Source organism: Cyrtonyx montezumae, unplaced genomic scaffold (genome assembly GCF_038088225.1).
Source record: "Cyrtonyx montezumae isolate F1298 unplaced genomic scaffold, pur_monq_1.0 scaffold_10, whole genome shotgun sequence".
Lineage (NCBI taxonomy): Eukaryota > Metazoa > Chordata > Aves > Galliformes > Odontophoridae > Cyrtonyx > Cyrtonyx montezumae.
In genome coordinates, this window is record NW_027071826.1 from 33,949,989 (window position 1) to 34,071,884 (window position 121,896).

The 121,896-nt window shown below is 39.2% G+C and overlaps 1 protein-coding gene across 1 annotated transcript; it reads left to right on the forward strand.

Annotated features, from left to right (window-relative positions):
* The first annotated feature begins 39,247 nt into the window (after window positions 1-39,247).
* On the forward strand, window positions 39,248-119,826 carry LTK (leukocyte receptor tyrosine kinase). Its single transcript, XM_065755590.1, has 29 exons — window positions 39,248-39,434; window positions 74,042-74,155; window positions 76,295-76,450; window positions 77,111-77,333; window positions 83,907-84,046; window positions 86,010-86,147; window positions 87,030-87,182; window positions 88,273-88,373; window positions 90,688-90,854; window positions 93,879-93,973; window positions 98,913-99,014; window positions 100,434-100,611; window positions 101,148-101,298; window positions 102,233-102,364; window positions 102,916-103,072; window positions 103,867-104,049; window positions 104,549-104,647; window positions 105,133-105,285; window positions 106,009-106,119; window positions 106,770-106,956; window positions 107,777-107,867; window positions 109,366-109,430; window positions 110,878-111,007; window positions 112,604-112,701; window positions 115,477-115,569; window positions 116,166-116,267; window positions 117,727-117,861; window positions 118,193-118,283; window positions 119,053-119,826. The coding sequence occupies exons 1-29, from the start codon at window positions 39,248-39,250 to the stop codon at window positions 119,824-119,826; spliced, it is 4,506 nt and encodes a 1,501-aa protein (XP_065611662.1).
* Window positions 119,827-121,896: the final 2,070 nt, after the last annotated feature.

Consider the following 121,896-nt stretch of genomic DNA (forward strand, 5'->3'; position numbering starts at 1 on the left):
GTATATGATTGCTTTAGGTGCTTAGGTTTATCTGTGCAAACATGAGTAGGAGATGTATCCAGTAGTCTCATTAGTTCCCATAGGAGGTGGCAGCTGAACAGTGAGGGCTGAAGGGGAAGAGGAAGCATGGCATGATTCATTAGACTGAGAAGAAATATTTCTGCAGGAGTTTATGGAGGGTAGAGATGTCACACTGGTTCTGCAATCAGCAGAAGATTTAAAAGCTGCAAATGTCTGCTCATAGGGGAAAATGTCTCCCCCGTTCTTTTTCAGGCCACGCTGGGGATTCCTTTGTTTCTTTTTCTAATGATCTTAACTTTATTTAATATAATTTTTTATATACAGACAAGCTTTTTCAGGCTCTATTTTAGTATTTCTTATGTCTGTCCATTCATATTGGTTTGCCTGCTTTTTGAGGCAGTCAGGTGCTTGAGTTCTCAGGAAAGTAGAATTTTTCTCAGGTAGGAGCCTGCAGGAGAGCCAGGGATTAGAAGAGGTTCCCTGGCTGCTGTGGCCAGAAGAAAGCAGCCCAGGTTGCCAGTGATTGCTGTCTGTCATGTAGTACTTGGACAAGAATGTGTGTAGTTGAAATCCGCAACTTCTTCCAATTAGTAATCACTTTGCAGTTTCAGCAAATACATTTTCTAAAGCATGTTCTTGGGCAATAGTTGTCAAAAGAGTTCTACTTAGCTTAAGACATTTATTTTTATTTTTTTAAAAACTGTACCATGACTATTGTTTACCACACTTAAGATTAAAAAGATATTCAACTATATATTAGCCTGATTGTAAATTTGCCCTCTTGTATTTTTCCAAACTTTCTGTTCTGTTTTGAAATGCGCTAGACCATTACTTTCAGAGAAGAGAAAGTTTAGATCTAGTATTCATGGTTTTATATTGGTTTCATTAGGAACCAAGCCTTAAATAAAAACAACTGGCATAGAGCTCACCCATCAGGTCTACCCAGGGTATTTGGGCTTGAGACCAGGTGACACTGGAGAGGTGATGTCCTGTGACTGCCTTTGCATCTCAGTATAACCAGACACATGCAACATTTACATGGAAATCTGAAGTCAGAATGAGTTCAGCTGGCCTTGTATTTTGCTACAAATCAAACTACCCTCCAGTTTCAACTTGAAGTATTTGAAGAATTCCAATAGAAAATAGCACAAGCAGGACTGATACTAAGATTGTACAATTGCAAATATTATTTGATATGTTGAAGGCAGCTGACATTTTTCCAGGCTGTCCATTAAGTGCATCTGAATGTTCACTTAAAGCATTCCTGGAGAGTCCTAGATCCTGTTTTCAATGAAGTCCTATTTTAGGATCTTGTAATTTACATGCAAATACTGTCTGCATCCAGTTCTGAAGCAAAAACCAGGCAGAGTCTGACAGGTCAGAAAGGTTGAGCACGTGGCTTATATTTAGAAATCACTGATGTTTCATTTAGTTGTACTTGGTACCACCTCACTCTGAAGTGAGTGAATAGAACTGTATAAATAAAAGTGAGATTTAAGATTATGCTTTTAAAGATATTCTTTGGTGAAATGTGGGGTCTGCAGTGTAAGGAATTCTCACTCAGCATCCCCTCTTTGTGGAGCACTATGAATCTTTGTTGAAATTACACCTGCATGACAGATATACGCTGACATCACATCATTTTTGCCAGCTTACACCAGCTTGGGCATCTACTTGCGTTTCTTACTTCAGTTTGATGCTGGATTCTTTTTGCTACATGCGTGTTGAGTACAAGATTCAAATTGAATACAGGCTGTCTTTGCCTCCTTAGTTTCTTTTTCCCTTCTGTATTGAGTGGTATGCCCAAGACAGTAATGGCACTGTACAATGCAGTTTGTGAATTTAAGTACTTGACAACAGAAACTGAACCATCCTTCATAATTGGCTGGCCACACTTAAAGCAGTTTGTTTTCAGTGGAGAGGGCTGAGTGCTGCTTGTTAGGTCTGAGGTAAGCTGGGCCAGGTGCCACTTTACCCTTCCCTCAGCTTTTGCAGTGGTTGAGGAGCTACTTTGCAGGAGCTTGACAAGCAACAGTTCTTATTTGAACACAAAGACTCTCAAAGAAGGTGAACTGATGAGAAATCACTTGTTCATTTTCACTCTCTGTGTTATCTTTCCTTTTTCCCTTAAGTAAATAACAATTGAATTGGAAAACTTTCTTTTTAACTCCATATCTGTTTGCTTTTGCTGTGCTATATCCCTTAAGAATTCAACTTTAGACTGGAGAGTTTGTATTTGCAGTTAAGGTGAAGGAATTGCTGTGGCAAATTTAAAGGGAGCTGGGACTAATTTAAGGACAGATCTGAATCACAGCTCTCAGTCGCTACCTCAAGATGCAACAGATATTCTTCATCAACGTTTATATTTTAAGTCTCCATATTTTAGATGGTGCCTTGTCAGATATCTCAATTTCTAATGGCCGCTGAAAAAGTAGTGAGAGTTTAACTGGGTTGCTGGGGAGTGGTGTGTTGGTTGAGACCTTGTCAGGAAGGTGTAGCACAGAACTGAGTAAGAGGTCAAGGGAAGAATTCATCGCTAGGAGGTAGAAAGGGAGGAGAGTATTTGTCTCAATATGAGCCAAAATAATGGTTTTTGAAAGTGTGGGAATAGTAGCAGGCTTGTACGATAGGCTGGAGGGAGGCTGTCAGAAAACACTAATGACACAACAGAATTTCTTCTAAGGAAAGCAAATCCACACAAATTACAAATTCCCATTTTGATGACTACATAACCTGGCTCTAAATTCCTGCATTTTGAAGTGGGAAGTGATGGGAGTTTGGATTTTGCCCACTGCCAGCAAATTGGAGCATGGTGGGTGCAGCACAAAGGCTTCCCCACAACTGGTAGGTGTCCATCATGGTGAGGAGGCAAAAGAGGCTGGGGCATGACTCTTCTCTGATAGGCACAGGCTGACATTCTGGCACAAATGTTGCTGTACATCATGCTGAGCAGCTGAACCCACGTGTGCCTCTGTGAATAATAATTTCTGATCAACCTCTAAACATGGTAGTCAAGTTTCTATCTATTATCTCTTAATTAGCATCAAAGCTCAAATCAGCCGTGTTCATGTTACTGCACTAATGGACAAGTGGAAGTGGCAGCTGTGATGTACCTTAATTTAGTAAGGCTTGGCACAGTGCTGTGTGGCACTCCTATACACAAACTCAGGAAACAAAATCCACATAAGATTGCTCAATCTGCTTTTTCCAATGTCTGTGCCAGTCTGTCAATAGTTCTCTAGCAAGCTGAGAGAACATTCAGGTGTGATCATCAGAAATTTGTCTTGGGTCCAGTACTATTCAATATTTTTGTTATTTTGATAATGGGAGGACAAGTATGCTTGTAAGAGTTATAGATAATACCAAGCCAGAAGGACTGTCATTCTTTTGGAAGATGAAATTGGAATTTGTAACAATCTTGATAAATTAAAGAAATTTTGTAAAATCTAATAAAGTTAAATTCAATAAATACAAGTAATTAGGAAAGGGAAAAATTAAATTCACAGGTGTCCAATTCTGTCACGTTTTGAGAGAAACAGATAAACGGAGAATAAATTTCTAGAAAATCTAACCTGTGTAGAAAGATAAAAAGGATCAAACAATAAGATAAAAAATATGAATTAAAACATTTTACCATATGCCAGGTAGATGCAGTGAAGATGCTGATCAGATATTCTCTGCAGATAATAAGGAATAATGCAGTGAGTTGCATTTGCAAGAAGAGATTTAGATTAGATTTTAGGGTGAAATCATACAGTTAGAAAGATTGCACCACAAGAGGTGCAAGGTGATAGTTCATGAATTCTGAGGGTTTTAAGCATCTATGAGATGAAAAGCTGTAGACAGTGATTTTTGCATATCAAACCTACCTTAACTGAGGGGTTGGATTAAGTGGAAGATTCTTTAATGAACCTGTGCGACATACGATATAAGGAGAGAGGTGAATGTGTATGAATAAATGTGTAAGAATTGAAGTATATGTCCACCTATCCTGTAATGGAGTTCCACCTTCGTTTTCCTGCTCCTCCTAATGGGAGGCTATCTTATGGCTGCTGTCTCCAAATTATTCCTTGCAACCTGCCAGAGGAGTGTGCTGCTACTTAAAGGGGCCTAGTCAGACTGGAGAAATGGGGAGATGGGTACTCAGTGGAGTTCAGCAATGGCAGGTGTGAAGTTCTTCACATGTTACAAAACAACTCAAAGAAACAGCTCGAGTGGATCTGACAGCCCAGGGAACAGTGTTGAGGGAAAGGAGCTGGTGGACAAAAACTGAATGTGTTACAGCAGTGTGCCCTAATATCAATGTGTACAAACCAAATGGCCAGTTGCCTTTGCAGGAGCTTACCAACGTGTCATGGGAAGTGAAGATTTCCTTCTGGTCAGCATTTGTGAGGAACATCTGTGTCTGGAACATTGTCCGCTTTGGAGACTCTGTATGTGAGAGAGATTAACAAACTACGAAGCCCAGTGGTGGCCCCCTAAGACAGTCAGGCAACTGGAGCACATGATATGAGATTCTGAGAGAATTGTGCTTGTTTAACCCAGGAAAGAGAAGGCCGGCAGAATAGTATGTCTGCTGCATTTGCTTATTGTGGTTGGTATTATCTACAAATCCAGTAAGCATATTTGTCCTGATGTGAGAGAAGATACAGGTTTTTTCTGAGATACTTAGGGAAAGAATAAGAAACAACGGTCACAAATTGCAATAAAAGAAATTCAAACTGGATAAAATGATATTTAAAAGAAAAAGCTAAGAACACTGAGTTATGCGCCCCAAAAAGTTACAGCCTCTGTTATCAAAAATATTCAAAAGTTATTTGGAGAGGACACTGAGGAACCTTATTTGACGCTCTGTAGTTCTTCAAGCAAATTGAATCAGTCTCTTTTAACCTTTCAGTTACTTTGTGATCCTGTTTTGGATGGTCAGAGGTTTATTAAAGCCCTTGCTGTCAAAATGGTAAAGAAAAAGATCTGATAGTTTCTACCATGAAATAGAGAATGATTTGTGATAAAGTTGATCTTGCGTGGAGTTGCTGGATCGACAAAAGACAAATTGATACAGAATGTTCATCTCCTTTGTACTATGTGCTACAGTGATATATTTTAAAGCTTGTAACTAATTTAATTAAGAAAACATAGTAAACTTTCTTTGAACATCATCAGCAAAAGCTGTTGTGTAGAGACAAAGAAAATGGTAGTGGTTGTATGCAGATATCATCCTTAATTGCACAGCTATAAAAATGTGATGGCATCCACTACGGCATGTCTGCAGCAAATCAGACAGTATCATCTATGACAGCTACATGAAAATGATTGTACTTTGCAACCAACTTTTTCCATTTAACAACTTGAAGCAATTCCCAAAATGAACATGTGTCTTGCAGAGCTGCTGGACAGCTCAATGTCTCCTGCTCAAAAGCAAATACAAAGATTAAATTTATAGCAGAGTATGGTACAGCACACAGTCATGAGCCAGAAGCAAGACTGTGTTAATAACTTGAAGGTTAGGATATAGCAAAAAACATGACAGGATGATCTTCATGCTTAGCTTGGAGTTGGAGGATGTTGAAATGCTTGAGAAAATAGCTTTTGTTTCCTATAAAAAAGTTATTTTGTGGAGTTGCTCAAACTAATAATACTGTGCATCTTTGCTCATCTCTTCAAAAGGAAGATTGAATTGTCTGGTGACCTGTGTTTAGTGCACTCCCACACAGATATTTTGCTGTGGCTACTGTCTGTTTTCCTGGAAAGCTCCTCGGCTTCTGTGGCACTCTGATTCCTTCTTCTGGGTATGCAACCATTGCAGAGTTGCTAGCGCTCTGACCCAGATGCTTCAAATTTTGTGATTCTGAATAACAAATAGCCAAGTGATAGTCTCAGGGTACAGAACAGTCTTCTGCCCATCTCCTCCATTGCAGCATCTTAAGGAAGCTCCATTTTTGCTCCCAGACACATTTGAACATTGGATAGCATCCACAGCGTGGATTTAGTTTTAGTGGACAACTAAATGTTTGGATCAGCCCAGAGGACCAGCCATGCAGATGTGTAGCCTCTTAACCACAGGCAAATGAGAGGCTTGACAGGTTCTGTTGCCTTCAAGAAAAGGAGTTACAGGGCTTCTATATGCTGGAAGATAACACAACATGTAAGAACAGGGTAGTTAAGCATGCAAGGCAGACTGTGAGGTAGAGTATGGATTGAAGGAAGGCTAGAAAGCTCTGTTCTTCTTATCATTTACAACCACCTGCCTGTTTCCTCTCCCCATGCACACCTTGTTTCCCTTGAGGCAATTGATAAGTTATCCAAGCAAGATACAACTGAATTTCAAATGTTTTCTTTATTATGCAGTGCGTTTAAGTTGGCTGTAGAGAAACTGAACAGTAGTGAAAAGCATCTTCCCTGTAAGATTTGTTCAATGAACACCTTTCTCTGACTGCAGATTTCTCTGCCTGTGTGATATTTCCTGCTCCAGTGCCCTAAGTAAGCTTTCCTTAAGCTGCAGCCAGTAGAGCAATGCATGGGTCCTTCATCTGCTTATCCTCATGGCTAGTCTGTAAAATAATTTTTACCATCCTTCACTTTATCTGCTTGAAATATTTGTTAAATGTGAACTGTAGAACAGGCATTTACAATGTATGCTGAAGAAGAAAAAGACATATAAAAATGGTGGGAGGACTGCGTGTTTACTTAGTATGCTGGTCCATTTCCAAAAACTTGCCAAGCTTCCTTCTCCTGACATGTCGATGCATTTCACATGAGCATTAGCAGCATTAATCAATCCAGACTCTGACTTCTTGAAATCACAGCCAGCCTCTTTGTATTGCCTTATTTCCAGGCAGCTACAAGAGTAACTGTGTTATTTCATAAACACTATGCGCAGAATCCAGTATAAAAATCCAACAATAATAAACACTGAAATTGAAAAACGGGTTTGCCTCAGCTAAAGGCAATGATGTGCATGTTACATTCACAGTGCATACTTAAGCATACTGGAGTTTACCAACTGTTAATAAGTTAAGACAGTGTGTCTCCCAGTTATCATTGTGACTGTTTGCCTCTACTGAGATGGAGGCTTTGATTGCTGGCTTGTGAGCTACGGTGATTAGGAGAGGGATGCACTTACCTTCCCCATAGCAGATTCCCCCAAGATGCTAATAACTAGGAAGGTAGCAGACTGGAGACTGCTGTCCTTATCACCACAGCCAGATCAGAACTTCGTGAATTGAAGTTCTATGCTAAATTAAAACCAGTGCTATTATTTTATGTATCAGAAACCTTCAGCAATTACTTAAGCAGTGTTTGTGATGGCTTTGAGCTGATGTGAAGGTGCTTGTGCAAAAAAAAATCTGAGATGTATGAATGTCTGCTCACCCTATACAGAACACATACCTCAGTCTCCAATGCTTGTAACATAGATTGCACCAGCTTATGTTCTGCCTTGCAGTCTATAACCTGAACCCCAAATACTAGTTCAAGACATGCATTGTAAAGGATCTCTGCTGCAGAAAATAGGGGTAGTTTACCTTGACTCTTTAATGTTTACTGCAGATAAAATGTTTTCCCCGTCTAAAGGGACAAACTTGATAACAAGGGTTCCCTATGGGTCTTCTCTTGCTTTTGTACTTTTAAGTTTGAAATACAGTTCCTCTGGTTGAAGAAACTCATGCTAAAAGGCAAAGTGATACACGCACACACACACAAGAGGCCAGGACTGAGCTGCAGACACCCAAGTCCTTGGCCTTTTTTGGTTGTACAGTTTTTGGCGTGTCACATAAATTCATTTAGTCTAGTTTGTAAAGCTATGCAACGATGCTTTTGTTTCCATGCCCCCTGGTCTCTGCCTGAGCTGTTTGTTTGTCTCCTATGTTTTGATTCTTTCTAATATGATTCTACTATTTCTGTTCTTCCTGGCTTTGTCCTACTGCTGCTGATTATTCATCTGCTTTCCAGCTTTGTGTGTTAATATTCACATGCTATTACAAGATGGTGGCTATTGAAATACCAAGCATATTTCAGAAAACCCTACTGGATAGATATTATGTTTTTCTGTATATCTCTGCTTCTGTTTTGCTTCACAAAGAAACATAAAAACATTTATACAGCTAAATCTGTCAGTCTCTTCCTGCTGCAGCTTCCATGCACTGGTGTGAAGTAGAGGCATAAAAAAGGGAATAAAACAAATCAAATAGGAAATCCATAGGACAATACAAACCCTGAAAACACCTGGACTGAGTTGTAGATCCATTTTTCTTCTAGTCACGAAGTTATCAGTTCTAACTTGTACTGCATAAAGCCAAACTCTGTCCACATTTACAGAGCTTGAGGTTTGTGTGAAGATTCAGACAGAGTCTCATTTTGCCTCAAGCCACTGTTATGTCTTTATATTTATATTTATTTATTTTAAGACTGTTTCAAAGTAGTTTGGTCTGGTTTCGTAGCTGTCCTTCAGCTTGGACCATAGGTAGATATTTTTGTTTCTCAGTTAGGTGTTTCTAGGTGTAGAAGAGAGTTACTGTTGGTCTGGTGACAGGCAGCTGCATGTGTTTGTATTCACTTTTCACTGTCCACCGGATAGCAGCTCCATCTGTGCCTTCTCAAAAAAAAAAAAAAAAAAGTGCAGCTGGCTGGTTCTCACTTTGCTGTCCATCTCTCACAGTTGTAACAACAGTTTCCAAAAAATCAGTTTGAGAAATTGCAGTGCCTTCTGCCATGCTAAACTTTACCTCCCTGTGTTGACCGGGGTCCACCAGAATGAGTCACTGGCATCAGGTCTCACTTCTGCCGCCCTGCTGCAGGCATGACAGTGATAGTTCTGCCTGGTCCTCACAGCTCTTTTGTCAGCCATCTATTTGCTTAACCAGCTGGCACAGCTTAGCATTTGCATATGTATATCTGAGGGTCAGTTGTCTAACTTTTCTGCTGGTCAGGTCTGATCTCCTACACTTATTTTCAGTGGTGGTGAACCATGGAGGGACAGAGAAATAACTGAAATAAATGAAGCTGTATGATGCTTCATTTTGGTTGCTGTTTGTGAGGATAAAACTCTTACGTGGCGTGAAGTTCTAACGTGCAAGGAAGAGGCCTGATGTGGTAGCAGAAAATCAACAATGGGGAAAATACATTCTATGGTTTTGTTTGTCTGTTTTTCTTTGCTTGCTAGGTCTGTACCTCTGGATACTTGCCTGGTGTTTAATCAGATAATGCACTTAGTTGATTATGCAGTTGCAAACTGCTATACAGAAAAAACTGCAAAGAGAGAAGCTGTCAGACTGACTGTACTGAATTTCAGAATGCATATACGTTTCTTGGTACTTCATCCTGATTGAAAAAGTCATTTTTTTCAGGCTGTCAAATGTTCTCTTATGTCCAGACAAGCAGACACTTAGCTTTCCCAAGTAAGAAACTAGTTTAAAGAGGCTGATGGTTGAATTTGTTTCCATAGGGATTTTTTTTCAGTGACTCCCCACATCTGAATAAAAATTCATTTCTCTCAGAGTTGTATTTTGAAGCTCAGGGGAGGTAATACATGTTTTTACAAGTGAGAAAATGAAAAAAAGCAAGGAGTTTTATATCAAAGATTATGTGGTGCTCTGAACTGATATTAAATCAGAAATCTGGAAGCAGATAAAACTGAAACTTCCACAGGTTTCAGTTACCATGAATTTAAAACCAATAATTTGATTTTTGCAGTTCTGACAAAAGTCTACGTCTTAAAATATAAGGGTTAGAGTCAGAAGATTTATGTTCTGTTTCTGCTTTGTTTGTTGACAAATGGGAAATACACAACTCTGGATATAACTTGCACTGAAATACTATTTGCATTCTCTATTAGAAGAAAAGTTTGCATTTGGAAAACTGGTGTGTTAATGCACATTTCTTTGCTACCTCAGAGTTGCTTTGATATTTCATCCGTGAAGTACTTTGAGATTATTGAGGGAAAATATATGGGAAGTCATGTATTTTAACTTTCACAAAGCCTGGGTTTTGTTTCACCACTGTCTCAGGATGACAAGACAGAACTTTCTTTGTGGGTTAATTAATGGCTGTCCAACTGGTTCAGCAGTATGAAGATCCTGCATCTCTCTTCTCTCTCCGAGACTTGGATGTACTACTTCATCCTACCTTTCCACAGATGAGGGAATGGAATAGACAGACCCAGGAGCAAAACATAGGTGGGCAAGATGCTATACAAGTTATTTTGAATAACTCAGTGATGTGTCACAGTTGTAGGAAACTTCATTTTAAAATGAAAGAAAGAACAAGATAAGAACTGTTAACTTCAATATTTTTTACATAGGTTAATTCGAATGGTCTTCCTCATTAAAAGTGAGTAACTTAGTAATGAAATTAGGAAAAGGGAGGAGTTGCTGGAGCTGAAGACCAAAGTCAGACAGTCAAGGCAGCTAGGGAGTTGAGGGATTCTGTTGGTGTGAAAAGGGGAGGCTGTCAGCATGATGCTTTCTGGCTTAGGGCCTTGCCAAGCTGATTTCTGGCAGGCTGTCATTGATCATCCAACTCTTCAAGCTCCCTGCTCAGTTTCAGTGAAAGTGAACATAAAAACAATAGTTTGTAGCCGGTGCCTTTAGAACAGCCCACCTGCCTCCAGCTGGACTACAGTGAGAGCTGTTGTCCCTCTATACTTCCCTCCCTTCCTGCAAGTCAGTGCTTCGTAGCTCCTCACCACTGGCCTCTGCTGACAGGAAAGCACTTCAACCCTAGCTCTATGAGTCGTTTTCTGCTCCTTGCCTCTACTATTTCCTCCACAGTCTACTCCCAGACTGCAAGAGCTACTCTTCAGAAAGATTAATCTCATCCCATGCCAATGACGTGTCCAGGCTGTGGCTGTTCTTTCCCTATATTTTGGAGTGGGATGCAGCAACTGGACTACAGGCTTGAGTCTTTTCTTTCTGCTCAATTGGGTTGGGAGTTTGCTGTCTGGTAATGGATCAACAGATCACTTAGAGACATTATACATCACACGAGCAGAGAGAAAACCTGCTTTTATTACAGGGCTAAAGATTTCAAAGGATGTTGAATGCGTCAGTGCTAATCCTGCATTGGGCAAAATGCCAGAGTCTGCCTAATGCCATTCCTGGTCTGACATTTGAGCCTTCATCCTAATGGATGCCAAAGCGGATCCCTCCAACTCAGAGTCATTAATTAGTGCTTAATGACTCTCTACAAGAAAAACCTCGGAAATGAGATTCAGAGAATTTCCTTACTGATAGTACATGGTGTGCATGCCAGGTTGGCCTGCTTCAGTCAGATTCTGAGGTCTCTTAAGTCAAAGGGCCTGTGCTTCTGTTTACAATATATACCTTTTATCCTTTGCAGAATGACAGCTTCCTATACATCTGAAGCCATTTTATCCTTTCTGGGAAGGAAATGAGTTTTAAGATCTGCTAATAGTGGTATGGCTCTTGGAATGACAGCTCTGTTCATATCATAAAACTTCGGTCCCAGTTACCTGCTGTAGCGGTTTCTATGACTTTCTGCTTTATTTAAAGTTTGCTTTGAGTGAACAAATGACACTCTTGGTGATTTTTTTTCTTTCCTTTTTACTAGACATCAAATTTAGTGTTTACTTTCATGCACTCTAAATTTGAACCTCCTGTTTTCCTATCAGAACTAGAAGAGGGTCTCTCAGAAAGGCATTAAAAGCAGCCTTTTCCTTCTTAATTATTCGAATGCATCATTTTTTCTTCTTGTATATTAATTAAGATTCCTAGTCTCTAGTCTCTGGCTGTGAATTGTCCTTGTACGTTGACGGCAGAGTATATGAATACGGAGTGTCCTGTTAGAAGTTTGAACATGATTATGTGAGTTGGACAGTACTTCATTTCAATTCCCTTGCAAAGTGATTAGAAATTCTGAGAAATTTCAGCAGTAACAGTGGCAATCAAATCTATTTTCCCAGTAATTTTCTTGAAAATAGCTTCATACTCATCTACATAATGCTTTTGTCAGATCTCTCCATTTGATATTGTTACAATGCAGTTAGTGTTGGCTTACACAAGAGTTGGAGAAAGAAAACTCTCAACTCCAACTTGTTGGCACAGTTGTGTACTTTTTCCAGTGTTATCAGCACAAGTACTGACTTCAAAGTGGTTTTCCAAGCATTTGGGTTCAGTCAATGCAACCAAGCTACTATGGAGATTCGGATAATGGAGATAGCAAGCCTGTTCCATTTTGTTTTACTATGTTTTACTACTACCATTTTGTTTTGGATGCACATAGCTAAAGGTTGGGGAGAGTAGTCTTCCTCTTCAGTAGAAGGTCAATTAGGACACTTAGTTGTGGCTCTTATCCTCTGTTGAGAGCATGTAGGAATTTTGAATATGTAAAGCTTATTATTGTGTATTTCTTAGTGCTTCTACATGTGTTATTTTTGTCAAGCCAGACTCTTCAGTTTCACTATGGAGTGAATGAAAACTGAAAAAAATTTGAATGATTATGGCTTTGTTCATCACAATTTTTTTTTATGTAAAGATTAAAATAAAGTATTTTTTTCAACTTTGCAGATTTTCTAATGTTTACAAAACTGCAGACTTACAGTGAGAGTAAAATGAGGTTTTTGAGCTATCTTGAAAATCCTTGTATAATCTTATAGTGGGAGAAGTTGGTAGGAAGAGAGGGAAAACAGAATACTTTGCCCTTTCACAGTGAGTTCTGCTTTATAGGTTGGAGCTAAATTTAAAATCCTAAAAGAGCAAAGCTCTGTGTGTGTGGCAGGGGAACCGATATAGCTGGAAGCGGAATGGGAGCTTTTTTTGATGGTAGGCTGGAAGAGAAGTGTTCTCGTATGTCTCTGCATGGGTTTGCTGCCTGTGAGCCCTCAAGGACAAGTGTGGAGATGTTGGGGAACTGTTCCTTCTGAAGCTGAATGGCTCCCAGCACACATAATGCTGATAGCCCAGGTCACATCCCTACACAGCTTCATGATAGCAAAGCTCAATTTTACTGTCATCATTTTTCTCACCTATTTATTTCTTCTATGCACTAATTAAACTCATTTTTGAGCTTGGACTGCCATAAATTCACTAGCATGACTCACAGAATTAATGTCTTTTGCAGTGCTCTGAGCAAAGTATACTAGGACCCATAGCTTCTTTGCACAAAGCTAATAGGATGTGACTTCATGGTGCATTTCACAGAACACTGGTGGGCTGACCAGGGAGGGTCTGAATCTGTATGGTCTACTGCTTAAAACCCTGGACAAGCCATTTGTTTGCTTACATGCACATCCCTTAGCTACATTAAACGTTTTGCTGGTGACTACTTATGTTAGTGGGGGGTAGTCCTTGTTTCTTTGGGCTAGGATAGTTTGGTGCTGCAAACAGAACTTGGTTTGTGGATATTGTACTGGTTGGCTGTAGCACCGACAGACTGTATGTGCTGATTTGATATGTGTTTAATAAGAATTAGGGACTGATTGTTTAGTAAGGACAATGGGTTGCTTCTCACTGAAGTCCAGATTGGCCTTTCAGATACTTAAGGCATAATGCAAATAACAGACTGAGCCTTTCTCATTAAAATCCTGGAAATACTGGGGCTTGCTTTTACCATATTGGTACTAGGTCTGTCTGAAATGAAGTGGTAAACTGTTTCTGACCTGTGGTTTTCTCATCCATATAATGTGATAACAGGAAAAGCTCAGATCTGAGATACCATGCCCCAGATCTATTTTGATCCTGTGATAGCAATAGGGGCTGTTGCTGTGCAACATTTTGTTTGGACAGCCAGGAGTCAGAGCCTTTAAATTATATTTTCTGGCACGGGGGAAGGAGGAGAGAAGAACAGATTGTTTAAATGAATGATTTTAATCATAGAGGAAAGTGGCAGGAAAGAAGGTGGTGTAAAACCACAAACTCAGATATGTTTACATTTAAAGATTGTGCATTTGACTAAATTTCTGTTTCAAATTCTTCTCTCAGGATCTGAAAAAAATATTTTTTGGTTTTTACTTCCTTTTCATAGTTACCTGATTTTTTTTTCTTTCAGAAATCTTTGAAGAAATACTCTAATTCCATTTAAATATAAATGTCTTTGTTCCTTGGATGTAAAACTACAAGAAAGATAAAAGTAATATCTTTAGGGAGCACTGATGTTAAGGTGAAAATTCCTAGTACTTTAGATGACACATAGGTCCCCAGTTTGATAACAGGCTCTGGTCTGAAGGCTGGTATCTTGAAGGACTATGGCTGCAGCATAACTGCTTCCTCCAGGGTGAATTTCATGAGATTTCTTCTATTTTCATTCATCTGACAATTCTGTCTTAGACGAACTCTTCCCTGCGATGCTGAGTCTAATCCTGAGTGAGGACTTCAGACATGACTGCTACCTGGCAGGATTTTTAATACTGGTTTGTCAAATTTCCTATGGTATGCCAAAAGGAAGGGATAAGAGAAGAAAGAAATTTGATGATTTACTTGGGGCTTGATTTTTTTTTTTCATTTCTCATTAATCCTATTATTTCATTCGAATTGGAATGAATTTTTATGGTCAGCTAAGTGCTTTTCTACTAGCCACTGAGCTCCGTCTAAATACCTGTCCCTGAGAAAGCACAGGTCTTCCACAGAGAGCCTGGAAGAGGGTAAATACCATCCTTCTTTCTACTAAGAGTATTAAGTTCCTTCTTTAGAGAATGTGAAATAATTACATTGTGGGTTTTTGGTATGGGGTGCTAATTGTTGAAACAGTTAACTGTCTGCCTACAAGGTCTCATATTTTAGACTTCCAAATCACTTAGCTCAAGGAAGCTGTAACAGGTGTCAGTGTAGAGAAACAAACGGGAGAGCATTCATCAGGGAGAGCTTGTACAAAAACAAACAAACAAAAAAGTAAACAGGTTGCTGATTCTACTTTGGAAAGAGAGTGAGGACTTGAAAGAGTGGAGGATGGCATCACAACAAGGTGAAAGAAGGCAATTCACCAGTCAGCACTTCCTCATCTCCGGAGGCTTGCATTTAAGCACATCCATCCAGTGCAGCTGCAGCTTCATTTTAGGAATCAGGAAATAATCTGAGTGGCAAAGAAAGATGGAAACCGACAGCTCTCACTGTTCAGGCTCTCCCCTTTGCACTGGGAGAGCAAGCAGAGAAGAGCTTTTCTCCTGCGGAAACGCACAGTATTCTCTGGTGGACATTGTTGCTGAGCACGGAGAATGGTAAAGTGAGGGAAGGACTGGTGGAAGTGACTGGTCCCAGCTGCCCGAGTGAATTAAGCTCAGCGCCTGTGTGAGTTTTGCTGACTCTGGTTTGGGGAGGTACTGGATGGGAGAACAAATGACAGTTAAGAATCTGCTGATGTTTTTTTTTTCCCAGTGGCTTTGCCATTAACAGCTAAGCTCATGCACTTCACTTTAACAAAACCCTTTTAGAGCCCCATTAGTGCCGCCTTTGTTTTCTCTAGTCTGTTATATAGATAATTATGTCTTGTTTATGGAAAAGCCCGAGGTGAAGTGGAAGCAATTTCTCTTCATTCCAGGTGGCAGCAGAGTAGAAGCCAAATCCTGCTCTTTCCAAGGACTAGCATGTTTTGGAGCCTTCGTGCTTCTTCTTTTTTACTTTCCCATTGTATTCTTGCTAGGACTAACACAGAGATGGTAGGTGGGTCATCTTGAAATAGCCAAAGATGTCTTTGGCTCCTTCCACAACATACAGTATTTCATTCTCCTCTTGAGGAGCTAGGGCAGAAGGGGACACTTTCTCTGAGGCATATCATGTCCTTGTTTGTGCCACAGCAGGATGCTGCTACTGTATTTCTGCTTCTGTAGAGCTTTTGTCAACTCGATGTACTTCTGCCATGAGCATCTCTTTGAGCAGCTTCTGCTCCTCTGTGATTATCTGTCAGAGGTTTCTAAAAATGATGGTGATGCCACTGTTACCAGCCAAGAGTGATTATAAACCATGTTATAAACCACATTCCCAATAGATAACAAATAAAAGCTAGCAGAAATATCAGCTCCTTTGTGTTTCTTACAGCGAGTATATGTACAGCAGTAACCATCTACCTGTCTTCTATGTTGACAGCAACTAGTCCATAATTAATAAATGAGCAGGGCATTGAATAAGGCACTGAATATGCAGGCTGACTGAAGAGTAACCCCTGCCCTGGCAATGCTGAGCTATAGCATTAACAAGAAATACTAGACCTAATATCTTCCAATTTACCTCTGCTCATTTGGTTGGCTTCCGTTAGCTGATCCCTATGTAATTATGAAGCTACAGGGCTCACAAGAGGCCAATGCAGCATAACGTGCCTCTCACTTGTATAGTGGCTTTAGTGGTTGTGCTTCTGTGGCATCTGTGCCTCTCTGCTATCAACCATCTACAAATCCTTTGGTTTCTAAGAAGGGTTGTACAGAAACAAACCTGCTGATTAGCGCTGTTTCCAAATCCCAAGGCTTGTGAAACCAAACACCAGACTGAAGTCATGTTGTTGTATTTAATTCCACTTCCCCAACCAAAACCAGAAACAGAAGAATAAACATTCATCCATTTGACTTAAATGGAATGTTTCGTTTACAAGAAAGGTGGTTTTTGTTGTTTTCCAGATAGTTGCTTTAAAAGCCTGTGAACTGTAAGCTTGGAATGCCATAGAATTGCCTGCTACATAGTATTTTGTATCAAGTGTCTGAATTGTTGAGGTATTTGTGCAGAATCTTGAGCGAGAGGTTTAGCTTCCACTTCTGGATCAGGGAAATCTGGATCCAAGTTGTACGCTATCTAAGTGCCTCTAAATTACCACTAGTGTATTTCAAAGCTTTCTCTTGGAGTTTCATCCTCATTCAGATATGATCTGTACTGTGAAAAGGCTTGCTGGCACAATCCTAATGGCTTTTAAAGCCAAGGTTCTCTACCTTGCTTGTGTGCTGTTTTTCCTGTTCCTTACAGATTAGTAAATCAGAAAGAGTTTCTTCAGTGATTTGAATGAAGCTAAAATCAGAGGAAAATCAATATAAAGAGTAATGGAATATTTTGTTAACTTGTCTTAAGAAACAAATAATTCTCCTGGACAGCTTCACTGCAGCTACTCCAACAGCTACTTGTCACCCAGCTTCCCCTGCAGTCCCTTGATTCTAGCTTTATTTGCTTCTTGAAATCTTGGACTTAATGTTCATTTTAAAGAAAAGGAAAAATCCTGGAAGAGATTGTTCCTTCTCTTAGTGCACGTTTTCTCCACACATCATTGATTCCTACTACTGCCTAAATCGATACATTTCCAATAGATCTGGTTGAGCCAGCTTGTCTGGACAGGTAACCTGATACCCAGTATCAAGTCGCTGAAGCAAAATGAACAAGAAATGAGCCCTCCTGGCTTGGGAGGGGAGCTCTGCAAGCACCTCTGGCCATCACTAGAATAGGGGGTTAAATGTCTCAACATACTATGGAAACGCACAAAAATTATGCCTAGAATGTATAGCCATATATGTAACTGTACATATTTGCATAGTGTTTGAAGAACTGACTTCTTCAGGCCAACTACAGTGCAGGTGTATGAATACCTCACAGGGAATGCCAGCAGAAGAAAGCTGTCATGTAATGATCCTCATTTTCTTCTTGTGGACAAACTGGCTGAATTATTAATGCTTGATCTTGCCATCAGCAGCTCAAGTTATGGAGAAGATGTAATAACAGCTTCTCCTGCAGGTCACGAAGGAAGAGATCAAGTAGCTTCATCCTCTAGAGATGATTTTACCATTCCTTCCTTTGGGGGTTACGTTTTGATTGCTTAACTCATGCTTACCACTATTTCACAGTCTCCAGTCAGTTTCTTTTCTCATCAGTTTCTCCCAAAAGACATTCACTTTTTCTGTTTGATTTGATCTCTTCTCCACTAATGTATGTACTATGTATACCTGATCTTAACAATCGAAATAATCCAGAAATTGACTAAAGAAGGATGGCACCACAGCAAAGTAAATGTTCTACTTCCAAGTCATATAGGCATCAGGAGAGGAAAAAGCTCAGTACCTCAGTATTTCTCTCTCTCTTTCAATTATATTCCTTTAAAGTGATTTAGATTCATGCTACAGGTGTCTCTGAACACTTCTCTATCTATACTGTGGGTTGCATAAAACTGTAGAGGAACTTGTATTTTGTTAGAGAGCAGAATCGACTCTAAAAGTTGAAGAATATCCAGGAGGGCATGTGCAAAGGATGGACCAGGGTAAGGTGGAATCAGAGATTCCTGATCTGTATTTGTGAATGCTACTCCTCATCCTCAGTTGTAGCCCCCACTCTCTAAGCATTCTTTACTGCTGACAGTGTACAATTCAGGCACAAGTTTTCATAGGTAAAACTCTAGAGCATGAACAAGCTTACTTAAGGTTTGGATGCTACTGTAGTTGCCACAAAAAGCGTCTTTTTGTGTTATGGCTTCTTGTGTGCTGGGTAAGCAATCAGAACTGCCTGACTGTTCCCAAGAGGCTAGATGGAAACAGCTTGTGCTTCTTTCTGACCCATGCTGAATGGCAGCTCAGAGCAAAAAAATGAAGCCTGATAGGCTTCCACTAGACATTAATGATCCCCTGGGGTGTCCATTTATTCGGCATGTCATTTTCTAGTCCTTAAACACTTGGAGACTCACAGAGAAAGTACTGAATGTGTCACTGCTTCCACTTGGCGAGAGGGCAGCAAGAGATGTTTCTGACAATTGCAGTGGCATTTGCAGCCCTGTTATTGTGACCTAATCCTACAATAACATGAATCACTGTAATGTAGATGTCATCTGAGGTTCAAGTCCTTACCATCCTGGTTTGTTCTATCATTATATCCACCAAGTGCAGCAACATAGTTCAATGATAGTGTTCAAATTACACCTACAAAAAATGATTGAAATGTTGCTCTTGGTTTCTACTTTTGCCTATGATGCGTTCACTTCCTACAGCAAAGGTGTCAAGCAGAAGAGGATATTGAAGGTAGAGGTGCTGCTGCTTGTGCCTTGATCAAGAACACTTTTATTGGTGAAATAGCAATGGTTTCTATTTGTTAGAGGATTTCACTGCATTAGAAGGACTGAATTCCAAGCTGTATAGGAGCATAAAATGTGAAAATTAAATAAAAATCTTGAAGGTCATTTTTCTTCAATGAACCATTGCTTTTTTTTTTTTTTTTCCTCCTTTATTAAATCTCCCACCACAGTGCAAATTGCAGCAAATATGAAAAGCTGATTAATTATGCATCGGTGTTGCATTTAATGTTCGGAAAAAGTAGAAGAACTAAAACCAAGGTGTGTAATGAGATGAGAGAATTCAATGTTTGTAGTACTAGACATGTGGCTAGGAGCTGAGAAAAGGACAAAAGCAGTTTGGAGGGTTTTTTTTTTTTTTAATAGACAAAAGGAAAGTAGATTAAAGAAAATGAAAAGCAAAATTCCACAGATCTCTAAGAGAAAAAGACTCCCTCTCTTTCTATGTATATTTATGAGGTTAGATTTTAAGAATCTGCTCCTTTCAAGGCAAGGGGAGAGCTATGCTTTGATAAGAGAAGCTGGTAGAAGAGAATATTGTTCAGCAACTGAGCAAGCAGAGATGTGTTACTTCTTGGCTAATAAAACTTCCTTGCATGAAAATAATCTGGAGGTTCAGCTTAACTTTGTGTTACCTCCCTGTGTCCAGGGAGCTCTCAGCTTGCAGCTTCACACCCAGTTTCTGCAGCTCCTTCTCCTGGTTGAGGTACTTCAACATGAAGCCAAGAATTTTCTCATGCTGTCCATGTTTAAGTACAGCTAACAGTCTGTATTTCTCAGGAACACCATACAGACTAGTGACTTATTTTATATGTAATAGATGGAGGGGATAGGTGGTCTCATGATGAGTCCAGAGACCTGGAGCTCAGAAACTACCCTACAAGCCCTGTTCTTGCCTACACTGTAGAAGTGTTTTGAAGGTGATCACAACAGAGACTGCAAGGCATTCATGCTGCAGAGTTAATAATTACAGCCAGAAATCTTTAATTAAGAACTAATATTCAAGAATTAAGAACTATTTAATACATCTTGCTGTGATCAGCCTGGAACTAATTAAAACTTCTGTCCTAGTGTGCACCATTTCTAGTTAATACTCCTTATGACAGATCTTCACTTCTCTTAAATGGGCATTCAGGAATTAAGGGAGAATATTTTCAAGACATTAGTATGTGGGAGCAAGATGACTTCTAAAGGCTGCTTTCCTTGGAGGCAGGCGTGCGGTGTTAAAGGGGTAAGCTATTATTACTATTGCCATTAACTGTTTTTTCAATTTGTTTAGCACAGGACAGCCTAAGAATTGTCTATCCAGGGACAGCTTTCTGCATTTTGTTGGAGTCTTTTTGGCTGTACTGATTTTCATACATAGGAGATTTCATATGTCTTCCCATAAACATGAAAAACACTTCTTAAAGCATAGGTCTTGAAATAAAATTGTGTAATTGATTCCACGAACTGAATAGAGGGCATCAGGGCTGTTTGGGCACTGTGAACTGGGTCTGGTATAGAGCTGAACGTGGCTTTAGGCTGAGTTGGAGCTCGGGTAGGTCCCTCAGACGTCATTTTTGCCCCACTGATTCAATGTAACATTGTGTCCTACTTGTAGAAGAAACTGTTCTACATCCTTGAGCAAAATCCTCCTCAGGATTCTTACAGTGGCCTGAAATTTAGGGATATTACTTCCTTTAAATCCAGTTATTTGTATTCAGTGTCCTCAAATGCTGGTGAACTAAAAGCTGTTGGAAACCTGCTGCAAACACTAGAGATAATAATGTAATGGAGTACTGTATCCAACTCCTTATAACTGCTTCTCCAGCAGCTTAATGATCATACAGTTTTGAGAGAATGCCACAGGTAGTTCACTTGTCTTTTTATTTTCTTTTACTAGAGAACACTACTGCATTTGAGGTATTGTCAAAATAGGGGAAAATCATAAAATCTGTTAAATGATGATTAGGAAATGTCTCCCAGTTTTCAGGAGTTATCTGCAGTAAGGTAATTTCATTTGCAACAATGGAATTATTTACATCAGTAATAGTTTTGGATTTAGATAAAGGCTTCAAATTACAAAAGGAAGAGGTTAGAGCAAGAAGAGAGTGATTTCCCACTGTGATTACCAGTGAATGGGGCAATCGTTTTGAAGCATGGATTCATACAAGATCTGCCTCCTAAGGCTGGAGATGCTGAAGAGAGGGCTCTTAGCATGAGCAATGACAGGAAGGAAAGAATGATAAATAGAGTGGAGGCAGCAGGAATCAGAGGCAGAGGGAGAAAGTCGAGCTGGCTTCTCTGTGTTCTGCTGATCAGCTTGCTTACCTTCTCTCAGTGCTGCATGGATGGACAAGAGAGAAGGAAAGAAACAGCGTAGCTAAAGACTTGGGGGACATGACCAGAATGCTGAAATGTGCAGCATGTTTTTATTTCTTTTTTTGGTATGCTTATCTGCTCATGTGGGACTGATTATTTTGTGCTCTCATGTCCTCTGGAGCAGCAGTGTGTGGAAAATGTCCCAGTTGCTAAGAGTTGCCTTTACATTCTTACATGGTAGAAAACTGATATAACCTGATCCTTGCTTTATTCATTGGTGATGCATTTAATGGAGATACTTAATTTAAAGAAATATTTTGAAATATGCTGCTGAATTCTGAGGTAACCTCTGTGTTTATTGTCCCCATTTGTGGTGTATAAGGAAGAGAAGTCATGAAGTATCTATCAATCTTTTTATCCTTTCTGCAATAAGGGGAGGAAAAAAAAGATGAAAACAGAGAGATGCATCTTTAGCTGGCAAAGTTTATGTTTGCCTATATTCTTCCTCAGCCTCTTAGAGAATTCAGACTAAGAACTGAAATCCAGAATATTCATTCTTAATTACAGGAAAATGTGCAGACATGCTTTCAGCTTTCCCTGGGAAATGAGAAATAAGTTTTAGTACATACTCACCAGAAAATAAAAAGATTTTGAATAACATTAACTCTTTCTTAGCTGTAGCAATGCTGTTGTCCAGGAGGTGGCAAATGACCCTCCCTCCTGACTGGGCAATGTGGCCTGTCACGGTGGAGCTGGCACCTATAGTTCATTCTTTCTGCACTGCTGCTTCTTGATACACCAGAAAACACATCTAGTTCTTATGGACTATTGGCATATTGGCTCTGGTGTTGCTTGCATGAGCTAACGAAGCCTATGGCATTGTGCAAGCTATGACTCAGAGTGTGATCCGAAGCACTGCTAGCATCAGGGTGAATGCAAGGATTGATGGGATTTCAGAGATAGCCAAACTGTGTCTGAGCTGCTTTGTACCTCCTGCAGGCTAGGGGGGCGCCTTCAGGCTAACCTTGCTCTTTGATTCATTGGCTCTATATATGCTGTGTTGCTAGGGACTGAATTCAGGACATGCTTCTTTACTTCCCATAGGCTGCCATGGGAATTATTCTGCCAACAAAGTCCAGCAATAAACCAACTTGAGCTCCAACATAATATGTTAAGAACAGAACTTGATCAGGCAAGATTAGAGCCATTACACGGGCATAAGAGACAGTGTATGACCATCCATTTCAATTTACGCTGGTAAATTCTATTTCATTAAATCCCAAGATCGATGCTACTGATCCTGATAACTTGTTTTCAAAATATTTATTATGAGCAAGCTTTATAATGCTGATTTTTTTTTCACTTGCATAGCAGGGAATGCAAGACAGAATGAGACAGTATTCTGCAGGTGAGAGGAGCAGTTTCTTAATAGCAATGCTAATTTACATCCTCATTAGCATCCAGTATAGATTTACTTCTGAGCTCAAGGGAATTTTAAAAATGAGGCAGCACATGTAAGGCTCAGACCTACATCTCAGCTGCTACCTCCACCTTCTCTAGGAGCTGTTATGGTTTAGATTAGGAGCTAAATGTTTACTTCAACTACTTTTCAGTTATCTACTGTGCACTAAGCTTCTTGCTTTAGAGCGTGTGATACTTGCGGTACAGAATGAAGGCTGATTATAGAACTGTACTTTACATGTTTCAATTCCCTCCAACAACACAGCAAATGCAGTAATATCTTTCCTTGATTCAGTAATCTCAGAGTATTGGGAAGAAGGACCAGGAATAGCGGTTGTCACCACACTTTTGTTGAAAACAACCCACAGAGCTTTCCGCCAATCTCAGCTGCTTGCGCAATGGTGCTTTCAGCTGGCTGCATTATGCCCTGGGGCTGCTTGTCAGGGGAATGGCCTCAGCCTTACTGTACTTGCTCTTCTCAGACCAATGAAGCTCTCTGTTTTTTAAATTAAGTAAATTTAGTATTTAGTACTTGGGTAGGGATAGTGATAGGAGGATGGTTGGACTAGATGATCTTGTAGGTCCTTTCCAACCTTATGAATCTATGAACCTCTGCTGGCACTGAGGCCAGGTGGGGAATTTGCCTCCTGTCCAAAAGATGTGATCCACCTATTCTGATCTGCTGCTGTTTATAGCTTGTGCAGTTGCTTGTCCTGCACCTCCCTGGGGCAGGCAGGAAGCAAGAAGCAGGCAACTGAAGGTGCTACCCACATTGGAGGCACAGGTTTTCTTTATCTGTTTCTTACCACACTGATGAAGAAAGAGAAAGCCAAACTTGGGAAAAGTTGAACACCCTTCTCTTGCTTATTTACATTTTAGATTCGATACTGCTTCCTTCCTTAAAGATAAAGATACTAACATGGAAAACTAGCAGTATTTGCAGATACATGTAAACTGGTTCACTTTGTAATTTGTAGCATAGGAAAGAATGCCTTAATTACATTGCCCTGCAACTGAACAATTGCATCAAACTGTCTTCTTAAAATAAAGTGTATCATAAAAGCTAAAGCCTACAGGTGACACAAATGTCAGCTTTAAAATCAATGTGTCCTTAATGCATCCATCACGAATATTCCTTAATTTACAAAAAATCTTTCACGGAGCTTTAAAGAGATTGCATCAATTTTAATTTTTATTTAATTTGATTTGATTTTCAAAAGGTCATCAGATGCTGTGATTTCCTTCTACTCATCTCCACTGTGATTCGTTGCGTGCTTTCAACTCTAATTTTAGATTAATTACTTTTTGCTGGGAGATCTGTATGGACAGAACCAAGGGTCAGTAGATAAGCTGGGCTGAGGATTGCTTTAGTTTCTCGAATTTTCATTTTCAATTTTAGTTTCTTAAAACTGCTAAGTTGCCAAGCAAAAAAAAGGGAGCCTGGATTGTGTCTCGATAAATAAAACTGTTGAGTAATTTATATGCAGTTTGAGCTCTTACTTAATGGGTTAAAGATTTCTGTGAAGAATTTAACAATTGATACTTCCAGTATTAAATAAAACACATGCTTGAGGAAAACTCCATTCCTTATAATTGAATAAAACCTCTGAGAAATGTCACCGCTCATCTCTATTTGTCATGTAGATGCCTTTGGGGATTTGGACAAATAGCAGATAGATCTTCTAAAGGGTGAAGTCATACACGTGCCTATGAGAGTATGTCTCTCTGAAGGCAGTTTTATTGCAGCATATAGCAACTGGTTAATTTCAAATCTTGCCAAAGAGAAAGTCTTAAATGACTATATGACAGAAATAATATTTTGGTATATGCTACGAGGAGCTGACATTTCAAGTCCTCAGGAGACACTCTTACTGTTAAGAGCTAAATAACAGCATGCCTAACCTTTCAAGTAACAAGCTAATTGAGCTTAGTATCATCTTAGAAATCACATTTTAGCAAGAACCAGTCTTTCACAAAAAGTGGGTTTTTTTCTTTTTTTTTTTCTTTTGGTATATGCATCTCCATTGTTAAGCCATGTATGATATTCTATGCAGAGGACAATATATCAGTTTTACCTAGGTATGCAGTGTAAGCAAAGAAAGCTAACTGTTCTTGTCTCAAAATACTAAATAGGTTAAAAACTCAAAACTTCTTCATTTAAAATGGGGATGGAAGAATTTTCCTTTCTAGAAGTACATTATACACAGCAGAGATGGATTTATACCTCAGATGCACTTGTTGCAAATTTTTCAAAGTTCTGTATCATTGCCTGTACTTAAGATGTGCAAAAGATGCACAGACAATATTGGGAATTTATTTAGCAAAACCCTCTCCCCTATTTGTATGTATTTAGGATGTTAACTGATGTCTGCATTTGGAGTATCAGCCACTGTAGTCAGTGCTACGTATGGAAGCTTTTTCTCTATCTTTGGCATGAAGAACTTCTTTTTTTATGTATCTTTCATAAGATGTTGATACAAACAAAACATTAAAAAAACATCAGCTCTTTCCGTGCGTGGTTCCTATGAAAACAGAAACAATGCATCAATTTCAAAATTTGATAGCCATGTTTCAGTAAAGAAAGCATCTGGCTTTGATTAAATGTGGTTAACTGGTTTGTTGAATACTTATAGTAAGAAATAGGTCTATTGATTTCAGTAGTTAAGCAAGGTGGACATGTGGCCCAGTATTGACAACTGTCCTGAAGACAACAATGGATTTTAAATTAAAGACATTTTAAGTTCTAATTCCCTACAATTGCCCTAATGAAATTGATCTGATTTCATTAGGGCTGCCTTTGTTGGTAAGGATTTGTAGTCATATCTTAGAGATCTGGCTGAAAAGGTGTCCTCAGGTAGAAAAGTTGGCTTTTACCTCACAAACTAACTTTTATGTTCGATGTTGAACTTTCCTATGTTCTACTGGCAGAAGACAACTGCTTTCCTGTCTCTAGTACAACTCCCCTGCAGTGAACAGAGGCATCTACAGCTAGATCAGGTTGCTCAGCACCCTGCCAGCCTGACCTTGAATGTCTCCAGGGAAGGAGCATCCATCCCCCCTTCTGGGTAACCTGTTCCAGTACCTCACCACCCTTATCGCGAAAATCTTCTTCATTATATCCAATCTAAATCTCCTCATTTTTAGTTAGAAACTTTTCCCTTTCTCCTGTCAGAACAGATTCTGCTAGAGTCTTTTCCGTTCTTTCTTGCAGGCACCCTTATAGATACTGAAAGGGGAATTAAGTATTAGGAGGTACAGCAACTTAATGCAATACTAGGGTAAAAGGGGAAGACTTTTGCATGGAAAACAGTGTCAGTATGAACAGCTGTTCAGAGTCTGTTAAGTTTCTTTAGAGCAATGAGACAACTAGAGCTGCATCATCTCTGTTTTGGAGACAAATTCCTACTACAGTGAGGACCAGTGGAATAGCCACCAAGACACTGAAGGTTCTGGTGTATACTTGTCACAGAGTATTGCTATTTTATTTTTGCCTTCACCTTCACTTTGGTAAGGATAGGATTGTCACACCTGAGAACAAGCTCTCTAGATGTTCATTCTCATATGGATTTTGTGGAAATTCACAGAAAGTATTGTTTCTTAATCATCTAGACAGATCATAGATCAAGCATTCCTGACTTCTTGAGAAGAGAACCTGGGCTTTTGGTGCCCATAGCTCTGTCAAAACAGCTGCCACTGTAGCTCTGTCACTATTGGGCAAACAGACAGAGAAAATGACTTAGAAAATTCCATAGCCTCCAGTATATGTGGCTTATGAGCATTTGCACACTGCAGGATTCTGAGAACTCTTGTAAGGACTAACATTTTTTGGGTATCACTTTGCTTACAGCCTTTTCTTAGCTGAGAACTTAGGAGCTCCTTATTTGATCTCATAGCCCTCAGGGGTTCTGCTCTAACTGCAGGTGCCAGGACCCAAATTCCTCAGTTACAGATTCAAGTGCCAGCAGTGATTTGAAAATAAGAAAGAAGATAAGAAAACAGCCGAAAGATTGAATGACATTTCCCACACCCAGAAATGATCTGTTTTAAACATATACAGAAAGCTATTCTGTGTTTCAAGCATGTTTTTCAGTGCCCATTGGCACTGATGTGGTCTTTTAAAACACACCATTGCTTACTTATTATTGTCCTCTTTTCCTCAGGCTCTTCTTTGAGATTTTTATCAAAATCCCTCTTTAGTGTTGGATGATCGTACTTGCTCCTCTTGTGTTTTCCACAGTAATTCACTAAAATTAATGGCCCTGTGTGTTACTTGGTGTACTATAGGAAAAGTTCCAGGCTCCAGTGTGTCATTTAGTCAAAGCTATCAGCGTAGCTCTCTCTGGAAGTATGTTTTCAAATGCAAGGCTTAAAAAACAAACAAACAAATGGAAAAACCTTTGTTTAGCTGTCTCTAAAAAGATTTCCCCTGTCCATTCCATCATGCTACTACCTTTATGTCTATTTTGAGTGTGATTCAAAGTGATGAATGTTTTTTGTGGGACTGAAGTTCTAACACGCTTAGCCATCAGTGCTCTGAACTTTTCAGAAGGGGAGTCTGGAGGGGGGAAAATGTGGGGATGTTGTCAAGAGATTATTTGATTTGTAGAAGAACTGGTTGACCTTAACACCAACTCTTTGGGGCTGTTCTGACTCTTCTCATGAAGAAACAGTGCCTACCTCTTTGCACGTTTAATGTGAAGAATTTAAGAACTTTTATTAAAAAACAAAACAAAAAACAAACAAAGACAGACAGATACTTGCACTGATTCACTCTTGAAATTTCTCTTCACAGTCCCACATATCATTTTGCCTGCATACTAATAAAAATACACAAGACTTCTTTTAAATACCTCTGCACTTGAATGTTAATTACATTTTAAATTATGCTGACAAGTAATCTAATGTATAAGGATGAGGATTTTCCATTTCCTTTCTCGTGCCTGTTCTTTTCCCCGCTATATTTTTCAAATTCCCTCTAGGTCGTTTTCTCTTGTATCATTATTTGGAGTAATTGTATTCTTTAGCAACTATTTTATTCAGTTGTGAATATGGCTTAAGTTTCCGTAAATTTCAGCTCAACTCTCTATTTATCTTTTGTCTGAAAAGGCAAATTTAAAAAGTAAACATCCAAACAGTTGTAAAGATTTGAGCCAGCTAGGGTGGGAGGAGAAAGAATTGCTGATGGTGATGGTGTTGTCTCTCCTTGCTTTTAAGATGTTAGAGACCTGAGTTCAAATCCTATATTTACATTTGAAAGTGTTGTTCCATTTCGCAAAAGCAAAAAACATTTTGCAAAATTTGACCTTGTTTCTCTCATTGTTTCTCTGATGCTCTTGGGAGGAAATCAGTTGTTTCCTCATCCTCACAGGTACTATAGCTGTTGCTGAAGATAACAAAAAGTAGAAAAATTGTTAAGGATTTCCTAATGTCAAAACCTACCACTTTTGGACCTAGTTGTTTAAAGTGATTTATTTTTCATAAACCAAAAAATGTTTACTTTCAGTGCCAATGTATTATCTGAAGGGAAGTGAGAAGGAGGGAGCTGATATTCTTTTGACCAAATCCAGTTCATTATGATGTACCCTTAGAATGACCATCCTGTGTCTTTATGTCTGCATTACTGTTCTCCACTAATTTCTGGGACTGTGCTTAGTGCTGTTTGGCTCTGAGTGACGTCTGGGAAAGCTTGGCACTAGGCTGGAACCTTGGAGCCGGAACCTTCCAACTGGATGGCCAGACTCAAATCCAGATGCTTCTGCAGCCTGGGAAAATTCAGATAGCTGCATCTGAAAGCTGTAGAAAGGAAAAGCCCTGAACTACAAGCAGGATGCAGTTGTAGACCTGTTACACCTGAGAGTCTGGTTGTACTCTGACAGGAAAGTTCTTTCACATGCTTCTGTCTTGTTAGACTCCAGTGGTACAGGAAACATTTCTGTCACAAGTGAATTAGATATTAAGTAGGCTGCCTTGATGGCAAAAACAAGTTTTCCAGGGAGGAATCCAGCACTTCTTGATGCAGATAAAACAGGAAATATTGAAAAAAAAACCAAAAACAAAAACAAAAAAAAACCAAACCATATTTCACATAACGTTGGTATTTTTGCTTCAAAGTGCAAAAGTATGTAAAATTAAAATTATTTTACTTGCAAAGAATTCACAGAAGTCATCAGAACCAATACAAATGTTTAACTTCGAATTTGGTTGATTTGTGGAAGTTCTTATGTTGCTGTTGTCCAACAATGACAAGTTAAGGGAAAGCTGTAGCCAACAGAGTAGAAATGAGAAAGCAGTATTTTTTTTCATTCCTTTCTGGATGAGAGTTGTTTGAATTCAGATAAAGTGGAACCATCTGTCATATGCTAAACTTTTAGAACATGGATTTATAATTTTGTTAGTAAGTGGAAAATGACCAGAAAATAAATGACTCAATTACCCTTTTCACCCAAAAACAGTGCTTATAAACTTTACACTCCTTTCTGTCTAATTAAAAAAAAAAAGCAACAAAAAATACTCAGAATATTTCCTCCAACTTCATTTTACTTCCTATTAGCAGATTACAAAAGACTTAATATTTAAAGCAACTTTCGTGTTGTTTTTATCTTATTATTGCACAGGGTTCATGACAGTAGATTGGTTCCAAGCAAGAAATGGTTTCTGGAAGTCACTGTTATTGCATTTCATCCACTGTCCTTTTTTCAGCTGTTATATGATCTGAGAAAACTTCTTATGAACTCTGTGAGACCTTGTGCATGTCTGTGTAAATATGCTAGAACAATGTACTCACCTTGATTTTTGAATGGTTGAAAAGGAGTTGTTTAATAACTTCAAATAATGCAGTCTGACTGTGAATTGTAATTTACATGGGTGTTCTGTGAACTCCTGCAAGAAAACTTCATCTCTTCTGCCCCTATTACTGTGAAACAAAATAATTGCTTCTGTTATTTCTCACAGAGCCCTCTTACGAGGAAAAAGAAGGCAGATCTGGTACACCTCTACATTGCTCAACAGCGTGAGACTATGGTAGGTATAATGAGTCTAAAATTCTGGAGCTTAACTCTATGTGGTGAGACTTAGATGGGTTACTGCTGGGTCTGTTGCAAAAAATGTGAGACCATGACATGTAAAAAGAAAAGCTTTTGATGTAGAAACCATAGTAAGAGTTGGGGAGGAAATACAGCAAACTTATGAAGCCAGGTTTTTTGGGACCATGCAGTAATGAAGTTTACAGGGCCAGAAATCATATACCAAAGTCACTTTCAGAATGGAGACTTTTGATATGGGTAAACTAATAGAGTAAGAGGAGTCCATACAAAATGAGATGCTAACCATTCTAAGCATGCATTTAAACACCTTGATGAAGGGAAGTACTCATCTGCAACAACAGAGAACCTGTTTTTGACATGCTGAATCAGTAATTAACTTATAGTGCCATAAATATTATCTTCTCTGTTATTCTTCAGATTTGAAGAATTATAAATATTATTATGCAGATTTGAAAAATAGTTTTTGTAGACTATATATAGAATCTATGCCAAAGCATGTCTTGCACAAGGTGTCTTGCTCTCTGAGGAGGTAGACCTGTTTAGTATTTGACTCTTGGCCAAATGATTTTTTGCTTTACAATCACAGCTTTTGAGAAAGACTGTGACAGATTATTCTATGCAAAGCATAAACCAGCCTTAATACACATTTTCTACAATATATCAGAAAATGAAGTTGAATAGAAAATCATGAAAAACATAAGTTACAACAGAAGCTGGCATTATGGCCAGCTACATTTTCTTCTTGATACATCTTTTCCTGTCGTGATAGAAAATTCTGGAATTTATTTAATGAGCTTGAGTATCTCATTTTGGTAAAATGTATGTTGTTTGCATTCACCAAGCGCTTGAAATAAAAGAATAACTACAGGTGTCTTTTATAATTCAGGAGGAACGCCAGGTTGTTTGTAATGACTTACCACAGGAATATGTAATATTAATCTGTCATAATAGCCAATTTTGAGGTTTCTCCACTGGTTTAGGAAAGCTATACAGATAATGACATTGCCTTTGAAAGCTGGACGCCTTTAGTGGAGCATGACTGTAGCTTACTGAAAGAATGCTGAAAGAGCATTCACAGAGCCATGACAGAAAAGGTGGTTGGTGCCTGAAAACTTCAACTGAATGAATTGTGTGTGTAGACAAAGACAGATGCACCAACTTTCAGTCTTTGTATTCCATTCCAAGCTTTGTTTTTTTCATTTATTTTCAAGAAAGCCTATCTTTTGTTATGCTACTCGAACTCAAGAGTCAGGATACACAGGGAGCATATGCTCAGACAGGGTAGTTTCTTCCAGATAAGAAATGTGATTGTGATGGGGACTTGTAAATAAGGCTTTGGGAAAGCTTTGAGAGCTCTAAAATAAATAGCGGCAAAGCAAAAGATAAAAAGTTTCACTCTTGAAACTGAATACCTTTGTCTTTCTTAACAGTGTATTTAGCAGAGAGTCATGGGATACAGTCTGTAGTTTACTGGCTATGTTTACAGTCTGTTGCTGTTTGTTGTTTCTCAACTTTTTCATTGTCAAACTTCCAGAAGATAATCATAAGGGGTTTATGAATCTCTGACTGAAATGGAAGGACAGAAATACTGCAAGAATTAGTTCTTCAGATTATAAACTGTGTGGAAGGTAGTTCTGATCGTTGAAGTGTCTTGGGACTTACCCATGACTATAACAAGCTGAAATAGAACTGTGATCATCAGGCCTCTTATTACTTCGAAGATAGCTGATGTGGGAACATTTTTAATGCTAAGGATTGGGATGTCCCAAAGTCAAGAGTAGACTACCAATCTGTTTTGCTGACACCACTTCATAAGACTGTGGTAAGAATGAATAAAATAGAGATAGAAGTGATAAACAAACAGAAGAGGTACCATGAATTAAAAATGAACAAGGCAGAAAAAGCAGCAGCAGCAGCTGGAATCTGTGGGATTCCCTTTATTCTGATATAGACCACTTCCTAACTCATTTCATGCTGACTCGTTCGATAGTTTCCATTAGATTACTAGACATTCTGAGCTAATTAACTAAAAGCATGTTAAATGAAACAGGGAAGTCTGGACCAGACAAATCCTTAGCAAATGTCTGCCTTTTAGGATTACAGGTTGTTTATTTTTCCCCACAAATACTATGAAGATTACCTTTTTCCTCTGTCCTCCATAAAATATGGTACTTTACATGTTAACAGGATAAGATTAATTTTGTTTTCATTAATTGTGTTTAGATTAATCTTTCACAGTAATATTATGAGATTGTGTTTCTAACAGTTAGAAATGGAAAACAATCATAAAATATTGCAAATTTATTAACTGTTGCATATCTGCTTGCATAGTCTAGATAGTAGAGCTCAAGGAGTTCTGGTGAAGTCAAGACTATAGACATCAGACTCCAAGACCAACTCTGCAAGGAATTGATTGCAGTATAGATGAAGTGTTTTCATAACCATAATAATCTGTGAAGGTCAGTAGGAAACACTACATTTTAATGTGAATACTGTATACAGCTATTTGCTTGTCTGTGTGTTCAAAGGCCTTTAAAACTTGGCTGTTCATCTCTCATTGCTTCAGGTTCCTCTTTCTTCTAAGGGACAAGAAAGAACAACAGCATTTTCCTATCTCACATTTAAACATCTAAGTTCCTTGGGACTATGACTTTATTCCTATTGGCAAAATTAGGAAGAAGAGAAACAAAGGAGAAAATAAAAGCTTTCAAAAACTCCAGTGCAGGAGTGAAATCTTTAAAAATGCATATTTTCATGTTTCTGCATAGAATTGGCGATATACCATTAGGAGGTGACTGAAGAACAGTCCTAGTAACAGCTATTGTTATGATAACTGCCTAATATATTATGAGGTTTATTAACAATCTGTAGAGGGAAAAACTTGTAGGGGCCCAGAAGGGTGTGTGCACATTACCAAAGCTGCTGCAACAGTTTGTTTGTAGCAGGATGTTCTAAAAATCTTCAGGTGTCACAACAAAATCAAGAGAGTAACAGGTCAAAATCACTGCTAGACATCCTCCTCTAGAGATAGGAGCAACAAGAAGCTGGAAAGGGCTGAACTAGTCCCCGTTCTTACTGTTTTCACTTGGGCTGTGTGTTGATCTTCAGCAAAGCAAGCTGTGAATACAATATTTTCTAATTTTAGGATTAACTTAAAGAATGTTTTTAGAACACTGTGAAAGAAGCATAGAACAGTGGTTAAGTCAGCATAGTGCTAACTTTTGCCAGTTTGGAATTTATTTGAAAGTAATTATGCTTACCTGCTTAAGTGATAATATATGGATTCAATTCAAGAATGCCCAAAGCTGGAACAATAGATAAGATAAGCTTGCTGGAATGTTGGAAATAGGCAAACCTACTCCTCTGACCCCCCATCCACACCAATAAATTATTAACATTGCAGGGTGATGACACTACATCATCTGCATCTGTCAAAAATATTTGTGAAATACCTGAACAGTAATAGGACTGGTTTATAGACTGAATATTACTGTACATTGGCATGAAATGCTGTGACTGTATCATAGAGAAAAAAGATGTAATAAACTATGCTTTGAATTTATTTAACCTGCATAATCCAAATTGTCAGTCAAAAAGGTCACTTAGATAATGTTGCTAACAAAATGCCAGTTTTGTTCAAAAGGTACAGACACTGTTGCTCATTTAGATAGTTTTGTAGCAGGTCTTTTCTATCTTGCAGCATAAGCACTTGCAATCAGCATTCATTGTTAGAAGTCTCTCGTTGTTCCTCATCTTCACTGTTTGTAAACAGTGTAACAGTTGCAACTAAATCATGTTCATCCAACATTAAGAAAATACATATGAATTGCTAAGAAGTATTTCAGTACCTTTTAAGCTGCAGGATATGAGGATAGCAGTTTTCAGTAATGCACCTCAACACCTTCGTGTATGTAAAGCTGACAAATTGAAATCTCTAACTCTGACGCTCCTGTGGTAAATGAAGAAATATGACACATTTGCTGCTGCATCACATTCAGGAGTAAATGATGGCATATCTGTCTATTGCTTTCTATTGCTTGCTTTGCATATATGCCCTAGGCATAAAGCTTATGGTAATTATTCATTCTCATTTTCCATTAATTTGTAGACGGTGTTGAATTTTTCATAGATAGAATTGAAATTTATCTGTAAAAAATTATTCATTGGCAACATTAATATCATGTCACTATAATTTATTGTTTACATTTTTTACATTCTTAATGCAGTCCTCTTGTTGCCTTAAGAACACTTAAGGAGATAGTGGATTACTCTATTTTAGCTGTGTGCTGATAAAATGAGTAGCAAAATATTTTTATACAGGAAACACCAAGGGCCTTCTTTTCTCACATGTCAGTGTCACAGTGTTGCTGCAGGATCTGATGGTCCAGCCACTGCCATCAGAGGTGATTTGTGATTTAAAGTGTGTGTCATTGGTGCTATTGAAAGAGTGCTTTTGCGTCTACAGGCTCTTAGTAAGTTGTGGTTATGTATGTTGTCAAATGCTGATGGGCTCATTAATTGTAGCTGTACAACCCAGACAATTCAGAAAGTGCAATTTCCTAGTGTTGTTATATGGTTAAACAACTAACTCACAGGGTGGCCATTTTCTTCACTGGTTTCCTTATGTGATGCACTCCCATGAGTGAGGAACTGTCTCAGCTTTGTCTCTGTGGTTTTGAGCTCTCCGTCTTGAGCAAATACCAGGAGCTCCAAGTACTCTAAGTCATTTTGGATTACAGTTTTTCCTCATCTGTTTCCTTAGGTACCTTCAAGTCCCCAAGGGCTCTGGACAAACATTTCTTGTAGCATAGACACACTTCTTTTTCAGTTTTCCATTGAATGAAATGTCAGCATATGACAAAACACTACTTTGCTAGTGTCACGCTGTGATTTAGCAGCGCTGAATATGGATTCTGCCATTATTCATTAGGAGGTGCTTTATTATTTTGACGCTGCTTTCCACTGACCTCTTGTACTGGAAATAATGGGGACTTGTAGCGACATGCCTCATATATACTTCTCTGCAAAGTGCTAAAACTCATGTATCCTATTGTCAGAAATTTCTGAAGCAGAGGCACTGTAAAATGGAGCAAGGATATTACTGACACACACAAATTATTGTTTTGGTATGTTATCTTCTATGTGGGAATAAATTTGATAGTCTGGGGCCCAAGTTTGTTTTTTGCCAGCCTGCAGTGGCAAAACTATGCCTGCTTTGATCTGTGGGATTACCTCTTTTACCACCCACATCTTTACCTATACTTTCGGTCCATGCAACAAGCTATAGCCATTTCCTCATATCTGATTCTTATTTGAAGCTAGTGTTCCTAAAGTATCATTGGTCCTCATAGATCTTAAATCCCTAGATGACTCCATGCATGTTCTTTCTAACATTTTCTGATGTTGGAGTATTTCTGATGCAGTGAAAGAAAATCTCATTTAACAACTAAATTTAACCCTTTATTGCCACCATTCATTTTAAGGGATAAAGCTATTAGCTGTTAACACTTGGAGCAAAAAGCATTATCTGTGGCAGTGACCATACCTCCTTTATGCAGGTTTTTACCCTCAGTGATATATCCAGAAATCTAAGTCCACTTTCTGTCTGACACCAGATAATACATTTTTTGAAGAGCTTGTTTCTATAACATATAAACATCTAGTTCTGGTTATTTTTATTTCATTGTTCTTTTCTCAAGTATTCCAGAGAGTTTAACCATCATCATATCTCACCTAGTTTTCATGCAATGTTGCAATTGTAAATTTGAAACCAAAATATTTCTGTAGTCTTTTTGCTTGTGGGAAAGGTTAGGGTGAGAATTTCCAGGTCCCTTAGGCTGTAAAGAGTTTTATGATCGTTTTCAGCTCACACAGTTCTTCCATGCATGAAGACATGAAGTTTTAATGTCTATGGAGTAAAGCCAAAGCTTCTTTCTTTATTTATATACACTAACACCTTATTTATTTTATTTTATTTTATTTTATTATTTATTTGTTTATTTATTTATTTTTACATCTGCTCTCCAAGTCTGACTACGCAGTTTTGAGAAATTACCAATATTCTCAGTAGAATCATCCGAGGACAACTTTATTTTGCACTTAGATATTGTCTCTCCAGGTTGGACCATCTTTGATTAATGCCTTAAGTTTTCCATATGTTTTTGTAATGGCTAAATGTATGTCTGCTAGGCAGCTTTGTAGAATAGCATTCAGGATGTTGAGGCAAGTTGGTCAATCATACATTTCTTTGCATACTTCATCCTTCACATGAGTCTGCTCCTTTATCTTAGTGTGGCCATTCTGCATCATGTTGCCACAATAGCTTTGCTCTGCTGGATATTATTTCCATCATAAGAAATTTACATTGTATTTGTTTAGCTTTTGCCCCACAGTTTATTCTCCATACAAGGTTTATGAATTCTCTGTATTTTCCTCATATTTTTTCATATCCTTGACCAAAATATCATGATACTGTGCTCCATATGTGCTGTATCTTCTATTAAGTGCCTCTGGTACCAAATCAGCCTACATGGGAACAGTACCTCTCAAAGAAGTTGCTGAAAGTCATATGAACATCTGTTCTGCTTCGCAAACCATGCCGAAATTCATTTGGTATTGATCACCCCTCCAGCACTTTCTTCCTCTATATGGGGAGTATTTTTCACTCTTCAAAACTTGTCTTCTGTGTGTACTTAAATGTGAAAACTCCATCTTCTGTTCTGGTAGTGATTGATCCCAGTGCTGGAGGCTGGCTTGCTCTCCAGGTTCAGCGCTTCCACTTCACCTCTATTCAGTTCTGTGGAATTCTCTTGGTAATGTGGCAGGAACTTGTCTTGTTCCTACTACAGGTAACTTGCAACCCCATTCTGGGTGTTTCTGAGATGTTTTCAGTAGATTTTAGTTGCTTTGGACCCATGACTGACAAGGGAATGAGTACTTTGAAGTCTCTAATGACCCAGTATAATTCAGTGTCAACAAACAGACTGAATACTTAGTTTTTGTGCAAAAGTATCTCCACAGGAATAGATGAATTTATTTAGCTTATGTCCATTGTTAGAGAAAATAACTTTTACAGTAAAGCTTAAAGATGCAATACTGTCCTTAATGGGTTAGATCAAATCTCTGAGCTGCCCTCTGTACTACATTTGCAGGATCTAAGAATAGGACAGCATATCTGCTTCCCTCTCCTGGGCTGGTTGTTTCTGAGTTGAAGAGCCAGAAATGGTATCATTATTTAAGACTTCTGCATATTTTCAGTTGCTGGTATCCAGATACTGGCAGTGCTCTAGCTTGTGCATCAGTGCCCAATTTAAAAGCATGCTATTGTCACAGTTGCTTTTAGAATGATAGTCCAGTTCTCTGCTGATACAGCATTGTTCATTGCTCATAATTACTTCTACAGAGATTTCATTTGAATTAGTGTTGTTACTGTTATTCTTTTTCTGGTGATAGATTTTGTATCTTGCTATACATGCTTTTGACTACTTGCAAGCTGTTGGCAGTGCCATTTGCTTGTAGTTCGTGTCCTTTTCCCAAATGTTGGCCATTGGTCTGACTTCTTGTTCTGTGAGAACTCTGAATAGCTTCTTGTATTGTTTTCCCATGCCCCATCCTTTATCTCTAAATTTTTCTTATTCCCTATAATACCAACTTTTCTCTGAGTGACTTCCTTTGCTTTGCAGGTGTGGATTACCTTGCCAAGAATTAACTTCAGACCTTCCAATAGGCTAATGTTTACTTTTCTGAGTCAGGACTCAAACCCTCTGAACTGGCTAATGAGCCAGTCAGACTTAGATTAGTTACCCTCTCCTCTAATTTTCCTTCCTGCTTAAAAGCATCACATGCATCTATTTCATTTTTATAGAATGCCTCACATTTGTGTAATGAAACTCAGAGATCATTTGTCTTGGCCAAACGAACAGAAAACCACGGAATATATGGACTGCTTAAAAAAATGAGTGTTGTCAGAAACAGTGCTATTTGCCTGTATCTGCTTCTGCTACCAGTTCCTTGCAGTTACAGATATTTTACCTTTTTGTTTATAGGAGGGTTTAGGCAAGTATAGGAATTAATGAGTTATCTCTACTTTTCTAACAACTGGAGTAAAAAATTATCTGCTTTGCAGTCCCAGAGCCTTAGCCAATAAAGTTATTTATGAAGATATAAAAAGCTGACAGACTCAGTTGTAATTTTATTTAAATTCCATTTTTTTCTGAGGTGGGAACGTAGGCTGTTCTTGCTATGTTACTTTGTTTGGGGGGAGTTTATGTCAGTTTGGTTTATAAGCAACCATTAATGTCTGTTTTGGTACTGCACTTTTTTAATTGATGTAGCAGTAGAGGAGAGCCTCAGAATGACAGTTTCTTCCAAAACCAGGTCATATTCAAAAATGTTTCCTTAAATCTTTTGAAATAATACACTGCTGAACAAGGAGCAAATACAAAGATACGAGTATAAGATTATGGCACAAAAGTACAGATTCTACCTGAATGGTGCATGGGTCATTGGAATATTCACAGATTAAGTAAATCCACTAATTGTTTCTATAAACCATAATTAAAGATGGAAAGGAGGTCCTTGAAAGGCCAGACACGCCTATCCTATCAGGATAATTCTTATAAGCTCCAAATTTCTCCATCACATACAGCGAGATGGTATTTTATTGGGAATCAAGTACTCCCTGTTAAATTTGCAAGTTTCCAATCTGAATTGTTTTAGCCTACATCCACATTAAAGTGTGCTAATTTGGTCTAAGGCACTCCTCACCCAGAGGGTATGAGCACGGAGAATTAAGTCAGAAACAATGTATTTTGGCCATAAAAAGAATAGCTGTTTTAAAATAAACTTTCCTGTGAAGGAAAAAAAAAAGCAAAAAACATACAAACAAACAAACAAAAAAACAACAACCAAAAACAGGTAACACACTGAAGGCAAAATAATGTAATTGAAATGCTAATAGGCCAGAATAAAAAGGAATTTAAAAAGTAAAGTAATTAAAGGGTGAATGCAGAAAAGTTGAAGGGAGGGCACTGGGACCTTCCTGTGGCACAGGTCCCTGAGACTTTTCTCACCTGCTGAGGTGAGAAGGGGAAGAAAGGCAGATGCTGGGCAATGATGTCCCATTTCTTTTTCCCAGCAGTCAGTGACAGGACTTTCTGGCTGAGGGAGTATTTTTATGATATTTCTGTGATTCATGTCTTTCTGTGATCTTAAGTACAACTGAGTTTGGTCCCGATGCAGACCTTTGTGTGTCACCAAGGCAGCTTCACGAGAAGACCAAGAAAGGTTAACAGCCCAATGAGGTGCTGAATTCAGCTTTTCCTAGTGAATGCTAATGCCTGTCTAAAGCAACCTCCTTACGGATCTGCTGATCGTGCAGGAGCGGCATGTAAAAAAGGGAGGAGGAGTGAAAGGGAGGCTGGAAGAAAGCGAGGGCTCTAGGACCCATGCGAACCTTCGTGAGCAGGAGGTGGGAATTCTCCTCCGAGGCAGCCCGAGCCCAACCTCAAAGCTCCTGCGGAGCCCGCAGCAAGCCAGGCACGGTCCCTGCCCGCCCCAGCCCCGAGCACCGGCCCTGCTCAGCCATGAGCCCTGCTGCCCCAGCACTGCTGCAGCTCTGGGTCACCGCCGTGGGTGAGTAACTTGCTATTTTTGCCCCCGCGACCGGTGGTACCAACTTCCTCTTTTGCCCACAGGGGTCTCTGACTTATTTCATTGCCCGTTCTCTCCTACCTTTAAAAACTGTAAAGCACTATTTTCAGAACACTGCGAAAGGAAGAGGTGGGGAGGAAAATAATGGTGTCAAACATATATGAAGTGTGTGATGTGGGAAGATAAATCTTGGTGGTTATTGATTTTAAGTAATTTTTTTCACTGAAATGAATAGGTGTTCTGTAGTTTAATAAAGGCTTGAGCTGACCGAGGTTGTTCCACTGGAGACAGGTTCTGCCATTGTACAAAGGTTCAGTGTAACATTAACAGCTATCCCCCAGTACCATTTTGGCTCTGTCACTACAGGATTGCTTTCTTTTGGGACAGTGCTTTAAAGTAATACTGCCAGAGTAGTAAAGGTTGCTTAAGAGAAAAGGTATATTCAGAAAAGATGCTTCATCCCAGGAGAGGAGTGAGGTTGGATAAAGGGAAATCAGGGTATTCGGACTATGAAAGGCGGAGTTATGAGCTCCTACCTAGCCAGTGGTGCCCAGGCTGAGTTTTGAAAGGAATCTTTGTGCTGCTCTGTTTGCCGGTCAGCTTTGGTTCTGAAATGCAGCAAGAGGAGTGAAATCACAGTAGGAGAAAAGGAGATAATAGGAGAGAAGCAGCAGTAACAGGGGGGAAGCTGGAAAGTTGTAGAACGCACATAAACGACAATGGAAGAATGGAGGCAGAAGAGGAACATATTTACTACATGTGCACTGTGGTAAAAATCATAATATGAAAACTTGAAGGAAAAATCTACCTATCCTTATCAGGGCATACTAACCTTCCCAGAGAACTGAGGTTACAATAGTAAGCGCAGTGCAGAGAGAAGAACATCGTTTTGATCCCTGGATGAGGATCAGGAGTTACTTCTGTGTTTTTCAGTGCAATAAATCATATTACTTCTAGGCAGAGGAGATGATGAGACATACAGTTTGTTCAGAGCTACAGCTTGTTCTTGCTAGTGCAGTAAGGATTTCTCTATTTCATGCTAAATTCTGAACATGTATGGTGTTTTTTTTTGCTGTTGTTTTGTTTTCTTTTGTTTTACAAGAAGATATATTGGGACATCAGTTTTTATGCAGGTTTCACCATTTAGTTCTATTTACAATTGAATGCCAAGAGATAGCTTAGAGTCTTTGATTTCAGGCTTTTTCTGTCCTGTTACTCCCTTGTGGGGGTGAGAGTTTTACCATCAAAAGGGCCCAGGGGAAGTATGCTCCATGAAAGCAGAGCTGTCCCCCCGCCCCAGCCTCTGTTCATATGCCATGCTGTTTCATCAAGGGCTGCTAAGTGTCATCCACATATTTTTAGTGTACCAACTTTCAACGTGTGAGTAAGGATAGTGTAATGAATAGTCATTATACTTGCTCTATCTCCAAGTCAGTAATTAGAAGCATGATTGTATTAGGGCAGATATATATATATATTAATTAGAAAAAAATATAGAAAAGGTGCATTTAAAAAAGTTCAGGTAAAGAGCTAGATAAAAACAAACGTACATTTTTGTAATCTCTGTCCAGTCTTCTGCCAAAATATCTCAATCACCCTAGGAGAGGCTTGAATGCATGAATATTTAACTGTGTAGCTGCTATCCTAGAGGGTGGCTCACCTTACTTGGATATTATGGTCAGCTCTAAGGCTCTTCAGTTAATCATTTTAAAAAGTACTTGTGTTTCCACTGAGGAAGTTTTTCCCAGAACAGATTTGTCGAGTGGCTCTATATTTCCTTCTTTCTCTGGAAAGCCTACAGTCCTGGTAGTGAGGGAATTTACTGGTCCACTTTTCTCTGTTCAATTTTCTGGCTGACATATGTCTTTCTAATGAGCTTTTAGGACAATTTCAGATTCAAATCCACTGAAAAATTGCATACCAAAACACAGGAGGAGGTCAGAACTCATTTTGATGAGTGAAAATCATGACTCTGCAAGAACATGCAGAAAGTTAGAGAAAACAGGAAAAACAGAAAGAAAACCAGACACCTCAGCCAACCAACAGCACAAGAAGCAGGAAAGGATTCAGCGTACCAGTGTGCATTGTTCAGTGTCAGGGCAACTTCACAGTCATTCTGAGACTGAGACAGTGCTCTAACCTCAGGTCTTGGGAAATGGCATGGAAATAGGAGGACAAAGTCACCACATGAATGTGTAGGAGAATTTCTTTTTCATTTTAAACACTAGCATTGTTTTGAGTCTTCATATGGACTGACTCTTCTTTGATTGCCTGAGCTTTTGATGGAAGGGGAAGGTCAGTCCTCTTCTCTGTAAAACAAACAAATGAACAAAAAAACAACAAAAAACCAGTTCTGCTTGGCCAGATGTTGTGCTCTTGCCTCTGGGTGTGGATTGCAAGCTATTTGCAAAATTACAGCACGACATACACTTCTGACAAATCTCAAACCCCTTACTGAAGTGTGCTCAGGTTATGTCATTGGCTCAGAACTTTAGCTATTGGTTATATTAGCTATTTAGCTATTGAACCACAATTCCTGGGATGACAAAATATCTTTACTAATATTAAGTTTGTATAGCCTTTTTAATAGTTGTATTAAAGCTGTCATAGCATAGGATATTTTATGGTCAGTTTCAGCCTGGGAAGTGGTTGTGGTTATGGGGAGGCTGACAGGCAGGTTTAGGAGTAAGGTGGCCAGCACAGTTATAGGGTGTGTGTATGTGTAATCATGTATCGGCATGCCAGTGGTGAATGCTCCATTCCTGGCTCCTACTTGTCCCTTGCATTTGTCCGGCAAACTCTTTTCAGAAGTCCAGAAAGTTCTCTCTGTCCCCAATGGGTATCTCTTAAAGCTGAGCTGTTTTATACAGTGTGTATAAGCTGGTTTAGGTTTAGTAAGTCCACACATGCATGAAGCTACATATACGGGAATACCTCATTTTGTTGTAAACCAGCTGAGAACAGATTTATGGACCTTAAAATAAACCATTACTGATTTGAATCTGAGTGTCTCTTTCTGTACAGAAGATGATCATGGCAAAGTGGAAGGGGTGGGGGGGTCTGCATTCTCTTTTTTTTGTGGAGGAGCTCATTTGTTTTTCTTTTTATGCCTATCTCTGCTGGATTGAAGTAGCATACAGGTACAGTTATACTTTCAGTATTTTCATTAAAATAGGTCCAACCAGAATAGCATTAAATGATCCTTGGCATTGTATTTAGGAGATAACTTCATGGTTCCTTATTACACAAATGAGAGTCTACCCACAGATGCTGTGCCCAGTCTGGATATGCAATTCAAGGAACTCTGTCACTGAAGTTCAAGCACTGAAATGAAAAAGGACAGTTATTTTGAAGTCTTAAACATTGCAATGTTAAGAACTCTTTGAAATACAGTGAAAAATGATATGTATGAGAGTCCAGTAGTAAGGGAACATGTGAAGGCAAGCATTGGAGATTTGTAAACTATGTCAAGAGGAAGGACTGAAGTAAAAGAGGAAGAAATCTTGTAGTGAGATGTGTGTACTGTTATTTTAGAGATGAAGACAATGTCTTGTGATTAGCAATAGAAGTCTATCTTTCTGTCAGAATTACATAACTTCACAGTTCCTAATTGGTCCATAAGTTGGAAGAAAGGATGATTCTCTTCAGTGATGTTTCAAAAGCATTCCTCTCCTGCTTCCAGAGCTTATATAGCAGATACAGAGAGCCCGTGTCTTCAGTTTCTTTGTATGGCTGGGTATGCACTGGTGGTGCTAGTGTGTAAAAGTGCATCTGTGGTGTACATGTAACTAGAATGGAGATGATTTTTCTTCTTGAATTAATTTCAGTGAAAAATGATAAAGTGGTAACACAGAAATGCCTTGTAAAATGGTCTATGTTTTGATCTGTTATATATAGATGTTTTGTGTGTGCAAAAGTAGGTGCATGTTGAGGAAATTCAAATGAGTTTTCATGGATTTTTAATTTAATTTTTATTTAAATGAGTCTTTTATTTAAGAATCTGGAACCTTTATTTAAAAAAAAAAGCACATGATTTAATATTACATGCTTAGTTTTTACATGGAGTACTATAGCTCAGCTCTTCCTGGAATGGGCAGTTTGCAGACTGATAAAACATTAGAAGATTTTTCAGATTGATCTATGAAGGTTTTGATTTTTTTTTTAATTGTTAGGATTTTCCAGTAACTTGGAAAATCCAGTATTAAAGCTGCTCAGTATTAAACCTTGTAATACCACATAGTGATTTGTACCTGGATCTCTATGTGCGGGTTATTGTCCTCGGGCTTGTGTTCATTGCTGCACATACACACTGGGGGTAGGTGTTAGTAATTTGCTATTGTATCAAATTCCTCAGAAATATAAAGGAAAAAAGATAACCTGAATTTTTTGCAAACCATTAGTGAAAGCAGAAGCACAAAACAGCTGCTGAGAGGAGAGGCAGGTGAGATCTTTCCAGAAATAAATGGAGAGGAAGGAATTCATGGGGTTCTTAGTTAATGCAAATTGATATATCTCTATGTGAGCACAGTTACAGCAGTAGAACATCTTGCCTTCTGTGTCTGGAGACTTTTATCTGAGACTCTTACAAGTAAGCATGATTTCTGTACTCAATGCTTAAATCAGGGAAGGAAAATAATGACATTAGTTATGTTAATTAATTGGATCATGCTTATAGTCTTTTCCTGTCTCTCAGCATCAGTTCTTCCTCTCACAATTCCTCTTCCTCTCATTCCAGTGTAATTGCTCTACTGCTTTGCTCCTCTCCTGGAGTATAATAAACCCTGTGCTTTGATGTGGCTTGCCATCAGCAGGGCCCCTGTATCTGTGCACACAAAGACGACACCCATGGCAGTTATGAGAGCAAGCCAGCTCAGAGATTGGTGAGCTGAGGTGTTTGATGAGAGATGAGTTGCAGCTGGTCTGACAAAAAGGCTGAGTGAATAGGGAGAAGTGAGATCTTGTGTAAGAGGTGATGGATGATGCCAGTGTGTCGCTTGTGCTCAGTAGCACCTCTCATTTGCCTCTTATGTGATTCAGATTGTGCCTTGTTCAGCAGCTTTAGAGGTCAGAGAGGCTGTGTCTGTAGGATGCCAGGTTCCTTCCTTTTTAGGCCTGATGTGCAGAAGGAGAGATCAACCTGTAGGACCCTTGCAGTGGAGCAAATAGAAATAGTATCAGGACCTGCACAGGTTTCTGAATGGCCTAAAGGACTGCAGCTCACAAGCCAGTGGCAGCATCTCCCTGATGCATTTTGCATCACTGAGTTATACCATGTCTAAGTGCTTTCCTTGAGGTGCTGTACCTCCACAGTGCTGCTTCTTCTAGTGTATGTGATACCAGCACAGTTGATGGTCTTTTGACAAATAATGAAAACAAAGAGACATAAAAGGAAATCATCCAGTCAACTAGAGAAGATGGCTCTGCCAATATATACTGAGGAAGTAAAGATCTCAGAATTTTAGTGAGTTGCTCACCCACAGGCCAGATTTTATTTCTTCAGAGCTTCAGTTTTTTTTCACTGCGTGCACCTTAAGATAAAGCTGGCTGGGAAAATGTAAAATTTTACATGACCATACATATACTGTACATATATATGTACAGTATTTCCTTCCACTTGTCAATGAAAAACTTGTAAAGCCAGTTAGAAACATTAACAAGAAATTCCCTGAGAATAGCATTGTCTGAGTTTTAAAAAAGAAGGAAGAGACACCTACTGAGGTAGTGGCTTATCAAAGATGAAGGTAGTTGAGGAAGAGAGTGAAATATAGAATAAAAAAGCTGAAGTCTTTCCAGAAAGCACAGATGTATCCTTGCAACTCATTTTAACTTTATTCCTTCTGATAGGAGAGTCACGTCTGTTAATAAGACATCACAGATTTTAAGCTAATTGGTATCTGAAATACCATAAGCTTTGGCAAATTAGCCAAGAATTATGTATTTATTCGTGCATTTCAGTTGCTCACTTAGGGCTTTTCTTATTCAGTGTGTATTACAGCATGTGCTTGCGTATTTAGGCAGCCAAATTTTCTTGCATTAAAGCATCCAACCTTCTCCACTGTGTCTGTGTTTATAGAGATATACATTTATATATTCAAAATATAGGAGTGATAAAGTAATTGAGTTACAGACATCCTAGGCAATGAAATGGAGGGATGTGATAGTGATTTGGAGCTGAGAATAAAGTACAGGGAGAAGAAGTTTCTGTTCCTGCATTGTCACAATGAGTTTTTGTACAATCCAGGAGCCAAATGAAACCCAAACAGGAACCTTTTCCCCTTGAATCAGAACCAACCAGACAACTGAATTCTTATTAGAACCTGAATATGAAGTGATTCCAACAGGCTCCTGATTCAGGACCTGGTCCTTTCCCTATGTGCTGAGGGTAAATTCTGAGTGCTCTGCTGGGAGGCGATGGGAAGTATTTTGGCTTCAAGCTGTCCCAAGACTGCTTTGTAAATATCTGTTGGACCCCTTAGCTGGCTTTTGGCAGTTGCACCATTACCCATGTCTGGGATGGGCATGGAGCATAAGGTAAGAGCTCTCTTCTGGAGGAGACACTGAGCCCAACCAGTGTGGTCTGACATTACCAAAACAAAATGGTTAGCAGCTGTCAGCCTGAACTAAGCAATCTCAAATAAATCTGAATTCAAAGTGGAACCGAACTAAAAAATTATTTGCCTCATTGTATAGTTAATTTGATGATCTCGCAGAACCTGGTGTTTTTGACTAATGGTTTAGGTAATGTAAGGAACCTAAATGATTATTCTTATGCACTTTTAACACTTTACACGTTGTGATCTTTTGGACTTTTCTGTTTTTGTTACATTTAACTATAATTTTCATTTTATGAGTATCTCCTTTTTTTTTTCCCCTACTGAGCTGTGAGTCATTAATACATATTTACCCATATCACTTTAGCTAAGGGTAGACTAATGTGAAATGTCCTTGGCCTTTAACTTCTTTTTGGAGTTTGCTCTATGACTTCTGGTGTGTAGTGGAATATGCTGGAGTACAGATTTCTTTACATTAGCAACACTTTTAAAGTCTGTAATTCACAGCAGGAGCATTTTCTGTGTTTACAGTCACGACAGGAATCTGAATAGCATTTGAAATCTCTGAAATAAGCTTTCTTTAACCCCGTATAGGCTAGCAGTTCATCCTAGTTTTTAATGAGACAGTAAACTTTCTAATTCTTATAAGCTCTAATATCGGAGTTAAATTATATTGATTAGAAATACCAACTATTGCCTTTTTTTTCAAATTTCCTGAAGTCCCACAGTGTCCTCTGCCCTTTCAAGATCTGTCAAGCTATTACCAGAGTTTAAACTTTTTCAGAGTTTGACAGATTGTGTTTTTCATTCTGTTGCGGTCTCAGAGAAGAAATTTGAAAGTCAGTAAAATCTACAAAAATAGCCTTGTGAATTGGTGATGAGCAAAGTGTGGTGAATAAAGCAAGTTCGCTTTTATATTGTTACTTCAAAAGAGTTTGGATTCTGGCTATTCAGAACAGAAAAACAAGAGATTTCTGCAAATCCAGCTCCTTTTCACCTCATCTGAAACTATAATTTATTTGCTCTCATTAGACGCAAGCATTTGGCTTCCCCTCTAAAAGTTATCTTCAATTTTGATATGCTGATAAGTTCTGGTAGGGTGTAGCCTTTTTATGTCTCCTACATTTGTAATTTCCAAACATTTTGTTCTTCTCTTTAGTGCTTTCTTACATACATATACTCATGAAGATTAATGAAGGTAAAAAGAAGGGGTTTTTTGTTTGTTTTTCTGTTTGGAGAATAATTTTTTCACCTATTTTAGGACTCGAAAATCTATGAAAAAAAACCCACAACAAAACCAACAGCTTTCCTATAAAGAATCTCTTTTCCATGTTTTTGTCAGTGGATACAGTTATACAAAACTGTACAATACTCGACTTACTTGTGACTATTTGTAATAATATTTTAAATATAGATTTCATGTGTAGATTACTATTTTGCATAGTCATATATGGCTTTTGATTGCATAGGCCATCAAATATGGCAGTATTAGCTAATGGTTATTTTTAAAATAAGCTTCAGTAGAACTGACGTTCACTGAAGTACAAGGTTACATGCAGAATAAGCTAGAGAAGTTATTTCATTATTGATAGAAACAGCTTTGTGACTGCATGAATGGGGATTGACAAGAAGCAACAGCCCACTTAATGAAGCTACTGACGTTCTCCCTGGTGTTCTCTTCTGAGAGCAGTGTGAGGTGCTGCAATTCAAGTAATTGTAGAATTTTATATGTGCTACTTCTGTTGGCTTTCCTCTTAAGACTGAATGAATCTAAGTTAAGCATTCAGATGAAGTTTATCTCTGCTCCATTCCTGCCCACCCCAATCTGTCCTGCCAGCCCCCAAGGCACTCCTTAGTCTCATCTGGTCTGTGTTGGTCAGGCCATAGGGATGCTTTGTAACAACCTAGTTTAAAAGCTAACTTTCTTTTTGAGAAATGCAAGCCGTTGCTTTATTTCGTTTTCTCTCCAGACTTTGTTCCTCCAGTCATTTTAGTCAATTTCTTGTGAAAGTAACCAATGGGGTTAGGTACCAGAAATTAGATAATGTGAATATAGACTTATCTGGTTTAATGATGTCAGCTTTCCATTCTGTTGCAAGGAATGAAGTGCTAAACGTCAGCCTTGTTGAGTATGTGCCAGTGAGGTGACAATCCCTTTGTGAATCTCTACCATTGTGAAAATACATACAATCTTGTCTTACTAAATACAAAAGCACTGTTATCAACTCTCTTGTTCTGCTAATGAAAAAATCTTACTTTTAGACCTCATTAACTTGTCAGTTATCAAAAATTTTAATGACTTTAGGGGACACACCATTCAGTCATGTAGTCTTGGTCTCATCACCAATGCTACAGGAATAACACTGAGGAATGTGAGGTGCATCGTGGTGTGTGGTGTTCATGTTACCCCTTAGCCTTTCAAATGAATTAATCTCTGACCCAAACCATGTACAGACTGTTGACAGAAGAGGTACTTTGAAATAGCTGGGGATAAGACTATACCTGCTCTGAAACGTGGAGCTAAGGTTTACATCTGTAATGTAAAAGGGAGACAGCAAGATAGTTTGGGGCCTAGGCTTAAATTTTATGCACAATATGTTTAATATGCTTTAGCATACACAGGAATAATCCCCACAGTTTACCAAAAAAAGAAAGAAGGCAACAGTTAAGAAAACATTTAAGTGTGTCCACACAAAGGAACAAAGAACAAAGCTGATGATAAAGTAACAGCTAAAACTGCTTTGCCTTTAGCCTTTTTGAGCTTGGCAAAGGGTAAACATATAGCATGAGCTATATGTTTTCTTGTAACTAAAGTCTACAAACTCATGTCTCATCACAAGACAGGGTTAAAAATCATCAAATTAAAACAAACATATTTATGAGCCATCTGGTTTCTGAGTCTTTCCAGTTCGTGTTTCCTATCCTGGGTAACTATTAAGCAATTTTTGTTGCTGTAATTTTCATGTCATTATATGGCTCCAGAAACTACGTGTTTAAGAAAAACACCATAGAGAACTCAGTTCAGAATAGAATTATAAGCACAGACAATGCTGGATACATTTGTCATTCTTTAAATTGTCCTAATGTACTACTAAAAGCAAATGTACAGAATAATCCCTTTTTAAAATTTATTATTTTTATTTTATTTATTATTTTTTTATATGTGACTTTAAGTTAGGCAGAGTAGACTGGGAGTTTGTGTTATTGATAAGTCTATATACAGGGTTACAAGGGAGTCAGGATTGGTGTCCTTTCCTAGGATTGATTTCTGGTTCTGCCAGCTGCTTTCTGTATGGTCTAGGGAGAATGACTTAGTTTTGGTGCCTTAATCCTTGTCTTCCTTTGCCTGCTTTATCTCCCTTATTCAGATGTGATGAGACGTAAAACAGTATGTTCTAGTTCCTTGAAATTCAGTCAAGTGTAAAGAATTATTTTTATTTATTAGACCATTTTAATGAAGTGTAACAAAGGAGAATCTGTAACTCACTTTCATTGGAAATTTAAATGTGTTGTTTTGAGAAGAAAAGCATATTTATTCTTTCACATTGAATGTTAGTTGCTGATAAGAGCTTTTGGACAATATTGGTGGAGGAAATAAAAGTTTTCTCCATAAAGGTGTAGATTTTTATTGCTTTTCTATAATATTTCCTTATCTGCTCCTGAGAAGGCACAGAGCTAATAAATAGATGTGAAATCTCTTGTTTCTCTGGCAACATGATTGATATTCTGCATGACAGCTTGGTCATTTGTGATACGGTTTGAACTTTTTCATTTGGGAGGGAGTGTATCAATGTATTTTCATTTGGGGAAAGATGAGAGAAGAACTATAGTTGCTGTTGTGTTTCTAGGTACAACTAGATGCTGGTACTGTTAAAAAGTCACATTTTGTGAATGCTCACTGAAGTTTGGTAACCAAGTTCCCTTTCTCCAGCTTTTTCATCTTTGTGATAGATCTGTGTAATGAAAATCATCAGTTCTTTTCAGTTAAATTTGTTTTTTGTGAGTCTTGGAACCTTTCTGACTCCTTTGCCTGTCATGAACACCTTGCACATTGTTGGCCCTACTGCTCCACACTGCTCTTTCTCTTGTGGCTTGGTATCTCTTCAGTCAGATGGCAGGGGCACTTGGTAGGCTGAAGTCAGTGAAGGATGCACTGTGATCATGAAGTCTTGTAGGAATTGGATAACTCTTGTCTCACTGCTTCTCTTACACGTGGCATGATGTGTTTATGCCTTTAGATCCAAACCTCAGATTTTCAGATGCATGAAGAAGAGGGAACAGGTGTTTGCAAAGAATAGAGCACCCATTACTCAGAGGGTGCGATTTGGAGGTGAGCATTGCTTACAGCAGCTGAGATTGGTAGCCACGATGCAAATAGGACAGACTGAATATCCTACTGAAATTTGTGCTTGGGGTCACATTCCACATTCTTAGCCTTCTCACTGTGCATGTTTGACAACTTTCCTCTCCTGGAGTCCAGCTGGCATTGAAAGGCTCAGCTGTGAGGAATCCTGTATGGGAAGCTCATCTGGCATTGGCAGTCTTCACATGCTTGCCAGCAAAGTTGATGTTGCTGACAACTATTTCTAGCAGAGGCTGTGAGGAAGATGTTTGAAAGGTGTTTGACTCTTGCCTAGAGCTGATAGGACCATGCTGGGGAGATGCTGCTTGGAATAAATGTTTGTCCACCTTCACTGGCATGGTGACTGCAGCTCTTCTTCAGTCATAGACCAGGGCTCTGCACTGAATGGAAGATGATGTTGTGGATAGTTCCATATTTGGTGAGAATCATTAATCAAGTAAGTGACATACAGCCTAATAACACATATCTATATTGAAAAAGTACATGCTGAAAGTGCAGGAATTGTGTAAAATCAAAGTAACTTTCAGGTACATTAACCATTGAAAGCTATGTGCCACTGTGAGGCATTTTGTGCATTTAATCACTTTGCAATCTGCCTTATGTAAGGGACTCCACACTGATATATTGCACTGCAGGCAGAGCCAGGCTTGCCTTTGGACTCATGATTCAGGGATACTGGGGACCAACAGAAAAGAAAAAGGCACAAGATCTTGACTTCATGGTATTTGTTTTCCTCATTGTGCTGGCTCGTGTGTACTGGCTGCTGTCCTGGGAGCAAAGAGCTAGGGCTCTGTCTGCTGTTCATCTTGGCTTCCTCATTTGGGGGCTGAAGAAGAGAAACCTCATTTTTCTCCTGAGTGCAGATTAGTCTGGAGTGTCTCACTGACAGTGAAGAAACTCCTGGGACATATGTAGCATCTTTCCTGACTGTCTGATAAAGGCCTAATTAAAGCGAGTTATTATTGAAAGGTCTCCCACCATTTTCTCACCAACCACTTCCAGGAAGGAGATGCTCTTCCCATGATTCCAAGAGAATGTAGTACTTAAGAGGGTATCACCACCATCACTTAGGTGGTGGAGCAGGTCTGGACTCCAGCAGCCACTGTTTTTCAGGAACTCTAATTAAAAAAGGATTTTTGCATTCTTTTGAAACAAATTTAAGAGCTTGAATGGAGCTATCCAGACAATTCAATATTCATGTGCTGTTTGCGTCCAAAGGTTCTGTGTGCTTTTTCTTGCGCACATAGATACTTACCAGATGCATACAATTGTGTTTCTCTACTTCCTGTAGTTCAAAACTGGGGAGAGAAGATGTCCTCAGTCATTTTTTTTCAGGCACCATTTTGTTCACTAACATTAAATCAATTTATCCATGATCAGATCGGTGCTGCCATAATCTAGCTATCAGATATTTAAGTTTTCCTGCTACTTATTCCATCCATAAGGTTTCTGGGTATGAGAGTTGAGGGGTATTTTAAAAGTACAGCTTTTTGAGTATTCAGAGTATTCAAATAGCCATGTGCCAGTGTGCTAGAATAAATGAAGTAGTTAAACCTTGAAGCTCACAACTACAGTAATGAGAGTCTCTTTTCCTTGGTAGGAAACAGATTCTAATGTCATCCTTACCATTTTGGCATTGAGCCTGAAGTGGTCCTTTAAGGAAAAGAAAAGGATTCTTGTATTTAATAACTTCCTGTGTAAGTATGTACCCTTTTACCTGCTTTCCATTTGGGAAATGCGGACCTTGTCTCTAAACTACACTTGCTTTAAGGAAGGCCCCAGAAGTTTGTAAAATAAAAAGTCAAGATTAGGAACTATCCTTCTAAACATGATCATTAATTGCAACATAACTGTCTGACTTGTGTTTTCAGATAACAGTGGGATTATCCAAATATCATTCCCACTTTCTTTTATGTTTCCTTACTGGAAGGGAAGCAAATGGAAAAAAAATTAAATGAAAGTGACCACTGTTCTGTTCTCAAAATCTATTTCCTACAAAAGTGGACTGGTACTTTTCATAAAGCATGTTTTTTCAACCCAAAGATGATTTCTTTGGATCCAAAAGTAAAGTTCAAATGTTGGCACAAGTGACAGAAGTGTCTTTGAAAAAAAGGAAACAATTTGAAATGGCCATAAGGATCTCTGACTTATCCCTGACAGTCCATTCAGGAAGTGCTCAATACCAGGGCTCTCCCCCACACTGAGAATCTCTTACACTAATTTCATTCCTCACAACTATAGTTTGCAAAAAGTCTTTGCACCTCCTACATTGTGCTGGCTGCAAGTGAAAGTATTTATATTGAAGAGTAATCTTTCAGGTGGCAAATATTCACTACAGTGTCAACAAATGTAGTCCTAATCCTTTCCATAAAGAGAACTTGCAGATCTTAGAAGGCTGCCTGGATTTATCTCCTACCACATGCTTGGCTCTCATGATCATCTTAAGTAGTAAGCAATGAAAACATCACTCTTTATTGTTCAGCATATTATTAGAGTTCTGTACTTATTAAATGGTCGTGTTATTAAGAAGACTGTTTATATTGGTGCTGTGATTGGAGTTATCATCCCAACAGTGCATGGTTTGATTTCCTGATGACTACTCCAATCTTTCTTTTTTTTTTTTTTTTTTCCCTTGAAGTCCCCAGTATTTCACTTTTTGAATGATTTAGTACTTCAGGTGAGGTCTCACCAGAGCAGAGTAGAGGGGTAGGATCCTTTCCCTCAACCCACAGACCGTGCTAATTTTGATACAGCCCAGGATGCGATTGGATTTCAGGACTGGAAGGGCACATTGCAGGCTCATGTTCAGCTAACCTTCCAGAACCCCAAGTCCTTTCTGGCAGGACAGTGCTCTGTTCTTTCACCTCTCAACTTGTATTGTTAGTGGGGGTTGCCTCGACCGAGATGCAAGACTTTGCACTTGGATTTGTTGAACCTCATAAAGTTCTAATGTGCAACTGCTCAAGCCTGTCTCTCTAGATAGCATTCTGTCCCTCAGCATGTCAACCACACCACACATCTTGGAATCATTTGCAAACTTGTTGCAGGTACACTCAATCATCAATAGATATCTGATTTGAGGAATCTGTGTTCTGATTTTCAGCTTATGCTTATGTGGTGAGCATTTGCATTTTTACTTCTTTGTTGATTATTATGACTGGTTTTTGTGATTTTTGGTTTTTTCTTCCTTGACATCATTTCCACCTCCTTTTCTTCATGCAGTAAGTGGGAATATTGTGGGTGGTAGTTAGGGGACAAAGCAGATTACCTGGAAACACTTTTTGCTGCAGTTAGCCTAGTGATCAACCCAGTCATAGTTCAATGGATGTTATGGGAGCTCTCCTAGGCATGTTAGTTTCCCCTTAGTTGTTACTACCAGTTCAGGGTGAGAAGTTCTTCTGTACTTTCTTTAGAGGTAGCAGCTTGGGCACTGGCAGTATAACCCCAGGTATCACAGTGTGTGCTGGTATTACAGTGTAGGCTTTAATCCAGGTTCTTGATCATGAAGAATGAAAGGGATGCTGCCAGAAGATTTGGGTTTTAATCTTACGCTTTTCTCCATCCTGCTTTAGCCATAAGTGTTGATCCATACAGCAATCCATTACTACGATGTCAGAGGTTTTTTGGCAGGTGTTCCAAGGCATGAAATAAACTGGTGACAAAATAATTCAACCTGTAGCACTTGTGATTGGATTCCTCTTGGCCAATTTGCGTCATTCAGAGGTGAACAGCTTAAGTTTGTCTTCTAGGCTCCTCCTATAATGCTTTTCTCTATTTAACACCCAAGTCTTAGGTGGCTGAAGTGATAAATCCCACTTTATTTACCAGAAAATTTATGGCAAGAAGTAGTTTAATCTCCTAACAGTACTCTTGTGCAGTCCACTTTTTCACAACTTCTGCCTATGCAAATTAAGTTTTGGCATGAAAAAATTGGAATCTCTCCTTCTGGAAAGGGATTTGGCAGATACTGAGAGGAGGCTTGTGGCAGTACTTCCATATTTTCCTGGCAGCATTGAAGAGAAATTATAGAAGATGGAATCTTCCATCCTGATGCATATTGATGCTGCCAAGGCACTTGGTGGTAGGCATAATGCTAGATGAAGTTGAGCAAAAAATTCCCGTATTCATGGTGTCATATGAAAACATAATTTGAGAGTGATGGCTGTTTCTGACAAGAGAAAACCTCAAGACTACAAACCCTAATTCAACTGCATAAATCTGATCCATTAACTGAAAAGATAAATAAAAATTGAAATACTGATGTTCTGTGTGAAAAGTAGAATGAAGATTGTATTTGTGAATAATAAGGTTGGTACCAGAAGCGAGTCTGCAGGGCAGGTATGGGCTGTGTTTCGCTAATAATAAAGTCAACGGCACATCTATTAGTAAGTTATACCTGGCATACAGGCTGTTAACAAGTATGTAAACATCAGCGATCAGGTCAGTTTGTTGTAAATGTGGAACCAGTTCTTTCAAAGAAGAAACAAAAAGCGCAAAGATTGTATTCAGAAATCTGCTGTCTATAGACAGACTTAGAAGGACGCTGAAAAAATTTAAGTTTATTGTTCTTCTTTATTGCATACACATCAGCTGAATGTCCCTGAGAAAACCAGGAGCTTGCTGAGCTAACGTTTTCTGGTCTGTTCCCTGGAGACCTAGAGTGTTCTTTAATGTCTATGCCACGCTGTGGAGTATGCAGTACCAACAAATGAACTAATAAATGATTAAAAAGAAAAGCCTGTGAAGGAAAGGTGCATTAAAATAGGCTTAGCCAAAAAAAGATCTCAGAATAAGCTTTCTTACTATGTTTTGGAAAGCTGATGGAGTATACCCTTGTCATAAGAAAGCCACCTGCTGAAGCTGTGTTTTAAAGTTGTTTTTTAAAGAGATCATCAATTGTAGGAGTTGTTCACACGGAGAAGTGTATTACTGTCCCAAAGAATGAGTTAGATTTAGGATTTTATTTCATGAAAAGTAGTCTTTTAAACTGTATTTCTTAGTTTAGTGCAGTTTTGCATTATTTTGCTCAAGATTGCAATCAGGATCCAGTGTGACATTTCTTTCTTCTTTTACCATTTTTTAAGCATCAAGAAGATGCTCACTGTCTTTTCATTCTGAGAGGCTTTTGGTGTTTCAGTGCTTTCTAAAATGAATGTTAGGGAAGAGGTACCACCACCTAGTTTATAAAGGGCTTTTGGGCTCCATGTGTCCAGGGCTCTTGATTTTGAACTGCTTATTATGCCTGAGAAGGTCATGCTTTTACATTGTTATATGGCATATGTGTACTGTAGTCTATTTTTTTTTCCTCTCCATTACAGAATATGTTGTTAATGGAACAGTTCAACTTTTCAGTATAGTTACTGAGAATCTTATGATCTCTGTTTAGTAAATGACTGTGTATTGAATCCCTTGTAATATGCTGTTTAATATGTTAATCCATGTGCCTTCAAATCCTGCAGGACTGAGGTACGAGTGGTGTAACATAGCATGCAACTGATTCACTTCTTTCCTCTTACAGAGCCTACCCTTCTTAGGCAGATTTATAATCTCACAGAAGCTTGCTTCAGAGCTGAAGTGTTCTGGAAAGTGGGTTCCCCAGGAGCTAATTACAGAGACAGATACACCAGTTACTGGTTCATTAGGTATCCGTTAATAATTTGATACTTCTAACCTAGCTGAATGACCTCAGTTTCTCTTTCTTCTCCATGTAGAGCATCTATTCACTTCTTTTATTTCTGCATTGTGGTTATTTTATTGCTCATCTATACCCTTGCGGTTATCTGATATTAATTATTGTCATTTGAGAATAAAAATGTCGACTATGACTCCTTAGGATCAGTTGAGGAGGTTTTGTGTGTGCATTGGGTAGGTAAAGGACTGAGGGATTAATCCAAAATGTTGGTAGATTTGACAGCATTTTGTTCTTTTTCTGCATTTACAACTAGTATGTAGGTGATAAAATAGATGCTGGAATTGTGTCAGCCTTTAAGGTGCACCAAAGCTCCAAGTACCAGATCACTGCAAACTGTACGCGTGAGAATCAATGTTGATTCCTGACTGATGTGAAGTGGGCAAATATGGAATGATGTTCTGCAGCATGCCAACGGAAATAATTTTAAATTGACTTGGAATAGCTAGACAATACTTGCTATACTTTGTGCTAGCATTATTACAAAAACAGGATTGACATGGAAGCAGTGTTTTAGAAAATAGTTATATTAGCAGGAAAAAAAAAAAGAAAAAAAAAACCAAACAGAATGAGGAGACAAATGCAGTAAATGTTAAGGTATCTAATAAGTTCATTCTTAGATGGTCATAATCTAAAATTCCATAAAATAAGAGTCTCAGACAGCAAAGAAAGGCTTTGTATGTGATGGTCCAGAAGTACTTGCTGAGAATAGAAAGAGGCATGCTTCAAGATGGATACACTATTAAATAATGAAGGGGTTAATGTGAGTTTGAATTACTGTGGTTGAAAGGGATTACGCTGCCCTCTAGCTCCGGTAGCATCATGTAAGGGGAGGACACTTTCTTTTCCTTCTCCAGCCACAGGCCTGCCTCTCTCCCAAAATAAATATGTCTGAATGATGGAAACAAGTAGTTTATATAGAAGACTTGGAAATAAAGTTATTTCCAGCAGTACTAATCTCTACAGAAAATGGCTCCATGAGAATCACATGATCTGATGTAGAAGTTTAGGAGGATATTTTATGTAACTGGCCAAGTCAAATTCCAAACCATCGTGTGAAACCATAACATAGTATGCTGTCAGAAATTTCATATCTCTGCTTCAGTCTGCATCTTATCACTGAGGAAAAAAAAAAAAAGCCAAAGCTTCTAATTTTTGTCAGTATAGCTGTTGCCTTTGTAGGCAAATATTGAAGTTAAGAAACATGTAGCCAATTCAGGAAACAGCATTAAATTCCTAGCTGTGTTAGCCAGCGAGTGTTAGTTTACTTGAAATAGGCAGGAAAGGATTCCTTTTATTAGGTGTTATTACAATTTATGTGCAGTTGAATCAGGAAAATTCCTATCCAAGTGCATCTGGATGAACTTAAGTTTTCATAAATTAAATTACACTTACTGAAAGAATTGGGGGCAGCATCTATATTCAAGTAGTTCAGACAAGGTTTTCTTCTTGGGTAGTTAAGATGAGGCTCCCTGTATCTCACTAATCGTCTCCGGGTGCAGTGACTGGACAGTAGATAAGAGAGTTGTGAAAATTAGTATTGTTTTTATTGAATTTTAATGAAAATTAGTTGTTTCTCACTTTTTTTAAGAGCTGCTGTTGAGCTGTTTGTGTTGAGAATGGAAAGCAGTGGTTCATCTGTCACTTATAGTTTCAAAGGTTCAGGGATCATTTAAAGTAAATGCTGCTTATGCTGTCTAACTATTCACACAAACACACACACACAAATAAAAAAAAGAGGAAAGAAGCATCCTCAAAGCTATCTTCTGTTTAGCCCAACTGAGTCAATTTTTAAGAAGTGAGACTCATTCTCATGGTTTGTAATTCCTATTGAACAGGAAAGTGTCTCCAATTCACTTTGAAGTGTCTGGGCAATGAAGATACTTGTCATTGTGTATGTCAATATAATAGTTCAGTCCTGCAACACAGAATCATAGAAGCTGGAAGTCATCTATGTCAACTCCCTGCTAAAGCAAGTTCCCAAGAGTAGGTTACGCAGGAAAGCTTCCAGACAGGTTTTGAATATCTCCAGAAAAGGAGACTCCACAGCCTCTCTGGGGATCTTTTTCCAGTGCTTTGTCACCCTCAAAATAACTAAGGTGTTTTTTTAATTTTTTTTTATTTTTTTTTCTTCTCATGTTCATATGGAACTTACTGTGTGGAATCATCTCAGCCAGGCTGGCCGGAGAGGGCACAGTCCTGTTGCAAATCCATGACTGGGAGGTGTGCAGTAAAATGAGGTGCAGCTTCAGGTCAGAGGCAGATAGCCATCACTTGAAATCTCTTGGTAGAGGATTGATGAAAAGTAATTCTCCCTGTGTTAAACTTGTGATTTGTCTCGATTAGCTGATGTATTCATTTCATGGTTTCAGAATCCAATTAAAACATTACCATTAACCCATTTGATTTATTGATCACAAATCTTTGTGACCTAGACTTAGCTATAGCTATATATTAATTAGTTAATGGAAGTTAAACTAGTTTTGGTGTAAGACTGTATTGGATTGCTTTCAACATTTCCTTTCTGATTTTTAGAAATAATATCTATGCAGAGTGGATAGATTTTTTCTTTGTCTATTCTTGATTCTTTCAAATCCAGAGACCCTAATTAAGAAATGTAACTTAGCTTTCGTGTTGGAAAGATATTTCACTGTCTTTATATTAAAACATTTGTTATCACATATTGCACAATACTTCAAGCAGCAGTGAAATATCACCCTGTAAAATATAATTTGCTCATTATAGGATCCAAAACGATATAATAATAACAGGTAATAATCCACAAACTGCTATTGGCTTATTTCAACAAGCCTCTTTGATGCGTCAGTTCACACCCATAGAACCAGGTCCTTACTGTACTATGAGCTGAGAAAGTAGAAACGTCCATAGGGATACAAAAATAGAAACATCTAAAGAACCAGCACCTAACTCCACTGAAACATGATGAGAGAGCTCGAAACGATGCATCAAATTCAGGTGGCGAGACCTGACTGGAGCTCAAATGCTTGAGTAGAGTGTGCAGTTGAGCTTAGTCAGAGAGAAGGTTGTAGTAGTGTCAAACTGCAGGTGGGAAACAACACAGGAGTGTTGTCTACTGTTCAGTAGAGAGTTAAAAGGCTTATGCACTGAAAATTCTGCTGAAAGAATACTGAAATGAATACTGAAAGAATGCTGAAAGTATCTAAATACAACCCAGGGGGATATATTGACACTTTTGTCTCAGATGTATCTTAATGTTTGACTCAGTGTATCACTCATTGACACTCAGTGTATCTCAATCTCTGAGAACGTCCAGAGCACTGTAGAAAAATGTTTCTGTGTCGTTGAAGTGTCCTTGCAGTCCCGTTTATTCAGGGCTTTCCAAATGATTTGGTATTCATGCAAGACTGCTTGAACTTGAGCAATGTTGCTATAGCCTGCTAAGGCCAGGAGGAATGCAATGTTATGTATGAGTTATGTATGACAGCATGTTCACTTGAGCAGCCCAGAATGCTGCAAGAAATAGAACGATAGGACCATTTGAATCCCTTGTGTTATTGAGTACAGCCTGACCCAGGCATTTCTGTCAGGAACATTTCAATGGGAAGTGACCAAAGAACATTCACCCTGTTCTACCAGTGCTGGAAAGGCAAAAAATCAAGAACTGACTCTATGAGATAAGAAACTCTCAAATCTGTGGCAATTGAGCTATCTTCTGTGTTTCTCTGATCAAGATCAAGTGTTGGAGCCAAGGATTGTTTGGTCTCTTTTCCATGTACTAGTTACATCATTCCCTGAAATCAATTTTGAACAGCTTAAATAATGGTACACCCATGCTAAGATTTTTCCTCTTTAGTGGACTATACTAAAAGGAAATTACTTAGCTTAATTTTGAAATTGCCATTTATAAATTTTTCAAGCAAATTGTCCTGGTATCAGTTCTTAGTGGTGAGGAAGGGAAGTAAGTCAAAGTAGCATGTAGTTAAAGTATTAAACTGACTTCTAAACAAATATATGAGTTAGAATCTAACTCCAAAAAAAATGATACTTTCCATAGATGTTTCAGCTAATGGTGTAACAGTGAGAAGATGAGATGTGCTTTTTTTGTTTGTTTTTACAGTATTTGCTGGTTCCCTTAACATAGCTGCAAGTTCAATTGGACATTCAATTATCTGCTTTTTTCCTCCTCAGACTCAGGTAACAGTACCATTGGGAATGACAGAAGGGGTATGGGCAGAATACAATCTGTTCAGTCTCAGCTTATGTGTTGAACTGCAAAAACCAGCCAGGCAGCTCATTGTTATTGTCAATGAATTGTTACTGACACAGGTTGCGACTTCCTATGTTTTGTCTCAAGGCAAGAGCCTTCTGTGTTTCTTGTCTAATGTTCCCATGTAATTTGTACATGAAATATGTGTGCAGAAAGCGCTTCGGGATATTTTTATGGCCATTGTGTTGTCTCTCTGCTGTTTCACAAAAACAGCTCACCAGCTAGGTGGGAGAGAATATCTTTTTGAGAAGATACAGGATTTGGAGTTGAGTCTATTCCTTTCTTTTGCCATGTCTGCTACCTTTCCCTGTCCTCTGGACAAAACAGCTAACTGTTACGTTTTCTTTTGGGAAAAACGAACTACTAATTAAGAAGTCAAGCTTTTAAGGTTTTGCTAGCTTGACTGAGCATTTTCTCAGCCTAACACATAAAGCAGTGTCTTTTCATGCACATATGTTAAGAAAGGTAACTAAAGAGCTTGTTGGTGTGTACAAAGATCACAGAGTCACATTAAAAACATGCAGAAGAAAAGAGAAGAGCAATCAGTCAAAAGTATTATGCCTTCAGGGAATGTGAGCAGAACAAAGGCTGTCTTTTTGGGGGAGGGGAAGATAACTTTTTTGGCCTGTTGACATGTGATGGATATTAGCAGCACAAATTACAGGGCCCAAAAAAAGAACCAACTCATCTATTGAAGAATGTGGTAAAATGTATATACTTCCCTCTAACAAAAATAACTGCATTCTTGAAGTCAAGTAACTTTTGTGTCTTTATCTATTTATAGGCAAAAACTAACTTTCTACAACAAGATGTAAAATTGGAAGATACTCTCATATGATCTAGAGAGGATGTATCCTGTGTATTTGCTCTCCTTTTGTACTCTTGGGGGAGCATTCTTAGCTCACAGTGTTGAGTGAATTGGGAAATCTTTCTTTCTTTCTGAAAAGGAAAGGGAAAGAGAAAGGAAAGGAAGATTATTTATACCTAGAACAGTGGTCCTAGGTATATCTATTTTGCATGCAGTTGCATTTTCTACAAGATTCCTGTTATATCATTTTCTTCACACTAGAGGAACATATTTCAGGCTAGAGCATGTCTGCCATCCTTCACAGGTTGTGTCACTGACAAAAGTATTCTCCCCTTTCCCTGCTGCACGGTGTCTATGGACTGTGCTTTTCATATTCCTGCTTTGTTTCTTGTAGCTATTATCTGGGCAAGCCTCTGCTGAAGATGCTTTTTAGGGAGAAAATGTTGTTTCATATAAGGAAGTGTTGTAGTCTCTATACCTGTGAGAAGAACAGATAAATTCTTTGGAGTGGAAAAGAGCAAGAAGTAAGGTGAATGCAGTAGAAAAGCTGATTACAGCTTCTAAAATATGATTTTGCAATATAAAATCTTACCTCATATGGAGGGATAGAAATTTTCTAGATTTCAGTCACTGATTGCCTTTCATATTTACATATGTTCTTCTTCTATCTTTACTTATTTTCTTCTGAGGAGTAAGCTTTTTTCTCTTGTATGTTCAAAGGCCTGCCTGTTGGTCTGGTTGTCTTCCCCACCTGAATTTCATAAAAGACATGTGACACAACCTGAAGAAACTACAGCCTCGTATAGCTTTAAAAGAGGTGGCCAGCAGCCAACTTTCAAATAAACACTCTCCTCTCTTTCATTAAAGAAAACATTATCATAATATTAAATTACAACTCAAATGGGGAAGGCATCTTTCCTTGCATACAAGATATTGTCCTTTGAAATCATAAAACCCAGATTGATTTTCACATGAGAGTGACCAAGAAGGAGAAGGGGAAAAAATAAATATAACAGAAACATTGGTTGTTTTTCACATTCCTCCCTTGGTTATGGAAACAAACATTTGGATAACGAGTTTCTCATTAGCCACTTATTTTCCAGAGCTTTATTATTATCTGTACATTCTATCTTTCCAATCTGTCTCTCCATACTAACAGTAAGGGCTAACATTGCTGCTGTACCTTTGTGAAACATTTTAAAGTCAGGTATTGTACTCAAGCTCCTGTTGGTGCTGTTATGAGAAAGAGCAGGAAGCTTGCCAGTGAATCTAGCTGAGATGAAGGAGAAAATCTCATGAAAGAGCTGAGAAAAGGCCAAAGTTTGTCCCAGTCCTAGATAGCAAGCCTCTAAGATGAAAGAGACTAACAACTAGTCCTACTGATTTGTGTTTTTATTTCTTTCTTTTTAAAACAATGCAAATATGTTATCACTTAGACTACCACAGTCACTTTTGGAGAATGTAGAGTGGGGTTGTCAGGATGGGACATCAGGAAAGTGACCTGACAAAGCAGCATGTGGCAGTCTGTCTAAGTCTGTGCCAACAACTATTTGTGGATTTTGTGTTCACACAGTTCCTTGTGTCGTAACCCCTTCCAGCATAGCTGGGGGCTTTATCTCCTGCTGACATGGGTTTTCTATGGCAGTTGCTGACTAGCTGTCTCAATCAATGCATTTTGTATTCTAGATGCTACAATGAAAACAAAAATCTACTTCCTTCTTGTTCTTACTTGGGATCTTTTGGTTCTGTACTTTCTTTTAAGGGATTCCAGACACCTGCTTTTCATGCAAATTGTGCAGTTGCTACCTGCTAAAGGTTGCTATTGACCATCTCTATGAATTCTGGATGTTCACTTCTGCCAGCTGAGTAATTAGTTGTCACTCTAGGTGAAATTTTGTTGTTATGGGTTCCCAGTGTGTTAGTATCTTAACTCCTCCCCAGTTCATTTCTCCTTAGGTGTAAAGACATTAAGTATAGGCAGAAATGATTGTATTCTTTTCTATCAGCCTGAACTGGTAAATGTTGAATGGTATGTTGCAATAACTGCAATGTCAAATTACTTGCTATGTATCCAAATATAATTGCTAAGCACAGTTCATTTGAAATTACCTCTCACTTGTTAATTAATCCAAAAGATATAGATTTAAATGAAATTTATAATGTTTTGCTATGGTAATGCGCTGAAACTCCAGAAGAAACTTTTATAGTAGCAGCTTGCTAAGAACAGGTACTGTCTCTTAGAGGATTTTTACCAGCATCACATGAAGGATGGTCGGGAGTGTCATGGTTATAGTGGGCAACCAACATTCTACAATCTGAGTGTTATTTCCTGCTCTGTCTCTGGATAGTTTTTCCTGCTGTGGGAGTATTTGTACTGTGTTAGAGATTTGGGCCACATTGTTATACTTCCATACTCAGATCGGTACTTCCAATCACACCTGGCACTTCTGATGCCTGACAATTTCAACAATAGTGCAACTGGTACTATATTAGTGTAACGTTCAACAGGAGTACAATGAATGTGAACTTTTCATGCTTCAAGAATTATTGCCTTGCTGGCAGAGACTTCTCATGTAACAGCAGAATATTATGAATAGCTAATTAGCTCTGTATGTCCTTTCACAAGTGATAGCGTAACAGCATTTTCCTCAGTCTCCTAGGAAAAAAAATATAGTGTCTGGTACCACTGCATCTTTCCTGTTGTCCTCTGCTGGAGTTGTAGGTGGTTTTGTTTATTTGCTTGTTTTGCTGTTGTTGCTTTTAAAAGCTATTTTTTGGGGTGCAGATATTTTCTTGTGGATTTTTTCTTTAAATGATAAATTTGAGATGCCTATGAGTTTTCTTTTTGATTGATTTGTCTTACATTTCTGAAGGGATGGTGTAACTTTTCTTCCCTCGTTGTTTTACAATAAAAGGAAATTGAGTGCTGAGCCTGATTTAAAGGGGATAGGTAAAGGCAAGGATAGTGCAATCTTGTTAATAAAGCAGTCATTCATTAGTGAATTTGTAAAAAAATAAGAGAAAATTCACAATGTTAAATACTATTATTTACCAGTAATTTCACATGAGGATTTTGTGGTCTAGTCTGGATGGACTAGATGATCTTATAGGTCATTTCCAACCTTGTGATTCTATGATTCTATGAAAAAAATACAGCATGTTCAGAAGCAGGAAATCATAAAATGTATAAACATCGGCATGGTCAAATGATATGGGCATTTACTCTTTACAGATGACATAATATGTATTAGACTGTCCATTTTATATTTGGAATAACACTGTGGTTTTCTTTTTGTTTGTTTGTTTGTTTTTTGTTTTAAGTTTGAAATGTGGTGTTTTCTCAAAGTTCCATTTTTTTCTTCTACTTGTATTACTGGCACGTCTTAGAAACAATTGTATGTATTGAGCCTGTTGTCCTGTGTTTAATTTGATATCTGAGCATTTTCTCAGTATTGGAAGTGAAAAATATTTACGTTTATTTGATGGCTGTTACGCAAATGATTTTGTTTGCTTGAGAACACAGTGCACAACTCTCTTCAGGGAAAAACTATGTTGAGAGGCAATTTACATGCAGTTTGCACATTGAGTTTTGTTTATTGGGATGGCAATGGTCTAAGAGCATATAAGTTTTGAGGAATTTATTTTCTGTTCTAAGTATCCTCTCAGTGTTGCAGAATCCATGGTGGTTGTGCTCTTCAGCAAAGTGGATTTGTGTAGCTTGTAGTGAAGGTAAAAGGTGACATTGTGACATGAAACTGCAAGAGCATGGAAATATCTTTCACACATGGATTATTTTTCAGTCCCTCAATAAATCTCTCTGGAGATTCATTCAGAAACTGAATATTGGAGAAAACCTTACAGCCAAGAGTCCTGGAGAAGGAAGTCAGTGTTGGCTATGATAGTTCATGCTCCTCCTGCATGTGAACCAGGAGGGGCAAGAACAACAGTAACCAGGCTTGCCTTCACATTGCACTTTCATTTTACTAAAAGCACTTTCCACAAGGAGCTGATCCCATCATGTGTGGTTTTTATACATGTGACTCAGCTGGCTAATGGCAGTGTGGACATGAGAGCCCAGCTCCCAAGCAGTGTCTCTGCTTGACGCACAACTGTTATGAAGCCTTTTTCATGGCCCACTCCGGGAAAAGTTGGCAGAGGTAGGTGTATGTCTCATAAAACTGCTCAAATGATGTGTGGAGTATCTTTAGAGCTGGCTGATTTACACCGTTCTGTAACGGTTAACTTCTCAAAGGGGAATCCTTAGATAATAAAGAGCTGTTGTCAGTCATCCTTGTGTCAAAAGTAGATGAAAGAAAAAGAGGTGCAGGAAATGTGCCCTTGTGCTTGGAAAGCCTCTGTGAGCAGGGCAACCCCATAGGGACTCTTGGAACAGAGCGTATGTTTAGAGCATTCCTAAGGCTCTTCCTACTAAAACAAGGAAGGAAAGGAACATCAGGTAACCTCAAATATCAAGGGAGTTTAGGGGTAGCTCAGAGTAATTTTTGTTCTCTCTGCTTTAGCTATGTTGAGTAAAATTAAGCAATTGAAAATAATTTTATGAAATTGAATTCAGTGGGATCAGTTCCACATTCATTGTAATAATTCAATCAAAATCTGGATCTGAAAATTATATTTCCATTACTTTGCTTGCACGCAGTTTCATGCTGTCAATTGATGCAGTGCCATGGCATGGAAGCTAAAGGGTAGGGCCACAGACCTCCTGTCACAGCCAGCAAAATGCAGAGGCATCCTGAACCTGATAGCTGAGATTCTGCTAGAGGGCAACTCTCTAGCAATTATGTCTCCCATTTCTCTTTCACATAGTTTTATTGGTACCTCTGGGCATTTCACAGACGGATTTTTTTGGTCTCTTAGTGTGTGAGTTCATTGAAAACTAAGTATTCTGTCTCATAGGAAATAGTGATTTTACAAATCTTGTTTTGTTTGTAATAATGAAGACTCAAAACCTTAACATTTTTCACAAAGCGAATTGCTCCAAATTTATGCTTTGACTTAATCCAAATGAGTCATTTGGAATAGCAAGCCTGTTTTGATAGCACTGAAATACTTTCCTTCAACTAAGTACTAAACCATTTTACTGTGTTGATGTTAAAAACTCTGAACTCTGGGCAGATTATTGAGTAAATAAGACACATTCTAACCTTAAAATAGTCCATCTGGAATATATTAGTATTTTCTCTTAATCAATGGGACTGGCATTCTTATATGAAATTGTATCATAAGAAAATAGTTACTGCCTAGAATTCTATGGTCATCCTGAAAGAGTGAGGCTGCTGTTAGTCTTTTGAGGTATTTCTTGCTTCCTTTTTCTAACCTACTCTGTATGTATATACATATATACATATTCCTTCACCTTCACTTGTGACTAATTATGCCTGTACCTCTATATGTGAATTCATGTCTCCTTTTAAGCTGCAATTGAAAATCTCTGAGTGTTGTTCTGAAGGAACATAACAATAATACTTTTTCCTCTAAATCTATGTTCAAGAACACAATTGTAAAATGCCATTCCCTTGGAAAGCAAAGATGTTGGGTATTCCTTCCAGATTCTTTTCTGAACTGCATGAAACCATCTATTAGGGTTGGATACATCAACCTTATCCACCTCACATGCATATCTAACATAAACCAGTCATCCAAACTAAGCTCCCTTTCTGATGGAGACTACTTCTTTGGCAGTTTGTTTTAAGATATGTATCTTTAAGTTCATTTTCATGTTCCTTTCCTACAGTGACAATGTTAGCTTGAAAAGCTGGCATCTCTTCTCTTCCCACAGCTTGTCATTGTTTTGGTTTTGATAATGAAAACATCTGTGGCCAAACAATGAACTAGATTGGTGATGTCTTCTAGGTTAGTCTTTCAGTATTTTTTATGAGAAAGTTTTCTTTAAGAATAAATAGACAGTAGTTTTAAAGCTGGAACCTAAAACAAACATTTCAAAGGTTTGAAAATGAAATAAAATGTTTAAAAGGATCAGATTTGTTATTATTATTATTTTACTTTTTGATTCATTAAACACTTAGGATGTGATGGATGCCCCATCCCTGGGGATTTTTAAGGCAAGGCTGGATCAGGCCCTCAGGACCCTCATCTAGCTGTGGATGTCCCAGTTCATGTCATGGGAGTTGGATCCTTCCAACTTAAAGGATCCTATGATTTATTTATTTTTTATATTTTTAATTGTTTTGGACAGTTTTTCTAAACGTGAGAAGATCTGTATTACCTGTGAGAAAAACACATCCCTCTCTAAATTTATTTTAAATGCTTTTTTTTCCCCATTAATGTATATGGAGGAACAACGGGAGAAAATGAGCCAGCGCCCCAGGAATGGTCGATTTTCAGATGTTAGGCAATATCTCAGACCAATTTAATTCTACTGAGAACAACAGAAGCTTTAGGTCATACAGACAAATCTCTCTTATTCACAACTAACATTGATAAAATCTGTTAACTTTTAGTATCATGTCTGTACGCTAGCAAAAATGGAATGGGTGCCTTTTCTACTAGCAATCACCCTACCCTGAAGAGAGAAGAGAAAGTAAGTAATAGAAATGGTGAAGCAAAATTGAAGCTGCTCTATACAGTTATCGCAAAGGTTCTTGAAAAATCTTTGAATGCTTTAGGTAGTATATATATGCTTCCTGGCAGCTTTAATGGAGGTGAAATTCAATGCAAAATCTCACCCTTATTATCTGTGAGTAAAAAGAAGCTACTACTATAAAAATAGACATATGCATAATGAACAGCTGTGCTATAAAAAAATCTTTCTAAGTTAATGTGACAATATATGCAGGCATGAGTATGCACATGTATACACTACACAATTAGTAGATTAGAAAGATTCAGTAGATGGCATATTTTTAGATTTCAGGAAACATTTTTGGCAAGCTATTTCTCAACTGTAATGAAAATAGTAATTCAGATCTATTTCAGTAGATGTACATGTACACTGAAAACAGTATAACAAATCATAGCTAGCAAGTCACTATTCAAGGGCAATATGCCAAGTAAAGGCAGTAGTATCAAGAAGCGGACCCAAGACATCTATCTTGAGTACATCTAACAGGTAGATTTTGCAAGAAAAATATAGCTAATATGGACAAAATTTTTATGCATGAGTTCTATCTGATAGTTGTTGTGCAGTGGTGACAACCTGTAGTGTCCCACTTAAATGATTTTTTTAAATTATTTATTATATATTATATATTGTTATAAATTATTATATAGAATTTGTTTATTTATTTTTAAGTGCAACTTATAGGTTTTAGTAGAAACAAAATTCTGGAGTTTGAAAGGTTGAGTGCATGCTCTGCAGAGCTCTGGAGAGAATTGGAGAACATGATTCAGGATATAACATCATTCAGGAAAGGAACTGGCCACAGAGTGACTGAAAAGAAAAAGCGAGGAAATGAGAGACAAAGCAACATTTTGTGTAACAAGGGGCAGCCAGGAAGCAGGCATACTGTGAACAGCAGGAAGGAGGGCTACAGGAATTTTATACAACTGTAAATGCCCAATTGTTCTGTACGTCATGGAAACTGAAGATGATCTTTGATATTCCAAATGAGCATTATAGCAGAGAGCTGCTCGGTTCCCAGTTACAAAAAGCTCTTCAGATTGATCCACCTCCCACCCTTCAGCATTGTGCAGTAGAGCAAGAAAGTAGTGCTCTGTGTTCTGTCTTCTGAAGATGGGGTACTGGATAGGATTATAATAGCTGAACAGGTTTTCTGAATTAAATAAGCAAAGAACTACCAGGGATAGTTCAGACCAGCATTAATGGCTCATTTTAGTTCCACAGAATGTAAATAATTCTAGAAATCTTCTCATGGTTCCTAAGAACAGGGATGTCCAAGATACGTTCTTATATGCCATTCATGTTCTGTACATGAAACAATACAGAAAGTAAAATAAAACTAAATAAATACTGTGAGTACTCTGCTAGTCAGGTACGCTGTATAAGACACGGATTTGTCAAACCTCTGTCTATGTTTTCTGAGGAAAACAGGCTGTATGGTTTGACTGGCCTCTAGCTTTTTAGAGGGGAAGCAACATTTTAGATCTGATTTGCTAGACTTGTATGATTGGTATTAAATTAGCAATCAATGTGTAAATAGTGATGAAAAGGTGAAAAATAAAAATAGTTTGTTTAGAATAGAGTCAAAATGTTGAGAACAAAATTAATAAAGGCTCAAAGGAATGAAAGACTTCTATAATTATCTGCCGTTGTGGTGAGGCTGGCTAGTAAAAAGTGGAGCTAAAGCAAGATTACTCATTTCTAAACCTAAGTGCTGATAAGATGAAGTGCCTCTGATCGGGAGGGAGGATTCCTGTGGCTGAAATCAAAGTACAGAAATAGGTTGGGAACAATAGTACATTGCAAAAATGACATTTCCTCTTTCCACAGCCATTACACCAGATAATCTTGAAGGACAAACACAAAATCTAAAATAAATGCTTATGTGCCTGCTGATGACTGCTGTAGAATGCCAAATACAATTTGTGACCTGGATAAAATATTAACTAACCTATTGTGTGTGAGAAAAGAAAATTTTTCTTATTATGTGGGGGTGAAGTCTTCAAACCAAGTAGCGTATTGGAGACTTCCATTCTGCCAGTATGAGATCACCTTGGTGGTTATTGAGTAGATTGCTATATCTGAATGAGAAACACTGTATCACTTATTAGGATATTGTGTTAGACCTATTGTCTGTAAACAAAGAGCTGAGCCAAGAACTAAGTTCAAAAGAAAAGCCAGGTGTTACCGAGGTGGAAGTGATTGAAGCTTGAATACATTTTTCTCTGCAAATGGAATAAAATCTAGAGCAGTCTCATATGTACTCAGATGTAAACATTCAAATAAATGAACTTTACTGCCTAAATAACTTCTGATCTGCTGTATCTGGATACTCCACAAGATGCAAAACTTCCAAAGTTTAAAACAAAGTCACAATATCTCAGTTGAGTGAAAGATTGTAGACAGAAAAATATAGGTAATAATTGAGTTGTCTGTGTGAATGTCTAGAAAGATGCAAACCCATAGCTGAAAGGGAAGGATCTGTTGATATATGAATAATGGTAAAGAAACAAAATGATATTACTTGCATTAAAAATAACTTGGGAAGAAGAAGGTTTAGTGATAGATGGAACTAGCAGTAGAGTTAGGAAGTTCAAAATGGTTTTCAAGGGCATTAGTAGCAATAAGATCTTAGCAACTATATTGATCAGTCATAGATGTGTGATGTGGGGTTATCAATAACAGCGGCAAAAAGGGTTCAGTATGTCTTGTCTAGGAAAGAAAAAAACTACTACTGATGATTAATCATCACATACTAGTGATGAAAGAGTTCCATAACAACATACAGATTTGTGGAAAAGCACTTGTTAAAATGTTCAGTTTGTAAAACAACATACAAGTATTTTGAAAGAACTGGCCAGAGATCTTTAAAAGACGGAAGTGTTGAGGTACTGAAGAAGCTCCAGATAACTGGAGGGAAGTTAATGCTGTATTAGTATTTAAAAAGAATAAGTGGAATATGCTGAGTTTAGTTGTATATATTCATATACTCTCTCCTTTTGTGAAGTATGTGTGAAGACTGCTGCCTTGACATCAGTCTGAGTGAAAATATCGGGACGCTTCATATGAGATCAAAGAACTAGAAAAAAGTTTATAATTGTCAATCAAAACAGCTTATTAAAAAAGATGTTTTGTTGCAATATCATTTTTAAAAGAGTTTACAAGTTTGTTTACAAGTCACGGGATGAATGTAGGACATTCTATTTTCAGCCATGTGCTTACACTGATAACACTTGATATTGATAACTGTATTGATAATCTCCTGCTAACATAACACTGTGATATGAAGCGACAAGTCAGAGTGCAACTTGCCAACAAGGTAAAGAATGGAGATAGAAAGGATGGGAATGCCTTTTCTGAAATGAAATATGCCAGGGAGAGATTCAATCTCACAGTGGACAATCGGCTAAGTGGAATTTTTTTGACTAAGAAGACTGATGAGATTGTATTACAGATAAACAAGGAGATCTCAGGAGAGAGCAGAATGGCCATTCTATATGCATGGGATTAGTGTGCAACAATGTTTGCCTTTGTGCAAGAATCCTGAAAAACTGAGAGGGCTGTAAGATCCCAAGATACTGCTTCTTATGATCAGCTTTGGTGAAACTGCATTTTGTCATATTGGTCCTCTTTTTGAGCACTACAACAGTGTATGTGAGCAGAGTACCGTGAGTGATGAGGTAAGCAAGGCATCAACTGATGAGTAAAGAATGAAGATCTCCAGCAGGCAGCAGGAGATCACAGTGACGTTTTCAAGGTGGGAGGTTAACAGCTTAAAGTTGTAAATACTCATGAAGGAGGAAGAATATTTATTAAATGGAAAGTGGAAGGTTTAGGAGTAATAGTAAAATACTAGGATAGGTAGTAGACATGGAGTCTTGTCTTTGTCTAGTCTGACTTCCTGACAGTCAGATCTATTAGTCTGTACTTGAACTTGTTTCCTAAGAGAAGCAGTGAGAAATATTGAGTTGCCATTTTGATATTGCAAGGGACAAAATGCTAGAAAATGCTCTAAATGAAGTTCCTATTTTGGCAGGAAGATGGCTTAACTGAACTGGAGTTGGCTTCCCATCACAAGTTCTATAAGTATTTTCTGTAGTTTACTTTTCTTCTGCAAAGTAGCATCAGGATTCAGGAAAAATTTCAGCCCTGCAGGTGTCTGAATGCATTTTCTGTAAGATACTGAAAGAAATGGAATTACCTTCTGAGTGCTGGAGGCTTCTGGTTTTACTGTGTTCCATTACAGAAAAAGCAATAGATTTGTGCTACACTGTTAAGAGATCCTATATTTTTGTGGTGACAGTTGAGTATTGTTACATTTATTGTTTCTTCCTGATCATTTTATGTTCCTTAATGGTAGGCTTAACCTATAATCACAGATTTCCTCTCCATCTTTTATTTCCTATCACTTAAATAATTGCCTTTTGCTGATGAAGACAGAGAAGTCATCTAGTTAATACAAAGTGGTCCTTACTATATGTTTAACGTTGTCATTTATGTCATATTAGAATTGCAGAAAAGCATGTATGAGAGGATATTTTGTGGGGTTATTGGAAGCACCTCTGGAGCTCCTAGTTTCACAGAAAAGTGAAGTAATCTTTCTCTTAGTGACAGTATCTGCTAGATCTTTAGTACGGAGAGGCTGAATGAGTGTGAATGTAATTGAAATGTAAATAGACAGGGATTTTACAAAACTGTTTTCCAGATCTCATGCATGTGTTCATTACTGAGCTCTCTTCTGTTTGTTAGAAGCCAGAATTCTTTTGCTGTGAGAAAATAAATGGATGGGTACGGATTTATGAGAACTGCTTTCTTGTGAGAGGAATGGAGGGACAGGCACTGATCCCTGCTCTCTGGTAATAGCAATAGCACCTGGGAAAACGGCATGGAGCTGCATCAGGGAGAGCTGGGCTGGAGGATTAAAAAAGTTCTTCACCAGAGGATGATGAGGTGCTGGCACAGGCTTCCTAGGACTATGATCGTTACACCAAGCTGCTGGAGTTCAAGGAGTGTTTGTACAGCACTCTTGGACATAAAGTTTGAATTTGGGTTATCCTGTGTAAGTCCCTTTCAACTTAGGATATTCTGTCTCTCTATTGATTTGCTGTGGCTTGATAGCTGTTCTAATTGTCTCAGTAGCATGTGAGGACTGACAGACAGCTGTCTTTAGTACTATATATAAAAAAAAAAGGATAGAATTCTCATAATATGAATCATTATGCAACAGTTTGCTCACTGCGGGATGCATGTTGTCATATATAATAAAATAAAAACAGTTGTAGCAGTTTAAAAATAAGGCCAGATATTGCTGGGGGGGAGGGGGGGGGAACACAAACAAAAAAACAACCCTAAACTAAAAGCAGCAATAAACTTAAGAAAATTGAAATATTTTCAAGACCAGATAGTACTGTGTGTTTTCATACAACCACTGTACCAATTAATGCTGTTTGGAATAGCTTAGTTGTTGTCAATGGCACTGTACATTCTCGTCTCAAGTGCAATTATTTGTTTTGAACAATGTTAATCTGATCCAGAGAAACACCTTGGTTTAAAAATAGCTAATGTTAGCATGCTGTATTTAATAATCCCATTGAAGAATTAAGTAGAAAATAATTACTATTGCCTTTCGTATTTTCTGAGATTTTGATCTTTTTTTCCAGTGCAACCAGACTTTAGAACAGAACTCGAAGATTTGATATGAATAAAAATGTGCAAATGTATACATATTGCTGTCATAATATGATCAAATGTCACAGTTATCAATGAAGAGGTTTTTTTAGTTATATGACAAAGGGATTTGTGAGGTAGTGCAATGGAAGTAGATTAATAAGAATTGTATTGAAGAGGTTACATATTACTAGATATCAGATACAAGGAAGTTACCTAATCCCTTTGCAAGTCCCAGCCTTTATACATGGCAATAAGGAAGAAATCTGTTTTCTGGATGTGTGAGTGATGCAAAGGTTTCGTTAACATTAGTTAGTGTGTTTCCAGAATGAAACATACAGTCACTGCAGGCAGCTGTGTGCCTGCTATTCAGCTGTACAGTTGCTACAACACAGCACTACTGGAACACAATGTCTCTTTAGGAGTTTTGTACTGATAAAGAGAAGGATAGATAAAGAATAGCAAAGAACACAATAGTAAATAAAGAATTCTGTTGTAGAAGTGACTATTTTGAAACATTATCAAGATGGTATTCTGTACACTGTAATGAGAGTGGATTGACACAATGAGGCTCTGTTAAATCTGTGTTCATGTTTAACAATATGTGAGTATAGCTTTGTGTAGAAACATCAAATTCTTCCCCGTTGTTTTTGTTTTGTTATAGTTTTTGTCTCCTGTTCCGAATCGCATGAAGTAAACTCTTCTACATCAAATCCACCTGGGAAGTTGTCCCTTGTAAGAAATAGGATGATGTCATTTCTTCAGCCTTCTGAACCAGGTACCGCAAGTTCTTTTCTTCACATTCTCTTTATTTCTGCTTCAAAATCTTGAAGCAAGTGAGATGTTGGCAGTCACAAGGATCCTTCAGAAAGCTGCACCACTGACTTCCTGGCTGGAAATGGCACAATGACTGAGAAAGACCAGTGTAACCTGAATGGAATTCTTCACTTCATTATTGAAATAAAATGCACAACTTAAATGTGCAGCATGTTTCCAGTGTTTTACCACTCTCAAGTGTTTCCTTATGTTCAGATTGGATTTCCTGTTTGTTTGTTTTTTTAATTTGTGCCAATTACCTATTTTTGTGCATTGGACAATAGTGAGAATCGTCTGGCTTTCTCTTCATCCCATTAGATGTTTGTATACGTTGATAAAAAGCCCCCCTGAGCCTTCTCCATGTTGAACAGCACCACTCAGTAAGCTTCTCCTCATGTATGGTCCAGTCCTTCAGCAATATCTGTGAGCCTGTGTTGGACTCATTACAGCAAGTCTGTATCTTGATACAGAGAGGTGGGAGATCACAGCCTGTTCTAAGCCACAGTGATATGCAACTCTGTAACATTCATATTTCTCTAAATTCTATATGCTTGGTGGTGTGTAATCATAGTTATAGTTAAATTTAAAAATCAGGCAAACTTGTCTAATTTGTTGTACTCAGAAAGTGCTTTTTTTCTCATGACAGCTTTCATTACATTTTATTTTTTATTTTTTTCTGAAAGTTTAAGTATGGCAAATCCTCTGGAGCATCTTTTTATTTTCTTCTGTCCCAATTGTGTTGCCTGTGCAACAGCCTATCATTGTTATATTCCTGACCTTAATTCTGTTCTTAATTCCTACCTTCTCTTATTCCATGTAGCAGGGCTACCAAAGAGATAAAACTGTGTCACTTACAAGTCCAAGGTCTGAATACCCTCTGAATGACAGGATCCCAGATATGAATGTTGACTCTTACAGTTTCTCATATGGAGTGTGAGTCCTCAGGTTATTACTGTAATATTATTATTGCTACTGAAAATAAATATTGTGCAAGTTAATATCAGCTTACTGTGTCTATTCAGCTCCATTTTGTGTGGGAGAGCTTTGTACAGCTAACATCTCTTCAGGGAGCTTGTATTAGATTGATGAGAGAACAGTGAATTACTTGTCTGGTTTATAATATGCTGATTATGAAAAATTCTGGCCAGGATGATCTAGTGTTCTCAGTGCTGTGAATGGACTCTGGAGTTGTTAGGAGAGCATTCTTGTTTATCTGGCTGGAGAAAAGCAAAAATACTAGGGGGAAATAAAAAAACCAAATATATAACTTGTATTGATCAACTATTCTGCTTGAGACCTTGGGGCTTCCTTTGATCCTCTCTGTTAAAATGCTAAAACCTTGCAGTTTCAGTATCCTTGCTGCAGTAGGTATTATTCAGAATGTTATGTACTTAGGTTGCTCCAAAATAATGCCTCCAATTTATTTCCTTCAAAACTACAACATGTACAAAGAGCATGGTAACACTATTTGATAGAGCAAGTTCTCAGCTACAAAATGCTATTTTTCAACATACTCAACACCGTTGTCTATGTACTATTGCCAAAGTTGACATGCTATGCTTGTAACAATCTGTGCCAGTGGAGCTGATGCGCAGTTGCTGTCGCCACTACTCAATTGCACTACCCACTGCCTCACTGTGCTCCCATCCACTGTTTGGCCTCCATAACTGTTCAGCAAGTATCAATTAATGTCAGTGTGTGCAATTTTTTCCTCACGGAGGATTTCAATTACACACTTTTGCTTCTATGTCAGATGCCATTTTGTCAGACTGCCACTCTGCTGCCATCTATCATACAGCAATAAAATGTAACAGAATATTGGTGGAAAGGTTCAACCTCTACTGCCATACTACCAACATCCCCATCTGACTTTATCAAAAATTTGCAGAATTGTTACTCTTAGGTGTGTTCCTTCACCTGCTCTGGAAGAGATTCTTTGTTGTTATTGCATAAGACAGCTTTCCCTTTTCCCTTCTCCCTTCTAGCCTTTCATTTCTTGAGAGAGACTGTATACACTGTAGGCCTGCTCATTTATGTCCCTGAATAGACTTGCTACTTGAACTGGAGAAAATATCAATGAAAACTTTGCTTCTCCTGACAGAAATCTCTTGTATCATCGGCTCAAGCTGCTCATGGATGACGTCTACAGACAGTTTTGGAAATCCAGACTGGGTGTTATCTTCAGTCAGTGTCCTGGTGTCTCAGGAGAGGCAGCAGCTGCTTCTAGAAAACAGCTCCTCCCAAGGAGGTGTTGGAGGTAGGCAGAGTTACAGTTTCACCTCAGTGGACGTTGGCTTTCTCCCAGCAGCAGTAATAACTGTGGGCAGCAGCAATAGGAGTTGGCAGACTGAGACCTCAGTCACATATATTCAAAAAATACTGCCATATGCTGATTCTGGTGTGCAACTATTAGATGCATTGTAAGTGCCCAAGAGAATCTGTCACTGGCAGCCTTATAATTTATATTATCCTTATATGTACTGCCTTCTTTGTGTATGAGTGTACTCTGTATCCAGCCAGCTCATTTATATACTCCTTTTGTTTCTCCATGTTTTAGCATTAGCTGCTTCTGCTTACACATAGATTTTTGTTGGGAAATTCTATCCTTTACAAGCCAGGTCTGGCTCCTCATGTCTGCTGGCTGACTTGAGAAGTCTTTGGCTTTTTTATTTATTTATTTTTTGAACATATTCACTCTGCTCTGTTCAGTTTCTTCTCATTCCTTCTATCACTTCTCTATGTATTTCCCTCCTTCACTATAGTATCCTTTCTTTTCTTTCTTATATTTATACTTATTTTGTGCATAGTCCTCTGCTTTCTTCTTGAGATTTTTCTTCAAACCTCTTATCCATTTTCTTATTATAGCTCTTCCATCCACAATGTGTCCTTCTTTTTCTCTTTTTTTTTATTCTCACAGGAGACATTTTCCTTCTGAACACAAGTAGGCTGCCAGATAGATGCAAGTTCAGCCTGCATAGCCCAATCCTGCCTTGGAGCGTGGACTCTTGTTTGCTGGAACTAGCCATATATTCACAGGATACTGTTCCTCTCCTCCAGAGGTTCACAGTTGAAATCAGATACGTGGACACAAACAGAAATATAATAATTCCTCTGAAAGCTGGCCATGAAGAGGATGCTGGGTAAGATGATCAATTTGCAGCTCTTTAGGCTTTAAATTGCAGGGTAGGGTGGAGTACCTCTGGGAAACTATTTTTCAATGTCTTTTATCTCCTTGAGATTATTGCTTCTGATAGAGCAAAAAATAAAAGTAGAACTGTCAGGACTGAGTTGTGCAGCTTCCTGACAGGATGTCTTTAACAGACACAGGTTGTATGTGCCCCGTTTGCAAAGAGCACATGTTATTAGGAGTCATTCTTTCTCCCTCACATTCAGGAGAGTCAAAAGTGGCTGAATCGCTCACTGACACTAGGACTACAGAATTTAAAATTCACTCAGTCCAAAGGCTGTGTTGACAAAATGACTGATATCTAAGCATTGAAGGGGGTTTAGTCAGATTTTGAGATAGGGCGATCTCTGCCTCTTTTGTAATTTCTTCTTTCTGCCTGCTATGTTCAGGAGCACCCTCTTTTGTTTTATCTGTAGAGTTCAGAGAGTGGAAAAGCAAAGGCTAGAGGTGAGAAGAGATGAAGGAAAAAAAAAAAGAAGTGAATTGCAGCAATCCTGGATCTTGTCCTGTATTTTCTACTCTTTGATCTTTCCCACATTTATTTTTTTTATTCCTGCATGAAGCTGAATGCAGTGAGAAGAAATGGGTAAAGGGAATGATTCAAAACAGGAAAAGGAGAAAGGTCCACATGTCATCTGATTTTGCCATTTTCCATGTGCTTGCTTTTTCCTTTGCTGCAATCTGTCTTGTAAGAGCCTGGGTCAGGCACACAACAGAGCTTTTTATTTCCGTCACCTGACTGACTCCCATGGATAACTTAAGCAATAGATCCCAGTGCTTGTTTTCTTTTAATTCTTTGGCACTTCTCAGGCTGCCATGTAGATCTTCAGCCAAGACTTCTGGTCAGCCAAAGACAGCAGAGTTTTACTAAGAAAACTTACTTTACTTCAGATCCATCTCTCACTTCTGCTCTTAGCTATTGCTCACTTCCTTCCCAACTACTCCTTCCTGTTCCTTTTGCCATTTTCACAAGGAATCTGTTACAGTTTCTGGGATAAGTTTCTAACATCCTTTTTCACCTGCTTTAAGTATTTGACAAGCCTCTACTTGCCTAAGCAACTGCAGCCACAGTTCCCCAAAATTAACTCATGAAATACTTTTTGAGGTACCTACCTGCCCAGAACACACTTTGATCACAAACAGTGTAGCATTTCTGAGATGAACCATAGTCATAGTTTAAGAGCTTATTTGAGCACTATAAAACAATTCTACATAAAATTACTGTTGAAATTGCTGTCTGAAAGTGATGACATTTACACAGCTTGGAATGGAGCTTGTGTCACTGGGAACTGGTATGACTTAGTGAAATGAAGTACTGGTAAGCACTTTAGTTTTAAGAAGTTAAAGGTGGACTCCTAAATCAAATAGAAAGGAAGGAAGAAGCACAAAATAGAGTTAGGAACAATTTTAGGTCAAATGTCCTTACTTTATCCCATCTTTGTGGAACAACTCTTTAAAATCTCTGCACAGTTTCAGAAAAAAATGTATGTGTAGGCAGAACAAAATTTATTTCTACACAGTGTTTGAGCTGCTTCTTATTAGACATATACTCTGAAATAAGCAGTCTTTATTTGACTAAGTTTTAAACAGTACTGGTTGTTAAGAACAGAGACCATCTTGGAACATTCCCACTTTCCAGAGGGAGTAGAAGATATACAAGTTTTCATGTGTTATCCAGTCACTGCTGCATAATTTGTATAATAAAAGGAAGATTATGAGGAAGTGACCTATGCCTATATGTAGTACATATTTTAATCTTTCATTGCTACTGAGAGATTATCTTGAAGTCAGAGTAAAAACAAAAAACAAAAACCAAAACAAAAAAAACAAAATTACCAAGAAATAGAAAGAAGGCTGGGTATCACTTTTTCAGATAAAAGAAAGCTAGGTATCACTTTTTCAGATAATCAGTCCAGAAAATCCTGCTTCAGTCCTCTCTGTCATCCCTTAATTCCAAAATCAAGCTATGCTTCATCATGAATTCCAGCTACAATAAGTCACTTCACTGAACTGTGCCCTTTCTGGTCCTAGAAGTCTTCTGCTGATTGTGTTTCCTCCTTTAGGGTCCATCAGCTACACAGTTCTCAAAAGGTTAGAGGTATGTCACTCATAAGAGAAAGTTGTCCCAACCACCTCACTAGTTGACTCATAGATAGATTCATAGATAAATTAGGTTGGAAAGGACCTACAAGATCACCTAGTCCAACCATCCTCCTATCACTATCCCTACCCAACTACTAAATCAAATCCCTTAGCACCTCATCTAAACGCTTCTTGAACAGCGCTAGGGATGGTGCCTCAACCACCTCCCTAGGCAGGCCATTCCAGTGCCTGACCACTCTTTCAGAGAAAAAATGTTTCCTCAAATCTAATCTAAATCTTCCCCGGCGCAACTTGTGGCCATTCTCTCTCATTCTGTCATTATTTATCAGGGAGAAGAGGCCTACCCCCTCCTCACCACAACCCCTCTTCAGGAAGTGGTAGAGTGCAATAAGGTCTCCTCTGAGCCTCCTCTTCTCCAGACTAAACAATCCCAGCTCCCTCAGCCGCTCCTCATAAGACCACTAAGTAGTTTTATTGATAGTATTGAAGCTGCCACACATTTTTTGTGAATGTGATGAAGCAAAAGAGAAAAGAAACAGGCAGACCTTCAGGCACCAAGTCCCAGATAAGTAGAGCAAACTCATATTTTTATTGCCATACCTATAACATTTGAGTATTCTGAGCTTCTTAGATAGAGCAAGAGCAGCTGCGGGAGTGAGGTGTTTGAAATTCTACATATTTACAAAAAATATATAAAATTACATTTCTTCTTATCTTAGCAGAGATCAAACATCAAGAGCCTGCATTTTTGCTTTCAGGCCAAGCTTTCTTCGTCTGGCTCTTGGCTTAAAGCTGTCTTTGCTTTCTTATAGTTACAATCCTGGTGCTTGTTTGCTTGTTCACTTGTTCAGACCACTGATGTCTTTCTGACTACTTTGCTTACCCCACCTTTTCCCTCTTCACCATACGGAGCCAAAAACTAGTCACACCTGAAAACTCTTATGTGGTTTTGTTCTGAATGATTTCACTTGATTGTTGACCACAGTTACTTCAGTGTTGTCAGCCAAAAGTGTTACAATAATGGAACTTGTTTCTTTCAGCTCTGAATACTCAAACTTCAATGAAAATAAAGAAGCACTGTTTGGGGCAGTGATAAGCTTTTCCCTTTCCGTGGTAGAGTGTGATCAGTAAGCTAGGATTATTGTTCTCTGTTTTAGAAAGAAAACATGAAGCACTGGCCATTGTACTCTTGGTAGGCCAAGAACCAACAAGTACAAGACCACATGCACAAATGGTCATCAGTTAGCAATCTTCACAAAAGGATTATTGCTTAGTTTTCCCTATGTTGACTATTTTTAATTTTTGTTATTTTTGTTTGTTTGTTTGCTTGTTTTTGTGGAGCAGAGTTGCTAAAATGCCCTGCCAGATTCTGTTCGCCTAGTATGGGTTTTATTGTCAGCAGAAGTTCTTTAACTTCTGCTCTTGTATGTAGAGGTATTGCCATATAGCTAATCTGTATGTCTGGAAACACCTAAGGTCATTTGGAATTAAATTAGGTGTCCAGTTCCATAAGCCTTTGGAAGGGAATAGTCTGGTAAGTGTCCTCAGAAAATGCTTAATACATGCTGACAGCAATGAGCACAGCTATTTAAATTAAAAAATAAAGCTCCAAAAGAAGAAACTGCACAGCTGTTATGTAAGACTGATTTTGAACACTAACCTAGGAGTATGGTTTACTGCCTCTCATGCTTCTGTTGAAATTGCACCCAAAAATATTCTGGGCCATGAAAGAAAGATCTGTAGCTGATTAGTAAGGGCAAGAGTTGCAGGCATATGTTCAATTTGTCATCTATTTCATTTTGCATCCAATGACTATATGTGGAAAAGAAGTGTAAAGATTTTGATTTGTATGTTCACTTATAGAATCTTGAGGCAGTTAGCATAACTTTCTGCAGCAACTCCTGTAGTATCCTCCAGTTCAGAAAAGTTTCAGCTTTCATGTTAAGGTTTTCGAATTAGTCACTTTTAATGAAGAAATTGTTCTTAATGGTAAAACAATCTTTCTTAAAATGCATGATCTCTTGACTGTGTTGGAGATGGAAAGGCATGGCATAGCAAATATTGATAAGGAAAAGGAAAACTTTTGTTTAGCTGAGGCTAGTGAAAGTCAAAAATTGAAATCATAGGTTAGCAGGGCAGATCTTGAATTCTGTTGCCTTAGGCATCAGATTGCTTGCAACTCCAAACTCTATACCTGTGCAAATTTCTCAAAATTATGTTGGACTCTGACAGCCCTTCTATACAGAGCATTTTTAACATCTGTATTTAGAAGAAGGAGAATATTACCTCATTAGTTGAGATCTGGCTTGACATAAAATCAATAGTAAAGATATTGCTAAGCTTGGCTTATCTGAGAGCCTGCAACAATGATCCATCTTCTTAGTAGCTCAACAATGGGCTTTGTTCCTGATTCCATTAAGAAAATTAAGTTGGTTCTGACTATTCCTTGCTTGGGACAAAGCAAATATTTACAGTATTAGAAACCTTGTTTCTGTTGTATGTTGTGGTAGAGCATTTGTCTGAGCTGGAATGCCTTGATGATGATGAGACTCGGTACACTGAAATATTCTGGGTGATTGAACATTGCTTGTTATTTTTGTGATCTCTGGATGCCTGTGAGCTTTTCCAGTGGTGATAAAAATTGACTAAAAGTTCAGTGTTAGGGATTTTTCAGTGCAGAACTGGAATGTTTCATGGGACTTTAGGGCTCTGACTCAAAAGATCTGCCAGTTTGCACAAGCAGTGGTTTAAAATATTAGTTCTCTTCTACCAGAGGCCACTGTTCTCCCAGCTGAGATGGCAGGGAAGATGGTATGTCTTTCTCAGATGTGATGTTTCAAAGGTTGGTTTATTGACTTGGATAGCCAGTGCTTGTACTTCATTTTGAAATACTAGGCTGTAAACTACAAGATCCAGAGTGTGTGGCTCATAAACCATGTACAATTAAGGTGCAGAAGTGAAACAAGTCATTGTTTTCAGCTGTGGGCATAATCTCTTTAGAAGTGTAACACCAGTTGTGAATCATGGGCTGGCTGCTGTGGGTTCCTGTGCTTAGGGCTATGATTACAGTGGTGATGCAGTGATATCTCTTGGGGGCTGTGTTGTAGCTTGATGCGGGTAAGTGGAACTCAGTGGTTAGGAGGTCTTGTATTCTTAATGAGTAAATGCAAAAGAGACTGTCCTTATCTCCAGTGGCTTGTTGAAGCAATTAGTTTAAGGCCCATTGTTTTTTTCTGTGGCCAAGTGGATGTAGTGGAATGATGAACAAAGCTTTGTCATGTAGCAGAAATGATATGGTTCTGGGTCAGTGATGAATGCTCTTGGATGTTGTGCCACAGCATGGCTGAGGGAATATATCTGTGTTTCTCAGTACTGAATATTCCTGAAGCTACAAACCAGTGCAAAATGAAAAACTAAACAGCAGCAAGCTAAAGTGAAGAAGGTTAAAAACAATTCATATTGCTCCAACTTATTTGCAAGTTGCCAATTAGGTAGTGTGGGATTTTCACATTGTGTCCAGTAAGCATGTGTTTGTCATCCAAGAGTTGTCTCCAAAACAGTTTCTGATGCAGGCTAAGGGAAGATGATCACTTCATGGCAGCTAAAGCATTTCTTAAATGAAAAAGCAGTACTAGGAACAGAGCATCATCAGTGCATCTTGACACTGTGATGGGGCTTTCTTACAGCTGGTAGTGCTTCCTTCTCCCCACAATGGCTTCGAGTAACTCATTGAGGGTGCCAGCAGCAGCATGTGGATGGATTATAGGTAAATCTATCTGTCTGGTACTCTTTTCAAGAGAGTTTACAGAAGGAATTCCTCTGTACCTATCCTTTCTACAACCTCTTTACAAAACAGGAACAAATAGTTTTTAATGTACTTTCTTATCTTCTTACCATGAGGTGGAAGGACAGGGTTTTTTTTTTTTTTTTTTTTGTTTGTTTCTTTTTAAAAAGATTGTTAGGAATCTTGTAGGATTTTTTTTTTTAATCTAAACGTGGGTACCCTGACTCCTGATAGACTGATTTGAGTGAAATACTTTGAAAATTCCCATTGGATGTCACTGTCCAGCTTTCAGTGTCAAACAACCATCTCTAATTTTAAAATTAGAGTGCATGCCTTCTTTCTCTGAGCTGCCACAAGGGCTGTACAGTAGAGTTATCTTTGATGACTAGGAGTTACAATGCCTGTTATATGGGTAAATGTAGGTTACAACAATAGGATCTGAGGCAAGGATAACTGAATATGAGCTTTTTAGGTAGAATGTCATTTGTTTTAAATGGAGACCTGCTACATTGTACTTTATATTCATTGATATCTTCCACATGTGAATACCATCACTTCTATTTGGTTCAGTATAGAGGTTGTGCTAGATACTCTATAGACTCCAGCATGCTCTTTGTCTGTCTGATTGCTACATTCTAGGGTGAAATGGAAATCCATGATGGCTCCGATTGGCAGAATAGAAAGACTTTTTAAAATCACCTTGCTGTATTCGAACTGTGGAACACAAGAGGCTGGACTACTGGCAGTGGGTTCCTTGCAGCTCAGAAACTGCTTTCATGGTATGTAGCAATACGGTCAGGTTTGGAATAATCAAATGCAGTCCAAAGGGAGAGCAACATACTCACCAAAACTGGTGAATATGATTAAAGATTTGGTCAGATAGGACATATGTGAAAGCTGAGTCTCTATGATTTTTGGCAGTGCTTACCTGTCAAAGGTTGTATTTGGTTGTATATCATGTACACATGCTCAGAAAGCAAAGTTGAAGCACAAAACTTAACTGATTTCAGTAATATTCTCTGCTTTTCATAACATTTGCTTTGCAATGACACTCATACAGATGTACGAGAAAGTAATAGTGCTCATGCTGGATCCAGCAACAAGGATGGAAAAAAGTCTCTGTCTAGGTTATTTTAGCATTTACTATTTTTCTTTCTCTAATAATAACGAAGGGCTGCCCTGTGTCACCAAAGCCTTTTCCATGCTGGAGCTCTATGATGCAAATTTATAAAGAAAAGAATTCCTGGTCTTTAGTCCATGGTTTGCTACTGCCAGGATGAGAATTTCTGTCCAAAATGAAAATAATTTGAATGTAATTTATCCAAAGTACTGAGTGCTCAGCTCAGGAATTATCAGTTTTACCTATCATTTTCAGTCTTGTTGCCAGTGTAATGCAAGTGATCCTCAGTGCATGTGCAGAACCCTGCTAATGTCATTCAGGCTTCTTGGAACTGTATGAGTCTGCTGGTGCAGGCAGCCTGTAAGTTGGAATCATAATCATCTTCACTTCCTGGTTTTCATCCATTAATATAATGCTATTGCTTCTGTTTTGCAGACACTGTAGAATTACCTTTGAATAAAAATGTAAGATCTAAAACATTTTGAATATAAGAAGAGAATACTGATTTCGCTGAGCTGTTTCATCATCTCATCATGAGACTGTTTTTGATCGTATTAGAGATCTAATTTTAGTGCAGTCAATCTTTTAATTTAACAAATAATATACTTCTAATACAATGTTTTTCACAGTCTTGAAGTTTTTGAGGGAATGCATACAGCCTGAAGCATTGTGCTAAATCTCTAAAGAGTCCCTAAACAAGCTGGTGCATATACCCAGCACAACACAGTACCCTAAAGAAATACTGTTTCAGATGACATTTCATTCTCCTTCTGGGGTTTGCTTCCTAAGTTTTGCATTTTGCTGTAATGGAACATCTGTGCAGAGCTCTGCTAGCCAGGAGCAGATCCAGAAGAGATCACACACCTGCAGATCCGCAATGAATCCGTGCACTCATATCCACAGGACAGGCTGGCCACATTGAGTCATGATTTCAGGAAATATCACACTAAAAAATTGTATGCAGCCTGTTACTGAGTACTCATGGTTAGTTCAGTACTCCTGGAGTGTAGCTGGATAGCCTAGTTTGGGTAAATGAGTAAGCCAGCCTACAACTTTCTTCATGGGCAGTATGCCACAAGGATGGCATAGCAATGTATCAGCTGCACAAATGTTAGTTGAGGCTGATTTGCAATTGGCTATAACGATGTATCAATCACGACCAAAGAGAAGTGTATATTGCTGCTTCCAGCAACAGCGTTGTGCAGCACATCACTGCTGTCTGACAGGGGCACTATCATGTGTGCAGAACTGTAGAACACACCATGGTAGAAAACTGCAGTATCCTAAGTAAAAACACAATAAAAATAAAAGTGTGATTGCCTGAAGAAGCACAAACACAGCAGAAGATATTGTGTGCAGGAAAGAGAAAGGAGCAATGAATTTGGTCTATGTGAGAGCTGAGGCAATCTTGGGAATCTCATACTGGATAGAAATGTCCATGGCAAAAAGCAGAGCTCAGTATCATTTATCACCATTTATCACCCAGAGGACAATTTCTAAGGTCATGCATGTGAAGACTGATGCATATGCATGTATATATAAATTCTGCTGATTGGTCTCTGAGCTCCTTTCTCTCTTTCTCTCTCTCTCTTTTTTTTAATTATTTTTTCTTTTTCCATTAGATAAAGAAAACCCAGATCTTTCTATATATAACAAAGGCTCTACCTTCCCCTGCCTTCATGGAGGCTGTGTTAGCAACTTACAGATCTGTGAATTCATCAGTGATTGCCCTACCAAAGAAGTGGAAGGAGTAAGATGTAGTGAGTATATGGCATGGCACTTTGTGGGAACCTTCATCCTGTTAGAATTATCTGTTTAGAACAAAATACAGGTTAAATTGATTCTATTTCTAGATTAATTCATTATTAAGCCACTTAGAATAATTTACCCTATTTTTATTAATTTGTTATCAAGATTCTTTTTGAAAATTCATTCCATATAGGATAAAATTGATTTATTATTATTTTTAATATTGCAATAACACATTCGGTGACCTGTCATTCATAGTCTGCTGCTTCAGAGGAAAGCAAAATCCTATTTACACATCTACAGCTGGTGGGTGAGAAATTCCTTATGGACTCAAGGTCTGAACCTCTCTTCAGTGGAAAACACAGATCATTATTTTTGTGCCAGCTACCAATGTGATCAGTCACAAATCTGTCCCTCCAAGATGTGCAAGTTCAGAGCTCATCTTGCATATCATGATAAAGAAAGACAAAATAAGTACATGTGGTGCTGAGAAACATTTTTGTTTGTTTGTTTCATTTTTTGTTTGTTTGTTTGTTTGCAATTATGGTGACAGAGGTCTAGAGTAATCTGTTTACCACCTTTCACAGAAATCCTTATGATGTCTGCAATTTCTTATCCAGTAAGGCTTTTACAAATGTATGGAGCAATTTACCACTCTAGTGACAGTGACAAAACTGCAAAGTGTGTAACAGCTCCAGTAGCAAAAATGTTGACTTTTTTAATGACTATGGAAAAATAAACAAATGAGACCTATTAGTATTCAGACATTGAAAGATAGTGTTAAGTGTGACAGTTTAGAGAACTACAGTAAATTTTGACTTTTTTCTGCTACTTGCCTTCTTCCATAATTAGGTTTCTTCTATTTTCCTACATTTTCTTACGATCCATTTTAGATAGTCTCCCAGAGGGTTCACACTGCTCTTTTGAAGAGGGTTCATGTGGCTGGACATTGAATAAAACTGCAGCATCTCCTTGGTCCATCAAGGGCTTTAATGAAATGGTTGAAAACGGTTCATTTGTAGGGTCTACCTTGCAGGCCACTGGAGGTAGGTTCCTCATAGTTCTTTCTTAGTCTCTCTTTCTGTCTGTGAGTGCAGCTTTTGTGTGTGTATGTAGGTGTGTGTCAACATGCATGTGAATAAGCCTTGAACTTAGGGATGTGGTTTTTTTAATTAGTTCAAAATGTCTGGCTTTCTTCTTTCCAAAACAGATCTAGTATCAGTATTATCTAGAATAATATTAAATATAGCTAAAACTTACTTTTGATCAAAATACAATACTTCATATGAAATGTTCAATGGCAAAGTTAATATGAAACTGTAGGAGTCTAGAGTATCTTCACCTTTAAAAAGAATTAGGTGATGAATACTTTCCTCTCTATATATACCTCTTCCCTCCTTGCTCTTATGAGATAGGCAATTGCAGAGTACTTCAGCTGCAGCATCACAAAGTGAAAATTGTCCAACAGAACTAAGCAGCTTGTAGAACACAAATCTTTTGGAGACTTGTCAGACTCTGCCAGTGTGTTATAAAGAGCATCACATGTAAGTCTGTCCCAAGACCAAGTGATAATAATTTTTTTGTGCCGTAGAATACCACAGGAAAAAAAATAAATAAAATGTTTGATAATTCTCAGAACTGTCTGCTTTATAAATAAGGAGGGAAGCCGAATTCTGACATGTTCATGTTTGAAGTTAGTAGCTGCATTTTGATTCACAGTTCCCTATGAAAGTAGAGTGTGCTCATGAGAGTTCTGTTTGTCTCTTGAGAGCTCACACAAACTCTTACTAGGAACAAAGACTACAAATAAGCTCTTCTGGCATTGTCTTAAAAAATTCTTGATGCTCATGGTGTAAAAATCAGAAATGATCAAAGAACTCAAGAGTAGATCCACTGAATGGAAATGTACTCACGTGGCTTCTACTTGTGTTGCAGGGAAGGGTTTGGGATATTGACATTTCTGCTGCTGAAATCTTCTAGTGTTTTCATTGTAATTCAGTAATAAATGTACTCTCAAGTAATGTTTCTTCCATGTCCTCCTACCTACCCTGTGCTTCAGCACAGTCATGTTAAAGTATTTTGAAAGTATTTAAAAAAAGGTCTTTTTTTTTTCCTAATTCACTTTTCTGTTCACAGGACACTTTCTCTACCTGAGAGCAGAGAGCAATCAGACAAATGGTATGGCCAAGGCTTATAGTACCAGCTTGCCAGCTAGTATTGCCACTGAAGATTACCAGGTATCTCACTCTGTCTGAACACCATTGTGGAGCTAATTTTCAGGCTGTTTTTGCAATATGCCCTTTTTCTCTATGCCTCTGTGCAGTGTATGAAACATTACAAAGGAGTATGCTGCCTAGCTAGCTGCTTGTTGAACATCAAAAAGGAGAGACAATCCCAGTAAATAAGAGAAGGAGTGCCAAATCAGCTCTTAGATATGGAAAAACTCCCTAGCTCGGATGTATAGACCATTCCTCTGAACAATACCCAGCACCTGAATTGCATTGGATGCCCTTAGACTGTAGAAGAGAGAGTTGGCTGTCCCAGCCTGTTGAGCCATTCGGTATGCATGATGCTGAGACTTCTCTTCCTAAATTCTTCATTACGTTGTTATGAATTAACAAACTTGACAGCTTCACTGACAACAGAAGCATGAAATAGGTGGAGTGTTAGACCTTCCAGGAATAGATGAAGGTAATAAACTTGTGTTCATGTTCTTCAGAAATTTCAGAGGGTGAAGGTAACCTGGCATAGATAAAATCACATGTCCTGCCTTCAGCCTAGATCCCTACAAAATGTAAGTGGAGCTTCAAAAATATTTAAATAATATGCACTCACATCACTTAGGAAAATTAAGTTGCAAACTTGAGCTGGAGTCCAGCTCTGCCAGGGAAAAACAGAAAGCTTTGATACCTCCTAATTAGAGCTGGCAAAATAAATACAGTGCAGGTGCCAAAAAAATATCTTCACCATTGATATTTATTTATAAATTCAGGTCAAGTTTGCTGAGCAGTTCCAACAAAATAAAATGTGCTTGGAGCCAGGTTCACAAAATCAGGAGCAATAACTTTTGTTCATGGGTGTCATACAGGAGATCCAGACTCAATCTCTCCTTAACTGACACAGATTTGAATACCCATTTCAAGAGCAAGGAGCTTTCTGATGTGTACATTTGTGTGTGTGCTCCATCTCCTGCTTATGCTCTCTGTAAAGAGCAGCTGAGTTCTCCAGGCATCAATGGAAATGGCATTTTTCTTTTGATCTGTGGCAAATTGTCTGTGGTGCCCCATAGAGAGGAGTCCTGCTTCAAAATATTCTTTGACCTGGTGATCAGATCAAGTACCTGCCACATCGGAGCTATAGTTCAGGAGGTGTCTATGGCTTGGAGCAAGTACATAGACTGGAGTTTCCTGTCTGTGAAGATGGTCTATTTGCTCATTTCCTGGGTATTTGTGGAAGAGCAGTCCTCTGCTTGTAGTAGTTTTATGTTATATAGTGCCTGGGTATGGATTGAGCCACACCAGTGCAACACATGAGTATGGGTGGTTACAGTGGGAAACCTTGAAAGATTTAAACTCTTTCAAACCTTTTGACAGGAATCTTTAGGCTGATGAGAACACTGGAAAACAGTGTATTTGGAATACTGCAGAAAAGCAATCCTAACTGTAGTAGAAATGTAATGATAAAGCTTTTGTTAAGTTTAAGCTTGTGTTCCTCTACCTTATTTTAATTTGGCCAAGAAGGCCAATGGTATGCTGAGATGCATTAAAAACAGCGTGGCCAGCAGGTCGAGGGAGGTGATCCTCCATCTCTACTCTGCCCTGTTGAGGCTGTTCTGGGCTTTCTGGTACAAAAAAAAGACAGGGATCTCCTCAAAGGAGTCCAGTGTGAGGCTACAAAGATGATAAAGGGCATGGAACATCTCTGTTATGATGAAAGGCTGAGAGACTTGGGTCTCTTCAGCCTTGAAAAAACAAGACTTGGGGGATCTGATTCATGTCTATAAATATCTAAGGAGCAGGAGGGATGAGGCTAGACTCTTCCCTGCAGTGTATGGTGATAGAACAAGGAGAAATGACCACAAACTAATGCATAGGAAGTTCCATACAGATGTGCGTGGGAACTTCTTCACAATGAGGATGATGGAGCACTGGCACAGGCTGCCTAGGGAGGTGGTGGAGTCTCCTTCTCTTGAGATGTTCAAGGCTGACCTGGACCACCTACCTGTGCAACCTGGGCTAGGGAGCTGCTTTGGCAGGGAGTTGGACTTGATGATCTCTAGAGGTCCCTTCCAACACCTACAATTCAGAGATTCAGTTGATTTATTACTCCTGAAGGAGGTCACTATCACCCAGATGATATCTGAGGCCATTGATATAGTCATTAGTGTCTGAGAACGCAAGTGTCAGACAAGAAAATTCTGTGCTAGGAACAGTGATAAATTACACAAAAGCACTGGTCTCAGTACCCCCAGGAGGGAGTAGTAAGTACTACCTCCTATTTATCAGATACTATTTATTTGTTTGTTTGTTTGTTTGTCTCTCTCTGTTACAGGTCCAATTCTCGGTGTATGTTTTTGGCAACTACAATGGTACCATCTCCTTCTCTGTCAAGGAAGAGAGAAAAGGAGCTCCTATTACCTTGCCAATGTGGGAAAGAGCAGGGAGCTGGAGTGACCATTGGTTTCTCATCACTTTACCAATGCCAGTGCTTCAGAACCGGTAAGAACACCAGCAGCACCTCCCAAATATATCCCTACAGATTTTGTAAATTATTAGTGTCTTCATTGAGAAGTATCACTTTCATTTTTGCCTTCTTCCTCAACCATTTCTACTGACAAGATGTGAGGAGTACATCAGTTCTGCTTGCTGAGGACGTATTCTTTCTTCCTTCTCCATTCTGTGTCAGTCAATTTCAAACTATGAAATGGTGTTGACAGCAAGTTATTCTGCACAATACAAATCATTTTTAAATCACTCCAATCTGTTTCTTGCATGTTCCTCAAGAAGGCTTGTCTCACATCACCCTTTAGACAAAAAATCTCAAAGTCTACATAATATTATAAATGTATAAAAGATCTACCTTGGCAATAAGCACTGTCTTAAAACTTAATGGATTAGAGGATTTGGTGGCATTGCTTTCAACTTGAAATGTTCTCTGCATCTTTTTTGTAAAGAGTTAATATATTTGGGTCTGGAAGTGGTGGCAAATCAGATCCAAGAAGCAGCTAAACAGGAAGGAGGGAGGAAGAATGTTGTCCCACCCTTTTTCCTACTTCAATTTCATGATTACCTTTGGTGACAGTATTATTGTTTGCTCCTTCAGAATAGCAGAGGTGTGTAAACTGGCAGTGTAGTGTATATTCTTGTATGAAGCCCAGAGGGATAAGTATATGTGGGATAAGTATATGTTTAGTTCTGTGTATTTAAAATACGACTGGTGAATTTGTCCAGAATAGCTCTTTCCCTCAGGCATTTTTATCTGGACCTAGTCAGAATAGTCTTTCAGGCTTTTCAAAGTAGTTAAAGAGTTTCTGCTTCATCTAATAAATGATCCCCTATTTTTGTCTGCAAAGCCTCCAATTTTTGTGTCAGACCTCAGTTCTGAAGGGAAATTGATCTGAAGAGAAATGGATGTGGCAGGATGGAAAGGACGCCAAATGGCTTTAGGGAGCACTAGCCAGCACTCTGAGGAAAAAAATTCCAGTACTGTTGAACTTGAAATAATTGAGAAATGAGATGAAACTAGTAGGTAGCTTTTGTGTGCATATTCCTACCTGAATGAGGGGAGGTCCCTCCCAACTCAAACAATTCTGCAATTCTCTTACAGTGTGTCTCTGCCCTCCTATTCCCTACTGCTCCTAGTCATCTCTTGTGCTATTTTATTTAGATGACTCCAGGCCTTTCGTCAAGGTTTATTCTCAATTTTCTACTCCACTGCCTACTTTCTTCTTTCTGTAAATCTCAATCTCAAACCCTATATGTTTAGTCTAAGCTCTGGAAAATCAGTTTAGCTAACTTGTCTCCTATTTGTCCAGATTCAGTGAAACAAAAAAATAGATAAGAAATGGGGGGAAATATGTAGTTTTTAGCATTATCTTCTCCAAACAAACTCACTATAGAAAAACTATACAATTTGCTGATCAGCCTCCCAGCTGGGCACTTGGAAAACTGTTCCCAGTGATCAGCTGGCAGGTTCTCTCACTTGGTTCACATACGCAAGTTAAAAAAAGCTTCTATCAGAAGAAAATCAGGCAGACAGGAGACCTGACAGCAAAAGAGACGGAGAGGGTTATATGTTACAGCCAACAAAATGAATTCAATGAGTAGAGACAGTGGAAACCCCTTTGGCTAACAGAGCACAGAGTTCAAAAGACAAATTCCTCCTCTTTTTTCTGAAGCTGGAAAGAACGGGAGGCATATAGAGCCCAGCACTTGTGAGTTGTGAGTGATTTGAATTTGCTCAGATCCTGTAGGTATGAAAGCTTTTATCTGAAGCACAAGGGACTATTCTTGAGCTGTGATAGAAATAGTTTAAAGATTCTGATTAATCTTCACAACATTATATTAACTGTGGATGCCAATTTGTGGGTATGCAGGTTCCAGAGCACTTGCACAGGCTGCCCAGAGAGGCTGCGGAGTCTCCTCCTTCGAGATACTCAGAAGCCTCCTGGGCACTCTGCTCAGGGTGTCTGCTTGAGCAGGGATTGGACCAGGTGGACTCAGAGGCCTCTTCCGATCTCAAGAATTCTGTGGTCCTGTGATAAGGATCAACATTTGGTTGGTGGACAGAATATACACATATACTTAATAGCCACTAATTTGGGAGAAGGTACTGACTGTTAGGCAGGTCACCACTTCATAGTAAATCATGATTAAACGTTGCCAGTGACAGCAGTAGAGGTCTTCTCCATATGTTTTAATAAGCTGTAAGTAGACTGTTCATCAGGCGTCTGTTTATTTCTGATGTTTAATGAAAACCAATTTAATCCTACATATTAGATGTAGGTCCTTCAGTTCATTTTTCTTCCTTCTTCTGAATTCAGAATGTGGCAATGCTCATGGGGCATGACAGGTTTTCTTGATGAATACTTAACATCTGGTCATGGTGGGTAAAGTGGGTTAGCACAGAATGCAAACATTTGTGGCTAAAATTTAAAATGGTCTGAATATCATCTGAAATAAATTTGTGTCACATTGTTATTTTCCTGGTTACACTGGCCAACACTCAGGCCTAAGATTCCTGTCTTTCTGGATATTGCTCTGCTTAATTTTTATCTCAGATTTCTCTTTGGAGATAGAAAAAATGGAGATTATTTTCATTTTCCTTTTGCACACGCCAAATTCCCTTACAGTCAGTGGTAATTGAATAAGGATGGTTGTGATGGTTGTGTATATATTTGTGAGAGAGAGCATCTTGTTTTCCTATGTGTGTGCAGATAGCAGGGGAAGTAGGATTCTCGTATTTGTTCCACATTAAATGTGACAGTATACAAGTATTGGTTGGTTGTACTAACTGCTGGTGTGTGGATTAGATTTCTAGGAAGCTCTGATGGCTGTTCAGCAGCTCGTCTAAAGGAAAGATTCTGAATTATGATTGTCATATTGGTTGATAAAAAAAAAAAACTATCTTTTTTGTTGTTGTTGTTGCTGTGTTTTGTTTTTGGTTTGTTTTTTTTTTTTTTTTTTTTTTTTTTCCTCTGCCCCTTTGTCTGTCTTCTCTAAATCTTCTGTCTTAATGCAAAGGTTTCAACTGCAACTCCTGGCAACCTGGGGCTGGAATTCCCAAGCTGACATCGCTATCGACAATATTACATTTGGAATGGATTGCTTTGCTGATGGTGAGCCATGCCCATTACAGAATCCCTTACAGAATCTGGGAGGTGTAATCAGTGTCCAGCTGACCCAGACCACACTTGCTGTGTTTCCCCTCCTCCACCTAGAGTGCACATGAATCATTTATGTTAGCTTTTATATCACAATGCCAATTATCTTAGATCTGCTGAAGATTGCAAGTAGAGGAAATATTGCAGTGTGCCGGTTTACTAGCACTCTTTCTTTTCCCTAATCTGTATCACGTAGTTGAAAGCTGCCTGTGTGTCTTGGCAAGAAACTCTTGACTTATTCCTGAGCTTTAAGTGGAAGGATTACATCACATTGCTCTTTAGCAGTCCCTTCTGACCTGTGCACCCTGGCAACTGATAGCTGAAGGGAAAACAAAGGGGAAAATGAATATATTTTAGGGTAGGAAGGGAGGAAAACGGAAGAATAAAATGTCTCTCTGGCAGTAAAGTTAAGGTTATTACAAGTTTGTTTTGCCCTGTAGGAGGTGCATCAGTTGTCACTGCCAGATACATATATACTTCTCTTGGCTTTGTTACTGCTAATGCTACTGATGACAATGTATTCCACTGAAGATGATGCCAGTGCTGATCTCCAAAACATGCTAGCAAAAGAGTTGAACTTCTTGAAGTGGAAAAAGGTTGCGTACTTGGGGATATTAGAAACCAACATCTTCTAGACTGCATAAAAGACCTATATCCTCTGATGTTTAAACAGGAAGAGAACATGCAGTATTTCAACAGTGGCTTCTGTTGCAAATGAAATGTTCTGTGCTATCCCTCAAAAGACCGCACTTCCAATATGTCATTGCTGAGTCTAATAGCAGTCTCCTGCAGAGTCTAGCTGTACCCTGATGTGAGAAGGCTTATGTTAAAACTGGTATGTGTTAAAAGTTTTCCACTGTCTATAGCCCTTTTGTTCTCCTACCTTTGACCAATTTGGTCTCACATTCTTTGCCTCATAGTTCCATGGGCACTGAGAACACCATTCACTAAAATGTTGAGCATTCACATATTCATTTGGAATTAATAGGAAGAGATGTTCCTTTAGGGTAAATCTGTTAGTTCTCTCCAGCTCCTTAACACCCCTGGCTCCCAAATATATTGGATTATGCATACTAACATTTTGTTTTGAAATATGAGAAAAGTTTTTAAGGAAACTGAAGGGAGTGATTCCAGATGCTTCTTGTGCCAACTACTGTGCACACAGCTTCTGCTTTACTGCTCTCCTGAGAACAAATACAGGCACCTACAGTGGGCATTTTGTTGGCTCTAGCGTAGAGTTATATTCTTTGGTAAATAGGTGGGGCACAAAAACCACTGCAAGAATGTTTTCAGGGCTTGTCTATTAGACTCCACCCAGGTTTCTCCTCACTTTCAATTACTATAAATCTCACTAATGTCAGGAGAAGCAGCCACTTACCCCATCTGAAAGTGTGACCCACAGTTGCATGACTCATTCAGAAGACATATCATGAAGGAAATGTTTCTCGGAAGCCCTGTGCTCGCCATCGTTCCTTGATTCCTCTTTGCAAATTGACATTTTCTCGCCTCTGAAAGTAACTGCCTTGCATTTATCTTTTCATGATTTTAATTCAGTTAGGTTGCAGAGAAGCCCAGCAGCTCTGCTGTGTTTTCAGTAATGAAATTATTTCTCCCAAGCAAGGAGAGGTTTCAGATGTCAGAGAGGGAGCCGATTAAGATCCAAACAGTGAATTCTTTGCATGAGGGCAACAGGAAGGACATAGAGCAGGAAGGAAAAAATTGCTGTTTGCTATGATGTAAATATTAATCTCTCCATCTATTTCAACTCTGTCATTCAATTTTCTTCAAAATCTAGCACGGTCCTTGAAAGCACGGCTTGTATATATGCAAGCTGGGACAGTAGGTGAAGTTTTCTACATCCCTCAGTGCAGAGAGGAAAGAATCAGTAATATTTGGTGAGGGGAGGGAAGAGTAGTGAGGGTAGCTCAAGAGACATCAGTAAGGACAAAAAACAAACAGCCTGTTCTCTGGATGGCAGCCCCTGGGCAGGGACAGATGCTTTCCCTGTGAGAAAGGCTAAACAAAACCATCTTCTGGTTAATAAAATCACCTTTTGTCATGACAGTGTCACAGATCAGATGGCATGGGTCTGATTCAGTGTGAGAACTTTTAAGGGACAGCCATAAAGATACAAGTATTTTATCCTCTTAGTTAGCTAGAGTTTCTGTAGAAAGAGATCTGAGTTTTGAGTGTCTAAATATGAAAATGTGGGCTGGCAGGACTGTTGTTTTCCTCAATGCTTTCATGCCCACCACTTTTACCATTAGCTTTTAGTGCTCTGAGGATGGTATTGTTCCAAATAATATCACAGGTCTGTGTTCTATCGAAGCATGCTCTACTGTCCTGGCCAAGGGGTTTTCTATATACTTTATTTCTATATACTATATTTCCAATACTTTTCTATCTGCACATCATTTGTGCTTTCTAAAAATATTGTTTTTAAAATGACAAGGCTGTCTGGAGAGAGCTTTTGTATGTCATATCTCTTGGTTTTTACTTTGGAATCCCCAAGCTATCAAAGCCTGGCCTTGCTGGCCTACCGGTCTCATTGCTTGAGGCAAATGGTGTGAGGTGGTTGTTCAGCGCAGCCCCATTTAGTTCAGTTAGTAAGGTGTTGACAAGAAATGCAATTGGATCAGCCAAAGGGCTGGGAAATGGGGACGTTGGTACAGCTTCCTCATTCTCTGTCCCACTCCAGGACAAGCTGGAGAGGCTTCCAGGAGTGCTTCACCTGCATCAGTGAGGTAAGACCTTTGAAAAGATCGTGCACACTTTGCAGATATTGCAAGGCACTTTTTTTTATTAATCTCTGCCCCAAAATTACTGAATCATTCTTCATTATAGTCCCAGAAACAGAGAAGTAGGAACTATATTCTGTAGCTCTGTCTCTGCAGAAGATACCCTTTCACAGTTTCTACTGCTATCTTCAGTGTGAACATCAACAGTCCTGGAGTGACATAGTTGCTAAATGTTTTTATGATATAAGTACACCTAAACATGAATAATTCTTGTTCCCTTCTGTTTGCTTGCAGTCAATATTTTGGCTATCAGGAAAGCAAGTAGAAGCTAAAAAAGACTAGAGTATCAGCCTCTGGATGCCAGGGCATATTTGTATAAATACACTATATTTGTAGAAATTGCCACTTTCCAAATTCATGTCTGGTGGCACACAAAGGATCAGCTTCCTAAGAGTTAATGGCTCATGTGGACGTACAAATGCTTAGCCTGTCATGCAGCTTGCATGCTGAAAATGGAGGAGACAGAAGCTTTCTTCTAGTGTGTGAAGGTTTGAGACTGTTTGGAGAAGGAGGAAAGATTGTTTGTTTGGAAACAAAGCATTGCCTTAGGATAGTCAGTTGGGATGCTGGAAAAAAAAAAAAAATCCATGCAGACACATAGACCAAGACTGTATTTAAGGGACTGATTTACATTCCATCAATCTGGCAAACACAACCAGACTTCTTGTACGTCTCTAACTATCTGAAATTGTTTTGACCTTTGGGATTCATAATTCACTTCAGGCCTAGGGAGACCAAGCATCTTTTCTGGCTGTGTGTTGTCTTTTTCATTTGGTTTTCCTTCTTGCCTTTGATCCAGATCATTTGTTTTGGGTTAATTTCATTTTTCACTTGCTTGACAACTGCATCCATTGAAGTTCTCTATCTCAGTATGAACAGTGTTTTGGTACAAAGCTTCCTTTTACTTCCATCCATCAATGAGCTTTCACACAGACCTGGGGGGAGTATTCTCATGAGTAAAACCACAGCAAGGTCACTATGCTTCAATTAGTTATTTGGCCTTTCTGACACAGCTAACAAGTGTGTTAATTATCACTATTTAAAGCTGTTGCTTTGCAGCATAGATAATTGTCCTGCTGGAACTGAGTGAGTCTCTTTTGAACAGAGCATCAAACAGCTGTTAGACTCTCACAACTGGAACAAATGGAAATATTTGTAATGTTTTTCAACTAATGAAAAATGTTCAGTATTAAATTTAGTGAGGGCTCATAAAGTCTGTCCTTTTTCCTACAGAGATTTTCTTACAAAGATCTGCATACGAATGGATAATTTAACTCTGGAAACAGGATGCTTGCAGATTATAAATCAAGAGTTATTACTTTTTCCTTTCTAAGTCAGCTTTGGTTACATATTGTGTTCACAGTGCATTTGGATGCTTTGGCTCAGCCCCTGCTTTGATGTCCCTCCTCCCTGGGAAAGGGCTGATTTTTAAAAGCCTGTTACACTGTGCAACAATGTCACCTTTTGCTCTGTGTTTTTTGGAAATATTTGTCCAAAAATTTACAGATATTGCCAAGAGTATACTACTGTTTCTCTACTGTGTCTGTCAGTGTGACATCATTTTATTTAGCAAATTATTTCTCATATAAGTTTGGGAGTGAAGGTGTTCAAAGTTCATTGGTGAGAGAATAGTGATCTGAAGCTGGTTTACCTACCATGACACCAAAGATAACATTTTTTTCCTATCACTGTCAGTTACACCTTTGACAGCAGAATGTCAGTACTGGTATCTGTTTTCCCACACCACACTTTTCTCAAAGATTCTTGTAATCCTAGCCAGTGCAATTTGCTGCCAAGGAGCTTATCTTGCAGGTGAGCCTCCATGGGATAACACAGTATATTTGTTCAAGTGAAGTCACACTGATTTCAGCACAGATAGAGGTATCTAAGACAAGGTACGGGCCTAAATAGATTAGGTTTTTTCATATTTTTTTAAACAAAAAATCTCACACTGATTATAAAAAATATTTTTTTCTGTCCAAGGTATTATATACTTACCTTAAACAAATGGTCACGCTGCATTTACTCATGCAAACTTAAAATTTTCCATCTCTTTTTTTCTGTCATCTTCCTATCCATTCTACAAACAATTTCAGGAAGACAATCAACTCATTTTAGTGGAAAGCATCAGTACCCACGGGAGATTAGTAGCCCAGATGAGCATCTTCTGAACCCCCTGGAACAGCCTTCCCTCCCAGGTAAATAATTCAGTACTGAAAACCTGTCTCTTGCCTGTAGAAGATGGCTTCCTTTTTATCTGTGTGTGTGATCTGCCTGACGTGGTCTGTATGACCTATAGAGACAGAGCAATGAAGTATAATCCTTCCCAAAGTTGTGGAGAACGTATCAGGTAGTCTCTGTTTGGCTGTGGGGCAAAAGTTTCCTGAGGTCCAACTCACCAGGCCTTAAAGAGTAGGATGTTTTTAAAGAAAAGTGAGTCTGTAAGTACAGAAGCTTTAAGTAGAAGCAGAAGCTACCTAACTCAAATTCAGTGTGCTATGGAGAGAAAGGTATAGATTAGTACAGAAAGCTGGGGATAGATGCAGGCTGAACCCAATGGATGGAGAATATGAGTGTAAAGATGAAGAACCAAGGAGGGAAAAGTGTGAGGATCTGGAAATCCACAGAGGAGAGAAACTGGATGAAAAGCAGGGAGAAACAAGGTCACTTAGGGACTCGTTTACTGATAACAGCATAGGGCTGCTCTTGGAGCACAGGCATCAACCATGTGAGTGAGAAAAGCTGTCTAATGGAGGGTGTGAGGAGAGGAGGCTGGAGGAAGCAGAGTCCAGTAAGTATGAAAGAAAGCATATTCCACCCAAGAGCCTTCAGTAAAATGCAAGATTCCTGTGTCTCGAGGTTGCTTTGCTGACAACAAATAGCTGTGTGCACATCTCCTGAGGACTATGTTTGTCTGAGTTATGACAACCTGTATTGCTTTCAGTTCCTCCATTTCTGTAGTGGAGCTAACACACTGTGTGTTGGCAGCTTAACGTCTGTAGGAGATAGTTTTGCTTGTCTTTTCCTTTGAAGAAGACTAATATTTTTAAAGGCTTATGATTTTAGCTGCGATTTTAATCATTGAGCTCTTAAACAGTTCTACTATGATAAATCCTGTATTGTTTAACTCTGTCCATGTGCATGCACTGGATCATATGGTTTTTAAAACTGTTATCACCTCTCATCATTGATCACTAGTTGCTGTGTTAGACGCTTTCAACTTTTATTTCTGTGTGTATGCCTGGGGCAGTCCCAGATATGTGTGCAGACTGGGAGAGCTCCTTGAGAGTTTTGAAATGCAAGTTTAAGCTTCTTCTTAAAAAAAAAAATATAATAATGAGCATATGATCAAATTGACATATTTAGTTTTAAAGGTCTGTATGTAGCAAAAACTATTGATCTTTCTCATAATAATCTGATTGAAAGAAATCATTAGTGTTTTGTGAGCAGCAATCATTTTGCCATTGAAGAATCACAAAGGACACGTAGCACCAAGAACAGTTGTTTGCTTTGATGATACCTGTCCTTTAGTTAAAGAGTTCTGTGAGTTAACTGCACATGCCTAAGAAATAAAGGGAAGCTCATACCAGCCCTAACTCTGTCTGTTCTGGTCACAGGGGACACGTCTGTGGTTCTCTGGTGGTTCTCAACATGTGGTGCCAGTGGTCCACGTGGGCCAACTCAAGCTCAGTGTGACAATGCCTATAAGGGCAGCAATGTGTCAGTGATTGTGGAAAAGGAGGGCAGGCTCCGAGGAGTGCAAGTCTGGAGAGTGCCAGCCACAAACCGCTACAGGTATGTTTCAGAGTGTTGGTGAGGAAACCACTGAACTACTTTCTGGTTCTAGAGTTTCAGCAAATCTAAGTGTAGGACCATTTTTGCTGAGTAGCTGAAGGATAGAAAAGTAGGTAAGAAATAGGAGGGCTAACTCTAAGGTTCTGTGTCTGAGCTACTGTTGAAGCATGAGAAGGTGGAGCAGTGACTTAGAGGAGATTAGTACAAGAGTGATTGGTGAGCATGTAATTGAATGCAAGTGCTGCCATCATTTTGGACACAGGGCCTTGGTGTTTCAGATTTGGCTGTACCAGTTCCCTCTGTTTGCCTCTGAAATCTGTCTCCAGTGCTCCAGCGTAGTTGATCAGTCCTCTTGGGCAGCCTCTGCTGTGTATGTCTCAGAAAAAGAATGTCCATGAGACACTGCAGCAAGAACCTGCTCCGGAGCAATGCCTGTTTGGGGGTGCAGGTTGGGGAGAACTCACAAATGGAGCTGCTTTGGAGGATGAAAAGGGTAAGATAAGATTTGTCTCTTTAACTACACCTTTTTCTTCTAGAATTTCTGCCTATGGAGCAGCTGGAGGAAAGGGAGCCAAAAATCACAATGAGAGGTCCCATGGGGTCTTCATCTCGGCCACCTTCCAGCTGGAGAAAGATGAGCTGCTGTACATCCTAGTGGGGCAGCAGGGGGAGGATGCCTGCCCCGGGGTGAGGGCTGCACAAGCACACATGGGCAGAGATTTTGCAGATACAATTCAGTGAGGTTCAGTGGGTGGCTTGGGGTTTGGCTGGACTGGTGATGAAAGATAGAAATCCCAGGATCCAGCTCTGAAATCCAGTCAGTATGGTAAGAATGAATAAACCAAGTTAGGAAGAATCTCAAAACAAATATGAAGAACTCTGAAAAGAGAATTGACCCCCAAATCCATAAACAAATACAAAGCCCGCAGGAACTTTGCTTTAGGCTCCTGGTGTTTGAATTCATCATTGACTTTCTTCTGCTTATTTTAAGAGGGGAACTACTAGGCAAGAGTTGCGTATTCACACTCTTATTTCTCCACAGCCTGGATTTCTTTCTGCCTGTCAGGGTTTTGGTTTAGTTTCTGTAAAATCAATAGAAATCTACAAATCCAAAGCAACATTGTGGCTGCACTTTCCTTAGGCATTCTCTAAGCTTAGAGACTGATGTCTAAATACAAAGCCAATGAAAAACAGTGGGAATCTTCCCACTAACTCCAGTGGCCCCTTAACTGGCATGTGTAATGACAAAAAAAAAAAAAAACCACTTGTGACAAGCAAAAATTACTAACATGAATGATTATACTGATGTCCTCTAGTATTAGTCCCAGTGGTGTGAAGGCCTTTGTCAGGCTCAGGAGTTACCCCATCAGTGAAAATTCTTTATTACCACATCTCCACATCTTTTTGGGAAATGTCATCTGCCAGCCCATGAAGACTGTTTGTATTTTCACTTGCATGCCAATCAGAGGTAGCAGGCAATTCTTTCTTGTAAAGGAGCTCCCCTTCCACATATATATATCCGCATGCATATTATCTATGTCTGATATGTATCTCAAACAATATTATCATACTGAGATAGATGAATCTCAATAATTTGATTGCATCTCTTGTCTCCTTCCAGGCCAATCCTCAGACCCAGAAGATCTGCTTAGGGGAGTCATCTCTCATTGAAGAAGACTACAAAAAAAAAAAGGACCTGAAGGACTGGGCTGGAGGAGGTGGGGGTGGAGGAGGAGCAACCTACATCTTCAGAGTAAGTATTCTTTCTTTCCTTCCAACCTGAGTAGCGTCCTGCAGAGCAATTATCTTTCACCATCTATCATGACATACGAAGCTTAGTTCTTAAGTGGGGATGATGATGAGAAAGGAGTGTGTCTCTTCTCCACCTCCCCCCTCTGCCTTTCTCTGTGTTGCTGTATTTCTGTATTTTTAATTTAAATCTTTGTCTCTTCACATCCTTGATCATGTTCATCACTGTTGCTAAGCTAGCTGAACTGCTTCTTCAGTTCTTGACACCTCTGGTCTGGGAACCACACCCGAGTCTTGTCTTAATACTAACAGTAGTCCTAACAAAACAAAACCAACCAAACAAACAAAAACTCAAACCATAGGATTCAATTGAATAGTTATTTTTGTACATAGAAACGCTGTGTAAAGCATTTTTATAATGTAGTCAGGAAACAATCCATACCATTGCCCTGGCATTGGGCCTCTTCTCTTTGGATTGCTTTTGACGAGTTTGTTGTGAGTTCATGTATGCAAGGGATGTAAAGCTTTTCTGATGTTTGATGGGGGGTTTTCCAGCAGAAGGATGGGATTTTCGAACCTTTGCTCATCGCAGCAGGAGGAGGAGGAAAAGCCTACCTGAAGGCTCAGGACAACTCCCTGGATGATGTACCCCTGGAGCAATTTGAGAACAGCACAGCAGTACCAGGAGTCAGTGGAAGAACTGGGGCAGCAGGTGAGATGGTAAAACTACACCAAGTCTGAAACAAATGGCTGAATGTGCAAGCTGTCCTGTAAGTGAGGGGCTTCTTGATCTTTTGGAATTCTATGGTAGTAAGAGTTAGAAATATGTGTCTAGTCTATAAAGGGTGTCTTATATGGTCTTCCACAAGATAAAAAGAGAATGCATGAGACGGATGATGAGTGCTCCAGCAGTGGCTGTTCCATAGTAGTGCTCTTTTCTGAAAAGACACTGGGTGAAAAGTGATGTTTGGGAGTTGGAGCACACTCCTACAAACTGTAATGGTGGCTTTAGAAGAAAAGACTTTTTCCCTATTACTTCCCTGAAACCCTAACAAAAAGAGCTCTTCTGGAAGTATCCTAGAAATTGAATGGTTTTGTAACAAGTACGTGCCAGTGGCTCTCCAGATCCTGCTGTGTATTATCCTTATAGAGGGACTGCTCAAATGAGATGAGGAAATCTGGTTTAGCTTTAATTTCCCCAAGGAATTCAGCATCTAACAGGTCTGAAAGCCCTAATCAGTTATCCCAAAGGAGACTGATGGTCTCCTTATTTCCCCAATGCCACTACAAATTGGTGCTAAATTGTTGGTTATGCAGTGGGTACTACAGTCATGCACTGGAATTCCACTTTGTTATTAACTGTGGCAACAAGAAGCTTGTCTGTATATACTCTTACCCTTTAATGAAGAGTTAACTTGAATACAGGCACTTCTTGAGAAATTAAATCTTCTTGGATTGTGCTTCATTCACCTGCTCTCATTTTGTTGTGACTCTTTGATTGTGAAGGTGGAGGTGGTGGCTGGCAAGATGTGACTCTACTTCCTCAAGCTGGGAAATCCCTCTTGGAAGGTGGAGAAGGGGGTCAAGCTTGTCATCAAGCATTAGCCAAGCTCCAGTGGGCCACCTCTGGTGGTTTTGGTGGTGGAGGAGGAGCTTGTACTTCTGGTGGAGGAGGTGGAGGTTACAAAGGTAGGTCCACTGGAGAAATAGTTGTACTGTCTCATTTTGTGCAATTCAGAGCTCATGCAACTAGGAACTAGAGCACTCAGTGCAGAAGTACACTACTGCAGAAGATGATTTACAGGCACTTCAACATGAATGGCATGATAACTCCCTTACATCTCTATATAACTGGGGAAGTCAAGGTTATAGAAGCATTTCTAAGTATTTTCCAGATGTGTTGAATAATCCCTTTATTTGTTCTCAAATTGCCCTAGGAACTGTTCAGTTTATTTCTTCTGTTTAAAGTAAATGTATTTTCACCTAGATGAACGGAGAGACCTACCCTTGAATAAGCCACTTGACTAGCTTTGGTATTAGTTGGGATGAATGAGCCTTATTCATTGAGCACATTATGCACAGTAGTATCACTGAAAGACTGGAGAGTGACTGCAGGGGTTTAGAGCCAGGAACAGATGCATCACACTTCTGCAGCATGCAGCAACTAGCCATACTCCTCTTTCTCCAGGGGGGCATGCCTCTAACAATGACGATATCACGGCTGGTGGGCAGTATGGCATTTCGTTTGTGAATCCCATTGGAGAGATCTTCTTGCATCCCCTTGCAGGTAAAGTACGCTTTTTCTTCTTCCTCTTCATTCTTTTCTTCTTTCTATTTCTTTTTTTTTTCTGCTGCCTCTCCTTCCTTTTATAGCTTTCATTCAGGCATATTTCACTCTGCAGGCCAGTTTCTCAGCTATGATTAGTGCTTTAAAATCATCTGTAATGCTCTGGGACATTCTTCCTCTCAAACTGCTAAGCTGGGAGAGACATCAGTCACCCAGTTTAACTACACATCCTCAGTCCCAGACATGTTCAAGTAAATTCACTTCAGGACTTCTCTGTTTGATTGGGACTCAATTCCTTCTTCTCTTCTGGATGATGCCAGGTTTCTGACTTGTCCACAGTGTCAACTCTTCTGCAGAGAAAGAGAAGTTGTACCTGTCCCCTCCTTTTATTCTTTTTTCTTTTTATTCTTTTTTTTTTTTCCTTATTGGGAAAAGATGGGAAAAGTTAAATGAAACTTGCTGTTTCTATCTGATTCCTCATTCAGCTGTGGAGAATGATGGTGAGGTGGAGGTTCAGATCTATCTTAACTGTAGCCACTGCCACTCAGACAACTGCAAGAGAGACCCTGATACCAACCTGCCTGTCTGCCAGTGTGAGATGGGGGCTGTGCTAGCCAATGACAACGTCACCTGCACTGGTAAGATATAGTTTTATCCTAATTGAATAATCAATGTATTCTTTGTAGTGTCTCTCTTCCTGGCTTTTTTTTCCTCTTCTATTTTTTCTTTTTTTTGTTGTTGTTTTTTGTTTTTTTTTTCTTTTTAATATATATAATTACTCAACGCTGAAAATTCCTAATGTTCTTTCCCTGTATGCTGAGCTGCATGTCTGCCACCATATCCAAAAAACAGGTTTGGATTAGGTGGAAGATAAATTAAACATAAAGGGACGCAGTGTAAATGTCTTGAACGGATACAGTGTATCAAATAGTTCAGCATAAATACCTTTCCTGTATAATGTACCCCCTAAATTAGGCCACAGATTACTTCTCTTCACGGAAGTTTCCAGCTGTGTCTGTTCAGCTGATGCCTAGTATTCACTATTTACTAACATGGTCTCTTAGAACTCCTCAGCATCACTGTAGACAGTTTCAACTTGTTAGCAATAACATTACCCATTAAGAATTGAGGAACGCATAAGCAATCTGTGTTTTATTAGTTAGAATTCTGTCTTATCAACGTTTTTAAAATGATTTTGATATTTTTTTTTCAAATTCCAAAGCTTTAAAGGGATTTTCTGTAATTTCTATAAGATGATTTAGCCACGATCCCTGTACTCTCAAACAACGATCACAACAGGGATTCTTTCCTGCAGCTTGGCTTGTTTCCTGATTAATGCACCTCTGTTTTTTATTTTCCAGTGCCACAGGGTCATATCCCAGAGGGACATCTGCCTCTCCCCCTCCTCCTAGCTGTGGTGGCTGTGATTGTGATGCTCGGAATGATCCTCACTGGTGGCAGCCTATCTATCAGTAAGAAACACTTCCTTTGATTTGTCCTTTTCAAATTTAAATTAGACAAAAAGGGACCACCCAACCACATGCAGCTACTTTTAATACTTGGAACCAGAGTCTTTTGGTCTCCCAAGTGGATCAGAAAGGGAACAGGGGGAAAGAAATGATAGAAAACATCACCATCCCACAGATAAGCACAGGCATAATCCCCAAAGGCAGTGACTGCTCTGTCCTTGTATTTGCTGCAGAGAAAATCTTGGCAAACCCTCTAGGCAGACACTTCTTTAGCAACCATTGCTGTATAGATTGAAGTCACAGTCTCTGTAATTGAACACATAATTCCTTCAGGGAAGAGCATTCCTTTTGGGACTCAATTCCAGCAAGGTGTCTTGTGGGGCAGTGTTTCCTCTCCCAGTTTATCAAGAAGCAGAGGAAACTTAAGTTTCTTCCGGTGATCAGGACTCCACAGTGACAAAAATGTTTGCATATTCAGTATTAAATCACTGCAGATTGTGAAGAAGAGAGAGATGCAGGAAAGCTACTGACACTTCTTGAAGCATCTGTTATTACTGACTTGGTTTCTTCTTTCTGTCCTGTGTGCCCAGTATTATATTTTCTTTCCAGGTTATTATACTGTTTGTGCATTTTATTTTCCTCCCCATCCCCAGTTTATCACCTTAAGAAGCAGCAACTGGAAGGAGCCAGAGCACGACTGCAGAGCCCGGAATATAAACTGAGTAAAATCCGCACATCAGCCATCATGACAGATTACAACCCCAACTACTGCTTTGCTGGGAAGGCCGCCACTCTGAGTGAGCTGAAGGAGATCCCACGGAAGAACATCTCTCTGCTTCGGTAAGGCTTGGCATAGGAGGGGAAAGGCAGCCTGAAGGAAAGGCAGAGGTGGGGCTTACACACTAGTTTTATTCAACAGCAAGCACCCAGGATATGAAACTGAGGGCTTCCTGCCTGACTAACTGGAAAGCACCAAATATAGGCAAAGAAAACTGACACTTTATATGTTCTCTGAAATATTTTGATGCCATAACGCTCATAAGAGCAGGTATAAGTTCATAATCCTTCTGTCCCATGTTCCCATACAGGGTAAAGGTTATTTCACCTCTGTTCTTGTGTGTTGTTCTATACTTGCTACCTGGCAGTAACTCCTTTCCAAACCTATAGCAGTATTTCTTTTTCTGCATTTCCTGTCACAAGGAAATATACACTAGATTGTTCTTCCACTCCACATAGTCCAGATGATGATAATTAAAGGAAAAACTTCATAATCTTTGTGTCGTGTTACACCATCTCCTGAAGGGATCATTTTGCAGCTGCCTTTATACGTGTTGTTCATTGATTTCTCCCCCTCCCCAGTTCTTTCTTGCCTTGCTATAGCCACACATTCTGACAGTGCCATAGGATGGAGAAGGATGTTTGATTTCATAGAATCATAGAATGGAGTTGGAAGGGACATGTTCAGAACCAATAAGGATCCAAACTTGCTAGTTCAGTGATGGCTTTAGAAGATGTTGACAAGTTATTTTCAGAGGCTTTGAGATTAAAACAGAACTCTGTTATTGATTCATCTTTTACAAGAGGTTTTCTACCTATTGGGCTGGACAGTAAGAAGCATTCAGCCGGTGCTGGGCATAGTAATGGCTACTCTCTTTCTCAGGGCGCTGGGACATGGTGCGTTTGGTGAGGTTTATGAAGGAACAGTGGTAGGCATTGCAGGGGACCCCAATCCTCTTCAAGTGGCTATTAAGGTCAGTACCCACAGTTTTTTTTAATACAATAATCAGTAAGAGCCGTATTCTCTCACTACATTTCAGTAGATTGATGCTCATCATGTTTAATGACGGAGGTATGTATATGATGCAGGTTTCCACACGTTGCTGCATTTGGGAGTTACAAACTTAGATTTTTAAGTTGTGTGGCACCAGCAGTGGGTTGATGAAGTATTTATTTGACAGGAAACAGCAAATGTTTAAAGTAATGCTTGTCTATTTTTACTTCTACACTCCAATGTTTAAGTACTTTCTCATAAGTTTTTCATGTGACAGTACTGTATTTTGAAATTGGGATTATTTCAGTTGCATTTTCTTTATATGTGAGAATAGTGTCTGCCTACCATTGATGACACTTGCAGTTTGTTTCTTAGTGCTGCACGGTGTTAAATATGCTGCCATTAATTTATACTGTAATATCATAATTTTCCATGTCATTAATGACAGGAGATAACAGGCTAAATCTCTCTAAAATTACTGCTGTTGTCTCAGGATTTGTCAGTTACTCAGCCCTGAAGGTACAGGATGCTCATTGCCTCCTTCTGTTCTTTTACAAGCTTGTGACTCAGAGGACCAAGTCTACTTCTATGGGTTCAGCTCAAAACATAGATTTCATTAATAGAAATAAATCCTACTGTTATTCATTGTTATTTGCTCTTTCAAAATTCACTTTAAAAGATCATGCATCGTAGGAAGCCCAATAGCACAGTGCCAAGCAGAAGCAGATCAGCATGTTATGGTTTTTCAGTGTGAAGATCATTTGCACTGTGCAGTGTGAAGCAATTGTTTATTTCAGATGGCAGGATGTGTCCCATAGCCCGCACTGCCAATGACAAGGACTGGGTTTCCGTGCCAGCCCTCGCCACGCAGAACAATGACTACCTCCCATTTCTATGTGCACTTTGAAATTGCAGCAGGAGCTACACCCAGCTGTGGCTAACTCCCCCATAATCTTCCAGCTGCCACAGGAGCAGCTCTCACTGCCTGCACTCTCCGTTCACATTTAGCAGTGGCAGATGCTGTCCAGATCTGCTGGCAGGAGAGAAAGCTGAAAGGCTGTGACACAATTATACGAATCAAGTGGCTATATGTGGTACATGTCACAGCAGGTGCTGCAATGTGGAGTTATCAGCAAAGGGAGAATAAATTTACACCTGTGGTTTTAAAGTGCTTACTAGATCTCCGTTTCCCCAGCCGGTGCCTTGCTTAACGTGAATCTGAAATAATTTCGCTCTAGAACACTGCACACAAAACAAAGCCTCCAAGTAGATCATCACTTTCCTGTTCTTCTAACTGCTGAGTGGGATGCATGCAATTTGGCTGGCTGAAGAGATGAGGCCCTCCTCGTAGCTCTCTAAAGTCGCTCACATTCACGTTTCATCCTTCTTTGTATTTTTTTTTCCTTATTCTTTGGTGCACTCCTAAATGTTCTCAATGTTTTGGTGGGATGGTCCTCGCTTTCTTAAACTCTCAACAGACACTGCCAGAAGTCTGCTCCGAGCAAGATGAGATGGATTTCCTGATGGAAGCACTGATTATCAGGTATAGCTCAAGGGATTAAGACTCGTGGTGAGTGTGGGGGGAAAGAAGTAATGCAGGTATGAGAAACAGTACTTCTGTCGTTTGGGTTTGGGGAAAAATAATATCAAGTCTCATTTATTTATTTATCTATTTGCATATCTCCACAAGAATTTCTCCTGATTGGTTCTGCTGGTCGTGTTCAGGCACATTTTTATACAAGCTTGTTCTGTGTTCGAAATGGCTTCCTTTTCAGAGAATCTCATTGCTTTTTTTTTTACCAAGTATTCATGTATCAAGTAATCATATACTGAAGTTCTTGCAAAAATAATCAGTGGTGAAATGGAAAGCAGAGCATGCAACAGGAAAGCTAAATATTAGAGCCACTTGTGCAGAGACTCAGAAGTTCAGCCTCTGCAAGATGACTACCAGGGGTGGTACAGCACAGGCTGTGTGCCAGGGAGGTGAGTTTTTGGTCTGGCATAAACAATATTATCTCTTGCAAATAGAAGTAAGGCTTTTTAGAAGAGTGGTTTTGGCAGCTGAAGAAGGTATGAAAAGCATTTCACATTGAGGCTTTTTCAGGTGGTATGCTTTTATGTGCAGCCCTTTTGCTTCACTTATCTGTAGAATTATTTGCCATAAGTGCTTTCTTTAGGAAAATCCTTGTGTTTTTTCCCCCCACAAAAAAGTAGCTGAGACACTTCGAAGCTTCTCTGTGGATGAGGTAGTGAACATGGCTCTGCCCTGTGCCAGTAACTTGCACAGATGGAATTTATTCATTTCAAATTTTGTCAAGATTAAGTTCCTATGCCTCTCACTACCTGGCCCAGTTTATACCTGGATCCTCTTTTTCTGCTGCGGAATCATGGAATCAAAAATAAATCCCATGATGTCATGCTGCTTCATAAAGTCTGCAAGAAGCTTGAGTGGCAGGTGAACTAGAAGTAACACTGGTAGGGTTTTTAAAGAGCAATTTCAGCCAATTACAGAATGCTTTGGTTCACTTAGTAGCACATGATCTGTTCTCTGCTCCAACCTCCTTCACATTCCTAATTCCTGTATTTTCCAGGTCATTGCTGACCAAAGAAAGATTCCGCTTTCTGAAAGTGTGTTTTGCTTCCTAACTGCCTCAGTTTTCTGTTGTAATGGGGTAGAAAGCCATCCCCAGATCTGCTGCTGTAGTGGGTATTAGATGGGCGTCTCTTTTGCACAGTCGATATTGAACTGAGTCCGCTAAACTAGGCAGCAGTTTTTGTTTTACATGTGCCAATACTGTTTGGACGTTTGAGGAACCCTGATTGTGGGAGTCTTCATAACTAGAAAGGCATTTGGACATATCTGAAGTTAGAATTTGCTCAGTAACTTGTTTTGATCCAGGTCACCCAAACTCAAGGCAGAGTAAACGTGACTGATATCGGCCAACTACTAATGCTGTTTCTGTTTGTGTTGCTGTGACCTTGTCTTTCAGTAAGTTCAATCATCAAAACATCGTGCAGTGCATTGGTGTTAGCCTGCAGACGCTGCCTCGCTTCATTCTGCTTGAGCTCATGGCTGGAGGAGATATGAAGAGTTTTCTTCGACAGAATCGACCCAGAGTGGTGAGCAACCTCCCCCGCTAGGCCTTTGGTGCTTTTAGGATGAATGAGGTTGGCTGGGGCTTTATGCAGTCCTACATCTCTTGGTGCAGTTGCACAGCTTCTCCTCTCAACACACATGCTATAACTGTACATGTGTATAATCCTATGCCAATATTAATGTGTTGGGAGAAGATCTAGCTTAATTCCTTCGTTATAGAGCAGTAAACATACTAATTAGGGGCACTTGGAATAGTACAACAGCACCCACGCAGAGGAGTCCGTGTAATTTTAATTATGCCATTTTGAGTGGAAGTGATACAATTTCTGTGAGTAGATAAATTCTGTGGAAAACAGAATAAAACAAAATTGTAATTTGAGGAAGTATCATTTTTAAAATATGTGAAAGTAAACTGTGTCTACTGTGTACTACTGCGTCAGTAGATAGCAAATGCAGGAGCCAAATTCCCCTTAGTACTCAAAGAAATGTCCCTGCTCACCTTTCTGAAAACAGAACCACCCCCATCAGTAATGTATTTCACTGCAAGTTTCTGTGGCTGCCGAGAAAATGCCTGCCCATCACAGACAGAGGGATCCCAGTGAAGATAGAAGGTCTCAAAGTCTGTGATTCTATATCTCCGGAGCCCTTTATTTCCTCACCAGAAATGCCTGCTTTATAACTACAATAATTCTCCCTGGCAGGTGTCCAAGAGCTTTGTACAATAACTTTCCTAGCCAATAAAAACAGTGCTCAGTGGCTGCAGTGTACGTTATGTGGTTTGAACATGAGAAATTACAGAGATAACAGCATCCAGGAACAAAAGCAGATTGAAAAGAACAATTTATTTGATATCTCTCAAGCTTTTGATGATCAATGTAGTAATTTCTTCCCACCCTTCCCAAGAGCAATGCCGAAGTTCTTGGAAAAACACCAAGATTTCCCTACAGAGAAATAAATGACAGTATGAAAATAAGCAGGGCTTCTGGAGAGATTCCCTCATTGTTCTTAGTTAGGGAAATGTAGATGGTGATGGGCAAGTGTCAGACCCACTGCGCACTCAGGGTATTCTCTGCCCTCCCACAAGAACAGATGAGTTAATGAATGCTGAGCGCTGGTGCAGATGTGCACTCATCCATCGTTGCTCCCTCCCTCTCTCTGAGTTCATTTGCCAATCTCTTTTGCTAATATACCGACTCTTTAAAAGCAAGGTTTGGGTCTGGTTTTGTGGGTTTTTTTTTTCTTTTTTAATTTTGTTTTGGTTTTTCCTCCCAGTTCACCACTATGTCCAATATTGCTGGGGAGCATTTTTCTCCCACCCCTTTACTAGGCTATTCAGGTCAGGACATAAATCCCTAAGCAGCCTAGGCTCGTTCACTCTGCTCAGGAGAACTGAAATCTCAGGAGTGGGGGGGGGGGGGGGGTTGGAAGAGGAAATAAGTAAAAGTTCTATCCTTTTCTAACTTTCTTTAGAGCTGCTTGTGTTCCTCTTTGCTCCTGATACAACCTGTCCCCTGTCTGGTACATGCCTCTTCCTTTCCCCTCTGCTCTTCTCCAGTTACCCTCTGCCTCTTGCACTCCATTGTTCTGCCCTAACCGCTATTCTGTGCATCCTTTTCCAGAATCAGCCATCCACACTAACAATGCAGGACCTGCTGAACATAGCCAGGGATATCGCCTGTGGCTGCAAATATCTGGAAGAGAATCATTTCATTCACAGGTGAGGAGAAACAGTCCCTTCTGACATATGTTTCCTTGGAAGTGTGCTAAGCTCCCCCAGATTCTATTTGCAGTGCAATAAACAGAGCTGATCTCCAGGGTGTAGCCAGAGATTTCCTCTACTGACACAGACTTGTGGTCAGGTGTCCAGGCTGATCCCTTTGGTCACTGGCAGGAGTTGGGCTCTGCTGAAGAGAAAGGAATCTTCCTGTTTGCCGTGAATGGTTTAAAGCATTTTGATTCTTCAGGTGATTACAATGTAGACTGACACATTTGAAATGAGCCCTACAGTCCACTAGATGGTAGTGTCACGCTGCGTTAGAATGTAAATGGTCAGCTCTCTTTTCTCATCCCCTTCCCGTCAGCACAGGGCAGCCTGTATTTGAGCCATTGCCCCCAATAGGGTAGAGCAGAAATAATAGGCAGTAAAATACCAGAACTCAAGGCTTTCTTCCCAGTATGTGACCTGCTGTGTGATCCGGAGGAGAACATCGTTTGTCTGTTCAGTCCTCTTATTTCACTGCTGAGCGAGATGTTGGAAGGCTTCAAATATGAATAAAATACTATAGAAGGAATAGAGGTTATTACGAGGTTATTACAGGTAGCCTTTTGAGATTTCCAGTACAATGTTGGACTCTTCTATTTCTGGTTAAGAATTGTTTCAGTTCATAAAGTTCCCAGGCATAGATAATCTGAATTTGTTCCTAAGCATGAACTCCATGCTGAGTTCAGTGGGTGTTTATAAAGCAAAAGAGACCTTTGCCCCAGAGGATGACACAGGCTCTGACTATGCCTGTGTGCAGTGTGGAGTTATGCAAGTCGTCAGCCAGTTAAACCCCACCCCCAGCAAACACGCGTACTTAGATGTGACACTGTACAGAGCAAAGAAGCAGAGCTAGGCAAGGATGTGTACAGACTGGGGAGACAGCAGAACCATCATCACACGGGTTAAAGTATCAGAAAAGAAAATATACAGTTTTCAATCTCCTTTTTATTGGAACAGTACGTTCCTTTGAAAAAGGTATTAGTCCTGTGTCATAGCAAGTACATATATATATATGTATATATTTAGTAGCAGTAAGAACATGCAGCAGATTTTAGCTTTTAGAATGCCAAGTAAGTACACAAGAGAATCTGTATACTGATTGGCGGCATCAGGGTTAATCACTGCCGCATCATTAAAAATAAATACATCCGTGTGATAGAAGGATCCTTCATCTTTTCCCCACCTCAGTCTGATGAATTTATGCTAAGAACCAATTTTTGCTTTGTGCTGCAAGAATTCCAATGAAAGCTCACAGCAAGTATTTTTTATAAATCCATCTTTCATTTCTCCTCAGGTAGAAGTACCCTGATTTTCTTACAATAGATCACTGAGGTTAGCTGCCATCACGTACGGTGTCTAAAATCTGTGTCAACAAATGGACAAGCCAACTGCTACTGCTCGAGACAGTCTCCATTTCAGGACAGAACTGGAAGAGAGCAGTGTTTGTCTCTTTCAACAGTAGCACATCTTTTTTTTAATAACTCTGGCTCAGTTTTTACACTACTAGATGTCTTGTACAAGCAACCTGGGAACAGACTCGTTCTGTTTAGCCAACGATTCAGCAAATCTGCAAGCAAGGAATTGAATTTAGGTCTTACGTTAGTATTTGTTAGTGATGTCAGTATTATTTACAGTTGATAGATGTGGAGTCCAGAGGTTATCAGTACAGGTGAATGGTATCCTGGTGGGAAGGATCGTGTTGAGATGTCACTAAGGCCTGGTCTTGTCACGCAAGAGTCACTCCCATTATCATAATGGGAGAAAGAGTTAAGCTTGAATTGGGAATTTTCAGGGCTGGCAGTGGTAAGAAAAACATGACTTTTTCAAGGAGCTCATTTTTCTTGGCAGTCAACAGAACCCCCACAGAGCTATGATTTTTAATGAGTCCCTTTTCAGAACACATATTTAAAATGAATACAAGCCCTTCAGTATTGGCCACGCAGCCATCTCTACCATTTGTCACAATCTCAACCTGCATCCAGCAAATAGCTGCTCCCATATGTAACTCTGCTTGGTTCTATGGGAGATTGCCAGAAGCAACAAAGGAACAGTTTACCAAATCTGGTCCAATGTTGACTTCTCAAGTAGTTCACTAAGACTTTCCGATAGCCTCACATCTGTGTCACTGATAGAGGTGCTGATGCCATTAAAAATCATCTAAAAAAAACTTTAAATTCACGTCACGATGTGGTTGGAGCATAACAGGTTGGATCTGTACCTTGTCTGAGACTGACCCTGTTTTCTACTACAGTGAAAGAATATGGTAGCTGTAATGTTCAGAGTACACTGAGTAGAAAACAGTAGAAAACATAATGTAAATGTGGTTCAATAATTGCAGTTAATGAAAACAATTGTGTAATTAGCATTAGTTCTTGTTTCCACTAAGGTTATCCTCATTTGTGTTAAGATGGCTCAGCTAAGACTTGCAGGGCTGAACGTAATATTCTTTCTTTATTCCTTTAGCTAGCTAAGAGTTCAAAATTACACAGATTCACAGAATGGCTGAGGTTGGAAGGCACCATATGGGATCATCTAGTCCAACCCTCCTGCTTCAAGCAGGGTCACCTACAGCACATTGCCCAGGATCGACCAGGCAGTTCCTAATGTCTCCAGAGGAGACTGTTCAGCCTCGCTGGGCAGCCTGTTCCAGTGTTCTGTTCCCTTCACAACAAAGACTTTAATGTGCTTTCTTTTCTTTCTTTCTTCATATATATATTTATTTTTTTCAAGAGATATAGCTGCAAGGAATTGCCTTTTGACCTGTGCTGGAGCAGGTCGAATAGCCAAAATCGGAGACTTTGGGATGGCCAGGGATATCTACAGGTAAGTGAAAGGCCATTTCAGTCCTATGAATTACTCAGTAATCTGTATCCATATAAATGGTTTGAACTGCCTCATCTAATTTGAAGCAGCTGAACTGTCTATTACGTTCCTGAATTCGATTTCCAGTTAACTAACTGGGGTAAACAGACTGTAAATTAACACATCTATGCCTAGTAGCAAATACACTTAAATTGTGTCATTCCAGACTGGGCCCTAGAGAACACTGCAAACACATATGGATGCTAAACCAAACTCAGGTAAATTTATCAGCTAATTGACTGCAAATAATCTAAAATTTTAAGAATATTCATAATTCTAAATGTATGAGGTCAAGAACATTTGCTGTACCAATGCCTCATGCACAACTTCAGCACATTTGATTTCTTCAGATATGCACCTACAACACCGTCATTTTCCATCTCAGTTGCAAACATGGTACAAAGTACTGTTCAGATGGTACAATTCATGTTGATGACTTTTTCTTATTTGGCCCCCAGTACTGCATGCAATCTCTCCAGTTCCTGTTGCTGTGGTGACAGGATCTTTTATACATCTTAGCCCTTTGAGGCTGTCTGCATATATTTAATCTTTTTCAGAGCAAGTTACTATCGCAAGGGAGGAAGAGCCATGCTTCCTGTCAAGTGGATGCCACCAGAAGCTTTTCTCGAGGGCATTTTTACCTCCAAGACTGATACCTGGTAATAAACGTCCATTATTAACCTCTGCTACTCAGTAATAAATGATATTTACTGTCAGCAGGAACCCCTAAAGGTAACAGACTCTCCCATGTCCTAAGAAGAAAAAAAAGAAGTAGACATTTCCCTCTGCATTGTTAGAAGTATGACCGAGAAATCTGGAGTGAAAATTAAAAAAAAACAACAACAAACTAGTGCAAATGGAGGGCATAACAAATAGCCATAGAGAAATGTGGAATGCCATATAAGGGTAATCAAGAAATGTAAAGAGAAGACAGTTTAGAATCCTAAGGAGTCTCAGTCAAAAACTCAAACTTTTCCTTCAGTTCTTAGCATCTGCTGCTCAGCACTTCCTGGTGTCAAGGCCTGCTCACATACTCTGTAAATGACTCTCCCTATACCACACGGGATTACTCCTGTAACCTTTTTTGTTTTTTGTTTTTGTTTTTCTTTTGTATCTGAAATGACAGCAGATTTAAGCAGAAGCCCTTGCTGGTTGAGGAAACAATGTTTATATACTGATTCTTCATGTAAGCTGATTTTTCTTTATTGAGGGGGTGCTTATTTTTATGACAGCTTCACATAAAGGTGCTGGGGAATGGAAGCTTTTCCAGCTGCTCTTCCTATACAGCAGACTCTTCAATAAGCAAACTGAGGTATTACCTTAAATGGCACACTAACCCAGTTTCCTAAGTTGTTAATGATGCCAGAAGACAAGGGATTGTGTATCAGAACATAACCGTAAGCAGCCAGTACTAAGTATTTTGAAGGAAAGCACTACAGTTCCTGTAACAGGTTATTGTAAATAATGTGTGTGTACTGGAAATTTCATCCACCTTTGCAGCAAGTAGTGACTCTTAAAATTCTGACCCTACTGAAGCCTCTACAGATCCCTCTTGATTTCCCTGGATCTCTATCGCTGTTTTCAGTAGCACTGCCTAACTGACCTGTAGCTGTGAAAAAAAAAAAAAATGAACAACCACATAATGACATAAAGGCAATAATATTTACTTTTTCACTTTTAGTGAAGGTCTCCAACTTGTTTTTATTCTTGAACATCCTCTTGCCAAACACTGACTCAATTATCTCGAATCTGAAAAATAAGGTAGGTAGGAATGTCCAAGCCAATCGTAACAGTTCTTGTTTTCAGTTACACCGTGCATAGCAAAGGCTGCTTTGTTATTTTCTGTTCTAGAAATAACAAACGCAGCAGAAAGAACAAATTCAGTTATTCAAATATTTTGAGGCCTCTGCATAGCTACTTTGGGAGCTTGAACAGGGGTTTTAATTGTTTTGTTGTTTTTTTTTTAAATCAAAGTTGGCTCATAACCATGCTAACTGCGCATTTCTGTGGTTGGCCTGCAGGTTCAGAAGTTGACTGCTGTATTACCTACCCAACTTTGTTCCAGGTTTGTGGAGCACAAATGAAGCCTAATCAACAGTTGTCTGATTTCTGGCACAGGTCTTTTGGTGTTCTTCTCTGGGAGATTTTCTCTCTGGGCTACATGCCCTATCCGTGCAAAACTAATCAGGAAGTGCTGGAATTCGTCACCAGCGGAGGAAGAATGGACCCACCAAAGAACTGTCCAGGGCCTGTGTAAGTATTTCCTTACACTCTCAAACTATGGAACAGTGGTTTTCAAAAGGGTTGGGCAAAGGCATCTAGACACCCTCAGTCAGGGAATGGTGATTGTACCAAATGCTGTCCCAGTGTTGTTGAACGACTCTTGAGCTACTGCCTCTTATACATGTTAGACCACTACAGGATTTGCTTTCTTTTGGGATCCAAGGATGCAGAAATCACGTCTACTTTTTCTCTCCTCCTCTGAGCCATGTATTGAGTGCAGTTCTTCTGGATCCAGGCTCACATCACACTGAAATTTATCTTTCACAATTATCTTTCTTAATGGATTCTTTCTCATTTTAAGGTACCGCATCATGACACAGTGCTGGCAGCACAGCCCAGAATACCGGCCAAACTTCTCTACCATCCTGGAAAGAATCAAGTACTGCACACAGGTATTGGGCTGTAGTAGCTGTGTATGATAATCCCCAGAATGCCAGCCATCCAAGTGCACTACCTTAATGCCCCAAACATAATTAAGGCTCCCCACAGTCTGATTTGCTTTCCAGTGGTGCTACTGGTTCAACTGCTCTTTTCATTTGTGTTTACATTTGCCCACCTTAGCTCTTCTATCTTCAGCCCAAACACAATGAGATGATACTGTTCCTGTGCAAGTGACTGCTTCCAGTTCTCTGCTTGTTCAGTAGCAAAATGTCCTTCATTTTGTGATGGAAAGGTATTCAGTGTCTGTCAAGGACCATTCTTTGACCTTCCCTAGGTCAAATTCAGTCCTATGAATTGCTCAGTAATCTGTAGTGTTGGTTGAAAGCCGTGGCTGAACTGGTATGGGGGGTGGGGGAAGATGACAGAGCAAGTTCATCATCTGGTATAATGTTACAGCTAGTGGAGCGGACCCAACCCGCCTGAGAGGCAAATTATATGCTGGCGCCCCCCAGCTCAGATGCTCATTTCAGTAAAGCACAGCCACTGTTCAAAGGAAGCACATAAATAAGACAAGTTTTGCAAGTCCTAACAGCATGCAGTAACCAGATTGCTTATGGCACCTTGTATGAGGTGCAGGAGTAGTGCCCAAACCTAATGCCAGCCTCTGCCAAAAGCTTTTTTTATTTTGCTGTTACAGCTATTTCCCTGAAAATGCAGCTGTGACAGTCACCCTGGAGGTGCTCAGGGTGTAACAGATTTCTGTGCAATCCTTTCTTCTAGGACCCTGATGTGATCAACACAGAGCTGCCTATGGAGTGTAGCCCAACACCAGAGGATGAAGGGAACACGGTTGTGCGCCCAAACATTTCTAGTGGGATAGTGCCCCTGTTGGTGAGCCCTTCTCTCACACCTCAGATGACACCTAAAACCCTGGACTCCCACTGTACTGGACACAAACTTGTACAGTGTCCCCAAGAGCTCCTGGTGGAGAACCTCAGCAACCGGACTGCTCAAGGGCCCAGCCTGCCATGCCTCAGCGACTTCAAAAGCACATCCTGGATCCAGAATTCAAACCAGAAGTTGGAAGTCAGCAATCCACCAACCCACAGACTGAAAAACAAAACTAAAAACCTTTGGAATCCAACCTATGGATCATGGGTGCTAGAGAACATCTGTCACTTGAGCCCCACCTCCAAGCTGAAAGCAACTCCGGAGCGAGAAGATTCAGGCTTTGATGGCAACTGCAGTTCCTCTCCTAGTTCTCGGGCATCTCCAGCATCTCCAAGTCGAAGCAACTGCCCTCACTTAGATATTGGTGGAATTGAACTGGTGAAACTCCAGACTTTCCCCTGCGGTAACGTAAATTATGCATATGATGACCTGTGCTATGGCACTGATCGCCCACCATCAGTTTTGACAGGGGTCAGAGCAGCTGTGCTAAGGAGCTCCAGTCTGCATACAGATGAGAAACCTTTTTATAAAACAGAGAAAGCAGCAAGAGAGAGGGACTCTGGTCTGTCTTTGTCAGATGACCTGAGCGTTACACCAGTATAACAGACAAGAACATCCAAAGATCGCAGAATTGAGTGCTTCTGGAAGGGCGGACTTGAACTGGTTCCTATTTCACTTACTTCCTCCATGTAAGTTCCTTTAGAGGAATGATGTTTCAACATCAGCAATGATCTGCTTCCTCATTCTACCTGCCAGATCCCCAGATCTTCTCAGACAGTTGCGTTCCTACGTCTGTCCACCAAATGTGTTTCACTGTACCAGCTTAGTCGTAGAGAACAACGGCATTGCTGCTCTGATTCAGCATACGATACCTAACGAATGACCTCTTTTTCAATCTGCTCAGGTGAAAAGAAACAGAACTATCATCCAACCACAGCTTTTGGATGGAAATAATGACCAACACAGGTTGCTCTTCTTTCTGACCTAAGTAACCAAAAATGCATGTTGTACCAGCAGCAACCAACTTGTGAAGACTGCTGTACTTCCTTGAGCTTTTTACTGTCCTGATGACTGACTTAATGATGCTCATGTGGTGACAGGAAAGTACATAAATAGCTGCTACATTTTTCATCTGTTTAACAGCAGACCCATTGGAAAACATGAAGCTACTGCTTACGCTGGAAGCAGCAAGAAGGATGAAAAAAAACCCAGGATCCTCTGAGCGTGTGTGTTGTAAACAAGCAATGAAGAGGAAAAGAAATTTACAATTGAAAAAAACAGCTGCTGAAGCTGATGATCTCTCTTTGAATAACAAGGAAAATATGCTGCTTGCCTCATGGTGTTGTGTTCTTCCCAGCTCCTGGTGTGGAAGCGGCAGGCAGCTTTCCAAGAAAAGAGTGAGCTGCCAGGGGATGATGAGAAAAGGACTGTATTCACCTTTTAATGGACTCTGTTTGGGATGGACTTCATTTTTTGTAAGTACTTTGATACGCGACAGTAATTTCCTGTGCTGTGTTGATAAGCATTAAGGTGATGTTCTAGGGTAACAGTAGCATTTGGTTGGCTGTAGCTGATTTCAATTTTCATACGCTGCTTTGAGGTAGGAAGAGAGTAATGCAAGGGACAAACAGAGTGAAGACAACCTGCTTAACACAGACATCACCTTAAAATGCCCTTCTACAGCAAGGCAGAATAGCTCAGCCACTTGAGAAAGCTAAAACTATGACTTGGCTTTACACATCTGAGCAGACTGTCATTCTCTTTAACCTTTCCAGCACGTAGAGTTGCTAGTTAAGATAGGGGTTTTTGTTTGATTTTAAGAAAGATTATCTCTAAAGCTTTTTTCTGGTATTTAGGGTCTAAACAGATGTTTACTGGTTAAAGTCTGGAGCCTGAAAAAGTGCATACTTTGGTTTAAGCCCGAACAGTCTCAAACATTTTGTCTCTGTCCCACTCCACTCTACAATGGCAAACTACGTGTTACCTTTACATGTAGTCAAGTTGTACGCTGAGAAGTTGGTTAGAGACTCCATCTTGTTCTCTTTTGTCTGATGAGGTGCCCCCGTACAAGCTTCACACATAGGCATGAGCTGTAGGCACAGTCTAAAGATGTGGGCTTGCAGCATAGAGTGCTCTGAAGACAGACTTCATGTCCTCTGTGGCACTGAGGGCTGGATGCTGCTATGTGTGGTACAGAATAGCACAGAGTGAAGAGTCTGAATCCATCTTCTGCGCTTCAGTGAAGTGCTTTTTCAGTTCAAGTTTAATGCTTTGCCTAGCTGGCTTTGAATTTGTTCCCAGCTTTCTGTAGTCTTAAAACCTTCAGATTTAGAATGAGTAGTTTTATATACTCTCACTTCCAGATCTGAATGGTGATGATGATTCTTTCAGCAGTGAGCTGTTTAGCATGGAAAAAATTCCAAATCCACGTTGTGAAGTTACAAGTGGTCAGCACAGTATTATTCAAGCTGTTAGCCCATTGCTGGTCCTACCTTATGCTACAGCCAGGTTAGACGAGGCAGAATTAGCAGGAAATTAGGTACTTGCCCTTTCCCTTTGCAGAGGCGAACACTTCTGGTTATGTCTCAGGCAGGTCACCTCTGCAACATGCTTGTCAAGAATAAACAGACCTAATCTTGGCTAGCTTGATTAACAGCAGCTCATCTACATGCA

Excerpts from the sequence above, each read along its gene's own strand:
- LTK (XM_065755590.1), top strand. The coding sequence starts at position 39,248 with ATGCGAACCTTCGTGAGCAGGAGGTGGGAATTCTCCTCCGAGGCAGCC. Across the intron at positions 77,334-83,906 it reads GGCCATGAAGAGGATGCTGG|GGTGAAATGGAAATCCATGA; the intron begins GTAAGATGATCA and ends GCTACATTCTAG. Across the intron at positions 99,015-100,433 it reads GGAACAGCCTTCCCTCCCAG|GGGACACGTCTGTGGTTCTC; the intron begins GTAAATAATTCA and ends TTCTGGTCACAG.